This window comes from Astyanax mexicanus, chromosome 4 (assembly GCF_023375975.1).
Source record: "Astyanax mexicanus isolate ESR-SI-001 chromosome 4, AstMex3_surface, whole genome shotgun sequence".
NCBI lineage: Eukaryota > Metazoa > Chordata > Actinopteri > Characiformes > Acestrorhamphidae > Astyanax > Astyanax mexicanus.
This window is the reverse complement of record NC_064411.1, coordinates 33,738,032-33,882,210: the sequence shown is the minus strand read 5'-3', so window position 1 is coordinate 33,882,210 and position 144,179 is coordinate 33,738,032. Positions and strand designations below refer to the sequence as shown.

The 144,179-nt window shown below is 38.4% G+C and overlaps 9 protein-coding genes across 13 annotated transcripts in view; 6 read left to right on the top strand and 3 right to left on the bottom strand.

The window, feature by feature from the left end:
• mre11a (MRE11 homolog A, double strand break repair nuclease) overlaps positions 1-12,010 on the bottom strand; it is a 136,602-nt gene extending 124,592 nt beyond the window's left edge. For 2 of the 3 annotated variants that reach the window (XM_022679206.2, XM_022679207.2), the window contains exons 1-6: positions 11,926-12,010; positions 10,052-10,127; positions 8,448-8,580; positions 6,908-7,068; positions 5,684-5,771; positions 266-407 (exon numbers count right to left, since the gene is read on the bottom strand). In XM_022679206.2, the coding sequence (XP_022534927.1) occupies positions 266-407; positions 5,684-5,771; positions 6,908-7,068; positions 8,448-8,580; positions 10,052-10,074 (547 nt within the window). In that variant the 5' untranslated portion in view covers positions 10,075-10,127; positions 11,926-12,010. Of the gene's footprint in view, positions 1-265; positions 408-5,683; positions 5,772-6,907; positions 7,069-8,447; positions 8,581-10,051; positions 10,128-11,824; positions 11,844-11,925 lie in introns of those variants that run through there. The other variant, XM_049478461.1, reaches the window with a different exon arrangement.
• Positions 12,011-12,048: 38 nt separating this feature from the next.
• On the top strand, positions 12,049-24,852 carry ankrd49 (ankyrin repeat domain 49). The gene is made up of 3 exons (XM_007252989.4): positions 12,049-12,156; positions 13,013-13,241; positions 22,920-24,852. Exons 2-3 carry the CDS (start codon positions 13,026-13,028, stop codon positions 23,370-23,372), a joined length of 669 nt encoding a protein of 222 aa, XP_007253051.2. The 5' UTR covers positions 12,049-12,156; positions 13,013-13,025; the 3' UTR covers positions 23,373-24,852.
• Positions 24,853-27,137: 2,285 nt separating this feature from the next.
• On the top strand, positions 27,138-29,607 carry LOC103027021 (alpha-(1,3)-fucosyltransferase 4). Its single transcript, XM_007252990.4, has one exon. The coding sequence runs from the start codon at positions 27,822-27,824 to the stop codon at positions 29,148-29,150; it is 1,329 nt and encodes a 442-aa protein (XP_007253052.3). The 5' UTR covers positions 27,138-27,821; the 3' UTR covers positions 29,151-29,607.
• A 15,989-nt stretch (positions 29,608-45,596) lies between these two features.
• On the top strand, positions 45,597-76,644 carry amotl1 (angiomotin like 1). 2 transcript variants are annotated; one of them, XM_022679204.2, is made up of 12 exons: positions 45,597-45,743; positions 46,982-47,089; positions 52,990-54,365; positions 59,263-59,407; positions 59,531-59,611; positions 62,503-62,648; positions 67,261-67,410; positions 67,675-67,868; positions 68,950-69,063; positions 69,520-69,713; positions 71,505-71,909; positions 73,366-76,644. In XM_022679204.2, exons 2-12 carry the CDS (start codon positions 46,996-46,998, stop codon positions 73,467-73,469), a joined length of 3,003 nt encoding a protein of 1,000 aa, XP_022534925.2. In that variant the 5' UTR covers positions 45,597-45,743; positions 46,982-46,995; the 3' UTR covers positions 73,470-76,644. The 2 variants fall into 2 exon arrangements, with proteins under 2 accessions (XP_022534925.2, XP_022534926.2); XM_022679205.2 differs by lacking the exons at positions 45,597-45,743; positions 46,982-47,089 and adding an exon at positions 48,908-49,086.
• Positions 76,645-84,555: 7,911 nt separating this feature from the next.
• On the top strand, positions 84,556-88,229 carry her8.2 (hairy-related 8.2). Its single transcript, XM_007252991.4, has 4 exons — positions 84,556-84,701; positions 84,912-85,007; positions 86,349-86,427; positions 87,457-88,229. Exons 1-4 carry the CDS (start codon positions 84,663-84,665, stop codon positions 87,849-87,851), a joined length of 609 nt encoding a protein of 202 aa, XP_007253053.3. The 5' UTR covers positions 84,556-84,662; the 3' UTR covers positions 87,852-88,229.
• A 4,602-nt stretch (positions 88,230-92,831) lies between these two features.
• On the top strand, positions 92,832-99,021 carry LOC103027623 (transcription cofactor HES-6). Its single transcript, XM_007252992.4, has 4 exons — positions 92,832-92,993; positions 93,395-93,481; positions 94,289-94,370; positions 95,149-99,021. The coding sequence occupies exons 1-4, from the start codon at positions 92,931-92,933 to the stop codon at positions 95,550-95,552; spliced, it is 636 nt and encodes a 211-aa protein (XP_007253054.3). The 5' UTR covers positions 92,832-92,930; the 3' UTR covers positions 95,553-99,021.
• A 4,776-nt stretch (positions 99,022-103,797) lies between these two features.
• On the top strand, positions 103,798-107,476 carry LOC111194621 (uncharacterized). The gene is made up of 8 exons (XM_022679385.2): positions 103,798-104,037; positions 104,333-104,380; positions 104,504-104,626; positions 104,763-104,873; positions 104,986-105,027; positions 105,564-105,821; positions 106,119-106,184; positions 106,352-107,476. Exons 1-8 carry the CDS (start codon positions 104,002-104,004, stop codon positions 106,421-106,423), a joined length of 756 nt encoding a protein of 251 aa, XP_022535106.2. The 5' UTR covers positions 103,798-104,001; the 3' UTR covers positions 106,424-107,476.
• A 1,413-nt stretch (positions 107,477-108,889) lies between these two features.
• On the bottom strand, positions 108,890-130,228 carry LOC103027946 (period circadian protein homolog 2). 2 transcript variants are annotated; one of them, XM_022679203.2, is made up of 23 exons: positions 130,067-130,228; positions 125,263-125,649; positions 123,006-123,098; positions 122,568-122,722; positions 122,096-122,217; positions 121,256-121,457; positions 121,005-121,056; positions 120,401-120,543; positions 120,198-120,276; positions 119,890-119,996; positions 119,265-119,418; positions 118,926-119,034; positions 117,802-117,963; positions 117,290-117,386; positions 116,750-116,885; positions 116,333-116,457; positions 115,924-116,094; positions 115,538-115,777; positions 113,859-114,967; positions 113,029-113,176; positions 112,728-112,899; positions 112,484-112,634; positions 108,890-111,039 (listed from the first exon to the last, which is right to left on the bottom strand). In XM_022679203.2, the coding sequence occupies exons 2-23, from the start codon at positions 125,580-125,582 to the stop codon at positions 110,884-110,886; spliced, it is 4,203 nt and encodes a 1,400-aa protein (XP_022534924.2). In that variant the 5' UTR covers positions 125,583-125,649; positions 130,067-130,228; the 3' UTR covers positions 108,890-110,883. The 2 variants fall into 2 exon arrangements, with proteins under 2 accessions (XP_022534924.2, XP_049334406.1); XM_049478449.1 differs by lacking the exon at positions 130,067-130,228 and adding an exon at positions 129,737-129,757.
• Positions 130,229-134,900: 4,672 nt separating this feature from the next.
• On the bottom strand, positions 134,901-142,208 carry atpv0e2 (ATPase H+ transporting V0 subunit e2). Its single transcript, XM_007252995.3, has 4 exons — positions 141,989-142,208; positions 139,189-139,236; positions 138,314-138,413; positions 134,901-137,415 (listed from the first exon to the last, which is right to left on the bottom strand). Exons 1-3 carry the CDS (start codon positions 142,090-142,092, stop codon positions 138,320-138,322), a joined length of 246 nt encoding a protein of 81 aa, XP_007253057.1. The 5' UTR covers positions 142,093-142,208; the 3' UTR covers positions 134,901-137,415; positions 138,314-138,319.
• Positions 142,209-144,179: the final 1,971 nt, after the last annotated feature.

Genomic DNA, 144,179 nt, shown 5'->3' with positions numbered 1-144,179 from the left:
TGTAGTAAACAGTGTTTTATGGTATTTAGTATTTGTGGTATTCTGGAGCTCTATGGTATTCAGTGTTTACTTGGAATTCTGGGGTTCTATGGTATTCAGTATTTATGGTGGTATCCAGTGTTTCTGTAGTATTCTAGTTTACTGTGGTATTCAGGGTTTCTTTAGTACTGAGTTTTTATGTGGTACAATACTCATTGTACCTGTGCTATCTGTGGTATCTGTGGTATTCTGTGGTATTCTGTGACTGCATCAACAGTGAACTCACCAATACCGTAGAGTGCGATCTTGGTGCTGCCTTTCTGCAGCAGAACCGGACTGATCTCCAGCTTTTCCACTGAACGGCTGCGGCCAAAGTGATTCACAAAACCAGCGCAGCTCAGCAGGTCCAGAGCACAGAGTCCATCAGCCTGGGGTGAACAAACACACACATCCAAACTGAATCCACTAAAATGAATGTTTTGTATTAGAGACAGAAACTTTTTTAACTTATTTTTTTACCACATTTTCTGACTAATTTAAAATTCTGTCTTGTTTACTGATGTAATTAAGAGAAAGCAATGTACACTTTTAACATTTAACCTTTAGAAAAACAGTTCAAAAGCCAGCACAGCATTACTTTATCAAATATTAACCATTAAAATCAGAGTTTTTCTATGTGCCCTTTTTACAATACAGCCTGACACAAAGATTAGGTTTTCCCAAAATGTGGTGTTATTAAGTTTTAATAGCATTTGAATTATAGTCAACACTAATAGTCAGTCTAATGTTGATAACATAACTCTTGTCTCTCTTGTCTAGTCTACAACATTCACCTAGTTTAGGACCTGTGAGTACTTTTTTGTTTAGTACATTTGGTTAAATGTGAAAGCTGTTTTTGGTTAGCTCCAGATGGACTGCAGTGTGGTCTGCTGCAGGTGTGGAAGCTATCTCCTCCCATTGCTGTGTGTGGGCTCGTGAAATCGGTTCATTTTATTACCGGCCTGATTTGACTCTGATTACGATATGTGCGTTTCTACCACTACATCCTAATAAAACCACATTTTCATAGAACTGGAGCACTGTTATTGTAATAAGCTCAGATTTATGGAGTGAGCACAGGTACTGACACCACGGTGATAAAAGCTGCATAGATAAAAATCTTCTCAGGTGAGAACGGCTACTGGTTTGGAAGAGGTCCTGCATGGTGAAATGTCATGCATCCCAAGAGCTCTGCTCCTCACCACTTGTGATTGTATCCAAGCACAATAATATAAAGAAGGAAATTGCTGAAGATTTTGCAAACCAACAAGCAGAAAAAGGATCTATGGAACCTTGCAACTGAGTCACGGTTGGGATGATGTTTTAGCACACAAGCAAACTGGTAATAATAGGCCCTAGAAATGCATAAAGAACATTAGCACATTTTATATCTGATATTACTGTCCTCATCTTTCTCTTATGGTGTCACGTACACAGTGTCCCACTCTACTTTGAGTGCCTGAAAGCAATCAGTGCAGTTTGCTATTAAACACTTCAGCTGTAATCACTGGCTAATTTCTTCATCTATACCTCTATGCACTACTGACCCACTCAGCTATCCAGGTCATCGTCATCATGTCATTTCCCAGAAGCACGTGGTTTTCTAAGAAACCCTGACTTTGCTGACCACATGTCACACAGGATTGACAAAAACACACATTATATGTTTGATTAAAAAGGTGAAGACCTTATTTTCAGTAACCGGAAAGCAGCAGAGCACTCATGGCAGGTTATAAAAGACTGGGCATACTTTATCATTTGCACTGCTACTTGCGCTGGCCGAAAACAAAAGAAACAAGAAAAACTGCTTTGTGTGGTTAGTGGGCAGGAAAACAGGGTCAGCATAATCTGTAAAGGCTGCATAGTGTGCATATAGGTAACAACACTGTGGTCCATGAAAGCTATGCTATGTACCATTACATTACTTTTGTTCTACCTTAAATAGTGCTGTTTTATAGGACATGTACTAGAGCCAGAACATAGCTGCTGCATCAATTAAGGTGGACATAAGGTGAAAATCATGAAATTAAAATAAGAATCTGCCTAATAAGAAGCCAACTTCAGCTTCATATGGAACAGGGAAAATTGGGTTCGGTAAGGGCGGGTCGGTAAGGGCGGGTCGGTAAGGGCGGGTCGGTAAGGGCGGGTCGGTAAGGGCGGGTTTGGGAGGGGTCCAAAGTAGTGCTGCCAAGGGAAGGGCGGGTTTGGGAGGGGTCCCAAGAAGGGTTGCCAAAGGGAAGGGCGGGTTCAGGAGGGGTCCAAAGAAGGGCTGCCAAGAGAAGGGCGGGTTAGGGAGGGGTCCCAAGAAGGGCTGCCAAGGGAAGGGCGGGTTCGGGAGGGGTACTAAAGAGGGCTGCCAAGGGAAGGACGGGTTCGGGAGGGGTACCAAAGAAGGGCTGCCAAGGGAAGGGCGGGTTCGGGAGGGATCCAAAGAAGGGCTGCCAAGGGAAGGGCGGGTTCGGGAGGGGTACCAAGGAGGGCTGCCAAGAGAAGGGCAGGTTCGGAAGAGGTACAAAGAAGGGCTGCCAAGGGAAGGCCTGAACAGAAAGTTTCTGCATAAAAATGCTTTCCCTTATAACCTAGTAAACCGACAGAAAACCCTAGAGTGGGCGTGTTTTCTGATCTCATCTTTCTCAAATCACGTGTACAGTAGCAGCCCCTCGGTTCACATTATGTCCATAGCTAGTAAAGATCATATGCTTACTGAATTACATGCTTTTTCTAAAATTTTATCTCAGCCAGACAGCACATAATCACCTCATTTTTGCCCTTGTGGAGAAAAACGCAGAGGCGACAGTCTGGTCTGACTGTGACACACGGCAAAATTTGCCTCATTTCCTCAATATAGTGATTCATATACTACACTACTTCATAGGAGCTTTTAGAGTTTATTGCTTTGCAGTGGTCTCTGACTGTGCTTCTGGAGAGCTAGCTTTTTTAATCCCCAGCAAATTAATCACTGCCCATAGAAGACTTTGACTGGCTAAATGACGTGTTAGGTTTGGGCTGGAATTAGAGCTGTCCAGGGTGACGTTTGTAGTCCACTGTTCTAAAGCCACATACAGACAGACCTAAGTCATTCATTCCAGCAGTTAGTTACAGACTACACTGTAGTCTATGGGCAGTGATTAATTTGCTGGGGTAAAACATCTTGTTAATAAAAATGTCTTGTTAATAGTGGTTGTTTTAGGATCTTTCTTTACAGCACTTACAATGTTTCTGTCATCAACTGCAGTTGTTTCCCTGCGTCTACCTGTTCATCACCTGTTACTTAGTACACCAGTGACAACTTTCTTCTATAGGACATTCCAAACATTTGTATATTGGACATGGACAATATTTGTGCAATGGCTCTGGTTGATTATCCATCTTCTCTAAGCTTCACAATTGGCTAATTTTTACCCAAAGGCAGCTCTTTGTTTTTCACGCTGGTTACTTCTTTAACTATAAATGAACAGTCTAATAAAACCCAATCTGAAACTGATGATAGACATTCAGGGCTGTTTATTGTTAAAAAAAATCAATGTATCAGGACACACCTGAGCAACATAACTTACCTGACAGTCACGTGTTTCAATACTTCTGCTCACAAGAAAAATGTGTGGGTTCAGACAGAAGGTGCTATCTTCTGAATTGTGTTTCATATTCATCTTTTAATGTCAAACCTAAAAGTTTTCAGTCTACAGCAGAAAAAAAAACACATTGGCCTCGCTGTTTCAATACTTTCGGAGGGGACTGTATGTCCTGAACATATTGTTCAGCTGTTAATTAGTTAGTTAGTTAGTTTTCGCTGTGCTTGTTCCACTACTAGATGTGATCAATAACATATACAGTACAATGACTACCTAGATCATCACACCAGCAGTTGGGGCTGTTGAAACACCACGAGGCAGCCACACTCTAACCCGATTGTCGCCAGATCCCAAACAGAACATGGATTCATCGATAAAAACGATAAGGTTGCAATCCGTATCAACCCAGGTTTCTTGTTTAACACACCAATAGAAACAAATGCAACAGTAGCTGACTAGCTGATGGACAGCCTATGTAGATTAAGTTTGTTAAATTAATAATCCTGCTTCTCTCAGACCACTTATGAGCTCTCTCAAAGTTTGTCAACTGGGTAAAAAGTCTTTGAGTGCATCATAAAGGCATGTCTAGCAGTTAACAATCTCTCACCAACAGAGCTTTTCTGTATCTTGAACCAATTTCGTTCGGCCTTATAAGAACCATGGTGCTTTTCAGGGAACTAGCCCACATTTCCACCAGTTTTGGTGGAACCGTAAAAACGTCGCATCATACAGAGGGCGTTTCACAGAGGTAGTGAACGTAAGCGGTCACGGTTCCCATTGAGAAACCTAGTATTCTTCAGTTCCCGCTGCAAACAAACGTTTCTGGTTCTGGAACCTACTTTTGTTGGTGGAAACGCTGTAAAAGGTTCAAAATTAGGTTCCTGAACCAGAACGGTGCCGGTTCTGCGGCAGTGGAAAAGCACTACAAGAGGTACACTACTAAAACTAGACTCCAAGAATGTTTTTAGAGGGCACCAAGGAGAGCAGTTTAACAATCACACCCTCTCGCGTCTAATCAGACCACAATTATTATCAACCTGGCGAGTTATTATTTTGGTCCATTTGTGTGTTTAAACAATACAAAAAAAAAAACAAGACAAACAAAAGTAAAATCTGAAATCTTTTCACACAGAACTCCATAAATGGACTGGACAAAATGATTTGCTCCATTAACATTAAGGAAATACCATGGGTACAAGACACCTTAAGAAATTAAACCACTCTTCTCTTGGCATCTGCCTCAGATCTCTCAGGTTTGGAGGCTTAGAGATGTCTCCACACGTATCTCTTTTAGGATTTAGGTCTGGCCTCAATGCTGGCCATGTCAGAACTGTCCAGCACTTCCTCTTAATCCATTTCTGGGTGCTTTTTGAGGGTTGCATTGGGTCACTGTCCTGCTGAAAGACCCATGCCCTCTAAGGAAGAGCAATCGTTCTGATACCAAGCCCAACATCATACTCTGAAATTCTTTGAAAGTCTTGATATTTCATAAAGCCTTTCCACAGTAAAAACATCCAGTGCTGGAAGCTGAACACCACCAAAACATCTGTGAACCTCCAACATGTTTGACAGCAAGGGTCTGTGTTCCTTTCTTTGAAACCTTACTTCAAAGCTTTAATGATGTGCTTTATCAAAAAGCTCTATTTTGGTCTGTAGCTCTATAAAGAACTGTAGCTTCTTTGGGTAAGTTCTGGCTATCTTATTTTTCTTTGTGTGAACAGTTGGTCCTCTTCAGTCTACCATATAATAGAGAATCATCTGACATGGAGTTCCGCTTCAATTAGATGGCGTCAGATTGCGTCTGCATATCAGTCTTAATTTATTTGGAAGCTGACTGACGTTCTTTAGCCACCTTTCTACCCATCTTCAAACAGTCTTTCTCTTCCATCCACGTCCAGGGAGGTGACAACAGTGCATTAAGATAACATTTAAATCCATTTTAGATTCTTACCAGATGCATACTGTCCAGTTTAATCTAATGTTTTTATATGCAAGATGGTTTGGTTTACGATTTATGAAAAGTCTGATCATGTTAGATTATTTTAGATTATTTTTCAGATTATAAATCAGATTATATATCAATCTATGCTTACCCCAGTTGGATCATCATGGTTTCCATGCACGCTAAAAATAGGAATGGAAATGTTCAGGTTTTCGTCCTGGTAGTTCACCCATGGGAATCTGACAAAAAAAGAACACACCTTAACAAGGTAAAATTCAAGCACTTTTCAAGCACTTTTAAGGCCTATTCAGCGCTAATCAATATATCGCAAAACTATTCTCCACACTTCACAGTGAATACACTACTGAGAAAAAAAATACTATTAAGTAAGTAAACAGCAGGATTTATGGATTTATTGGTGTCAGTTTCACACAATTTAAATACCAATGTTCTTCACTGCATGTTTACCCTATTCATTTAATTGAGCAGTTACTGTAGTATGTCTAATTTGGGGGTGAGTTGAGAGCATTTATACATACATATACTCAAAATTATTAATTTGCTTTTTGTCACACTGCAAGAGATGGTAAAATCTTGGCTTTTAGCATAGCTAGCTAACTCTCCTGCTGTCCGTGTTTAAAAAAACGCAGAAGTGCAAACAGAGCCGGTTCCTCGTGAGCCAACTCCTCTTGGATTACGAGAAAGAACCGGACTTTGTAGTCACACATACGTGGAGGCGCGAGCAAAGCCTTTTTTATATTTTACGCTCTGCAGTTTTTTTTAAGCGAACTCATTTACTCAGATAGTTGATTTGTTGTAAAGTAAATGCAGTTACAATTTCAAGCATTTTCAAGCACTTTCTCCAAACTTTCAGCACTTTCCAGGCCTGGAAAACAGAACGTTAAAATTCAAGCATCTTTCAGGATTTTAAGCACCCGTACTAACCCTGGATTTTAAAAAATATAAATATATAATTTCATTTTCAGATGATTTTCATACACAGGCATTTTGACATACTGTCTTCCTCATATGAGACATGCTTCATAATGCTTCATAATGCTTCATATGGTCCACACACCCATTCTGAAACATAATGTTTAGGGGGCACTCAATAATGCTCTATGATGTTCATATGATCCACTCTCATTCTGTCAGACTGTAATACACTACAGGAAGCATAGGGGGAGCACTATAATGCTCTATATAGTGTTCATATACTTCACATGCTAATATATATAATATAGTATATAGTAATATAACACTCAAATAGGCACCAATGAAGCACTAATTTATTTACAGGTTACAGATTATTGAAAATATCAGTTTACGTTACGAGTATTAAAATATGCCTTCATTCTATGATTGGGTCATTTACCTGCTGTTGCCAAAGTTGACAGCCTGGTCACTCAGGATGTCGAACAGGATCGGATTGTCACCCATGCAGTATTTCCGCATGATCTCCATACAGCTGTGCATGGCCTTCCGAGACGGCTTGTTGTCATGGAAAAGATCCCCACCGAGCAACACAAAATCAACCTGGCAAAGAGGAAAAAGTGCCCGTGTGAGTCACTGGTGTATTGGTGTGGTGTAATATACACAATATATGTGGGAGTGAATGTGCACAAGAACCTCTGTGCCTGTAGTAAACTGATGATACTGGTTTAGACCATCCAGTAGGGGACATTAAAGGTGTGCAGTTCATTCGAAATGTATGCTCCATTAATATTAGGGATGCTTTGAATGTTTGGCAACTGAATTTATTTATCAAAACCCTCAACAATTCATAATGCGACATTAAACAATGCAGGGCCCATGACGTCACCAGCCCCACCCCCACTTGTGCCCTGTCTCGCGACCGGACCGATCAAGAGCTTAAAACTCAAAACCCGAGGAAAACAGCAAAATTACAGTAATCGTACCTCTAATCAGGCATTTAAATAGCTTTATAAAAGGTAAATAAGAGCGTTTTTCTGGAATTAAAAACGTGAATTAAGCTGTAACTGGAAATATCTGCGCAAAACTGTGCTGGACTGAGGTGCACAGCTTTCCACACGTGCCCATTTTTACAAGCACTTGCCCAACCATGTGGATGGAGGCCATGTGGTTACCTCGTGTTTACTCCTAGACACCACCCCCCCTTGTGCTTCTCAGGCAGAAGCAGAATGTCACTCACACAGACACAGAGACAGCGCTGTGCATCTACATCAAGAATGAAAACATTGCAACGACATGTTTGACTTAATTGCCTTAAGTGACATTGCACGTCCTGCACACCCGATGATGATGCTTAAACGATATATCGTGCAGCCCTTACCTATATCCATCTATTCCAGTTAATTTCTTTTTATAACAATCAATACCCATTTACACCTATCCATACCTATCTATAATCCACCCATTCACATCCATTCAAAATCTGTCATACCAAAACCACTCCATTTTCATTTATACATACCCAAATCATATCCATATCTTATTTATATCCATCTAAACCCACCCATTTCCATCTATACATATTCATACCAATCCATACATCCGATACAAACCCATCCTTTTATACCTATACTATCAGTTTTAGGTTGATAGCAATTTTATCATAAACCATAAAAGTAGTAACGTAAGGAAAGTAGCAACTCTCTTTCTCACATCCTCAGAGAGCTTTCTTGCCTTGAAGTGCCATGCTCAATGTCCAGTGGCCGGTATGAGAGAATTGTACCATGAAGAAAATATACTGACTGATGTATTTCAGATCATTTTTAGTTTTTCTTTATATTTCTGTTTTCATATTTCTCACTGACATTGAAATGCTGACATCTGCACTGAGGGAATGTCATACATCCTATTCAGAATAATAAATCATGTTCTGCTACTGAATATAAATGTTTGTGTAAACACTGCTAACACCGGGGTCTCACATCATGTTCTTTTGCGTATTTCATTATCTCGTCAAACGTCACAAACGTGTCATTTCCTCTGACAGCATCTTTCTCCAGGTAGCCCAGGTGGATATCAGTGGCAATGAGAATCTTAAACGTGTCGTCATCATCCCTGCAATAAAAAAAACAGAACACATCTTCACGTTACAACAGAACTGATGCATATTACAATAACTTATTTTCACTTTTATTTTCACACATTTACAAGTTCAAATCTGTAACCTGGTTATACATTAATCACTTCCTTATACTGTATTTTTGGACTATAAGGCGCACTTCTTTAATTTTCCCCAAAATCATCAGTATGCCATATGTTTGAATTTTATCAGTTAGGTTGTAAGGAGCAGTAAAGCCATTCCACTGAAGTACAGAGTTATACAGGACATTCAGTTTAGTTCTCCAGCGCCGAGACTGGAGCAGTATTAGCATTAGCTGCTAACTGCTTTAAGTACTAGTTCTTTGGAAGTTCAGAGGTGAGTATTATCGGGTCTGTAGCCTGTTGCTAAGCCTTGCTAGCACTGCTGGAGCAGTATTAGCATTAGCTGCTAACTGTGCTAAGAATTAGCTCTTTTGTCGTTCAGAGGTGAGTATATCAGGCTGTAGTCTGTGTGTTTACCGTGTTTAAACAAGCTATGTGGGACGAACTGCTAAATAATATTGCCCTGGCTTTTTGGAACACTCAGGGTTACTTCATGTTTCCCTTCTAATTCAACAGGTCTCGACGCAGGGGGTGCCTAAGTAAACCAAACTGCAAAAAAAAAATAATTTTCTTTTAAAGTCAAACAAGTGCTGGATGTTAATTCTACACAGACTTCTCTCTTTAAAACAGTTTCTTTGGGTGAGTAAAGCACTTCTGTTTACTTACAGCTTAATTTTTCAGCTAGCCGCAGTAAGCAGCAGTGTTTACACTGACGAACACTTAGTGTTCTGGTAAGCTAGGGTGCTATCAGCTAGCAGTTTGTCCCACTTGTTTTAACACAGCAAATGCGCAGGCTACAGTGTATTAATACTCACCTTTGAACGGTGAAAGAGCTAGCACTGTGGCTAGCGGCTAATACTAATACTGCTCCAGCCTCAGTGCTGGAGAAACTTCAATGAAACTCCTTTATAACACTATATTTCAGGGAAAATGAAAGGATTTTAAGTGTGCCTTAAATTGAGAAACAGTATCCTCTATGAAATATGCATTATTCACTATGAACTATAGAGTAAGCTAATTTGTTCAGTAACTACTATACAATAAGCTACTTAGCAAAATAATTGATTTTTTAACTGTTATGATTACTGGGCAACTACTACAAATTATTCAGTATCCACTACAAAACGTTCTTTATCCACTATGAATTTTCCAGTAAGTCCTGTTAAATAATGCAGATACAACTACAAACTTAAGTTTGTTACAATAGCCCAAAAAATTTAAGAGGGTGCAAAAACAGAGCATCTGTGTCTAAGAGTTAAAAATCTTCTGATTAGACAGACGGTTAGGCTATATTAGGTGTTTTCTAAATCTACATATTTGATGCACTTCTGCATGCAAATATATTCACTAAAATGTGTGTTCATAATTCAATAAGTGCACTTACATTGTATTTCCGGCGGAGGTCATATTGAGAGGGCGGAAAATTAGGTCATCAGATAAAAGGCTAAAATTTCAAGAGTCTGTGGAGAGAAATTAAAAATGGGCCACTGAACATTAGCAAAAATACTGCAGGTATTTCTGCTTCATTCCAAAAGTTTTCACTAAACCCTTTAGACTTTAGACTTCTTTTACATGTCAGCATAAATCTGACTTAAATATCTGACTTGCTCATTTATGTATTGAGGAAATGTATTTGCTATTATATATCTGTAAATGGAGAGTATGTGACATTCTAGAATTAGCAGATCATTTGGCGGTAAAATTAGGAGTCAAGTGTTTTTAACCAATGAGATGAAAATCAGGTGTTACAAAAGTTACAAAAACATTTTTAAAAAGTTTGGACTTCAACAATCCACAGTCAGACAGATTGTGTACAAATTAAGGAAATTTAAGACCATAAGACCATTAAGACCATACACTCAGCAGAAGTAATCCCACCAATAATAAGACAAAGGAACCCAAGGTAACTTCTAAGCAACTGAAGGCCTCTCACACATTGCCTAATGGTAATGTTCATGAGTCTACTGCCACTAAAGAAGTGTTTGGTTTTGAAAATGTCAATTTTTTGTGTATTGTTTTTCAATAAAGAGATCAAGTGCAGTGAAATGTAATGTAATAGTGATTTTGCATTTCATTTTGGCACATATCCTGCTTAATGTTAGTGTAGAAAAGCAATGCATCTTGCTTTTACATTTTTCCACGGTCATGTTTTCTTTTCAATTTGGCAATTCCTCTCCATTAACAAAAAAAGGTGTGCATGGCAGGTTTACAAGGCGAAAGCCGCTGCTATCCTAGCCCTTTCACAATAATTACATACAATAAATGGACATGACCTCAATAATATTTGATAACCGTGATATTGTGTACTGTGTTCATTTGAATGTTTGTTCACATATACAGCAGTGAATAGTATTTTAGAAATGACCAATGTTTCAATAGCTATGACTCCACACAAACAGTAGAGTAGGTGCAGAAAATATACATTTTCCAAACTATAATTATTTGAAAATGTGTTGTATTTAAATGAGTTTAATTGTTTTGTTATGCTATACTATTTTTTTTTGTCAGTGGAATTTAAATATTTTTTAAATGACTATCATTCATTGCAATAATTTCTGGGATGATATATCTCTATATGTCCAGAGATAAATTCTATTGTGACAGGCCCAGCCATTCAAAATTTTGAATGGCTGTCAAGATCACAAAAAAATTAAGTAAGGAAAAAGGAAAAACACTCCAGTGCAGCATAAACACAAACACCGTTTAGGTGGTATCATGATGTGGGTATGTTTTGCTGCAATGCCAGAGTGTATTCATGTAGGTTAGTATGTATTAAAACAAAAAAAAAGGTAAAACTTTAATTAGCCAATTAGTAACAGTATGCATGAGAAGAGAAGCTAGCATATAGGTTAGCTAATACAGCTTCACAGCTTTTGGAGTTAAAACTTTACTGTATAACTGCATGTTTCAGGGTGTATTCGTGTAGGTTAGGAAACCTTAGTGCCGCTTAATTTAAAAAATCGTCAAACTTGCGGAATGCAAAAAATATACTGTAAACATATTAATGAGCAATATATTGCATTTCTAGCTAACTCTTATATTCTACTCCCTTCCTATAAGGACTGTTTACACTTCCATTAGCCAGCTAGTGTCTTATTTCTTCAAAAGCTCCCTTTAAACCCCCATAAACACACTGTATGACAACAATAATAAACACCTAGAAATCGGCTCAGTCACACAGCGCCACATTTAGTGTATAAAATCAGCTAATTTCTGTAATAACGACATAAACAGCACATTTCCATAAAGCCCATTTACCTCTCACAGGGAGCAGAGACAACACGTGAAATTTCCCTCCCCCGGAATTCGTCGGTGAGCAAGGTGCATGATGGGACTTGCAGTTTTCCTTCTCAGAAGCACTAATAGTGAAGCGGTGATGAAAAACTACATTTCCCAATCCAGCCGCGCCTAAAGGGATCCCGGGCTGTGGGTCCACGCAGGTTCATGTTTATGGCTGTATGAAGGTTTTCTGCACTGCGTTAAAAAGCGGTAAGCGCTTTTCTGAATCTACAGAAGCGGATAATATGTAGTAAATGTGTTTTCTAGCTATTTATACATGTTATTTATTGCGCATACCTATTTATTCTAGCTAAATACGCTTAAATGCTGTTGGTTTAGCTTGTTTAGCTCTCTATTTGTATTTGGGTGAATGCAGAATGGTGGCAACCTATAGAATAAATCAGTCTTTTTCTTTCTCTGTCTCTCTCTCTCTCTCTTTCTCTCTCTGTCTCTCTCTCTCTCACACACACAAACACACTGTCTGTTCTATCAGACATATCTAGTTCATATTTATATATACTAGTGCATCACAAAAAAATATAGTGTCATTGAAATGTTAGTTTAATTCAGTAATTTAGTTAAAAATGTGAAACTCATATATAGATGTATTACACATAAAATGATCTATTTTAAGCGTTTGTTTTTTTATTGTTGATGATTATGGCTTACAGCCAATGAAAACACAAAAATCAGTACCTCAGAAAATTATATTATTATATAAGACCACTTGGTATTTTTTGGCATTTTTTTGAAAGTGTGCCAAGTCCTGCTGGAAAATGAAATTTGCATCTCCATAAAAGTTGTCAGCAGAGGGAAGCATGAAGTGCTGTAAGATTTTGTGGCAAAACACTGCACTGACTTTAGACTTGATAAAACACAGTGGACCAACACCAGCAGATGACACACATGTCTCTTCAAACCATCACTGATTGTAGAAACTTCACACTAGATTTCAAGCAGCTTGGAAAGATCTCTCATCATGAGGCACACTACCCAACAGTAACGTCTGAGAGCACAGACTGTCCCATCTATAATAAGGTTTTATTTTTCTTTTTTTTTCTTTTAGGCTGTTGTCAAGGATGGACTTTCCAGAAGGTTTCAACCAGCTGGAGCTGCTGCAGACTCATGGTCACATGATCCCAGTAGGAACAGAAAGTGCCTGGGAGGAGGAAACGGGTGAGGACGATGATGACTATGATGAAGGACAGCACAGCGAGGAGTGGTACGAGCAGCAGGAGGTTAAGCTGAAGGACAGTCCGGCAGAGCTGATGCTCTGGGCTGCAGAGAAGAACAGGGTAAGTGATCCTTATCTTGTCACACAACCACACAGAATACAGAATTAAGCAGTGGAAAACAAATTGCTCTGCCTGGGAGGTCCCAGATAGCGGGTGCAGCGCATCTTTCTATGCAGTGCAGTTGTGGCTACAGTAGTGGAATTGTTTAAGCTCTGCAGAAGAATATGTATCTGCAATACATTTCACACAGTGCTGGGGACAGAATGCAATGGGTTACAAAAAAGTGACCAAACATAATACATTATAACATATTTTTAAAATAAATATCAGGATATTTTACAATTAAATTAGGGCTGTCAACGTTCAAGCGTTAACATTTTTTATGCTAAATAATTACGTCACCAAGTTTGACCCCAGCTTCAGTTGTAATCTGCCCCACCCAATGCACAGTTTTTTTTTTTTAGCTGAATGACTGAAAAGCTCCAACACGGACAACACAATGACAGAGGAGTCATTCCCCAGTGTGCGATGTCCAGTGGTAATGCTGTAGTCAGACTACTTATAAATGAATGATAAAGTCATGATTCATCCATATTTCTCTTATAAATTCAAGTGAATATGATGGAATCATATCAGTGTGTTGTGCAAATTTTCAGCTTTCTGTGTTAAAGCATCTTCACACTGCACAGATATATGCACTGGAACACCTTCTTGCTCCTGCACCAGACAGCTCTGACCAATCAGAGGAGACAATGTGCTTGCGTGGCTCATTGGTGCGCATTTAGGTTCATGCCTGTGTGAAACCAAACCAAAAAGAAGGAGGAAAACTACGAGTAAACAAATTCATCAACTTATCCGAACCATAGAAAAAAATACAGGTGTGAAAACTGGCGAACAAGTGCTAGTAGTAGTTTAATCGGCTGACATCACTAGTTTAAATGTGTTCTGGCCACTTTAAATCCTCTCCCACAGCTGTTTCTATCATTTTAAAGCAAAAGAAATTGATAGGAACAGGAGCAGGACCCAAAGAAAGAAGAGATGGATCAAATAATAAGACCACAAAATAGTCGACCACAAAAACAACCATTATTTGTGGCCCTAGTTCACATCTGAAATGAATGTGTTCTAGGTGATCTGATTATACTGTAAGTGGCCAGCACACTTTACAGTACAGGTGTGAACAGGATACAGAGTATCTCAAGGACTCACCGTAATCTGATCACTCAAACCACATTCATAGGGGGTCAGAGGCGTATACTGAATGACAGCATTGTTAAAGCAGTGTTAACGCCCAACAGCAAAGCACTGAATGCATTGACCACGTCACTACTAAAACACTATACACAATAGCCCAGTTAGCTGAGCACACTACAATTACCATATTTTTCATACTAGGCACACCAGATTATAAGGTGCTCTTAATGAACATCTATTTTCATACATAAGGCGCACCGGATGGAAGGCACATTATGTACCACTAGTAAGGAACAAGGGTGTCGCCATGTTTTCCTTCTACTTTAGCAGGTCTCAGGTCTGAAAGTTACGTAAAGCTGAGCTAAGTTAACAAAACTGTAATTCTTATAATAATAAAAAAAACATTTGATACCAGAGCTGCATGTTAATCTACACAGATTTCTCTCCAGAAAACTGTTTATATGGGTGAGTAAAGCGCTTCCATTTATTAACAGTAAGCTTAGATTTTCAGATTTCCACTAAGGCTGGGAGCCGCAGCATTAGCATTTGCATTAGAGGCTAACAGTAATTGCCACCCGGCAGCGCTACACTAAGGAAGCCGGAAAGTGTTTTGATAAACTAGGAAAATATAACACGGTAAACACACAGGCTACAGTCCGATAATACTTACCTCTAAACAACGAAAGAAAAAGTGCTTAGTGCCGTTAGCGGGTAATGCTAATACTGCTCCAGCAGTGCTAGCTGGGGTTAGCAGTAGCCTACAGGCCGATAATACTCACCTCTGAACGGCAAAAGAGCTAGTGCTTAGCGCAGTTAATGCTAACCGGATTATAAGGTGCACTGGCGATTTTTGGGAAAATTATAGGATTAAAAAACAAAAATGGTACACGCTAATAAAGAATACAGTATTTGCATGTTTTGGCAATAATTTATGATCAGATCACCCAGGACTGATATTAAAGCCAGGTGTAAATGGAGCCTAAAGAAAAAAAGTGGCCCATAAGTGGAAGCACTAGGAAGAGCTTTTCTGATAAATTGGCCAGGATGTTTTTTTTTTAATCACCTTGTTTAATCAAATGAATCAGGAGTGTTAATATCAGTATATGCAGCCGTGCAATCTCACAGCTCTCTCAGCCAGAGCTCGCCACCCTGCTTATTTGTTTCCTCCTACTTCATAGGAATTTTTGCATCAAACATGCAAATGAGATCTTTCAGTGCCTTTGAACTTTCATGCAATTATTGTTCACGCTTTTTAGCATAATTGCTATGAAGTAGAAAGACACCTATGAGCTCTACGTCAGGATGGCGAGCTCTGGCTGAGAGCCCGTTGTGTTGCACAGCTGCACATACTGATATTATTAATCCTGATTTAGTTAATTAAACAAACTGATTTTATGAAATACCTACTTTCGCTAAATGACCACTTCATTAGAAACGTCTTCTGTTCCTTGTGCTTCCACTTACCGACCACTTTATTATAAACACCTAAATCAAGTCAAATTAAATTTATTCATAACTATCACTTTTTACATCTGATGTCATAAAGCAGTTTTCGCAAAGCAGAAATCGGTTAGCAGGACAGATAATCAGATACAACATAAAACTTAGAACTCCCAGTGAGCAAGAGTGACAAAGAAAGCTTTATAGGAACTGATGCTGCCTTCAAGTCCTCCTTGAAAATTCCTACTTACGAGGTTGGAGGTCGTGAATACGACTTGACGTTCGTTCGAGTGTTTTGTCAGGTTGAAATGAAAATCCTTTTGTTTAGACTTTTGGTCTATTATCATTAAAAAAACAGGAGTTTTATTTTGCTCTACTCCAAAAGAATGAAGCGAATAATGTTTTTATCCAATTAAAACCGTAAATCATACTAGACTTTTTTTCACAATTTTTCATGCATTGCTAGTGATTTTATTAGTTAGCTAAAATCAACCTGCAGGTGTTTAATTGTTAAGCAGTTTACAATATGAACTGTCTGCATCAACTTTTTGAATTTATTTACCAATGTAAATAAATGTAATTTATTTTTTTGTCTCTTGTTACTGGCACGCCCCCAACTGGGGAAACTCAGATTTTTAGATAAGCTCAGAGTTTCTGCAGTTGGGGGCGTGCCAGTAACAAGACAGAGACAAATCAATTATTTAAATTTATTTACATTGATAAATAAATGTAATAAATCGATGCAGTGGTTAGTACGAGTTTGTGGTTGTGTTTGTGTGCTCTCATCTCCTAAATACGGTATTTCCAACAGACTACTTGGTCAGACTACTTATGAATGAATGATAAAGTCATGATTCATCCACATTTCTCTAATATATTCAGGTGAATATGATGGAAGCAACTAGAAAATTGCTTGTAATCTTGTAAAGTCCATGTAAACAACAGTGTAGTTGGTAGTGAGGAGTGAGCAACTTTTCTGAGGCAGGTTAAATTGAAAGATAGACAGCTGATCTGTGGTGAATGACTTCAGTCAATCTGGCCTGATAGGTGGGCAATCATCAACTGATGAAATTATTTATGACTGCATATATGAATAAAATAGAATATGCAAAATTGTGTGTGGCTAATGACTCAGGCAGATCTAAATAAAACAGCCTAACTAAAGGGAGAGAGCCAAGCCAGAAAGTAACATAGACACAGAGGCACTTAAAAACACTGGCATCCGCCCACTCCACCATCCACAAACCTGAGTGATTGTGTGCAGCGGGCAATACACTCACACCAGCATCTCATTTTAGCACAATTCCCTTTGTCCATAACTTCTGCATCTGCAGCAATTTATCTAAGGTAAAAACATTAGTTACCAAAAGCTGAACTACAAAATTCTAGACATAAACATTAAAAAGGTCTGAGTCCCTAACGTGTTCTGGAAGTTTATTCCAGAGTTTGGGGGGGGGGGGTGTTACATAATATACCATGTACATTTACTTGAAATACCTACTGTATCTTGCTGCAGGTTATAAGAACTTATCTAAGCTATGACAAACATTTCGTATTAGAAGATGAGCTGCAGTCTCTAACTGCACACCATTAATATGTAGAACTTGTTCTGCTGTGTGTGTGTGTGTGTGTGTGGCCCTGCCCAGACTGCTGTAATGTGATGTGCATGCAAATGGAGCTCACTGGGGTGCAACAGCAGTGTCTCTACATTTGCTTCCAGCTAAAATACAGTTTCTCTATTTATTTCTTTAATCAATATACAGCTCTGGAAAAAAATAAGATTTTTGATTTTGCTAGATTGAAAACCTCTGGAATATAATCAGCAGAAAGATGGATGATCACAAGCCATCAAATCAAGCTGAACTGCTTGAATTTTTGCACCAGGAGCGGCATCAAGTTTTCCAAAAGCAGTGTGTAAGACTGGTGGAGGAGAACATGCCAAGATGCATGAAAACTGTGAATAAAAACCAGGGTTATTTCACCAAATATTGATTTCTGAACTCTTTATGAATATAAACTTGTTTTCTTATTTGACGTCTCAAAGCTCTACCATTTCTCATTGTCTGCCAATAAATGCTCTAAATAATAATATTTTTATTCTGCATTTGGTAGAAATGTTTTCTTTAGTTTTTAGACTAAAAAACAATGTTCATTTTACCCAAAACATATACCTATAAATAGCTAAATCTGTTTTAGAAACTGAAGTGGTCGCTTATTTTTTCCAGAGCTGTGTATGTGTTATATTTTCTGATCAGGATGTTTAAGCACTGGCATCTCTTGAAAGCAGTTCTTCACTCAATACTGTATGTGATCTTATTTGGATTGTACTTTAAAGAGTAGAATTAACCAAACAAAAAAAAACTATTGTTCCATCTCAATCATATATTAGTCATAATTCTTCAATTTTGTCAATCATGTAAGCTGATCAGATCACATCCGCAAATGAAAGATGAAGGCTCCTTGGTCACAGAAATCTACAGATTCTCGTTTAACTGCTAGATGGCACTATAGAGCACTCAGAATTTACCAGCCAGTGTTTTTTTCTTTGGTCTCACTCTTGCCATTTCTGACTTAAACTTATGTATTTCTAGAATGTGTAAGACTAACACACCTTGTGGAGGAAAGAGAATAGAGATTTCTAAAGGCACCACTAACTTGATGTTAGTGTTGTACTCTTGAGAGTGTGTCTTTTAGCCTAAAAAAAGAGTAGCTAATAGCACAGCAACTCTTAACCACACATAACCACCACCAAAAGTATAGAAGCAACAGTCAGAAAGCTAAATAAATCACATTCAAAGTGCTGGAGTTTTTAAAAAGTAAAAAGACATTTCCTTTTGAGAGAAGATGGAGGGAACATTAAAGCATGCCCACATGATAACGCATTACTACCATGTTTTCCTGGAAAGGTCAAACCCCGTAAATTGTCTGTTTCTGCTCCTCACTAAACAAATCTGCAAGTGGTGACCGCTTCTTCAAAAGAGGAACATGTCCTTTTACTTTGTTGTCAGTGTGAAAAAAGTAGCAAGCTTTTAAAAGAGGTGCCTTTTGATAAAATTACGATTTCGTGAACATCCTTCATCACATATTCCATCTGGTGGCATTACATTTGCTTTATGTGCTTTACCATGAATAGAGCAAGGATTGCAAGTACTGTTTGGGGCTGCTCCGTCTTTAATCCTTTTAATAAAGTTGCTGTTTTTCAGTCGTGGAGGCTGCTTTTTATCGCTTGTTATGCCTTTTAGAGTTAGCTCTTCAAAAATCTGTTTACCCGTTGTGCTCAAGGGCAGTGTCAGTGTCATTTTTTAAGATTTGCTCTGAATGAGCACTTTCATCCCTGTCATCTTGCAATAATCACCCATTTAGAAAGTAAACCTTGACATCAATCACATCACAGCCTTCAAACTTTTATTTTGAAGGGGTTTTAGGATGTTAGTGGAATTCTCCTTTGAGAAATGAACTGAACCAACACCAGCTGCTGCACCATTTCTCCAAAAGTACAGAGTAAATCAGCCAGGAGGCAGTCCTCTACTCTACACCTCTGGAGAGGCTGTAGGTGCGAGAACATGAGCTGAAATGAGGGTTTGATTGCATTTCTTGAGTCAGGTCAGGCACTGATGTTGGCAGATTAGTTCTGCCACTCCAGCTCATCCCAAAGCAATTGGATGGAGCTTCAAAACTCCAGATAGCCCTCTTGTCCTCACTGGACATTAGGCACAGAACATTCCCTTCTATCCACTTTACTCTAAAACACCCACTGTTTAAAGAGGCTGTGTCTTCTGCATTTGTGTGATAATATCTGTTCAGTTGATATTAAATTGTTTTTGGTTGTATCGTATTTTAAATAAATGTAGTCTGAAGTAGCTGCTGCTGTGGACACTAATTATAAAGTAGCTAGCTATGCTAACCCAACATATTCCAATGGGCTATTTAACTTTATTTACAGCTATTTAAACTAGCCTGCTTAAATAGTTCCTCAAAGCATCCTCTTCATAAAACTTGTGGGTAGCCAAGGACCAGAAAGGGTACATCTGTTTAGTTTTAATAACTTCTAATGTTGGTCACATTTCTCATTTTTCTTTCTTTGGAAAAGAGGCTTTTATAATGTTATGGCTGAAAAATGCAGTTAAGCATAACTAATCACCCTTAAAGGTGCAAGCTGTGGCTAGGGTAATAATGCTAGCTGAACTAGCTGGCTAAATTAGCCTTAGCATTTGTTTGTTTACCACATTTGTTTGTTTTCCCTTCTCTGTCTAAATTTCACTCACTCGTGACTTGACTTGAGTAGCACCTCTGAGGTACATTTAATGATTAGATCAGCATACTACACTAATGTTACACTAGTTGAGTAATATTACACTGCTAAAGTAAGTTCATGAGTAAAATTGCATTGCTGAAGTAAATTCATGTTTAATAAAAATCACTGTTGAGGTAAATTTGTGACCTAAACTTTTTTAATTGTAGTGTATTTTTGTTTTTTAACAGAAAAACACAATATATTTTGGGGTATTACATTTATTCAGGGGTAAAATTAAAACAATCTGTGAAAAATGTTTCATTTTGTTTGTCATGGACAAAAAAAAAAACATTTTTCTTCATTTCTAGCTGCAATTCAGTCCTCAGGAACAGACCATAAGTAAGCTGTGTGTAGATATGGACATCTACACAAGTTTTTTTTTTTTTTTATAAATAAGAAGTGTGTATATGTGTGTGTTTTAAAATGTCATTAACATCCCAGCGAGAACATCTATTTTGAGGTGTTTTATGGCACTGAAAGGTTTCTCCTGATGGGAATGATTATGATGCTGTTGTTTCTAATCTCTGAAGTGGAGAGAAGCTCTCATTATGCTAAATGTCACCAAGTTCCAGCGACCTTCTTAAGATACTCATCCGAGCTGGTAGAGTTTGAAACTTATAACTTAGAGAATCTGAGATCTAAAAGACTCATGAAAGTGTTCCTCACTTTCTGTGCAAACAGTTCAATAAGTGCAACTTCATATTATTAGTCTATATGTTTCGACTCGCTCACCGTCCACTTTATTTGAAACGCCTACCTTATGCCTCCGCTTGGTTTATGAGATTTCCCTGTGGTACAGGTTCACTAGGGGCAGGTATTTTTAATGGAGCAGATGGCCGTCAGTGTTTATTGGTGTAAAGTGTTTTTATCTGATCTTACATCTTCCTCTGTGTGTGTGTGTGTGTGTGTGTGTGTGTGTGTGTGTGTGTGTGTGTGTGTGTGTGTGTGTGCGCGCATGTCCCCCCTTAATTAGTTTCACTGTGGTAAATCAGTACATAGAAACAAACATTACTATACAGTAGTTCTGGGTGGTATACCGGTTCTTATGATATACTGGAGTGAAAACTAGAACCAGTAAGCATTTCTCTCATACCGCCATACCACTAGAGGCGCTGCAGAGCGCCGTGTAGAATAGCATCACCAAAGAAGCATATACAGCTCACTAGCTAATGCTAGACAGTTAGCATAACAAGCCTATACACTGGAGTCACAGCAAACTAGCTCATTTCTTTGGAGGCACTGCGTCTCGTGCTCTCCTGCCTGGAGAAACATGAGAACAGAACTTTATCAGAGGAGCTCCTGCTGCTGTGCCTCACTGTATGAGTGTTTTTATCTAATAATAGTAAAATAGAAAAACAGCAGCAGACGAGCCCAGTATCAGTCCTGGGTACAAAGTCATTTATTCAACACAAGAAATTAAACTTCCTAAAGCTTATATATATATATATATATATATATATATATATATATATATATATATATATATATATATATATATATATATATATATTAGTACTGTAGCTTAAAGGATAATATTAATGCACACTGAATTACATTTTTTAAAGTTGTTTGCTTATCTCTTTTTACATTCTTCAACTGTTTTTTAATGTAATTTTGTGGGACAAAGTAAACCAAATACTAATCAAAGCCTTGATTTAAAGCCTTAGTGTTTTATATTATAAGTACAGTAACAGTAAATAAAGTCAAAAACTTATGTTAAAGCCCATTCATGCAAAATAATAATAATAATAATAATAATAAAAATACAGTGATATACCGTGAAACCATCAGAATCTATATAAAAAAAAAAAGATATGCTATACGTTTTTGGTCATACCGCCCAGAGTTATTCAGTGTACTCAGAGAATTGTGACAAGGTATTTCTGACTGATATTTCATTTTATAGAGTTTTTAGTTTTAATATTGTTGTTTCAGTCATTAAAATATACATTTAAGTATTGTATTGGGACTCTGTATTGGCAGATACTCAATAAAATGACTCAGCAAAATGTGATTGGGACATCCCTAACAATTACAAAATTAGTTCTCTGAAAATCTATTTTCATATCCGAACAAAACCTGTTGTAATTAAAATATCCACAAATTAATCGATTTAGAATTTAATTGGAAATCAGAATCTTATCAATTTGGGAAATCAGTGCTGCTCCAGAAGAAAGAAATTCCCTTAGACCTACCCGGTAGTATTGCTAAATTTTTTGAAGCTGGTTATCTTTTATCCCAGCACACACTAATTTCCCGAAGTTTAGCTTGGTTTGTGCTCCTTGCTTTTGCTTTGTCAGGTGTTGAATTTGAGATTCCCTTTGCAGACAGTGGAAAAGAAAACCAGGCCTGTTTCCACGTAGCAATTCGCATTATTATTACATAACTGGAAGTGATGTGCTGCTCTCCAGTATCAACAACACCATATTCTCCTATTCTCCTAAAGTTGCTGTCATTTTTATTTTTTGGCATGTTACATTGACAGGACAAAGTTTCCAGATAAAGAACTAATAGTATCAGTACCAACTTTCTGATTTTAAACCATTCGTGTTAATGAGACAATGGATGAGCCTTGGGACAGAAGATAGTTATAATTATAAATGACTGAGTAATGATTAAATTGAGCAGAGTTTAGATGGTGCATTTAGATGGTAATTACTGTTCATTAGTCTCAGTGAGACTGTGAGCTATTGGGTTTTTAGTGCAGAAATCAATCAAACATTTCAAAATGCAGTTTCAGATCGATGTATTGAATCTCTGATATTGATTTCTTACACTAATGTTAATTATTCCTCATCTTTTCTTCACAGCTGGCAACAGTGAAGCGTCTCCTGGAGTCTGATCCTTCCTTGGTTAATTGCCGTGACGACGATAGCTACACCCCTCTTCATCGTGCAGCGTACAGTGGCCATCTGTCTGTGGTCTCGGCTCTTCTGGACGCAGGGGCGGAGCTTCACGCACGGACGGTGGACGGCTGGACTCCACTCCACAGCGCCTCCCGCTGGGGGCACACCGCCATAGCGTCCTGTTTACTGCGCCGGGGGGCAGAGGTCAACGCTGTGACGACGGGCCGGCTCACGCCCCTTCAGCTTGCAGCGGGAAACCCTGCAGCAGCACTGACTTTGGAGCTGCTGCTGTCACAGCGCTCCCTGCAGGTCGGACTGAAGAACAGCGCCGGAGAAACGGCGTGTGACATTGCGCTCCGAACGAGTGCACACTACAGCCTGTTCGAAATGAAAGAACCGTGCAACAACGTTCACTGACCAGTTATGGAATTAAATGATACTGTAAAAAAAACTGTGAATGTTAACTGATAGTTTAAATTCTGATCTTCTTTTTATTCACAAAATAAAAACAGGACCAGAACTGAACCTTGTGGAACACCCTGGAATACATTTGTTTAAATAACAAGAGATACATTTTCCATATAAATAATATCAAAAATAAGGGATGCCCTGATCAGGTAATTTTGCCCCTTAACCCGATCCAAATCTCTTAATGTTCAGTACCAGACACTCCACTAACGATCCAATCTTTCTATAAATAATACGTGCTGCTGATTATTCTGAAGTAAAATTCAAATTTTTCATTCTGAACTGATTTATTTCATTTAGTAGTGTTTACTGTTTTATAGTGTGTTTAATATCTTCTAATCAAGTCTGACTGATTTATCTTATCCTTCAGTTCCCCGTTCCTTCAGTCAAAACACTGCAGCCAGGTCATCCACCCACTCTAGACTAATATCTGCTGTTGTTTGTCGACTACCGATGCAAAATTATCAGCAAGGTGAATCTCTGAATGCTCTGATTCAGGTTTCTATAGCATGTATGTGTTAGCATTAGCATAAGCTTTCACTCAGTTTTAAACAGAGAATAAAGAAAATAGTTTCAGGTAGTATGTTATCTGTCTTCATGCTCCTCTGTACAATACAGGTACATCTCAAAAAATGTGAATATCATTAAAAATGTCATTGTTTCAGTACATTTCAGTAATTCAGTTTAAAATGTGAAACTCATATATTATATAGATGTATTGCACACAAAGCTATCTATTTTAAGCGTTTATTTCTTTATTTATAATTGATTATGGCTTACAGTCAATAAAACCCAAAAATCAATGTCTCAGAAAATGTAAATATTATATAAGACCATAAGTGAGACATGTCATCTGCTGGTGTTGATCCACTGTGTTTTATAAAGTCTAAAGTCAGTGCAGTGTTTTCTTGGAAAATCTTACAGCACTTCATGCTTCTTCCCTCTGCTGACAACTTTTATGGAGATGTGGATTTCATTTTCCAGCAGGACTTGGCACACTGCCCACACTGCCAAAAGCACCAATTGTACTTATATAATATTTTAATTTTCCGAGACACTGACTTTTGGGTTTTCATTGGCTGTAAGCTGTAATAATTAACAACAATAAAAGAAATAAACACTTAAAATAGATCACTCTGTGTGTAATATATCTATATGGTATGTGAGGTTCACATTTTAAACTGATTTACTGAAATAATGTAATTTTTCAATGACAACCTAGTATTTCGAGATGCACCTTTACTTCCACACTGCAGATTCTAAATAAACTCCTTAATTTACCTTCTGAAAACTTTCCTTAGTGCTGCCAGCTGGACTAAAATGTCTGATAATGACTGAATACTGTGATTAGGAACTGGAATAAAACCTTAAAAAACAGATGATAAATTATCCATTCAAATATATTTGGATGGGACCTAATACCAAGTCACTGGAATGGAAAGGGACAACCCGATTAAAAAAAGACAGCTCTGAGAAATTTGGTGCCATTTATCTTAAATGTGGTCTGCTTGTTTTTTCTGCACTATCGCTTTAACTCTTTAGCCAAAGAGAAACTTGAATATAATATGTAACACGATGACATGAGTATTCAATAGGGCATTGTTTTTTTAGATCCTGGATCCAGAGAAGTGTTTGCACTGTGTGTCCGTGAGAACACACCTAGCCACGTATTCAATGAGCTTCTTGTGAAATAAATCCGATGTGTTGGAGTAGGGAACAAGAACTTGTGTGCTAGTCTTTCTCCTGCGGTTACATCAGGAGCAAGACTCTGGAACCATGCAGTTGGAGCTGTAATGTAAATATTTAATACTGGACTCCACCTCTGTTCAAACTTACAGTATGTATGTCTGAACCTACAAATAAATAATAAAAAAATAACACCAGAGCTGCATTCGCAGTGTTTTTTTATAAATATATTTACTGGTTGTATTTCTTTTTTTTGAACCAGTGTAGCTTTCCAGCAAACCACAGAAAACGTCGTTTGAATGCATTTCCTGTAACCTAGACTGAGGGCCTATTGTTTGGAAGTGGAAAACCACCCAGAGGAGCGTATGTGTGAGAGAGAGAGAGAGATAGAGTGTGTGTGTGTGTATGTGTGTGTGTGTGTGATACTCATCCACTGCTCCCGGGGAAAGTGCACGCTCGCTGTCAGCCTGCTGTCACTGGGATGTGTTGGATTTAAGGGCCTTTAGTCAAGGACAGGATCAGAACGGCTGTATCTCACTGCCTGAAGCCATCAGGGGCCCAATGGGGCATAAACTCCACCCTGAACACTGGTGCACTCAACTTTATAGCTTTTAGGGACCCTTGCTTTTGTATCATCAGCTAGAGGGTACAACTGTACCATACCTGTACATTGTAATGACTATAATGTTATATTTAAATGTTAATGTTTAAACATTTGGGATGCACTAGGCTTCCTGTTTAAGCCACAAACAGCTCAGGGAAAAAATGAAACACTTCACACTTCAGTTTCTGAATCAGTTTCTCTGATTTTGCTATTTATAGGTATATGTTTGAGTAAAATGTTCAGTGTTGTTTTTTTCTATAATCTACGGACAACGTTTCTCCCAAATTCCAAGTAAAAATATTGTCATTTAGAGCATTTATTTGCATAAAATGGCTGAAATAGAGAAATGGCTGAAATAACAAAAAAAAGATGCAGAGCTTTCAGACATCAAATAATGCAAAGAAAACAAGTTCATATTCAAAAGGTTTTAAAAGTTCATAAATCAATATTTAGTAGAATAACCCTGGTTCTCCTCCACCAGTCTTACACACTGCTTTTGGATCTTATTAGTCTTTACTCACTCCTGGTGCAAAAGTTCAAGCAGTTCAGCTTGTTTTGATGGCTTGTGATCATCCATCTTCCTCTTAATTATATTCCAGAGGTTTTCAATTTGGTAAAAATTTGGAGCTGTATATGTCCATTGAAAATGAATGAATTTTAGTATAATGCAAATATATTAAAGAACTTTAAAGAAAGAAGTCAGCTAAAAAAATTACTCCAGTTAAGTACAGATAACAAAAAAATTTACTTAAATAAGGTAACAAAATATTTGTACTTCGTTACTTAAGACCTCTGGCAGTAATGCTGTTGGATATCCCAAGATAAATAAGATCTTTATGCACCTAATTAGAGGTTGCAGTGTAATAAACACTTTTGGCCAATAGTCAGAATGGTATATATTTATACTTCTCATCCAACCACAATCAGATATTGGCGAGATTTATTATGTTTTTTTTTTTTACAATGAGAAGCCAGAATAAAAACAAGCTGAAATAGAAGTAACAAAACTATTTTTAAAATGTAAGGAGTAAAAGAAAACACAGATAATTGTGTAAAATGTATCAAAACAAATAATAACTCCAGTAAAGTATAGCTAACCCATATTTCTACTCAAATAAGGTAAAGAAGTATTTGCACTTTGTTACTTGACACCTCTGTTCAATACCTTGGTTGAATGAATGAGTCATTTACAAAGTTTTTTTTTTTTATTAAGATACATATTCTTGTTTAATCTCAGCCATGTATAAATGTAGCAGCTGAAAAGGAGAGTCAAGTCCGCTCCCGTTCACAGAAGTGTGAATGTGTATTTCTGTGTCACTGTGGCCCAGCAGTGGTGTGGTGAAGCCAGGCTTATTGAGAGTGATATGGAACCTCCCTCTCTCACCCACTGCTGTAGCCGAGCGGAGAGTAAACAAAGGAGCCTTTAGGCTGCAGCTCGGGTGCTTCTGCCACGTTGAGGGTTTTGTAGAAGGGCAGTTTCAAGAGTAAACAGGCTGGATTGAGTGGCTGGGCGGGGGGTTTTAGCTGAGCTCGGTCCACTATGGTGGGGAGAGCCATGCTACAAGTGCTGAGTAATGGGGGGAAACAAGTTCTGCAGGTACTGATATTGCGGAGGACTGAAAAGAGGAGTGTAGGGTACCAGAGAGGTAGCGGAGAACCACAGAGCACGAGTGATCGCTGTGCACAAAGGATTGTGTGTGGACTTTTTCACAGAGCTTGGACAAGTAGCAGAGGAGGACTGTGCCGTTGCGGGTTTTAGAGGAAGAAGACTGCGGTGTTGTGGGTACTGAGGAAGCCACAGGAGGGGAAAGAACTGTGGGATGGTTCCACAAGTTTGGGGCTTTTAAAGGTGCAGTTTAAGACTTTAAGACAATGAGACTGGGGGAATTCAAAGGATCAATGGGAAACAAAAGGACTGTACGCAGAAGCAACTCTGCAAGTATGAAGTGTTTGAGGTATTGAATGAGACAGTAAATGGACAAGGATTGCAGACGTGCTACAAGGATTGGGGTATGAATGAGGCAGTAAATGCAGAACAACTTTTAGGCTGGTAAAGGTGCAATAAACTAGGAGTTGCTGGCGAATTTCAGAAGGCTGCGTTGGAATATATGGCCATTTTCTCTATTTGCGTGAGCAACAGAGTGCGCCTGAAGCGACTGCGCATCCTCGCGCTGATTGTGCCTGCATTCCTGTTGCTTGTGCTCGCCGTGCCGCATGCTCTTGCACCAGCCACCTGGCTGAACTCAGACATAGACTCAGAGTCAGACCTGGATACACATGTGACACTACTGCTTCTGTGGTGGGCGCCATTCGGTAGCACACAAAAGCTTCCAGGCTCCTGTACAAGCTATGGAGTACGTGGGTGTGTGCTTACGCTGGACAGGGAGGAGTATGGGCATGCCGATGCAGTAATCATGCACCACCGTGACCTGGTTAATGAACCGGATGCGCTCCCGAAGCCCCCTCGTCCAGAAGGGCAGAAATGGATCTGGATGAACTTTGAGTCGCCCTCACACTCACCGTGGCTAGAGGGTCTGGATGGAGTTTTTAACCTGACCATGTCCTACCGCTTGGGGTCTGACATCTTTCTACCCTATGGCTACCTCCAGCGCCGTCGCCACAGCAATAGTGTCAACCCTCTGAACAGACAACATGGCAATGGCAAACATCACCAACATGCCATTGATAACCATCTTCTGGTCAATCGTAATGGTAATGGCAATGGCGATGCGAGAAATGGAGTCCATTCTTCGGTAGCTCGGCATGGCAATGACTTCAAGTCTCTGGTGGACCATCATAGCATTAACATCAACTATCCAGTGGATGAGGAAAATGTCAATGATGGCAATCTTTCTAGCAACAATGGCTATCCTGTGCCCTGGCGTAACATCCGGTCAGTCCGCAGGCGACGAACACTGGTTGCCTGGGTGATAAGCAACTGGAGTGAAGAGCAAGAAAGGGTACAGTTCTACTGGAGGCTTCGCCGTTACATCAGAGTGGACATATACGGCCGCCGAGCGCTCAGCCTGATTAATGACAGCGTCTTCCAGACCATCTCCGGCTACAAGTTCTACCTGGCATTTGAAAACTCCATCCACACGGACTACATCACTGAGAAACTCTGGCGTAATGCCCTGGAGTCCGGTGCAGTGCCCGTGGTTCTGGGACCACCACGGGAAAACTATGAGCGCTTTCTGCCTCCAGACGCTTTCATCCACGTCCACGACTTCAAATCTCCACGAGCTCTCGCTGCCTATCTCTTGTATCTGGATCGAAACCCAGCTCAGTATCGCCGCTACCTGGCCTGGAGGCATGACTACACCGTGCACGTGACCTCATTCTGGGCGGAGCATTACTGTGCTGCCTGCCGGGCTGTCCAAGCCAGTCGCAAGCAACGGAAAACAATTAAACACCTAGGATTCTGGTTCCAGTCTTGATGGACATGGGAAACTATTATTACTATTAGGAGACAGACTCAGGAATATTAAGTTGCAATTCGTTTTTGGGGATATCCTGCCCTTTTACACAGCTAAAGGTTATAGAAAGGGAAATTGTACTACTGTATAAGTGCTGTATCACAGTCTAACTCTATTGGAACTGTAGTAAATGGTAATGACTTGTTATGATTCGAGCAATCCAAGTGGGGTTTCTTGTGAAATTGTGGTTCATTATTGAGAAATGTACTGAACATTCAAACCCACCATGTATCTTCTTAGTTGTATATGGATAGTTGGTGATGGTAAAAAAAAAAAAAATACAACTCTGAATAAAAAATATTTTGGGACATTTTTTTTGTCGCACTATGAAGGTACCACTCCACAGCTTTAATCTTAATCTAAATTTAATAAAGGGAGTTTTAGAGGTGCTTTTCCATTCCATCACCTCCACTGTGAACAGTTCTGACTCTGCACGTTACTCTTGACTGATCTACATAAAGGGGTTCACAACGTTTTGCAGCCCAATCAGCTCACTACAAAATGTTCTGAAACATTCTGAAACTTTAAAAAAATATATATACTGTAAAATGAAGACACCGTTTTGTCACAATTTAAATTTATTGTAGTTATTGTAGAATTTTTAACATTTTAAAGCAGTACATGGTACAAAATGAATTCTATTTTTCCTTTTGTAAACATTTCATATATTTTTCAAAATGATTTAAAAAGTTCATCACAGTTTACTTTAACAAAACTTTCAGTAGAGCCATTTTAAACTACATTAGGTTCTGTTCCTTCTGTTTTCAACTTATGTGTTAAAAAAAGAATAAAAAAGAGAGAGATCTATAGAGAGAGAAAGAGACAGACAGAAAAAATGTTTAGCACCCTAATTAGAGAGTGAAAATCATCTTTATTTTGCCGGCTCTGTTCTCAGTAGTCTTTCACGTGTTCTGGTAATGATCTCAAATAGCCGTAATTGGACAGGAAACAAAAGTCATGTCAGGCTGTTACTGGAGGGTGGAATGATGAATCAGATCCATTATGCTCATGGGTCTGTTCACTCTGTTCCCACCGAATCTCCACCAGTTCAGTTATGTCTAATGCTTCATCTTCTCATGCTTCTTCACGCAAAGCAGGCCGCCTGCTGAAATATGAGAGGGGGAAATCTCATGATGATTCAATTTATGACAATTTAATAAATAATCTTTTTTTTTTTTTTGTCATGTGTCTTCTCACTATAATTTGAATCAATTTTGTAGCCAATGATTTAAATGAAATGTCAAAAGGATTCAGTTCAGTCGAAAAATTATTCTATCTGAAATGTCACCATGATTTAGTTTAGCTCTTCAGAAAATTAATAAATTATTTATTAGTCCCAGTAGACATGATCAAGTTGAATTCTTTAGAAAAAAAATCACCGTCACCGCAAATTAGGGTTTAGTTTTTGGGAAATGATTCAATCAGAAATGTCAAATCAGAAATGAAATGGTTCAAACTAAAAAAAAAAAAAGATTCTCAATGATTCAGTCTAGTTCCTTTGGAAATGGAACAGTCAGAAACATTGCCACATTTTAGTTTAATTCATTAGAAAATAAATCAGTCTGAGTTTAACAATTCAGTCCAGTTTAATTGAGATATGTCCCAATCTTATTTAATACATTAGGAAATATCACAATGATTTAGTTAATTCCTAAGCAAATGGTTCAGTTAAAACAAAATGATGATACAATTCAATTTACTGTACTGCATATGTATACAGTCCAGGCCAAAAGTTTGCGTTTTCTTTATTTTCATGACTATTTAGATTCTCACTGAAGGCATAGAAACTATGAATGAACACAGGTGGAGTTATGTACTTAACAAGGTGAAAAAAAATATATATATATATTTTTTTTTTTTCACCTTGTTAAGTACCATAGAGTGAAGGCAAAGGGGCAACAAGTGCTAAACACCTCTGGGAACTCCTTCAAGACTGTTGAAAAACCATGATGCCAAGAATGATGCCAAGAGTGTGCAAAGCATAATATATATATATATATATATATATATATATATATATATATATATTATGCTTTGCACACTCTTGGCATCATGGTTTTTCAACAGTCTTGAAGGAGTTCCCAGAGGTGTTTAGCACTTGTTGCCCCTTTGCCTTCACTCTGTGGTCCGGCTCACCCCATACCATCTGGATTGGGTTCAGGTCCGGTGACTGTGGAGGACAGTTCATTTTTTATTAAGTACATAAAACTCCACATGTGTTCAGTCATAGTAAATAGTAAATAGTCATATATGTATATATATATATATATATATATATATATATATAATTTCCTATCCTAAGGTAGTTCACAATGCCTCACCGCTATTCAGACAAAGTCTTAACAGCTGAAGCACTTTAAGACACGGCTTTTCTCATTTGCATATTCCAAGCCACACATGCGTTCTCCATCTTCTACGTTTTGTAGCATTTCTGCGTGTGCAAATTGGTTTAAAGTGGTTCCTAATTATCCGGTGTAGCTCGTCATCTCTTTCATCAAATGAACCACAATCAAAAAGTCTATCTCATACTACACACACACATACGCACATACACACACGCACACAGGTGAATTAGTCATTTGAAAGCAGGAGGAACTTTCCAGATGACTGCATTTAAGTATAAGTTTCTAGAAAAGGTATTCACATGTTTTCTATGATTAAAATACTTCCTACTTCTTTTAAAATCTTCTGAATTATAAATTACAGATCTTCATGCCGGTAAACATCAGGTGCCAGACGATTCCGGTGAGAATTAAATTATAGTTGATGAACATCATGTAGTACTTTAGATTATTTTACCTGGTGAAGACGACGTCGTGGTTTGATGTTAACTCTACAGAGATCTGATCACCGGCAGAATGAGACTAATGTAGCTAACAGGGAATAGAAAGTTTTACCTTACCAATTTTAATAGGTTGTTGCTATGTTTTTTCTAGTGTTACTGAGGTATTTAAGGGCATATATTGGTATATATTGCAATTGCTTTGATTTTCCTTGGTAGTTTTACCATTTTTACTGTGTGATTAAAATTCATGTAGATTTCACACCTGTGAAAAGGCTCTTATGGTTGCTAGGTAGTTCCTATATTTTTTGGTTGCTAGTCATTGCCTAGGTATTGGTAGGTGGTAAATATACCAATATATTTCAATATACACTATCTCAAAAAAGTGAGTATATCCATCACATTTCTTATATCTTTCCATAGGAAAACACTATAGAACTGAAACTTAGTGTAGGTAGTGTACAACTTGCATAGCAGTATAGATTTACTGTCCTCTGAAAATAACTCAACACAGCCGCCATTAAATTGTTAAATATTTGGGAACACAAGTGAATACAGCTCACAGTGACCATATCCCAATTGTCTTTGGTGTCATATGACTAATTAGTTACAAGGTATTTTGGGTAAAATTATCTTATTCTTGCCATTGGATATTCAACATGGCAACTCATGGCAAAGAACTCTATGAAGAATTGTTGCTCTCCACCGTTACATCCATGTTCTATTTGTACACTTTGGTCCAATGAAAAGTAATAATAGAATGTTTGTATAAATGTGAGAGGTGTACTCACTTTTGGGAGATACTGTACATATTATTCATTCAGATGTTTGTGAACTACAGGTGGTAGAAATGGTATCCAAGTGGTTGCTAGGGTGTTGTGGTGTGTATCGTGGTGTGAACACATTTAGAAAATTTTCTATGTCATCTTTTGTGTCATAATACACATTAAATAACTTTTAAATAGCTTAAATAGCTTATAACTTTATTAACAGATTGTTTATAAATTACCATATTTCAATCGATCAGATTTCTGCTATTAGTCTACTTTAAAGGATAAAACAGGATTAGAAAAAGATTAAACCACACAAATGCTCTAAGCTCACTTTCAGAGAGCGAAAAATGGGGGCCTGTTAAGCTTAGCTATCTGTGACCAAGATTCATTTCATGGTCAGGCAATGCATGACCAGAAGCTATCAGAAAGTGCATTTTGGCCAGGGCTGGCCTTCAGGACCACTATCAGTATCTCCCCTCATACATAACCTGCACTTTATTATCAAAGCATAGAAGACTATCCGTGTGTTGCTCTTTTTTCATTGCCGCTGTGCTTCAGTGGGCTTCAACTAGCCTGGATTGACCTTATGGAATGAATCCAAGATTTGTTGTGTGTTTGTGTGTGTTCTGTAGCTTACAGGCAGCTTTAAAGTCTCAGAATATTTGGTATGCATTCATGTCTGGGGATGATATATGACATGTGAATGAAGTGTGCTCTCATTGTACTGTGTATTAACCCTAAGGCCGTAAAATGTTTACCTCTCTTTCCTATAAAAAACACTCTCAGAAGCTACTTTTGGGTAGTATACTCCTGTTGAGAGAAGATCACACTTGAAGATATTTTGCCCTGCTGACAGACTTTGAGAGGGGGGTGCATTAATGCAGCGTTTCTCAACCTTTTTTCTATCATGACACCCTTTAAAAGTATGCAAAATGTCAAGACACCCCACTTTACAATGGATTAAAAACATATACTCTGCATTTATTTATTAGAGGGAGCTAAACCGGGGGTGGGGGAGGGGGTTGGGGGTGCCGGCGCATGCTTCAGGTGAGAACTAGGGGTTTTGCTGGGGCAGGAAACCTGCTGACTTTTCAGACGAGTGAAATACTCTGCTACACTCACTGCTGAACTACCACTAGATAAGGAAGTTAATGGCTCAGATTCAGAGATATCTGAATCTGCTGTCTTCTTTTTAAAAAACGTTCCATGCTAGCTTGAGTGCTTCACACAACTCTCGCAGTGCATCGCGTGGGGAAAAATCTTTACAGTGTATCCCAATTTAGGGGCCGCATCCTTCGGAGACTGTATTCGAAGGCAGATTGTGTCACAGCTGCGCAGTAATACACCGCCTATCTCTGTGGGTCGCATCCTTCAGAGTATGCTGCCTGTGAATTGGGACACACCCCGGCACGCGCTGACTCTGGAAAGGAAATATGCACGTGAGGCGCAATATTTTGACGGCACCCCCGATGAAGCCAGACGGCACCCTGGTTGAGAAACACTGCATTAACGGACAAAGAGAAATTATATAGCTGTTTTGATGACTTACCACAATCTACGCTATCATTAAGCGTTAAACATCTGGCCCGGGAGGTTGTTTGAACTCTAATGAACGTTAATGGAAAAAACGCAAAATAAAATGCTTCTCTGGTGAGCTTTTGTTTAAATTCCTGCCATGTCTCTCTGTCGCGCTCGGAGTAACTTTAGTTCCCACCGTTTTCATTTCTCTCCTTATGAGGGCATTTTTTTCCGGCTGTGTCCCAAATCACTAGCCGGAGCAGCGGTAGTGTATTGGACTGCGACCCTGACGACACAGATTCGATATTTATTTTTTCCTTTTTCTTGGGTTTACCTGCTTTGACGTCAACTGTTCTGCAATTGGGTTCAACAACCCTCTGGGCTGGAGAGCTACTAGTCTGTAGCACTCAATCTCATTACACTTCATTTTCCAAAACAGATTTTTTTTTTTGTGGCCCGCCACGTAATGGCTTGGAAAATATCTGGCCCGCAGCCAAACTTAATTGCCGACACCTGATCTAGGCTGTCCATCATCCAGCCACCATAGACTTTGTTTGCAGTGGTATCGTGAACGATAAACTTTGACTGGTATAAACTGGAGTCTTATTATGTTTAGCGATAAATCCAGTTTCTGTTTGGGGTCCGACAATGGTTGTGGTGAGCTTTTCAATTTCATCTTTACTTTGAAGCAGTAGCAGATGCAGCAGTGGGGAGCCATTGCATAAAATAACTAACAGCTTAGAGGTATGTGTAGGACGTCCTACATCCACATGTGTTGTCTCTCACAGCAGGTGTTTCAGCTTCAGGATAATGCTCGTCCACACAGCGAGGATTTTCAATGAATGTATCTGACAAATCGCAACATATAACTGTCCTGCATGGTTGCTAGATTTATTGCCAAACGTTTTTTGTTACCAGATTGAACACCAGTTTCTGCAAACAATGTGTTTAAGATCTACAGGCCCAGTTGCCACACCTACAGGAACCTGTATGAATCCATGACCAAACATACCTCATCTTATATCCAGGTTAGTGACATTTTATACTTTTACGCTTATTGAAATCACACAGCGTCCTCCGAAATTATTGGTTAAGAAGTGTTCTTTTGCTTCTAATATTTTTTTTTTTAAATATGATAACTAAGAAAAAAATCGAAGATTTAATTTAAGTGAAAGACTCATGATCTTGCGGAAATTATCTTCTAAAAGACCCAGTAAAGATCCATCTTCAGTTTTCAGGCAGAGCCCACCAGATTCTGATTCAAAATGTCCTGATATTTCAAAGAGTTCATGATCCCATGTATCCTTACAAGGTTCCCAGGTCCACAGCATCACTGATCCTCCCCCATACTTAACAATGGGCACATGTTTTTCTCTGCATACTCATCTTTAGGGTTACTCCAGACCCAATTACAGTGTTTGTTGGCAAAAAGCTCTATCTTGGTCTCATCTGACCAAAGTGAGATTATGCTTCTGCAATAAAAAAAATACATTAATTTCTAAGGCTTTTAACACATTTTTAACTAAGGGTGCCAATAATTATGGAAGTTGCTGTATATCATGATTACATTCACACACAAAAACAGCATTTCATTCCAGCAATTCCTTCTTTGTGATAACTTTTTTGTCAGTAAGTGTATTGACCTTCTTAAAAATAGTTCTGTTAACTGCATGTATAAATCATCACACTCTCAGATCTCAGACCGAATGTGTTCGGAAATATCTAATAGACTTGCTTATGTGGTTTCTGACACTGCATGATGTACAGTAATCTGTAAACATAGAATAAACTGTACCCACAGCAGTCTTCAAAGTTCCGCCAACTTTAGAACAAGCACAGCAAGAAAGATTCTACAGTGAGAGGGACTCTAAATAGTGCATTGTTCTTTAAAGCATGCCTGAATCATCTGTAAAAACGGATCAAAATGTGCTTCACAGCTGGTGCAGCATGTCATCACTCCGGGGACACTGATTTGATGTGGAGCATACCTGTCAAGTCTCCCGTTTTGGCCGGGAAACTACCGTATTTTACTCCTCTTTCCCGCCGTCCTCCCGTATTAGTATTTTCCCGTAAATTTCCCGTATTATATTAAAATTAAAAAAATATATTATTGAGGAGACAGGGCACTGACCGCTCTGTGTCTCTTAACCAATCAAGGAGCCGGTTCAAGGAGAAAGTCCCGCCTTTCAGGAGAAACAGCCAATCAGCTTGCAAAGGAGAGTCAGTGGGGTGAAGCCCCCCCGTCGCTGTGAGTTCAGGCAGCTAGTCGGAGCAGCTGATGTTAAAACATATCTGGATATTCAGCGATTTTTCTAAAAGAAAGGTAACGGTATAGGCTAATCATGGAAACTGTGATGAGATTTTTCTGATAGCTGCTTAAAAATACTCGTCTCCGAAATAAAACAAACAGATGAAACCTTTTAAAATAAAAAAAATTACAGCTTGAGTTTAACCAGAAATGTGGAGAGGACCGAAATGAACTGAACTAATCAGGGGTGGAGTGATCAAAAGAAAGAAGTATTAATTAAAAATTATTAATTGTGTAGGCCACATAGGACTAATTTTTACAGATGGAATATATCTGGTTCATGTCCTTTTAGTAAAAGCTCATAATACTATTTTAGGTCACCTACAGTCATTTTGCAGAATTTGTGCACCCTTTGTTCAATTTTAAATCTATTAAATAAATAAATAGATATATAATATAAAAGAGTGCATTTATGGCAAAAAAGACATGAAATCTTAACTTTTTTTTAATATCTAGAAAAGGATTTTTATTTGGCTGTATTAAAAGAATGAAATATGTAGGAATGTCCACAACATTTCAGATTCTGATAATCTAATTGTAGTGTGTAAGTGGTTCACATGTGTCTTAAAATGTAAGGGATACTGAACCTTCGTTGGGCTGGTGGGACGACTTTATGCGGACAGAGGAAAATATCCCTTATTTTTAAATCTAAAACTTGACAGGTATGTGTGGAGTGAGGCTGCTGGGTGGCTCCCTCCCTGGAGCGAAGGGATTGTTTTGGCTGAGTGCTCACCGCTGAGACCAGCTTCCATCTGGAGCTGCTTCAGGGAATGCTTGAGCCAGTTTACATTTAATTCTGAGTCTAATTCTGAGAACCACTTACAATTCAGTGTGAGTGTAGATAAACAGAACATCCATAATCTGCTACATTTTAAAAGTGTGCAGCTCCGTTCACGCCTATGTTTAGAATCCCTGTGTAAAATCAGCTTCATAAATTTAGAATCACCGTGCAAAAGTTTGAAACCTAATGTCGACCTAATATTGTTTTTAAGGGTTTAATATGGAAGTAAAACAGTGTCACCAGACTTTGAAATTTAAAAGCACTTGAATTTTTAGCACTGAATTATTTTACATTGAATTATTGCATGTGATTTTTTTTGCCTCTGAATTAAACACTTTAATTTTTCAGTATATCATTTTCACTTATTTTATTTTAATGTAAAAAAAATTCAAAAGTAAAAATTCAAGTTTAAAAAATTCAATTAAAATAAATTCAGGTTGCTCAAATTCGACCTGTCAAATTCGACTGCTAAAATACAACGCTCAAAATTCGCTGTCAACATCCGGGACACACAGGATGAGCAATCGATTCAGTCTTCAATCGAGCCAACAACCAGCCAATCACATCACGCTCCGAAGATCACGTGACAGGTAGCGCCTCACGGCTCAGAGCCGCTCAACGCGAGTCACAGCCCCCTCCGCTGCTCCTCTCGAGTAGGTGAGTGTAAAACAGCTGAAAACAGGGCATTTACCTCACCACTGTGGCCATGTAATATCACTTAAACGGTGTAGAAATCCTGAACAATTCTGCCACTTTAGCCCCAGTCCCTCTTTTGCTTCTTCAGTTCCAACAGGGGGCGCCACGATACCTTAATTCCACAGCACTCTAGCTCCAGCTCTAATGTGTGAAGAACACTAAAAAAACTGAAGAAACGCTATTAAACAATAATTTTAGAGCTAAAAACTTTTTGCCGCCAGCATCATATTGTGACCCTTAGTTTAAGAATTGTTGACTCAGATTTCCAACCAAATTTTAACATCTGTACAATGTTAAATTTTGAGGTCAACATGACTTATATTTTTTAGCTAAAATGTAACTTCTGCTGGCCACCAGCCTTGACCAGCACTATGCCAGGTTCATCAGGACCTTTCTGATCTGAATACTAGTGAATATAGCTCTGGAAAAAATAAGAGACCACTTCAGTTTCTAAATAAGTTTCTCTGATTTTAATATTTATAGGTACATGTTTGAGTAAAATGAACATTGTTGTTTTATTCTATAAATTACGGACAAGATTTATCCCAAATTCCAAATAAAAATATTTCCATTTAGAGAATTTATTCGCAGAGAATGAGAAATGGCTGAAATAACAAAAAAGATGCAGACACGCAATATTTGGTGGAATAACCTTGGTTTTAATCACAGTTTTCATGCATCCTGGCATGTTTCCTCCACCAGTCTTACACCCTGCTTTTGGATAAATTTACGCCACTCCTGGTGCAAAAAATCAAGCAGTTCAGGTTGGTTTGATAGCTTGTGATCATCCATCTTCCTCTTGATTATATTTTAGAGGTTTTCAAATTGGTAAATTTAAAGAAACTAATAATAATAACTTTTAAGTGGTCGCTTATTTTTTCCAGAGCTGTATATGGTCTAAATCCTAAGGCTTGGAAAACAAGCCTTGAGTCTTTTACCAGGCAGAGCCACAAGAAATCTTACATAAATATAATACATGTAATTTTTCACGATAAACAGCATACCTTTTGTTAAAATGCCACTGACTATTGAATGCTGCCAATGTGCTCCTCTCTGTCTCAGAACATAACATGACCTGCCAGCGAAAAGAACAGTGAAAAAAAAAAGCCTCAGAACTGAGCAGAGCGGGATGTGTGTGAGCAGACCCGGATCTGCTGTGTAATTAAGGTTAAAGGGTGGGAGCCCAGTGAATTCCAGGGCAGCTAAAAATGTCCCTCTGAGAGAGGATGAACACATACAGTACCAGTCAGAAGTTTGGCCACCCATATACACAAAGAATTTCTCTTATTTGTACAAATTTCTACATCTTACAACAAAAAACAACATTGAATTTTGCAGAAATGTTACATATAAATTTAAGTACACATGTTTCACATGTCAAGAGCCAAAAAAACAGCTGCTGGAAGCCACCATGCAATGTTTTAAAAGGTAAATAAAAAAAAACCTGATTTTAGCTGACTCTGACACCCTGGGCTTAAATTTGAAAAATGCTGAAAAAAATGTAAGAGGTTGTTTGGAAGGGGCAGTGGGTGATGTATGGGTTTAGGAGCGGGGCAGAAGGGAGAACTGACTGGGCTAAGCAGTGTGCCTCTGATAGCAGTGAGACCCTGATGGTATTATTGATCGACTGACTTGCATATTGTGATGTGTCTCCATACCAAAGTACACAGACACATCATCCTCACCTATAGCACAGTTGAACATGAGAGGGCGCTCCAGAGGCGGAAATTACCACAATAAAAGTGTTTTTAAAGGTTAGGAAATGTGTTTAAAAAACTGAATCAGGACTGGTATGTTTCATTGCTTCAGAGGAACACATTTCAACTTTTACTAAAATAAAAAATGGTTTACAGTTTTATGGCTCTTTAAAGAACGATAACAGGAGTACGAGAAGAGTGACTGGTTATTTAAAGTGTTTGAGGCATCTGTGTCATTTAAGATGGTTATATAGACACAGAGCTGCAGTGAATTATGTTTATGAAACATAAACTGGTGGCTATTTAGCTAGCTAGCTATGCTGTAGGTACAGCTCGCTAGCTAGCTAGAAAATACACAATATATGTTTCAGAATTTATCAGTGAAACTGTAGGCTTTCACAAGGTCAAATAGAATATTTGTCCAAGCTAGCTCGCTGGCTAGTCACCTGATAAATTTAGCAGCTAGTTGTTAGCTAGCTGTAGCACATAAGCTAATTGACACTGGCACGGTTTTTACCATACTTAATAAATTAAGTTGATTTGAAATTTAATAAATTAAGTTGATTAAGACTTATTTGTGTTTGTAAATGTATATAACGAACTACAATCTGCTATTGAACTTTTTTTATTTTATGTCAGTAGTGGTCAGTAGAGGCAGTAATATAAATTATTCATATCTTACAATTTTACTTTCTGGAGAAACATATTTTTCATATTTTTAAGTAAAGGCTCTAGTAAAACTCAGACTTTTTATTTTAAGATTTTTTGTTTAAATGAATAATACTTAAAACATTTTTACTTTACAAAATATTGTGCAACATTTTTCAGGCTTATTATTATGTATTGTCTGTAGAAAATTGTAGTAAAAATGGCCCAAAAAATGTTTTGCACTATATTATAAATTAAAACTATCACATCATTTTAGAGTGAATGTTATGAGTACATTAAAGCTGTGAAGAAACACACACAATCACACAATCCAAACTATCTTTTTTTTTTAGATCTTTCAGTAGAGAAGATCCTGCCAATCTTTTAATGCAGCTTTCTACACGCTTGTTCTTTGAAGCTGCTTTATGGTGAACCACCTTTGATGCTTTTTTAAACAGGACTGAAAAGGGTAGGGTGTGTGTGTTACTGTGCAGACAGCATTTGTATTTATTTAAGTGATGTACTTATGCAAAGAATGTATTTGGATTTATTTCATTTTTATTTTTTCATTTTTATTATTTTAAATGGACGTCTGTCTGTGGAGCAGCTACTGTATGCAGGAGGGTCTAATTCAGTGGACAGTAAGTGAATACAGTGTTTAAAAACTCCAGCAGCACTTCTGCATCTGATCCACTCATATATATACAAGAACAACACACGCTAACACCTCATACACCACCACCAGTGCAGTCTCTGCAGTGCTGAGAGTGAATGACCCACTATACAAGTGATAGCTGCTCTGTGGTGGTCTCTCCTGTGAGGTCCTGACCATTAAAGAACAGGGTAAAATGGTAATAGTAATATATATAGAGAAACAGAAACAGGACTACAGTTCTACATAAAGTATGTTTTGTGTAGAGCAAAAATAATTAATATACATATTTCTCAATTATGTGTTAAAAATTGTATTATTGGAGCTGGTCTGACACATGCCTTATATACACACACACACACTCTAAAAAACAGAGGTACGATATGAGTACTTTTTTGTACTCGAAGGTACACTCTTTATAATTGTACCCTCAAAGGTACAATATTGGTCTTTACGGGGTCAGATTTGTTCCCTCTGAAGTACAAAGTCATTTCTAACAGCAATAAGTACAAATTTGTACCATTTAACCAGCCAAAGGGTACATTCAGTATTCTGCATCACTGTACTAATGAACAATATATATTTAAATTGCACATTTTTTATTTGAAAGCCAGACAATTTTGTATCATCAAGTTTTTGAGCCATATTCAGTTGATGATAATGTTTATAATCTTTATGATCTTTACTGCCACAAAAACCATGGGTACAAAAAAGGACTTTCACTGAAAGGTACTTTTTTGTGCCTCAATATAAGGTACAGCCCCAGCGACAAGCTTTGTACTCTTTTAAGTACAAATCTGTACTTACTTTTCTTAGAGTGCACACACCACTTTGCACTCCTTGTAAATACCCCACTTGACGCTCTGCAGCTTGGTGCTCTGGGTCGGGGAGATTAAGCACAAGGAGCCTGCGGTGAAAAGAGGAAGATAATTACTCCTCTGATGGGCTGATTAGTACTTTAGTAAATGTCATTCACACACACACTTACACCCAGTCTGTGATTTGGGAAGTCAGAGCTAGTCGTTAGGTCGGTTGAAAAAGTTACCGAAGGAAAGAACACAGAGAACACCGTCTCTCTGTCTTTCTCCCAACCATACAGGGCTTTGAAACTTAGCAGAATCATTTTGCAACACACATGCAGCACTTACTATAGGGTGGAGTCAATCAGTATTGCACAGATGGAAATATTTTGAGTAAAAAATAATATCTGGTCCAAAGGTGAGACAACAGTAGCAATAATAACATAGTAGGAACAATGGGAACAATAGCAGGGCAAGGGGAACAATAGCAGTGCTAGGGGAGCAAATGAAGCAAACCAAGTTCAATGCAATAACAGAGCAATGGGAGCAATAACACTGCTATGGGAGAAGCTGAAGGAATAACATTGCATTTGGAGCAACAGGACTAATAACAATGCATTTGGTGCAATGAGAGCAAAATTAGAGCAATGGGAGCAATAACATCACAATGGGAGTAATAACAGTGCAATAGCAAAATAGCAGAAAAAAGCACTTAGATAGATAGATAGATAGATAGATAGATAGATAGATAGATAGATAGATAGATAGATAGATAGATACTTTATTGATCCCCGACTTAAAATCCAGTGCGCCTTATTTAAGAATGTATTTTGTTTATTTTATCAGTCAGGTTGTAAGGTAAGGAGCAGTAAAGCCACTCCGCTGAAGTGCATCGTTATACAGGAGTTCCAGTATAGTTCTCCAACAGTAGCATTAGCTTTAGCCACTAACCGCGCTATGTGTTAGCTCTTTCACAGTTCAAAGCTGAGTATTACCAGCCTGTAGCCTGCTGCTAACCCCAGCTCGCACTGCTGAAGCAGCATTAGCATTACCCACTAACCGTGTTAAGCGCTAACTCTTTCACCATTCAGAGGTGAGTATATCGGACTGTAGTCTGCATGTTTATGCTCATGTTAAAACAATCTACGTGGGATGAACCGCTAGCTAATACAGAACACCTTTTAATGCCAAAAATACAATACAATGGAAGCAATAAGTGCAGTGCAGTGGGAGTAATAAAGGCAGTTCGATATTAGTGCAAGAGGAGCAATAAGAACAATAATGCAATGAGAGCAATAACACTGCAATGGGAGAAACAGTGCAATGGAAGCAGTAACAGAGCATTAGGAGAAAAAAAGTGTAATAAGAGCATAACAGTGCAAAGGGACATTGAGAGTAATAACAGCACAAAGTCAACAATGGCAAACCAATAGAAGCAATAACACTGCAAAAGGACCAATAAAAGAGCAATTGAAACTAGCACTGACATGCCATACATGTCCTGCACATATGGCTGAGCTGTTAAGTGTCCCCTGTATCACTACTAGGGGTGACTGACTGTTGTATGAGGTGGCTACACAGATCTTCGCACCTGCAGTTTGGCTAGTGTGTCAACAGAGGCGGTCTTTGCAAAGAGGCATTGCTAGGCAACTGCCTTGGGCCCCTCCCACTGCAGCCCACTGTAGGGGCCCTTGACTAGCTGCAAACGTCCCATAGGCCTACAGCTGGTAATTGGGGCCCTTTGGACAGTAATTCACAGATAATTCACAGTGCATTCATAAATGGTGATTCTTGTATGTTTGAAATGGAAACAAAGACAACACAATAAATTACAAAGAAATACAGATTCCGTCCACACCCCCTCTCTTTCCCGTTAAAAAGGGATTTTTCCATCCATGCCGGTGAACCGCAAACGCGCTGCTTGTGAAAGACGGAATTAATGTGAAATTAAGTGTACAAGTGGGTCGTGAGTGAAGCCATGAAGCGCCACTACCCAAGTGGCACTACAAAAAGAAAAAAGAAGAAAGAGGCGAAACTAAAAACAGATGCTCTTCCAAACTGATAAGCTTTTTTAGTGTGTCAGCACCACCGGCCCCGAACGTTTTGGTGGAGGAGGAGGACGAGGAGGTGCTGTACTAAGGTTGTGTAGGTAGGGTAAATTCTATTATTTTTAGAAAAATAACAAACGAAAATAAACCCAAAATGTTGACAAAAAATATAATCTAACGAATTCCAAAACATAGAAACGAAAAACGTTAAAATGGTATTGATATAATATAATATAATATAACAGCTGGATCAAACAGTTTAGCGTCAGTCATTAGGAAAGCGCGCGCGCTCTCTCTCTCTCTCTGAATTCAGCGCGAGGCTAGAAATAATTTGAAAACTTAGTTTAGTTAAATAAATTAAGATGAGTGAGGACATGTAATCAAAGTTAATCAAATATTGTCAAATATAAAGGATAGGTTGAGGTTTTGGGGAGCTGTTTCAATTATTTGTAACTGAAACTAACTGAAACTGATATTATTCTGCACTATTAGATAGTTTTTTATTGTGTTTTAAATGAGTTTTTATTTTATATTAATTATTTTTTATTCATTTTAAATATTTTTAGTATTTTATTGATCAAACACCCTTACACAAACTCTGCCTCCTCTCATATTTTCACTGTACATTTTGATGTGATTGATAATTATTCTTTATCATTAAGTTCAGTTACAATTCTAGATAAAAATTACTGATTGACTCACATTAATGCTCTCAGTCACACTGCTTTACTTTTTTTTGGCATTCCGATGTATATTTTATTTAAATATATGTTTATTGATTGCACATATAAAAAGTACAATTAGCACTGAAAGCTTCAATTTTCTTTTTTTAACAATTTTTTTATAAATATTTTCCATTTTGACATATATGGTGTTATATCTGAAACTTATTTCTCGCTTATTAATGTTAATGGGCCCCCTAGCTAAATTCGCCTTGAGCCCCCAAATTGCTAAGTCCGCCACTGTGTGTCAATCCACAGCAAAGGCACTTACCACAAGGTTTTCATACTCAAACTTGACCGTCATCAGATCCCAAACGGATCCTGTATTTGTTGTTAAAGATGCTACAGTTCCAGTTCATAACAGTCCAGGTTTCTTGTTTGCAACACTACTGGCTGATGACCAAGATGGTGTGTGGGCAATTTGGTGAAATGACCACCCTGCATCTCACAGTCCAATGATGAGCCAACTGGGAGAAATAACAGATAAGTGGGAACAATAACAGAGAAGTAGAAGACATAATAGTTCAAAATTGTACACAAGGATTAAATTGAGAGCACTGTTTTTTCTGTATGCTTTTAGTAGATTCACTCTCAGAGGAGAGTATCCTGCTCTTCTGAATTTCACTCCTAGGTACTCAAAATCCACCTGTTTCTCTGGGAGAGAGGTTATAAAGAGCAGGTGGTTCTATGTAAGTGCAAAAATCTTTCATGTTGTTAAATATCTGTGAAGGATTTTTCCTCTATCTATCTATCTCTCTCCCCTTCTCTCTTTCTAACGCACCCTCTTATCCCCTTGTTTTTCCATTCCAAGGCCTTTTGATAGTATGGTGCTGATCCTAGCATGTCTGGGCAGAAAGAGAGAGAGAGAGAGAAAGAGGAAAAGAGAGTGCATGTTGAACTTGGCATGTCAGGACAGAGGCACATATTTTGCGGCACTGTGGCGTCTCACAGACACACACACACACACACACACATACAGAGACGTAGAGTGTAGATCCACAGACTGCGCTGCTCTAAAGTTGTTCTACCAAGAACTGTAAAACTTAAACATCTGAAAACTGAGGCTGTAACTGAACACCATCATCATCATCCTCATCTTCATTATTGTTATCGTCATCTTCATCACTGGGTAAGTTTTCTGTCTCACCTTTGAAGATACGAATCAGTGTGTGAGATAGAGAGATAGAGATTAGGAGAGATAGGAGAGAGGCAGATGTAAACATCAAAGGGGAAGAACAGCGAGTAAGAAATTGAATTCTCTTTGTGTGTGTGTGTGTGTGTGTGTGTGTGTGTGTGTTCTCGGTATAACTCTCAATTATCTACTCACAATTCCGAATGTGTGAGTCTCTGACATTTATATAATTCTTTTCTCCAACGTCTCTCAAAACACCTCAGAATTATATGTAAACCAAAATGCCAAAAGTCATGGCACAGCAGTGTGTAAATTGGTTGCGAAATGTTACCACAAGTGACAGTGTCACAATGTCACCTATGTATACGTCACAGAGGGCATTACCCCCCATAGTGGACAGCACAGTGGGTTGTAATGATTGGTGACGGTGACGTCTGGTGACCAAATTCAATGCACTGGACCCACATGCATATCCCACATGCTGGTCAGTATGGTGTTCTTCATCTTCCATCGGACATGGCAAAAGTCGTGGGGCACGATTTTAGTTCCTGTCCCATGACATTTGGCATGTCTGTGTATTTAGATCCAGAAAGGGTTTCACAGTTGTTACATGTTAAATCACTTATTTTCTAGTCCAAATAGAAGAAGAAGAAATTGTAACTGCTGTGTTGTGATAAGACACACTTACTGTTGTCATCGGTGGAGTTCATGCGTCAACGGGCCAATAATATGCAAATTAGCTGCATAATTACTGCAAACAGAAACAATCTCAAAGCTCTGAGACCAAACCTTCAGATGACAGATTTCTTTTTGACTGAAGCTTACAGACAGCTCAGACAAATGTTTGGATAAAATCTGTTTGATCGGCAGATGTTTGATCAAAATTGATGATCTGATCTGTAGATTTGTTCTTTTATCTATTAAAAAAGGGAAACTATGAAAACACAAATGCGACTTATATGAAAATATGAGGCAAGGTTTTTAGGGCTAGTAAAAGTAAAAGTTACGTTCACACATGAGATTAAATGTGGCCCAAATCAGTTTTTTTGTGTGTGTGTGTGAACAGGTAAAAAAGCACTGGAATACACATGACAAAATTTAGAAATGAAATGTCTCATCCACCCGGGATTATCAAGGCATCCCCTGACGTAACACTTCATTATCAAATTTTACATGCCAAACTAATTACTAGAGATGACAGAAATGAAGTCCTGAACTGTGTGTTTGTGTTTCAGAACTGGGAGCAAATATGGAGCCAGCAGACTGGATTCCTAATGATGTTGCGCAGTGGCTGGATCACATTGGAATACACCAGCACCAGCAGTCTCTGGACATGCTGTGTGGTACGACCACTCACTCACATATTGCTACTAAGCTGTTTGGCTGTTATTGGCTTTGGTATTTAGTTTTAGACAGACAAACCTTGAGGTGGAACAGGCTAAGCTACTGGCCTACACTATTAATGTAAACAAAAAAGTTTATTTAACACTATGCAGTTATACCTGTGAAAAAACAGTTCATTTTGTGTAGCAGGGGGCATGATCATTATGTTTTTAGACTGGAGTCCCTAGAGGTAATCCATGCAGACACAGGGTAAACATGGAAACTTCACCCAGATAGGGACTTGAACCCAGGACCCCAACGCTACTAGCTAGCTAACTGCTGAACTAAAGAAACAAACTCTGGACAACACAGAGACAAAATTTGGACTAGGTATGGGCTGGGGCATTATTAGCTGGTCTGAGGCAGGGCTGGATCAGTATTGAAGCTGGTCTGAGGCAGGGCTGGAGCAGAATTGGAGCTGGTCTGAGGCAGGGCTGGAGCAGAATTGGAGCTGGTCTGAGGCAGGGCTGGATCAGTCTTGGAGCTGATCTGAGGCAGGGCTGGAGCAACATTGGAGCTGGTCTGAGGCAGGACTGGATCAGTCTTGGAGCTGATCTGAGGCAGGGCTGGAGCAACATTGGAGCTGGTCTGAGGCAGGGCTGAATCAGTATTGGAGCTGGTGTGAGGCAGGGCTGGATCAGTATTGGAGCTGGTTTGAGGCAGGGCTGGATCAGTATTGGAGCTGGTTTGAGGCAGGGCTGGAGCAATATTGGAGCTGGTCTGAGGCAGGGCTGAATCAGTATTGGAGCTGGTCTGAGGCAGGGCTGGATCAGTATTGGAGCTTGTCTGAGGCAGGGCTGGATCAGTATTGGAGCTGGTTTGAGGCAGTTTTGGAGTTGGTCTGAGGCAGGGCTGGAGCAGTATTGGAGCTGGTCTGAGGCAGGGCTGGAGCAGTATTGGAGCTGGTCTGAGGCAGGGCTGGATCAGTATTGGAGCTGGTCTGAGGCAGGGTTGGATCAGAATTGGAGCTGGTTTGAGGCAGGGCTGGATCAGTATTGGAGCTGGTTTGAGGCAGGGCTGGATCAGTATTGGAGCTGGTTTGAGGCAGGGCTGGATCAGTATTGGAGCTGGTTTGAGACAGGGCTGGATCAGTATTGGAGCTGGTCTGAGGCAGGGCTGGATCAGTATTGGAGCTGGTCTGAGGCAGGGTTGGATCAATATTGGAGCTGGTTTGAGGCAGAGCTGGATCAGTATTGGAGCTGGTCTGAGGCAGGGCTGGATCAGTATTGGAGCTGGTCTGAGGCAGGGCTGGATCAGTATTGGAGCTGGTGTGAGACAGGGCTGGATCAGGATTGGAGCTGGTCTGAGGCAGGGCTGGATCAGTATTGGAGCTGGTTTGAGGCAGGGCTGGATCAGTATTGGAGCTGGTTTGAGACAGGGCTGGATCAGTATTGGAGCTGGTCTGAGGCAGGGCTGGATCAGTATTGGAGCTGGTCTGAGGCAGGGCTGGATCAGTATTGGAGCTGGTCTGAGGCAGGGCTGGATCAGTATTGGAGCTGGTCTGAGGCAGGGCTGGATCAGTATTGGAGCTGGTCTGAGGCAGGGCTGGATCAGTATTGGAGCTGGTTTGAGACAGGGCTGGATCAGTATTGGAGCTGGTCTGAGGCAGGGCTGGATCAGTATTGGAGCTGGTCTGAGGCAGGGCTGGATCAGTATTGGAGCTGGTGTGAGACAGGGCTGGATCAGTATTGGAGCTGGTCTGAGGCAGTTATGGAGCTGGTCTGTGAGACATCCAGCTGACTGACCACTTGGCTGTATATGGTGAATCCAGCAGCAGGGGGCATGTTTGCTGTGGGGTCCAGGGGGCTTTAGGACCCTGGGGCTGGTTTAGCTGGAGCTTTGGGAACATTCCTGCCATACCGCGATGAATGGTGGTGATTGTTGTCGGTGGGGCGCCTGAGAGGAGCTTGTTTTTACTCTGAGGAGGGAAGAAGAACTTTACTGAACACTAGCTCTGGTAAAGAAACTAACAAACTCAAACTTTTCCTCTGATAGAACTCCCTCTTCCTCTCCCCCCCCCCTCTCTCTCTCTCTCTCTCTCTCTCCCTCTCTCTCTCTCCCTCATGGTGTGATAATGTTTTGGACAGTCTGTGGTGTGTGAACGTGGTTCTGAGCGGGTGTTTTAGTGCTTTTCTGAGAGTATGAATGACTTTACCGTGAGTTTATCTAACTTTACCCCGGTCTCTGAGCGCTGGGCTCGGGTTAAACCTCACGTGCTGCTCCGCACGCTCCAGTCCCCACGCCGTTATAGCTCAGAGTGTAATTAGCCTGTTAGTATCGTGTAAGTTAGATATGATACATGCCTGCCAGGCTGTGCGTGTGTGTGTGTGTGCATGCGTGTGTGCGTGTGTGTGTGTGTGTGTGAGTTGAGTATAACGGACGGCCTGCAGTGATTGTTGACTGACTGCGCAGCTTCTATTTTGGTTAGGTGGGTGAAGTGAGGATGTAGCGCGTGCGTGGGGCCTGCTGGGCTCTACCTGAGCTCCTGCCTTAAAGACTTTGGACATAGATGGACAGTTACATAGCGAAGTGCTAGAATTTTGGATAAAGTAATTAAAAATGCCTGAATTTGTAAATTCGCTACTTTCACAACAAAACAGTAATCTCAATAAATATCTCACTTACATGAAGAAATAAAATCACAGGGCATAAAATGAAAATCCATCAAACTGTTAGACAGGTAAACAGATAAAAATACAGGTAGAGGAGAGTAGGTGGTTGCTTCTATTATCTGTTGATGCTGTTTGTCCTCTTAGGCCTTCTGCTTTTTGCATGCTTTTTGAGTTTTTGGTAATGTAAGTTATATTAAAGTTTTTGATAGCTTGTTAGAATTATGGTCCAATGTGTTTTTAGATTGTTGAAATTTTGGGATGTTAATCTGTTGAACTGTTTTGCTTATAGGATTTTTCAAATGTTGGGCTTTAGGCTTATAGGGTTTTTTAATTGTTAACCTGTTGGCCCATTGGATTTGTCACAGATAGCTATTGGCGTGCGGAGCTTTTGGTCTTTTAGTGTTTTTGCTCATTGTGCATATGCTCTCATAGCCTCTAAGGCTTTGGACTATTGTGCTTTTAGATTGTAGGACTTAAGGTTATTCATTTATTGGCCTATGGGGCTTGTTACTTTTTGAGCTACTGAGGTTTTCACCTGTTGGGTTTTTGGGCTTTTGGGCTTCTGGATATTTAGACTTTTGGGCTGTCCTGTTGTCCTATTTGACTTGTTGCTTGTTGACTTTCCAGGCTTTCGTCTTTTAATCTGTTTTCCTTTTGGGCTTTTGGATTGTTAGGCTTTTGGTCTGTTAACCTGTTTGGCTAATTGTACATTTGCTATTGATAATTTCTGACGCTTTTGGTTTATTGGGCTAATCATTTGTTGGGCTATTAGGCTTTGTTGCCTATTGGGATACTATTTTTTTCCACTTGTTGGGTTTGAGACCTAATGGGCTTCTAGATATTTGGACATTTGGGCTGTTAACATGTTGGCCTGTTTGGCTTTTTGCCCAATGGTCTATTTGTTTTTAAGTGTTTGGTGTCTTTTACTGTGTTTGGTTTTACTAGTTTGATATTTTGTCTGTTGGGATTTTTGCTTGTAATTTGGGACAAATAAAAAAGTTAACAGTTCTAGTTGTTGTTGTTGTTGTTTTTTCTTACCATTTGGTCTGTTATTGCCCAGTTGTTTTTTTTTGTGTTGGGCTTTTTGTTTATACTGCTGGGCATGTAGCTTGTTGGTCTGTTGCACTTTTTGCCTGTTGGCCTGTTGGGCTCTTTGCCTGTTGCACTTTTGGCCTGGTCATGCCACCATTCCATTGTCCACACACAGCGCCTGTAACACTCCTTTCTTCAAAACACAGCCAATTCAGCCATTTGTGGTCCTTATTCCACAAGTTTTGCCAGTGCCTTTAGTCCAGCCGAGAGTGAGACATAGTAGTAAAAGTAAAAAGTAATAGTAAAAGTATGTAAATCAAAATGAATAGTGGAGATGTAGATGTTTTTTTAGGTAACTGAAGCTACTTGCAAAAACAATGTATATTTATGAAGTAAATACAGAAGGGCTGGAGCATACATGTTGGTGCTGATTCCATTTCTACAAATAAACATATGATGGATCATAAATCTCAAGTGAAGACAGCAGTAGTTGAATATAGAATCTCAGAGAGTGCTTTCTGTATTTGGGCCAAAGGGCAGTCGGACTAGATCTGGTTTGTGTTTTCAGTGTGAAGTGTTTGGATATACAATCACAAAATTAAACAGCGCTTCTTTAAAAAACTCCCAGACCCCCTGCTGCAGTGTGCCTAAGACTCACACACACATACATGCACATGCTGGAGCTCTGGGGCTGCCACTGACCTAGCCTAAGGGGGGGTTAAATGCATCCAGTTACAAACTTCAAATATTCCCATGCCCTCTCCGCAGTGCTCTCGCTTTCCGCCCCGACTGCATCTCGCTGGACTCAGGCATGCAAAACCCTCAGCAGATGGTGTGACCGTTTATAATTATAATCCTGGACTTTACCGTTTGGTAATCCTGAAATAGCAGAGGAATGTGACTGATGGAGTTGATCACGGGTCTCTGAATTTTTACACATAGCTGTTGCTGCACTGAACATTTAGTGTTAAATAGCTAATAGTTAATAGTCTTCAGATGATGTTATAGTACTTTTCGTACTTGACATGGAAATGCGCTGAAATTAGCCATTAGTGATTAAATTCATGTGGGATTTCTGAGCACACTTGAATCTTGTAAATTCACTACTTTGCTTTTGGCCTTTGCCATTGACCTAAAACAGCAGCTGCTGGGGCTCATTTTAACTGCACTGTTAGACTTGACACTTAACCTCTGGTACCACATAATTGCCTGTTGTGCACTTGCTGTGTGTGCATATTTGCACATTTTAACTCAGTTTATGCCTAGTGGGCTTTTTTTTAACTGTTTAACTTATGGTCTGTTAGTGTTTTTGCAAGTCTTTTTATTCGAGACCTTTAAGGCCTTGACTTGTTCAGGTTGACCTGTTGTTCTTTTAGCAGATTTGCCGTTTGACTTGTTAGCTTGTTGTTCTATTGGGCTTTTGGCCTGTTGGACTTGTGGCATAATGGATTTTTTCTTACCTGTTGGATGCAACAAAATGAACATTTTTGGCCACAAATGAAAAAACATTTGGTCAAAGGCTGAAAAATTAGTAATAGCCTATTGGATTTTTTTTGTTTTCCATATGTTAGGCTTTTGTTTAATTTAAAGCACACTTTTTGAACATTCTGTACAGCTAATACAACAGTGAAAATTCATGTCTTATGTCTTGTTTCACCTAGTAACCCAAAATAAAATGCTCTGAAAGTAAAATACTGTTTGCATAATAATTTGTGCCTGTTCTTCCTGGTATATCTGCTCCAGGCTGTTTCAATGATGCTTGTAGACAACACATTCTTGAATGATAAGAGATCTGGACATTGACTTTATCACTGTAGAACATTGACAATTTTGCTGTTCAATCACTACTTGTAACTAGTTACTACTAGTTGTTTTGACCTTGTAATTTGCATCACTCTCCTGCTGAAGTTCTTAAGCAGATGAAAACAGGTTAATTTGCAGTATATATCAGTCTTTAGTTTTAGGGATAGGTTTATGATGCTGCCACCACCATGCTTCTCTTTAAGGATGGTAGTTGTTGAGCCAACTAGCTGATATCCAGCAGATATCAATGTTTCTATATCTGTAACAATTAGTAGATGAATACCAGGTTCAGAATTTAATAGGGGAATCTGCTGTTTTTGGTATGATTATATTTCCTTTATTACCTTTAACATTTTAGGTAATACATTTTTTGCCTCTTTTTATCCACTGATTCTTTGCCTGTTTGTCCCTAGGTGAGGTGGCCCAGCTGTTTGGTGTTTGCCCATACCCATCAGCGCCCCCCACCTCGGGCGCCAACATGCGCAGCTCGGAGGATGGCATTTCTGGAACCGTCCTCCAGCGGCTGATGCAGGAACACCTACGCTACGGGACTGGAGGGACTGCAGGAGGCTCTGAAAACGACAGCATCGTTGGTGTCCCTCACATGCTGCTGTCTGAAAATCCTGCTTCCACAGAGAACCTGCTTCTCGAAGAGGATGGGCACCTGGTGTCACTGTGCCAGCAGGTGCCACCTCAGACCCAACCAAGGCAGGAGCCACAAGGGCAGGAGCACCAGGTGGATTCCTGTTCAATGGAGACAAGTGTAGGACAGAATAGTGGGGGAAGTGTCCAGGGAACGCTCAATGTTCCTGGCCTTGGTGGTGTGGAACTTCCGTCTTATGAGGAAGCTAAGACCCAGTCTCAGCTTTATAGAGGCCAGCAGGGTCCGAGTGACCAGCAGATACCCCCTCACAATCTGGGTTATGCCCATAACCAGAACCAAGTTCAGAACAATCCATACCCAAGCCAGAACCTCCTGAGCCATTCTAGCTTCAGTACAAACCAGCAAATCCTCATAAACCTAAGTCAGCCCAAACAAGGTCTTCAAACCCAACATCAACAGACTTACTCAACTACCACTAGTTCCTGCCCTCCTTCTTTATGTTCTGCCCCATCCCTCTCCTCCCCTCCTTCCCTTTCTTCTTCTTCATGCCTCTCAGCTGTCCCGACGAAAGCCCGTGTAGAAGGCAGGGCTTGGGTCCAGCGAGGCCTTATAGGGGTTACCCCTCCTCGGGATGAAGGCCTAGCCGAGCTCAAGGTGGGTCACGTCCGCTCTCTTAGTGAACGCATTATGCAACTTAGTCTGGAACGCAACGGCGCCAAGCAAAGCAGGGGTCCGACTTCACCACACCCAAAAGAAACTTCAGAAAGACCTGAAAACTCACCATCACCAACCAGCAAAAGCATAAAAACTACAGCCCCGCCTGCGCCACCACCTTTACCTTCAAACAAAGCCCCTCTCGACCATCGAGGTCCACCTCCGGAGTACCCTTTTAAACTGAAAGCTCAGGCAACCTACTCATCCAGTATGAGCCCTTGTCCACTACCACTAGAGCTTTTAAGGGAACCTTCCCATACCTCAGGTCTGATGCCTCATCAAGTTGCTTTATCCCAGTACCAGCCGCCTTCTCCAATTCTGCTCCAGAGCCAAACCTCAGAGCTTGTACCTGGAGATGCCTTTGTGATGGTCAGCCAAACTCAGCAGATGCTGGAGGTTCTTAGTGGAGAAAACCAGAGACTCAGACAGGAGCTCCTGGGACAGTCCGAGAAAGCTGGGAAACTACAACGGGTATGCTGTGCTTTAATTACCTGTATTACACTTTCATTATTAACTGGGTAATTAATTACACAACATTTTTTCAGAATGTGTTGAAATAATTACACATACAAATATAAGGGATGCTTTGAAAATTTGGAAATTTAATGTGTTATGTTAAAAAAGCAAAAAAGCACAAGTGAAAAGGCAAAATCATATGTAGCCCCTAAGGTGACATCATGTAAAAAAAAAAAATGCGTGGCCACGTCTTATTAAGGCGCGGAAATGAGACCCTAAGGCATGGGAACAAGATAAACAAGGCATGGGAAACAAATACTAATGCATGGGAACGAGATAATTAAGGTGTGGGAATGAAATACTAATGCATGGGAATGAGATAATTAAGGCATGGGAATGAGTTAATTAAATCTAGCCGGAGAATAATAAAGCTTGCTTTTCTGTAAATTAATGCCCATGAAGAAACTGAATATTACATCAAAGCTCTCTTAATTCAAAGAAAATATTTATTAATAAAATTGAGAGTGAATTGCTTTATTTTTATTTTAATCTCTGACACGCATTATTCTATTTTTTTACATGATGTCACCTTAGGGGCTCTGTAGAATCATGTATACTAAACAATGGCTAATTTATTTTAGGTCACATTATATTGTTTCCTTTAATGTTTTTCAGCAGTAGCGTTACAGACTGCAGAGCACTGCTGTATACAGAACGTGCAAGAAAGCTGGCAGATTGCAAAAATTGCAGGTTTATGGTTATATTTATGCTTTACACATATAAATTGATGAAATAAATAAATAAAACATTAAGCATCACTTAACAGGCTTAACACATTTCTCCATAAACCTGCTCCGATAGTAACCTTAGTTAAGCTAATATTTTAGCTTTTTTTTTGGTTTACTATGAGACTGCCTGCCTTTTTTGTGTACATTTTACTCACATTTGACTTGAGGTGTATAGGTTTGCTGAGGTACATTGAACACAAAAACACTGTTTAAATAAATGTCATTATAATCTCTTCGGGGTTTGTTGGGCCACTAGTGGGAACTCCTGAGTAAATCCATAGTGAATAGGTTCATATGGAGCAATGAGGTAAAGCTTTTTAATAGTTGAAAAATGTCCTCATTTCCTCAACACAAAAACATCATATGTTTCAGTACCGAGGACATAATTTTTACATTTTTAAAGCTTTTAAACTGCAGTTTTAACAGGGGTCTGGCTGTAACTCCAGTTAGCAAATAGTAGCGGTAATGCTAGCAGCTCTGTTGTCAAAAACTCGTTGTCTTTGCTTTTTTAGTGAAATAAGTTAGTACTTGCTGCCTTTCTCTATGTACCTTTTACTCATGTTTGACTTGAGTAGCTAAACTGAAGAAAAAAAATTGTCATTATGATTACGCTACTAGGGAAACTTGCACTGCTAAAGGAGCTAGCTAGCTAGCTAGCTAAATGTTTGACTAGAAAAGCACTGCTGAAGTAAATCTGTTGTGCTTAGTTGGTATGTCTGCTGGGATGTTTAAAAAGTTCAGTGTTCAATAAATATTTTTAAATTGTAGTTCTGTAGCTAAGGTTTTTTTTAAAGCTAGAAAAAAAGACATTTTTTCTGTTTAATTTGTTTAATGACAAAAGGTTATAGAAATTTATAGAAAATTTCATGTTCAGCCTAATGTTTCAGTGAAAAAAAATATTTTTAAATTGTAATTTTATATCTAATGTTTTTTTTTAAAACAAGACAAAAAATACATTTTGGTTATTTAATTAGTTTAATGGTGAAAAAAGTGTCACAATTTAAAAACAAAACTTAAAAAAAATATTTTTAAATTGTAATTTTATAGCTAATGTTTTTTTAAAGCAAGACAAAAATACATTTTGGTGATTTAATTAGTTTAATGGTGAAAAAGCACATTTTGTCTTCGGCCAAATGTTTTCGCTGCATCCCTAAAAAAAAATTTAATTAGGTCATGATTAATGATCATTTATACAAACATATTCTGGTTGGTAAAGTTCACCAAATATGCCAGACAATTTTTTTTGAGGTGGTAGACACATCCGACCTTCCGTCACACACAGCCCAGCAGTGTGTGTTTGTTTTATTGTGCTATTTGACCCTGTAGAGCTATTTGCTAGTTCGCTACGTTGTGTTGTGTTGGCTATACAATGCAGTGGCATTGGTGCTGGAACAGCAGGTCACTGTGTGAACCCTGGAATGCAGTTGGTATAGTGAACAACAGCATGTTTCAAGGCAGAATACAGCTTGGCTTTTGTGACGATGATACATTATAATGCTGATTTTATCCAGTCTTTCTCACCATTTATCACAGCAGATATTAATCAGTGCAGCTGCAGTTTCTCTTTCAAATTACCAAAAGCAATAACCTTAACCTGTCCTTTATTCCTTTATCTTTCTTTATCTTTGTCTTTACTAAAATTAAATTTTTTTAACTTCATTTTTATATGATTATATTTGAACAAGAATGAGGCAAATTCTTTGCAAAGTCTTCTGGGATCATAGGTAAAATAGCAGAAAAAATAATTTGATTGCATTTAACTTTTGCAAAATGTGACCTCATGATATCAGACCAATGGTGAAATATATGTGTACATTTCTTTGAGTTTCAAACACATACATCACCTTCACAACCCCCCAGGGACCTGTTAAGAGCCCCTGCTCTGTAATGATGGTGCTCCATCCAGTACTTTTGTTACTGAATGCAAGCTTTTCCTTATATAATAATAATAATAATAATAATACCCAGTATTTTCTGGAAAAATAATCCAGCGTTTTTTGGAATGCAGCACAGCAGCTGACAGGAAAGAATAAAAAAAAAAATGAAACTGCTGATTATGAAGCCTATCTTCGTTTGCACAGCCTTGGCAGCTCAGACCCGGCAGACACATCATTGTTTAAAGCAGTTAATATGAAAGTGAGTGTAATGAGTGTAATGACAGTGCCTTTTCAGACTGTAATGAAATTTCCTCCTCATTTTAACTCATTTTGGCTGGAGATGAAGTAGGTTCATTAAACAGTCATATAATTTGCAGGTATGTTTTTTGGCTGAGGACTGACGTTTAATGGAGATTTTGCATGAACTACGGTATCTTTGTTTAAAAAACAGATCCGGCTTCAAAATGTATATGGTATTACATTGTAAAGTCATTCAACTGAGTTTGCATTCTCCAATGAAGTTTTAGAAATGTCACTACTATAGCAAAGAAGCATCATATTGAACCTGCCTGTGCTGGGCAAAATGAGCTCAAATCAATTTAATGACTAGTGTAACATTTTACCTTAATTATAATTAATGAATGATTGTCTAAAGAAACGACAGACATTGTATTTTTATAACTAAGAGCTGCTCAAGTTTCTCGAAATGTTTCTTCCATGCTGCAAACTGGGTGGGCCGGGGTCATGTGACTACACATGCAGTAGCATGTTTTTAAGGAGATATTACATGAACACACACTTCATGGAAATGTATTACCAGATTTGTTTCTAGTAATAATTGACATTGACAAGATTACAAGTCTCAAAGTTGGTCGAGTTGGATTGGCCTGATTGACCTGCATGTCAGGGAAATGTTTACAAATGGTCTTGCCATTTCGGTGCCCTAAGCACAGATGTTTTGTGGTGCAAATGGACTTTTTTTCCTTCGTTTCGTTTACCATTACTCCAAACTTCTGCAGTAATATCACTTGATACTTATGTCATTAATAGTACAGTATTTATCATTTGATAAGTTTTATTTTTCTGGATTTATTGGACTTTTATTGGTATTTATTGAAGATTTACTGGTTTATGCAAAACTGTATAGACATTTTTCTTAGGTTTGACTTCCCATTACTCCAGATTGTTACAGTGATATCACTTATACACACATATACATTGAAGTGGTCTTCAAATCTCTGAGGTGTCTTTTGATAATCCTTTGATATTCTTATTTTATAGAAGTCTAAATTCTGGTTTATATTTGGATGACTAAATTTTGTCATCCCATTACTCCAAATTCCTACAGTCATTTGATTTAAAACTTACAGAATTAATACTATGGCATTTATCAAGACATCAGTGGTTTAATTTGATTCCACCTTGATTTTCTTTTTTAATAAGACTTTATATTGTGTTCTATACATAATGTAACAGATGTATTTTATTTGTAGTAAGAGAAAAGCCTGCAGAATTTCAAGAATTTCACACTGTTATACAGATAGGTATTGTATTGCATATATTAGTCAATTAGACCCGAATATTTATGTTTATTGAGCTGTAAACACTGTTTATTCTCTGCAAGAGAAGCATGAGCAGCTTCTTCCACAGCTACTGTAAAACATGGTTTAGGCATGCACACAAACATTCAGAGATTCATATTGTTCTCAAGTAAATGTGTTATGTTTGCATTGCTTACATGCTTTGCATATTTTATTATTATGATGATTTTTCATGAGCTTTATTTTTTTGCCATGCAAGTAAACCAGTATGCTTGACTAGGTGGCTATACTGTATACTGTGCTGTAAATGTGTTTACAGTACACATTTAAAATATTTAAAAGGGGACATTTTTTTCAATTTTTTTTATTGGTTTTAACAGTAATGGCATGGGGTAGAACATACACATTATGTGATAAACCCGAAGAAGCACCAACTCTACCCCCCACACCTCCCATCAACCAACCACCCCCCACATCATGTTCATAAAAGGGGACATTTTTGAAGCATGAGAAATAAATGGAAAGTGTTCCCACAGGACAAGTATTCACATACTCAATTTTCATTTTTCTTCATAGTAGGAATACTACATTCTGGGAATTCTGCCAATATCTTCCAATTCTGTGCATCCCTATGAACATGTAAGTAACCTCTCTGTCCTATATTTAACTGTTGTTTCTCTGTGTGTATTGATGTGTGTGTGTATAGTTGGAGGCTGAAGTGGGCTGCCTCTCTGACGCATACGAGGGTCTGGTAAAAAGCTCCTCAAAGAGGGAATCACTGGATAAAACCATGAGAATGAGACTGGAGGGGGAGATCCGACGCCTGCACGATTTCAACCGCGACCTCAGAGGTGAGGGGAACACCCTGGGGGTTCTTTTTCAGGAACCCCAAACCCCCCCAAACACACACATACACACAGTACTGTGTTTTGTATTTAAATGTTCTATTTATACTGATATTTTCTCCAATTTAGACCGATTGGAAACAGCCAATCGACAGCTGGCCAATCAGGGAGCAGAGGAGCAAGAGGAAAGCCGCCTTTACCTAACTGAGAGTGAGTGATTAACCCAGAGTGCATACTGACCAAACACCAAACAAGTCAACACAAACCAGTGCCACGCCCCTTTACTCAGATTCACTCTGTTTTAGAATGTTCTCTTTAATTCACATATTTCTATTGATTTTATAAACTGATTTAAAATCAGTTTATTCACAGTGTTTTGGAATATTGCCATCTGTTCACAATAGTGTACATTTTTCTACTCTGTTTACTGTTCAATTCGAGAATATTATACTTAATTTGTGCTGTTTTAAAACATTGTTCTAGAACCTTCAGTTCCATTCACACTGTTCTAGAATATCAACTTACACTGCCCTTTGTACTCCTGTATTCACACTAGAAGGCCTTTTTCGTTCACAATGTTCTAAAATGTCCACTCACACTGTTCCCAGTTTTCATTAACATTGTGTCAGAATGTCTACTCACATTGTTCTAGAATTTCCGTTTACAGTTCTAATGTGGCCACTCACATTGTCCTAGAAGCTCCATTTCCATTTACAGTTGTAATGTGGCCACTCACATTGTTCTAGAATCTCTATTTTCATTCACACTGTTAGAGACTGAGACTCAGACAACCTTTATTGTCTTTCATAATACACAGTGTCTAGAATGTTCAATGTTCTAAAATGTTCACTTACATTATAGGATCTTCATTTTCATTTACACTGTTTTAGAATGTCCACTTACATTGTTCTAGAATTTCCATTTCCATTCACACTGTTTTAGAATCTTCACTTACATTGTTCTAGAATTTCCATTTCCATTCAAACTGTTTTAGAATGTTCACTGTTCTGAAATGCTCACTTACATTCTAGAATCTCCATTTTTATTCACACTGTTCTAGAATGTCCACTTACATAGTACTAGAATTTCCATTCACGCTGTTTTACAGTGTCCACTCACACTGTTCTCCATTTTCATTCACATTGTTCTAGAATCTCCATTTCCATTTACACTGAATGGAATGTCAACTCACTCGCTGGTCTGTGTTCTCCTCTATTTACACTTTTACACCCATTTTCATTCACACTGTTCTAGAATGTTCTTCTCTGTTTACACTAGTTGGCACATTTTTATTTACAGTGTTCTAGAGAGTCCACTAACGCTGTTCTCCATTTTTATTCACACTGTTCTAGAATCTTAATTTTCCTTTATTCTTTTCTAGAATTCTTTTCTGTTCACACTATTTTAGACCAAGCTAGTAATCCAGTTTAGCAAAGCTAAACGTTTAGCATGGCCAGTATTCTAGTGTTTTTTTCAGTTTTGACATTGCTGTAGAATGTCCATTTCCATTCACACTGTTCTAGAATGTTTTCACACTGTGAGTAATGTTCACAACACACTTCGTTTAGCTAGAAGAATTCTATATAGTACTGAGAAGGCTTGCAGAGACTGGTGATGTGCTCTGTAATGGGGTTGTTTTGGACTGGAATTATGAAAATGTTTATGTTAGGGGAAAAAGCTGGGTTTTGCCAGGAAAGAGGTTTTACTGTCTGTCTCTGTGGGCACACATTATGTTCAGCTTATCATGTCTGTATTACTACTGCTCTCTCTCGCTTTCTCTCTCTATCTCTCTGTTCAAAATGAGCAGATTTAATTATCTCATTTCCTGCAAAACCACAGTGACTGAATAAACAAACCCCACAGTAAGTAGCGCTGACAAATGGACTGCATTTAAAACTTGTACAGCCGTAAAACTCGGCTGCTGGGAGAATAGTAAGGATAATACAAACAAAGGGAGTTATAATAAAATAATAAGAGTGAGGGCATCTACACACAAACAGTATGAACAGAGTGAAAAGGGGCTATATGATAAATTTACCTTTATTAATTTAACTATTATATACAGACTTGTATCTGTTCTGTAATGCTGCAGTGACCCTGTTGGGTTTAGAACCAAAATGCACTGTTTGTTATTGATGATTTACTACTCTTTTCTCAATTCACATCTTTCAGAATGTCTGTTCCACTCACATTGTTCTAGAATGTCCACTCAGTGTTCTAGCATTTCCATTTTCATTCACACTGTTCTAGAATGTCCACTCACTCAGTGCTCTGTTATTTTCTGTTTATAGCAGTAGGCCCATTTTCATTCACTGTGTTCTAGAGTGTCCACTCACCATTAACACGGTTATTCAGTATTTTCATTTTGAATGTCCTTTTTTATTCTCATTTTTCTAGCTTGTCTGTTCCCATTTACATCGTTCTAGAATGTCCGCCTGCATTCTCGCTTTTCTAGAATGTCTTCACACGGTTCTAGAATGCCCCCTTCCATTTACACGGTTTTAGAATATCATCCAGCATATACACGGTTCTAGAATGTCTGTACCCATTGTTCTTTTACTTTCACACATTCTTACTGTTCTAGAATGTCTTTCTGCATTCACCAAGTTCTAGAATGTCCATTCAAATTTATACTGTTCTAGAACCTCCTACTCTATACACATTGCGAATAGACTATTTCATTCCCTCTGTTCTACAACCTTCATTCTATTTCCCGCTGTTCTAGACTGTTCACCTCTATCCACACTGTTCTGGAATGTTTCAGTACATTCACACTGTTCTAGAAAGTATTCCTTTCCTTACTGTCCCAGAAAATTCTTCTGCATTTACCATATTCTAGAATGTCCAGTCCTGTTTACATTGTTCTAGAATGTGAATCTGTTCCAGTATATTCTTTTTTCACCATGAGAATATCCTTCTGTATTAAAACACACACTGTTCTAGAATTCTCTTTTTTATTCACACTATTAAATAATCTTCTTCAGTTCCAATTATACTGTTTAACCATGACCTTTTAGTATCTGTGCTTTAAGCTCTATCTCTGTCCCCACCTTAGGAAGGAAAAGCGTAAAGGAAATGTGTGTGTTTTTTCTGTTTCTCAGGAAGGGAGAGTATAAAGGAGATAGAGCGGCTGGAGGTGGAGGCAGAGACTCTTCGCTCGGCCAATGAGGATCAGCGGAGGCATATTGAGATTCTGGAGCAGGCTCTGAAAAACGCCCAAAGCAAAGTGGTCAGGCTGGAGGAGGAGGTCAGTCCCGCACTCCGTAATGATTTGGGTTGATTTTAGTCCTTAGATTAAGGATTTATGATTCAAGACCATCATTATTCAAAATCATTAGAATGAACCCAAATAAATGTAAAGTCAGTTGTCAGTTAGAGTGTCTACCTGTAACTAACTTCATGTAACATTAGAATAAACCCAACTAAACATAAAGTCAAAAGTCAATAAAAGCACCTACCTGTATTGAATTCTATATAATATTAAAATTAACTCAAATAAACATAGAGTCAGTGGTCAGTAAAAGTGTATACCTGAAATTAGTTCTATATAACACTAAAATAATCCCCATTAAAATGTATATTATGCACATGCTGTAAGGTGGATATGGAGTAATTATTTGCTGTCAGTTCAGGCAGCAGGATTGCACAGTGGGGCAGAGAGGAGGAGGGTGGGGAAGAGCTGTGGAAAGAATTGGGTTTCACAGCAGCAATGTCTCACCAGAAGCTATTAATAGTTGAGAAATGCTGAAGCATATGTAGAGCTAGAACATCTGAGTCAGAGTTACACATTTGGCTGAAGATTGCTTCATTTGGTTGTGTTTTATTGGTGCTGGATGGGAAGTGGATAGGTTGATGCACACACCGTCTGTTTTAAACAGTGTTTTTATGACAAATGAACACCTTTTATTTGTCAGTTTTTGGCAATTTCCTGAAGGAAAACATAAAAGCCTTTATATTTGTTGTGATGGTGGGACTTATCAGCATTTAAACTTTTCACACTTTCAAACTTTTAAGCCCAATCTGTGCCAAATAGTTTCTGTAAGTGGGGATCTTTCCCAAACATACAAACTTAGCCATTTTGAGACCCCACCCCCCATAAGATACTACAGTGGTCACACAATGCTACCATCACTAAGAGGGTTTTTCTTCTTTAGAAAAAATTAAAACTCCCCCACATCTTTTCAAACTATTACTATTGCAACTACACTAAAGCTCAACATGCTTGGAGGAGAATACTAACAGCCAATTGTGTTCCATCAGCTAACAGACACCCATCCAGGCTATTGTTGTTCACATTGAGTGATTGATTGGGGATAGACAGGGTCATCCTACCCACCCAGAGATAGTGATGAAAGTTATGCTCTCTGGTAATCCTGGACATGGATGGCTGTGGGACCAACACCTGGGATCTAACTTAATATAAAGTGACCTAGTGTGGACAAAAATTCAGTATCATTACGTATTGCGATTTATCGAACAGTTAAATCTGACCTCACAATCTGATTGGTTGAGAAGTGTTTTAATCGTGCTGATATTTGTGATAACAGCACGGCATTATCACACTAAATCTGTATCACTCCGTGGATGTATTGCAGAGTTACGGCGTAAGACATTTTAGTATCACCTCCAGAAGCAGCATTAGCTTAGCACAGGCTAGTGCCCAGCCAAGGCACGCTTGCCCACAGCCCACAGTGCTGGCTCGTCAATCCATCAGTCACCTCGGCCGCAGTCTAATAACCGGCCACCAGCCATTCTAAGCTAATGCTAAGCTAATGCTAAGCTAAAGCAAGCTATGCTAACCTAACCACAGTCTTGCAGGTGCAGCTAGCTAACCAACACCACCCAGCCATCAGGCAGAAATGCTCGCAAACGTGCAAATTTTACCAACCCGCTTTACTTTCACTGTTCTTTGCTTATTCCTTATTTTGATTTCAAGCTAACCGTTGTAGTGTTACCCTGTATAAACCATATGCTGTTTTGTAGTTACAGTTCTATTAAAGTTCAATTGTTGTGGAACTACTTTTTGGCAGAAGGCACAGTCCGTATTAAAGCATATTTATTATGAATTTCTAGAGGTTCTTTCATTTATAAAAAAAAACAGTTGTATAAAGCAATAGAACCCTCAAGGTTGTGTGTTATTCGCAATAAGTTTTTTTAAACACGTTTCTGGTATTTCAATACATATAATTTACAGCATCTGTCACTGACTGACATTCATTATGGGGTGCAGTGCATGAATTGGCAAATTTACGTGTTGAGAAGTTTGGAGGCTTTCTTGGAACTTTTTCTGTATCTGTATACCGAAAAATAGTATAAGGCTGACCATACGGCCTCTTTTCCCAGAATACATCTTCTTTTTGAGAAAAAAAAAATAATTTTTGAATTATGCAATTATGTCCAGGATTTAACATTGATTAAAGTATTGCTGTCTTGTCACCGCGGGTGATCTAAATGAATCTATCAACTATTGTTCACACTGTTTTCAAATCTAACCAGTTGGTCACAGCCTAAAAATGCCTAAACACAAATAAGAATAAACACAAAAATTCTGAAACACTTAATTTCAAATAAAGTTTCAAATAAAAATGCACACACAGGGTCAGGCCACACAAGAATGTGAGAGTGGGCTCTCTCCCCATACCATCTGCCAGAACTAACACCGGACACCCCTAATTTACCCCAAGATAAATGGTAAATGTAAACTGATAACTAAAGTGACAATTAGAACACAAAATGTCTTGGCCCGGGCAGAATGCTGTTCTAGATCAGAAAAGGGGGAGGAGCCCTGACCATCTTACATTCTGTTACAGCCTGACCCTGGACCAAATCGTAACAGAATCTGGGGCTCGTCCGGGATCTGAACCCGGGACCTCTCACACAACACACAGACAGTTATAGCCTGTCTAAAACACACTAACTAAACTAAACAGGACTAAACAGTGTAAAGTTTTTAGTAAAACTGTAAAATATATATGGCAACTTCAGATGTTATTTAATAAATAAATAAATTGCTTAAATTTTATTTTTATATTAAAACTAATAAATAGCTTATCCATAGTTTTGAGATTGAAGCCCTACAGCAACAACCTACTGAACACAGTGGATCCATGAATCCAGTGTCACCCTATTAAATATGTAAGCATGTCAGTATAGAGCTAATATATTAGCTTGTAGCTAGAGCATTCAGTTAAAATAGAAAATAGTCCTCAGCATATTGCTAACCAACACAGACGTCTATTAGCTGAAATAACAGAATTAACTGCTAGCGTTCACAGCTAATGGGTGTGAACTGAAAATGGTCAATTTGAAAAGAAAACACGTAAACAGCTACATTCCCGACAAACATACATTGTATTTAAAATTTTTAACAAATAATCAAATAAATGTTGGCAAATTATGCTCTCCACACAAATAAGTATGCTTTAATGAACACGAAGCTAGTAATGCTAACTTTACATGTACAGTTAGCACACAGCTGGTTTATCAGCCCTAAACCACATTAGGAAAGTAAAAAGTAAGAAAACGGACTCAAAAGTAAGCAGACTAGCTCCACATTTGGATGGACATTGTGAGTGGGTTTCTGGAAGGAACAGCTTGTGCAGTTTGTACCCCATCTGTTGTTGCACTGGGCTGGTATTTGCATTTCCCAAAACCTCTTACCATAACAGCTATCATTATATGGCAGAGTAAAGCTCTGTGTGGAAACAATCTATCGTTTTTTACCTTGTTTTTTTGCAGATGTGCCAGAGCAGCGCCTAAACACCTACTCTATACTTTCAAAGATACCAAAACCTTAAAGCAGTGTACCTAAAAGACCAAAAATCCTATTTAGACCATCCCTTCTACAGCTACAGGAGATAAGAGGCTAATTTACTCTCGTTGACAGAAAGTGAGGCATCAGGAAGTAGTGGTTGGAATCAGAAAACACTTTATTTGTATGAATTTGATTATTGTTTATGTAAGTGATTACCATATAAGAGCAAAAGGATGTGTATACTAGGGGTGAGGGATTTTCACATGAGTAGTTGGGGCAGTGTGTGTTGCTTCACAGCAAAAACCGGATTAAAATGATTCTAGTCCACAGCATGCCACAATTCTTATTAAAAAAACGAAGACGATCAAGGCTGGCTGAGGGACATTAATTGAAATAATTGTCTTGATACTTTCAGTCCAATGATGTGTCCCCACTCAAAGTCTGTCAACTAGGGGTTGTAAATGTTCAGCAGTGAACGATATCTCACTAAGAGGTACACTATTTAAGCTTAGACTTTTAGAGTCTTTTAAAAGGGCAGTCGGGCCCACAAATAGACTTTTATGTAGTCTTGTGGCAAGACCCAGTCTCTAATTGAAACACACCTGTGTTCATTTATGTATTTTCCTGAGATGTAACTGCATTCCGAAATTTGCAGCTCGCGAAAAAAAGAAGAGACCACTTAAAGTCCTCTGGAATATAATCAAGAGGAAGATGGATGATCACAAGCCATGAAAGCAAGCTGAACTGCTTGAATTTTTGCACCAGGAGTAAAGGCATAAAGTTATCCAAAAGCAGTGTATAAGACTGGTGGAGGAGAACATGCCAAGATGCATGAAAACTGTGATTAAAAACCAGGGTTATTCCACCAAATATTGATTTCTGAACTCTTAAAACTTTATGAATATGATTTTTTTTTTTGCATTGTTTGAGGTCTAAAAGCTCTGCATCCTTTTTTCATTTCTGCCATTTTTTTTCAGAGTTGTAAGTGTAGGTTCTATCCCACCCAGTTATACACATTTATCATGGTGCTAAATGCACACGTTTTGCATATTTTTTTACAAGTGCTAACCTCCTGTTCTCCTGTGTGCCCTGTCTGTGTGTGTAGTTGGGGAAGAAGCAGGTTTATGTGGAACGGGTGGAGCGGCTCCAGTTGGCTCTCGGCCAACTCCAGGCCGCCTGCGAGAAACGAGAACAGCTGGAGAAACGCCTGCGAACTCGACTGGAGAGAGAACTGGAAGCATTGAGAACACAACAGGTACTCACACACACATGCATATATAGTAGTACTAGTAGTACTTATGTAAGATGTATGTTTCATTTGTATTGTATGTACAAATATAATGACTTGCTGTATATAGTAATATATCCCATATGTGTTCTTTATGTATCTGCTTGTAATGCAGTTGTTAGTTCATGGCTACAGCAGGGTGGTGTCTGTGGCGAAGCCTTTCGAAAACCAGTAATTACCTCACCCAGTATCAGCCCTAACCACCACTTATATATGTGTGTGTGTGTGTAGCGTGCTGGTATGGGCATGGCTCTTCCTGCTGTGTGTGAGTCGAGCGCCCCGGCCCTGCTGGACTTGCTGAGGGAGAGAGAGGAGAGGATTCTGGGATTGGAGGCTGATATGATGTGCTGGGAGCAGAAATATTTAGAAGAGAGCGCCATGAGGCAGTTCGCTATGGAGGCAGCGGCTACAGCCGCAGCACAGAGGTACACTCTAACACACACACACACACACACATACACTCAAACACAGGCACTCTTTTTGACCTGCGCAGTGCTAAATTAACAATACGGGTGTTCAGTACTGTGCTGTGTTAATTTAACACTACACTACAAATTGGCCATGTACACAATTATCCCTCCAATTACCTTTGCAATTAAAAAAAAATAATATCAGCAATTTTGTGCTTCATATTTAATGACTTTTCCTAATCAAAATGAGGACAACCTAAAATGAAATGAATGTGATAAAACAGTTTTATATATAGTTTATATTGCCCATGCACATTTTATACGAACCTTTGTTCTTAGCCAGGCTGGATAAAACATGCAAAACATAAGAAATATTAATAATTTACACACATTTGTTTTGGCAGATAATATTGAGGTCACTATGATATGCACTATTATAATTTTCACAAAAAAAGATTTTTGCATCTGCTTTAGGCCCTAGCCTACCAACAGCATATCTGTAATAATGCAAGAACCACGGATAGTACAACAAACAGATATAAACATTACACCCCTAAATTTTGAGTATTTATATTCAAGCATTACATAAAAAGCTTTCATGTTTGATAAGGAACATTTACTGAAAAGCATAATTGTAATTGTAATAGAAAGTATAGAACAATAGTCAAGTAAATCTGCGACTGTAAAAATACAATAAATAAAATCATAAAATTGGCTCTTTCCTGAACTTCCTTAAAAAAAATCTATATTTTCCTGAATACAAATCAAACAGTTCATGTCCTCCAAACCTTTAGTTTCGTTATGTTTGTCCAGTTTTTATGTCTATTTTCAAACCTGCAGAATTTGGGTTGATTCCTGTTACTGATCTGGAATTATTAAGTGGAGCAGACAGTGAACAGGAAGCTTCTCCAAGTGTCCTGTAGGAGATTTTAAAGCCCTCAAGTTATTTTACTGCAGAAAAAAGGGTTTTGTATTACCTACGCTTGTAGCCTGTATATGGGTCAAGGCATGTTAATAGGTTAATTATGATCATTTTCTGGGGACATAAATTGCTGGAATTGAGGGTGTATGTGTGTTTGTGTGTATATGTGTATAGGGACACTACCATTATCCAGCATTCTCGCAGTGGCAGCTACAGTGATGGTTGTCTATGGCAACACGATGGGGAAGATAAGACACACAATCGCCGGTGCCAGGACATAGAGACCAGGTACACACACAGACACACACAAACCTTTCCTGATTGTGTTTGGCTCAATGTACTGCATAAGTTGTCCTACATCCTGCCACTGACTGCAACTGGTTCAATGTGAGACCCCTCCCACTGACTGTCATTGGCTCAAATCCCTGCCTCATTTATTCTGGGACTCCTCCCCCTTGTTGTGATTGGTCATAATCACCAACTCATTTATTCTGGGACTCCTCCGCCTGACTGCTATTGGTTTTTATCATCACCCTGTTTGTGAAGATGCTTATCCAAATTGTGATAGATCCTAATCACTGTCTTGTTTATGTTAAGACCTCCCCCTGACTGCAATTGCCCCTAATCACTGCCTTCTTTGTTCGTGGATTCCTCCCCCAAGATTGAAAGTTGTCCTAAGTGGTCATTCAGTTTTGTGGAGAAAAACTATTTATTCATGCAGTTGTTGTGTATGCGTGTGAATAGGATGAAGGATTTGCACGCTCAGCTTTTAGAGAAGGATGCCATGATCAAAGTCTTGCAGCAGCGTTCACGCAGAGACTCCACCCCTTTACGCCCCGCCCGCTCCACACCATCCATCACAGTGGCGACCGGCCTACACTCCCGCCAGACGTCACACTCCGAGAGAGCAGAGCTGCAGAGCTGGAAGGGGAGCGCTAGTGAGTACACAAACACATAAACAGACACAATACTGACAAGCCTGTCTACTGTTACTGTTAGCATTACCGCTTTGGCCTGACTGTTGGCATCCTGGCCATCTTAACCCATCTAAGCCCGACTGTTAGCATTAAGGCTAACCCACTACTTGAAGCTTCATAACTCCGGTCCAGAATAATCTGAAGACATGATATCATATCAAACTTTCTCTATCAACAAGCCCTCTGTCTGTTCAACGATCAACAAGAAAATTTAGAAACTCGTTTAAATCCCATAGCAGCCACCCAGTGCGAGTGTACTAGTCTGTAAACCATCATATCTGTATTTTTACTTACACCCATGGACACACAACTATGTCCATTTTGCTCTAAGAAAGGAAAAATAGAGATTTTGAAACTAAGGCCACCTCAGATGCCCCTGACCCAGTTTAAGCTGCTTTTATAAATTCAGCACCATGAGCGATGAATCACAGGACAAACCAGGTTTTTTGACGTTTGTCAAAAAGAACAGGTCGCTTGAACAGAACTGTTTAGTCCTCTTAGATATAAACTAAACCATCGGCAGAAGCAACATTGGTAAACAATGTAGGGTTGTCATGATACCAGAATTTTGACTTCGATACCAATACCAACTGTAATATTACGATTTTCTATACCAAAAAGATACTTAGAAGAAGAAGAAAAAAACACATCAATAAAATTGTCTGATCATGAAGTAATTTCTGACAGGCATTTCATGATGCTATATCAGATTTCTAAACCCAGATTTTTTAACTGTATACACAGGCACTTGGTCCATGCAGATGTATTGAGCTACAGCTCTGTTTAGTCTTTCTGTTTCTTTGGAGGATTTATCATATTTTCTGTGTCTGTGTAACACAGATGTAATGGTTCCCTGATTGTGCAACTCCACAACAACGTCCCTGGCCCTGAGTAGGCAATTCTATGGATTTTTCTGCATGATGTCTGCATAATTTAATGTTTGAGATCATATGAGAACATATTCAGGGGGGCTTGGTGTGTTGTGCAGCTTTATTAACAATAACTGGTTAAATATTTAGACTGATATGGGCAACTCTTGATCACATTTATTGAGCTACACATTAGGGATGTGCCTAACTGTGTCATAAACGATAATATCGCCAACATTTCTTGTGGTGATGTGATACAGCCTCACCTTGGAGCTGTAGAGGTTCCCAATTTGTATTATTTTTTAATGTGGTCATTGTTGTTGTCATTGAGAATTAAACAGTTTCAGTGGTATTGGTGCGAGTAAATGTCTACTATCAAGACATCCCTAGTTTTGTTTACTCCAATAAATTAATAAAAATGATATTAATAGATTATTTCATTGATAATTTTTGCAGCACAAAGCCTTGCATGTAGCCCTCCACTACATTAATGATTCGTGATTTAGAATTTTTTGAGAAATCTTCTGAAATATGCTGAAAACTTTAAACTATAATAAAACAATGCCTCTGTCATCAGGTGGTGTATTCATAACCTTTTGTTTTAATAAGAATTAAACATCTTATCCATTATTAATTTAACCATTAATATTTAAACTGTCTGTGTAATCCCCTGTTAATTAAACCATTTTTTTTTTACATTTTTGTCATATTATATTAATATTAATGCAGATGTTGTCAGGTTAACAAGTGTTTGACGAGAGGCTTTTGATATCACTGTATTTTCATAGTGATGCAATTGTAATTAAATTATGATGCAGTGTATTTGTGAGGTTTATTAATACGTCTTTATGTTTATACATTACTCATATTTATCCATACACAGGTGTGCTGCTGGGAAAGGAAAGCATGGAGCATCTCACTCCCTCGCTCCCCTCGTTCTCTGCCTCCCTTTCATCCCTCCCTCCCTCTCACTCTTCACCTCTCTCTCCGTCCTTCACCTCTACCGTTCCTCCCTCTCTCTTCTCGTCCCTTGTCCACTCCTTCCCTCTCCCATCATCAGTGACCTCATCCTCCTCTGTCCCGCACTCGTCCTCCACTCTCCCTCTCTCCTCCTCCTCTGCAACTCTTCCCCACTCCTCCTCCCTTCCTCCACTGCCCCCTCCCCATTCCTCCTCTCTTCCTTCCACTCCTATTTTATCCTTCCATTCTAAATCACCTAGCAGAGACAGCAGCACCCAGACTCTCAAAGCCACGCCCCCTACAGGCCGATTCAAACCTGGGAAGACAGGTGAGAGGAGAGGAGAGAAGTTTACTTATTTATTTTTACACTGAAACTGTGAGGCTAGTGTAGCTAAAAAGTAATGGGGGAATATACCATACCAGTAAGCATCATGATGTAGGACATGCTGTTATTACAAGTGTAATGATTTGCTTTATTTTTTATTAAATGGTCGAGCCTAAAACTATAAACTGTACATATATGTGCCTGTAAAATTAAATGACTGAGAAAATTTGCTTTTAAGTTTTCAGTTTCTTGGAGCATTGAATACAGTGGCTTGCAAAAGTATTCATAGCCCTTGAAATTCTTTTTGAATTCTGTCACATTACAACCGGAAACTTAAATGTAAAAACCAACAAAAAGTAGCACATAATTGTAAACTGTTATAAAATAATAATAAAATAATAAATGGTTTTAAGAATTTTAGTGAAATAAAAATCTGAAAAGTGTGACGTGCAAAAGTATTCACGTTTACTCTTAAAACCCCTAAATAAAATCCAGTGTAATCAGAAGTCACCTAATTAGTTAACAGAGTCCAGGTGTGTGTAATTTAGTCTCCGTTCTTAGAGAACACCAGTAAACAACCAGCATCATGAAGACCAAGGAACTCACCAGACAGGTCAGAAATAAAGATGAGGAGAAGTTTACAGCAGGGTTAGGTTATAAAAACATATCCAAAGCTTTGAACTTTATGGAAGAATGGCAAGAAGAAACTCATTGTTGTAAGAAAGGCATGAAGAGTGGCGTTTGCAGTTTGCCACAAGCCAAAGTTGATCTTTTAGGCCTAAATGCAAAGCGCTATGTGTGATGGAAAAGTAACACCGCTCATCACCCCTGAACACACCATCACCACTGTGAAACATGGTGGTGGCATCTGGAACAGCAGGGACAAGGATGTTGGTTAGAGTTAATGGGAAGATGGATCTAAATACGGGGCAATCCTGGAAGAAAACCTGTTGGAGACTGGAAAGGAGATTCACCTTCCTGCAAGACAATGACCCTAAGCATACAGCCAGAGCTACAGTGGAATAGTTTAAATAAAGACTTTTAGCTGTATTTGCAATGAAAGGTGGCTCTACTAAGTATTGATATGGGGGGGCTGAATACTTTTCACTTTTCAGATTTTTATTTGATTAAAATTTTGAAAACCATGTATCATTTTCATTCCACTTCACACTTATGTGCTACTTTGTGTTGGTCTATCACTTAAAATCTCAAAAATGTTAAAGCTATATAAATACTTTTGCAAGACACTGTACAATGCTAGCCACAATACAAAACAATTTTGAACCAGTACAGTGTAGCACATTGTGTAGCTACACCTGTAAAAATTTACAATAAACAAATGTTTAGGCTGATTAACATCACTTAGCATTTGTATTACCTTACACTGACAAATTGTGAGTTAATTTTTCTGAATTTTGATTGTAGATGGTATTTTGATTGTATATCTCTGTTCATACAGATTCTCTACCCAGTCTGATCAAGTCCACAGACAGTCCACCTGTCACGGCTACGGGCCAGAAGATCAGACTGCCAGACTCGGACCTGGTTGAGATTCTAATCTAACACCGAAACATAAAGAACTCTGAAAACAGAGCTCTGCACTGGAGGAAAGAGGCTCAGCGAGAGTGACTTCAGCAGTGATTTGACTTGATCAATCAAACTTACTGAATTTAATCATTTTTAAAAGGACAGTAAAAGAGAAAGCTATATATAGCGATGAAAAGAGAACAGTAAATCAGATCGTCATAAATAATTTCTTCTGAAAGGAAAGTCGTTAAAAAGAGAGAGAGAGTGAAGTTGAAAGACAGAAGGTGGTAGACAGATAGATGACATGAAAGAAGAGGGAGAAAAAGAGAGGTAAATGTGGATTGATCAAGGTGTTTGTACCTCAAGGGCAAAAAAGAAAGTGTAGTAGTGTGTCGATCTGTTCTGAGATTAATGATGTGTCAGATCTTATCTGATCAAAGTAATCTGGTCTTCCACGGCTCTTTCAGCCAGTGAGCCAATCCAGGCTCTGCCCACAAATGCTTTCTTCCATTGCTACAGGTGTCTGATTGTACCAGCTGTAAGCAAACGCCATAGCCCAATGTGTTTCATTAAAACAAGTGATTGGTTCGACAGAAATTATTTTTATGCTAATATATCACAATTTTGCAGGTCTAAACCCAAACAAACGCCCTCTAGTGGTAAAAAAAAAATAAAATTTAAATATATATAAGAATATAAAATATTTTTAAAAATCCGGTTTCTTTTCTGTACGATCTGCACCAATTGATGATGAATCAGTGAAAAAAGTCTCTGATCTGATCTGACCTAGCCTTAGCAACCAGCTTGTTACCATAGCAACCACTTAGCAGTGGGCTCAGCTAAAGTTTAGCAGCCAGCCTGTTGCCAAAACAGCCACCTAGCAACCTCTCTGCAATTCCAAGGCAGCAACCAACGAAAACAACTTTAGCAATCAATAGCTAAAGTGTAGCAGCAGCACCTTAGCAACCACCAAGCAACACTTTAGCAACAACCTGTTACCAAATCAACCACCCTGTGTAACATAGCAACTACCTAGCAATACCGTGGCAACCAACTGGTTTCTATAATAACACCTAGCAAAATTTACTTAGCAACAAACAGTAGCTAAAGTATTGCCACACCTTAGCAAACAACAACTGTACCATTTCACCACCTCGGCATCCACTTGGCTACACCTTAGCAACCAACTGTATCATAGCAACATCTCAGCAACCACCTAGCAACACCTTAGCAACCAACTGTATCATCTGTATCACTGTACCTAGCAGTGCCTTGGTAAACCATAGCTACAGTTTTGGCACACCTTAGCACCCACCAAATAACACCTTGGCAACCACCTAACAGCAACAGTCACAGTGTCTTCAGGAATCGGTCTATATACAGACAGGCAGACACTCGTAATAGAAATAATGTACAGGGCCAAGAAGCACAGTTTCAAACAGCAGCACCGTAATTCATGTAATTGCTTTGGAAAGGCTCTGCTTGTTCAAGTAGATGTTAAATTAGCGTTTTAATCTAAATGGCTTTTGAATGAGGTTTAAGACAGGGCAGCCAATCAGAATGCACCTTATGTCTTAAAGCAGATTAACTGTTTTAAAATGCTGAAATAAATTATATTTTTGGTGCCTAAACCCATGATTTAGTAATTAACTGATGTTTTGTGGGCGGAGCCTAGATAGGTCAACTGGGTGATGCCAGTTATTGTTAGATCATTATTTTAGTGACTACAAAGTAATGTTTGTGTATGAGTGTGTGTGTGTGTGTGTGTTTGAATTGTGAAGTGGTGTGTGTGTGTTAGTGTGTGCGTCTGTCTTTATGTTCGGCTTGGTTGCTTTTTCCAGTGTGCCTTGAGATTATTACAGTATTATTACTGTAAACATAAACAGATTACCGTAAAGGCACTGCAGTATCATAATTTATATGACATGTGCCTACCACCCTATTTTTAAAAATACTCTCAAACGGGTAATTCTGCTACGGCAAAGAACATTCACTGGTGCTTGAAAGTTTGTGAACTTTTAGATTTTTCTTTATTTCTGCATAAATTTGACTTAAAACTTCAGCAGATTTTCACACAAGTCCTAAAAGTATATAAATAGAACCAATTCAAATAGGAAATTATCCAGTATTACATATCTGTGAGTGGCAAAATAATGAGTACCTTTAGGATTAACAGATTATTTGAAGGTGAAATAAGAGTCACGTGTTTTTTTTAATTAATAGGATAACAGTCAGGTATGAGTCAGGTGTGGAGCTCTGTTTTATTTAAAGAGTAGAGATTTATCACAGACCGATCTTCACAACATGTTTGTGTAAGTGCATCATGGCATGACAATGAGATTTCTCAGGAGCTCAGAAAAAAAACTAAAATTACAATACCATCTCCCAAGGGTTTGGACTCTATCAATCCACAAATGGAGGAACAAACATTTACAAACGTCATAACTGTCCTCAGATGTGGTTGACCAACACAGATCATGCCAAGAGAAAGGTGTGTAATAAGCCATGAGGTCACAAAGGAACCCAAGGTAACTTCTAAGCAACTAAATCTCACATTGAGAACAATGAACAACAATGGTATTCACGGCTGAGTTACAATGAGAAAGCTGCAATAATGTTTTATTAACGGAGGAGATCAAAATAAGGAACTTTAGATCTATCTTTGAGCTGAATCTCTAAAGAACATGGGTCATGCAACAAGACAATGACCCTAAGCACTCAAGTTGTTCTACCAAAGAATGATTAGAGAAGAACAAAGGCAACGACCAGGTCAAATATTTCTGTCTCATTTGTTTAAATAGGGTTCTTCTTGTATATTTTGGAACTTAGATAAAAATATGTTGCAGTTTTAGATCCAGTTAATGCAGAAATATAGTACAATCTAAAGGGTTCACAAAGCACAATTTGTATCACAATTTAATTATGTTTTATTGGGTTTCCGGCAGTGATAAACAAGAGTATTGCCACTCTCACTGTATTTGTCTTATCACACTGTACTTTTTGGTCCTCACATTTCTGCTTTTGTGTTTAGATCATTCCAAGCAGAAGCGCTTTTGCATGATAAAATATTGAGTATTGTGTTTATGTTGGCTTTTATAGCGTAGATCTGAACTGTTATTGTATATACAAGAGCGGAGCTGTAGATTTTATTGTCTGATAAAAGATGTTTTGGTATTTTGCAGTAAATAATTGTGCCTTATCAAAGTTTAAACCCTTGTTTTTTGGCTCATTTCTTTTACTCCATTTTCCCCTGCATGCCTACAGTTCTGTGTAAGTAAGTGTCTGTCCATCACGATCAGGGCTTCCAGGGCTTGGTGTAATACACAAAGTTAGGCTTTACTGCCACCTGCTGGCTAGATAAGAGCAAATGATTTTTACTGAATGGAGAAGGTGCATAGCCTGTAGTTTAAAAAGCAACAAAAGGCTCATTTATCATTTTTATGTATGTTGTATGTAAGTTGTCATAAAACACACATTTACATATTATACATAAGTATAAACACAATATACTAGTGCATCTAAAAATAAATTAGAATATTATTGAAAAGTTACTTTATTTCAGTAATTCAGTTAAAAATGTGAAAGTCATATATTATATAGATTTATTACATACACAGAGTGATCTATTTTAAGTGTTTATTTCTTTTATTGTTGACGATTATGGCTTACACCCAATTAAACCCCAAAAATCATAAAAAATAATAGTATATAAGACCAACTGGTACTTTTAGCAGTATGGGCAGTGTGCCAAATCCTGCTGGAAAATGAAATCTGCATCTCCATAAAAGTTGTCAGCAGAGAGAAGAAGCATTAAGTGCTGGGGAAAACACTGCACTGATTTTAGACTTGATAAAACACAGTGGATCAACACCAGCAGATTACATGTCTCTCCAAACAAACCGTCACTGATCATCAGTAAATTTTACATTTAATTTGAAAATCAAGGAAGCAGAGTCTGGAGGAAGAGTGGAGAGACACACAGTCCAAACTGCTTGAGGTCTAGAGTAAAGTTTCCACCAATCAGTGATGGTTTGGAGAGCACATCTGGATGACTGATTCACTGAATAGATGATGGGTTCCCTGACCTAGTGACCAGATAACTGGCTCCGACACTGACTGTGTGACTGAATGACTGGCTCACTGACTGGATTGCTGTTTCACTGACTCTCCACTTGATGGCACACAAGCTGAATAACTGAATGGCACGTGGCCTCAGTATAGTAGATATACCAATATACCTTAATATGCTAGTGAACTAGCAGCCATAGTGGGTCGATCTGCTTATACACAAGCAGAAATATGACATTTAAGGTTGTTAATCTGTAATATAGGTTTTTTTTTAATTTAAAGATGTGAGTGTGAAAGTTATACACAAATATCTTAATCGGGGTTCTGGTAAAATATTGCAGTTCATTTTATTTAGAACCACTGAAAGAAATGAGGAATAATTACCTCACCTTTTCACCCTCAGCATAGACTAATTTTAAACACACCATTTGCATAAATAGACACATTAAAGACAGGCCTCAGTACTTTTGTCCATTTGGTTTTACTCTCAACTTTACTCTCCTGTGCTAATGCTGTAATATGCATAAATTTGTCCACCTGCGTTATTTGACCTTACTGAACCCCCTGCCCCCCAGCAGTCGTTTTGTAGGAGCGTGTTGTTCCCAGGCGTTCTGAATCAAACTGAATCGCCGCCACCAGTGACCAGATGGTGGTGTGTAAGTGGATGAAGGGTGGAGGGCATGCTAACCGCTTCTGATGTTTTGACTTTTCTTGTAAGGGCAGCAGTGCTAATTAAAAACTGCGCTGTGTGTTTTTAAAGCAGCTTTATTTATGCAGAGTGGCTTTTCAGCTCTGTGGTCTCCTTAAACCTTTGATAGGTAAACGGTGTAAGTTTTAGCAGTTATGAGTCAATGTGGGCATATCTATTCTCTGGTACTCCAGTCTTCCTTAATGGGCTGGCTTCATCTCTCCATGAGCTTCTGATGTAATATTAATGGGAGTCAGCAGGTGTCCAGTTTTCTCTAAATTAAAAAAAATCCCACCATGTCACCTAGAAGAAAGTAAAGATATATGATTTACCAGGAGCAATAAATTATAAGATTTGTAGCCATTTCTTATAAAGACATTGTTCGTTGAGCTACACATACAGAAAGATGTAGAGTGTGACCCAACATGCCAAATATCTAGGCATGTACACATGGGTTGTAGAGGTTCCTAATAGTGTCCGATAATCCATCCATCAAAAGGATTTTTTGTATAGCAAAATGCAATATTGACTCACCTTGCACTATTTTCAATCTTCATACTGCACTCAGAATTGAACCATCATGGTTTTTGTTTCATGGTTGTGCCGAAGCTACCTTCGGCTACCTCGCCAAGCTTAACTTGCAGGTACGATGTCTCTTCGGTGTCAAACAAAAAAGAAATAATGCGTTTCGAAAACTACGGTGGCCGAGAAAGCCCAACGCAGTGCAAATTGAAAAGCGCTGCAAAAGCACAAAACACATCCATCAAAATTACAACACAGGCGCAGCAAATAGAAAAACGCGCTGCAACTAGAAAAACGCGCTGCAAATAGAAAAACGAGCTGCAAATAGAACCACAACACAACGGAAGTGAGTCACAACACAACGGAATTTTCCCGGGGGACCTTAAAAGATACTGTACCAGCTAAGCTGCGTCTTCAGTAATGTCTCGGACTTCACTATGTGTACAAAGGACAATAAGTGGCAAACAAGGCGTTTTGTGAAGCAGAACTTTTAATAATATGCACACAACCGTGGTAATCACAGGTAATAAACATAACTTACTTTTCAGAAGCTTGTTTGCCACTTATTGTCCTTTGTATACAGCTGGTACAGCATCTTTTAAGGTCCCCCGGGAAAATTCCGTTGTGTTGTGACTCACTTCCGTTGTGTTGTGGTTCTATTTGCAGTGCGTTTTTCTATTTGCAGCGCGTTTTTCTATTTGCAGCGCGTTTTTCTTTTTGCAGCGCGTTTTTCTATTTGCTGCGCCTGTGTTGTAATTTTGATGGATGTGTTTTGTGCTTTTGCAGCGCTTTTCAATTTGCACTGCGCTGGGCTTTCTCGGCCACCGTAGAAAACGGGTGCAAACAGGTGGAAAACCAAAACGGGTGGGAAACGGGCGGAGATTGAAAACGGGTGAAAAAAGGAAAACGGGTGGGAAATGAAAACGGGCGAGATATTAAAACGAGTGGAAAACGAAAAGGGGCGCGAAATGAAAACGGGCGGAAAATGAAAATGGGTGGAAAACGAAAGCGGGCGCAAAATAAAAAAAAGGGTGGAAAACAAAAACGGGTGGAAAACAAAAACGGGTGGAAACTGAAAACGGGTGGAAAACGAAAACGAACGAGATATTAAAACGAGTGGAAAACGAAAAGGGCCGCGAAATGAAAACGGGTGGAAAATGAAAACAGGTGGAAAACGAAAACGGGCGCGAAACGAAAACGGGTGGAAAACGAAAACGGGTGGAAAATGAAAACGGGCGCGAAATGAAAACAGGTGGAAAATGAAAACGGGTGGGAAATGAAAACGGGTGGAAAACAAAAACATGTGTAAAGCGAAAACGGGTGAAAACAGAGATCACGCAAAGTGTAAGCGAAGAAGACAACAGGCAGGGTGAAGAAAGGCTATCCTGGGAAGCAAAAAAATACACGAGGGAAGCACGAGGGAGGAGGAGCCAGGGGCGTAGCAGCAAATTCTGGGTCCTGTACACTCTCAATGTCAGTGGGCCCCTATCCATGTCAGTACACAAGGAACATGACAGAAAAAAAATCTGGATTTTCATGGGCCCCTCTACCTACTCAGGCCCTGGATAGTTAGGTCCACTTTTCCCTCCACTACCACCCCCATGCGTGCGATCTGTGGAGACCCATCCATTTACATATTTAGGTCCATCTTTTTATATATTTTTATATTCATGAGACTGAAGCTAAGACCTGTAGCCAAATGTGTGTGTGTGTATTTGTTTACTCATTTCCCGTGTCTCTGTGAATAGCAGCATTTCTATTACAGTTTAGGTATCTTTTGTAGAGTGTCAGTCACTGTGCCAGCTGCTATAAATTACATTCTTCTAAAAAGCACCTGCCACTCTCCACAGTTTACACATGCACACATTAGCAAAATAAAACAAATATCAAGATAAGAGTTGCCTGGATTCAAGTTGAGATACAGGTGGGCATGGAGGCAAACAGGTTCTGCCCACAGATGTTACAGCTGGGCCTGTAGATCCTGCAAAGCTGTTTCTGTAAATGCAAGATTGATGCTAAACCTGGCAACCAGGCAGGCCAAGGAATTGTCGCAATCTTTTGAAGACACTCTTCAGAAGCTGAGTTGCTGAGGGTGGATGAGTGGGTGTCCCTTGTATGACTACTAGAGGTGACAGACTGTCATTTTTGATTGCTCCCAAGATTATTAAACCAGCAGTTGGAGCAATGTCACCCTTCACAGCAAAGGCAGGATAGAAGCACTTACCTTGAGGCCTTCCTACTCAAACTCACTGTCGAATCCCAAACAGATCCTGGATACGAGAGTGATGCAGGCTGGCTGTTGGATGGCCTAGATGGCGGGCAGTTCATCGAAACAACCATCCTGCTTCTCTTAGTCCAATGATGAGCCCCTTTTACAAAGTCTGTCACCTAGGCACAGTGTCAAAGAGGCATGTCTAGCAGTAAACGATCTCTCACCAAGAGGTACACTACCCAAAAGTAGCATCTGGAAGCCTTTTTGTAAGGCAGTGGCAGCAAACATTTTTATGTCCTCTTGTGCCAAGACCCAGTGTCTAATCAGACCACAGCTGTAATCCTTTATATATCTGCCTTTAACATAACAGAGTGTCGAGTTTACTAGTGTAATAAGTTCCTGAGATCTTATATACAGTAAATATTTGGAGAGTTTAGGAATTGCCACCATTTTTCTACAAAGCCTCCTCATTTCAGGGGCTCAAAAGTAATTGGACAAACAATCTAAAAAGCTATTTTATGGGCTTCATGGACTATTTCATAGTTAATCCATCATCAGTTAAACAGGTAAAAGGTAAGGAACTGATTCCAGGTGTGGCATTTGCATTTGGAAGATGTTGCTGTGAATCCACAACATGCAGTTCACAACCTCCACCACATCCAGGTCAAGAATACTCTCCAGGGAGTTGGAGCATCAGTATCTAAGTATACCATAAAGAGAAGACTTCATTACAGCAAAGGCTTTGTAGAAACATGGTTGCAAATCCTAAACACTTCATGGGATAGTTTTCCATGTTCAATCCCTTAAATTAAATCTGAAAGTCTACACTTTAATTTTATGACCTTTGTTTCACTTTAAAATTCCAAGATGGTGACCTACATGTAATAATTTTTATTTTCTTTTAAACAGCTTAATAAAGCAAGCTTTTCTCTGTGTTTCCTTCAAAATCAAGACCATTTTGCCCTTAAAGTTTAAAGAAAACACACAAACACCTGCCAAACCAACACACACTTGTAACTACTCCCACAACAACAACACCAAACACTTGTAGAGCCCCCCACACACACCTGCTGCACACTACACTGGACACTTCCTTCTGCACCCCTCTCCCACCCTCAACCCTCTCTCCAGGCATGAGGTCACACTCTTCCCTTTTCATGCTAATTAGCTGCGGATCAGTGCACGCTTTTGTCCCAGCGAAATTCCCACGTCCGGACACTCGCGTGCCTCTCCGGCCGGACAGAGTAGGGGGGGTCTCCATCTGCCCCTCAGACATCTGCTCACACTCGCCGTGTGACGGAAGGATAATAGAAGTGCAGTTTGACTGCAGATGTCAACTTTCCACCACACAGCCCAGAAAACAGAGGAAAGAAAAACTACACAGCAAGGACAGACCCTACACTCACTGGCCACTTTATTAGAAACACCTACTGTATCTTGTGGTTCCAATCCCTGGCCACTTGATCAGAAACACCTACTGTTTATTCTGCTTCCATTCACTGGCCACTTTATTAGAAACCCTTACAGTATCTTGAGTTTCCCCTTACTGATGATGATGATGATTTCTGCTTCCATAATAGTCTAAGTGACATCCTGTGGCAGCAATCAGTCCTTCAGATACGACCCCCATTGGCTGCTTTCTTGGGCAGCATTCACCAATTTGTTCAGATGGCGTCTACTCTGGAAAGGTCCCAGGCCTGCTTGTTTTATATCTGCTCCGATTAGCTCAAGAAGATTTGTGCAATGTCGTCCACGTTTCCCTTGGTATTTTTTTTGGCTCCCACAACTGTGTATTCCAAGGCTCTTCTGGCTGGTGTTTCCGGATACATTCGGAGGATGTGACCAACAATTGACCACCGCATTGACCATCACCATTCCAGGACAGTGGCTTGCATTACATTTCTTGCACAGTGATTGGAGATGAGGCAGTGAGGCTATACGTGTCTGTGTGGTGATTTTCTGCAAATGGCTCCATAACAGACCAATGGAAATACAGTATGCATTGTATAATTTAGCCGGATCTCAAGAGAAATTTTGGATTTTCAGCCCAAGATCTTCCAGAGGGATTGGAACGCTATGTTCCCCAGGGTGTAGCGTAATTGGATGTCTGCCATACTGCAGAGTAGAGAGCCCAAAACATTGTTTTTGTGCCACTGTTCCTTGCCCCTGCTTGGTTGACCATCAGCCTCACATTCCGATGATTCAGCAAGATACACATGGGTTAACTTTGTCTTTTACTCAGTCATGAAGAGGTTATCTCTAAGGTGTGCTGCTGCAATGGATTGAAGCTGGCTGAGGGGTGGTTTTTCCTCATCTAGGAAGTCCACATCATCTCCATATTCCATTTCCAAGAGCATGCCGATGTCTGATACTGGAGGATTAGGCCGTGGTGATTTTTCTCATATCGTTGTTAGCGCTGCAGCCAGGTAACAGGTAAACAATATTGGGGAGAGACTGTCTTCTTGTGGAGATCCTATAGTAGTTTCAAACCCGCCTGACATTTCTTTGTTAATGTGAACTCTGAGTTGTGTACAGGCAAGGAGAGTGCGAATTAGCCTTCGTTCATCTTCTTAGTTCACCACTCACTGGCCACTTTATTAGACATATGGGACATTCCAGGATTTTGGTACGTTTCCTGTCCCACCACTTAAATTTTAAATGTACATATCCAAAATACATAAATGACTATTTTTTGTGAAAAATGTACTTGTTATAAGACAAACTGTAAAATATGATGGAAAAATAAGCTTCTTAGATATAATTCAAAAGGCAGAATACCTTTGGACCACCTCAAAAAATGGCCGTTTTCTCCTGTCCCACACATTGGGTGACCAACTCCTTTGGCAAAGTTTTTTTTCCAAATATGTTTGTCCAAGTTGTGTGTGTCACTCAGTGAACGCTGTGTAACCCTGTTACTCATATTGTAAGACTAATAATGAGTAGAGTCAAAATTTACTTTATATATTTATATAACCATGTTTGTCCTTGATCTTGTATACATAGCTAAATTTTACAGTTAGCATCTGTTCCTTAGCCTAGATTTGCGACCCTGTTACTCGCAACCTTGTTACTGTAAGTTACCAAATATATTGCATAATCTAATTTAAAAAAATGCTTTGATACCTGAGTCTATTACCTGTATTTAATAAATATATGACTAAAAATTATCAAATTAAAGATCAAATTTTCAGAAATGACCACCCCTGAAATGTACCAAAATCCTGGAATGTCCCATATATACTGTACATGTGCTTCCACTCACCAGCCTCATTACTGTATCTTGTATTTCCACTCACTAGTGGGCCACTTTGTTAGAAACACCTTCTACTTACACCCTGTAACCCTTGTTTATGGGAGAGAAGGCGCGTGAGTGGAGTGGTGGGGGTAGGGGGGGTAGACAGGACATCTGTTGCCTGTTTTTGAGATGTGTGTGAAAGAGAGAGAGAGTGAGAAAGGGAAAAGTAAATGCACGCGCGCGCTTTTTTTTAACTAATGTGTTGAATAGGGGCGGTGACCTGTCGCTCGTGAGCAATGGCATGCGCGCGCGCTCCCCTTGCGCGTGTGGGAAAACACACACCCTCTCGCGCATTCAAATGCAAATCCCGCGCGCTCTATAAATACGGGGCGAAGCTCCTCAGCCGCTCGCGTCACTTTTACTGCTGCTGCTGGCCTGAGAGGAGCGGAGCGTTTCTGCCTCAAATAAACAAATAAATAAATAAAACTACACACAAAGACGGACATGACTGCGGAGAGACCCAGCGCGAGAGAGGAGAGGAAGGTAAGATAGGCTACCAGCTGAAGTCTCTTCTAAGTGTTTGGAGGAATTTTAGTTTGATTCTAATTAGCCGTTCCACCTTAAATGGAGCATTAGTTACATTCCGGAGCAACCTGCTGTGACTTCCAGACCCTTTAAGGTGGAACGGACAATTCGAACTTTGGAGACTTTTAATAACTTTTTTATAACTTAAATTTTCTTGTTTGTTTTCAGTTAAGGAAGCCATTAATAGAGAGGAAAAGACGAGAAAGAATAAACCATTGCCTGGACCAGCTCAGAGAGACGGTGGTTGGGGTATTTAGACTGGATGTAAGTTTAAATGACAAATTAAAGAACCAATTGTGTATTTTCATGTACTTTTATTTTGTTTTCTTTTCTGAGCTTCAGTTATTAAAAAGCTTTAATTGTTACCCTTTTTATACAAACAAAAAGTTCGGAAGCTCAGTATTATTTTTGTTATTTCAGCCATTTCACAATATTTTTATTTGGGATACATATTGTTGGTAGTTTATAAAATAAAATTATTTTACTCAAAAATATACCTATAAATAGCAAAATCAGATAAACTGATTAAAAAAAGTGGTCTCTTATTTTTTCCAGAGTTGTATGTGTTGGAGTTATTTGTTCTGATGTGCCTGGTTCAAAGCCAAGACCTAATTGAATAGGGTAGAATTACAAAGAATATACAGTACCACTCAAAAGTTTGGACATTCTCATTTAATGCTTTTTTCTTTATTTTTATTATTTTCTATATTGCAGATAAGTATTTTGACTTTGACTGGTACTGTACAGTGGCTGTGTCCCAATTGTGTATTAATTACTTATACTAAATAATGTATTTGAGTATGTAGCATGTAGTATTTGATTAAAGTTCAGAAGTTGAGTACAGTCAAAAATCCATACATACAGGAAAACATAGTTCCACTCCTGGTCATTTCGCTTGCCCTCAGCTGCCAGAGCCCCGAGAAAGCACATTTGGCCTAGCTCTCTCCGGATGGGTAGATGACGCTCTTTCCCTACCTCACTCGAAGCTGTGTCGATGTATCGAAGCTAAGTTACTCTGCAATGCTACATTAGCAGCAGTTCGAAAAGAGGTGGTGGCTGACTTCACATGTATCGGAGGAGTGGCATCACTAGTGATAGAGGAGTACAGCTGAGTGGGCAGGACAATCAGCATAGCTAAATTGGGGAGAAAAGCGGGAAAAAAAATTCATACAGATACACACTTACATCAAGACGTTTTTTGAGTGTACACACTACTATCCCACAATGCAATGGAAAACGAAAACTGAGCAGTGACCCACATCTGGTACAGGCATCAAAAAAGGCAGATAATGAAAGTGAAAGTGCAGCAGGAACAGTGGTAGGGGAACTTGCAGTGATGTATGTTGGAATAGCAGAAGCTTAAGGCCCTTGTAGTACAAAATTGGTTAGTGCATAAATATTCTGTGTACTAACCTGCCAAACTTGCACTATTAGAATGATTAAATTGGCCTAGTATACCTCATAGTATTGTACTATTGTACTACTATAGTGTGTTCTATTCTGCACAATTGGGAGTATAAGAAATGTGGCAAAACAAAATGCATTATACAGTTAAAAAAAATGCAGGGTTTGGACTCTAATGTTTTTGCTGTCATCCCTATGCAGCAGTCCAAGTTGGAGAAAGCTGACATCTTGGAGATGACCGTCAAGCACCTGCAGAACATTCAAAGTAGCAAAGTTAATGGTGAGTGTTTGAAATAACTAGTCCGTTGTTTCATTATGTACATTCAGGTAGTCGTCTCTAGTGTAGCATAGGAGCTATGCGGCTATAACAACCACAAATGTAAGTTAGACAGATTCATTAAGTTCCACTACATCTAAGGTATCTCAGCTTTATAGGTACAGTTCTTTGACTAAAGAAAAAAACATTGACACCAGAAGTATCTTGGCCAAATGTCTATGATGTGAACTGGGGGAAAAAAAAATACATTTTTTGGAAAGTTATTGTTTTTAAGAGCAGCACTAGAAACAGCAACTGTTGCTGTAGTTGTGTGCATTCACCAGCATGTGGCACCAAAAACACAGAAAAAAGACATTAAATTAAGTAGTTGTTATAGCTTCAGAAATGTCATTAATCTCTGAAGTCTTAGGCTTCTTATGCAGTTATTACACGTATGATATACAACTCTGGAAAAAGAGACCACTTCAGTTTCTGAATCAGTTCCTCTGATTTAGCTATTTATAGGTATATGTTTGAGAAAATTAACATTGTTTTATTCTATAAACTACATACATTTTTCTCCCAAATTCTAAGTAAAAATATTGTCATTTAGGGCATTTATGTGCAGAAAATGAGAAATGACCAAAATAACAAAAAATATGCAAAACCTTCAGACCTCAAATAATGCAAAGAAAACAAGTTCAGAAATCAATATTTGGTGAAATAACGCTGTTTTTTCAGTTTTCATGCATCTTGGCATGTTCTCCTCCACCAGTCATACACACTGATTTTAGATAACTTTATTCCACTCCTGGTGCAAAAATTCAAGCAGTTCAGCTTAGTTTGATTGTGGCTTGTGGTCATCCATCTTCCTCTTGATTATATTCCAGAGGTTTTCAATTTGGTAAAATCAAAGAAACTCATCATCATTAAGTGGTCTCTTGTTTTATTCCAAAGCTGTATATTTACAATTATTTACAAGTTTTTAATCATATAATTAAGTTACTGATCATTAATCCTAGTTCTTTTCTGCCTGAATGTGTCCTCAAACAGAGCCGGTTCAGGACTCTGAGGCCCAGCAGAGGTACAGCACCGGCTACATCCAGTGCATGCATGAGGTCCACAACCTGCTGCTGTCCTGCGACTGGATGGACAAGACGCTCGGCTCACGACTCCTCAACCACCTGCTCAAATCGCTGCCCAGGTCAGCTGAGGCTGGGTCCTGCCAGAGACCCAAACCCTCTCTCTCTGAGCACAATGAGCACTCTGACCACTCTGATCATGTACATTACAGTGGCAGCGATATAGAAGGTCCGAGTTCATGCCCTGCTTCTCCTGTAAGGGGCAGCAGGGCAGCTGTTAAAAGTTGTGGCAGCACCCCTCTTGGTAGGCCTGAGCCCACTGAGAGCCCACAGCTCACAGCTCTGGAGATGTGGAGGCCCTGGTGAATACATGTGTGTGTGTTTGTGTGTGTGTGTGCTCTCTGTAGACCCTCCTCTGCTATGTATCTTATAGATATGCATGTTGATGATGAGCACGTTGGAGGCGACTCTGGTGCAGATTAGCTCTCTCTTTTCTCTCGAACCTCATTGCTTCCTGTCTGAAGTAAAGTTACAGTAGCCTGCATTGTAGAAGGCCTTTATTAATCCATGTGTGTTATTTATTTAATTAACACAGTAATTTATTCAATTAAGTAATAATAATAGTAATAATATTCATGGCTAGCGGTTTATTAGCTGGCTAACTAATATTGTAGAATTTAACTTAAGCTGTATGTAAGTGTATTAACCTGTTAAATAATTAATAAACAAACAGTTCTTTCATAACCATTTGTGTATTTGAAATCATTTCACTTTGAGTTAACAATGTTGGTTGTTCCAAATCTTAGTGATGTTGTGAAATAATAAATGTTTGAGAGGAGGAACATGATTGAAGCTCCTTCTCTGAAATATAACATCCAACATATATAAGCTCAACCTTTTCATGTGTCCTTTATCTCCTACTTTAATCTCTTATTTTTCTGGGATCATTTTTTCTAACAACAAGAATGAGTGTAAACAGGCCTGTAAGTGATAATTGTAGTCCTTAAAGCAAGGTCCATATTTACCCACTAACTGTTGTTGCTTGTACACAATGTTCCATGTCAAAGAGGTCTACAATATAAAACAAATATATCCTATATGCTTCATCTGATCTGATCAAATACGTCTCTGAATTGGTTCCCTGAAGTTAAAACACAGACAGATATGGAAGTTGGTGTTGTAGAGGGAATTATGCTCTCATCAAAACAATTTTACCTCCTTTATTTTCTTTTTGATGAAGTGTGTAAAATATTGTAAACACATTTTTTTGCATCTGTACAATAACACCATTCAGCCACTGATGGAGCACTAACAATAAAGGTGTATTCAGCATGACCATGGATGTGAGTGTGGTCTCACCATGAACATTAATAAATGTGATGAAAAGAATGTAAATTAATATCAGTTTATGAAATTTTTACAATTTTTAAATCCACAATGTTCACAAGTCTAGGGCAACCACATTTTTAAATTTAAATTAGCATGGTGTTACTATGTATATATATATATATATATAGGGCTGTCAATGTTAACACCATTAATTTTGAATGACAATGACAGTGTAACATGGAGGAGGAGGCAGGATGCAAGTGCAAGTCTTTTTTATTATCCATATTTAAACTAACAAAGAAAGGAACACTAGAGAGTATAAAAAGAAAAGGTAACTAAAACAAAACACTATGAAACAGAGGATAAACTAAAATACTGAACCAAACAAGCAAACTAAGCAAACAAAGAAACAAACTAAATAAAGCAAACCTGAGACACTGAGGACAAACAACACAACAGGTCTGAGGCTAAACAAAACATTTAAACACAATCTGGAAAGATTAACAGGACACGGTCAAACAAAAAAGCGCGACAGAGAACAATGGATCACATGAGGTATTTATACACAGGCACACACTAGGGACACCTGTGGAGTAATGAGGGGGCGGAGTTACAAATGAGACACAAGGTGACAACACTAATGGCTTGGGCAGGGCTAGGGCAGGGCTAGGGCGGAGACAGAACAATAACAAAACAATGCCATGTGCTCAAAAAAGCACATGGCTGGAAACACAAGACAGGAAAACAGGGCAGGAGCACAGAAAACCAAAAGAGGGAAAAACACAGGACAGACACAGGCTAATATGTGACAGACAGAGAGACATCCACCATTGTGCGTTGTCCAGTTGTAATGTTCCGGAGCAGGTCTTGGTTCAGACCTCCAGCTCCGACCCAGATAGTAAGCTTTGGGGCAGGTGAAACATGAAGCACATGGAGCAGATAGTACACTCTGACTCGCTCTGAGGGTTTTCCACTTACTTATTTATTAGTAGTACATGAACTAAAAAAGCGCCAACGCACTTTTATTTAGTTACTTACAGAAATAAAACAAATAAAAGAAAGGAGCTAGGTCCAGTTGTCTCCGTGGTACAGCAAAACACACACTTATTGTGCTCCCTCTGAGCGCCGACAGCTTGATGGCAAAGCTGCATGAGCGAATCTTACACAAAGTTAACAAACATGGCCGCCTCCTTATTATCATGCTAAATAGGTAATTGACAGGTGATGTATCAGTGTATTCAGCCTTATAAAGTACTATAAAGTAGCTAAGGCTAATGCTAGCACCACATTGACACATTTTTTTTAGAATAGTCAGACCATTAGTACACAGAAACCCAGGCAGAGCAGCAGCAAAACCGGGTTAATCCGCTCTCGTTAAAACAGCAGTCAACTTTTTGCTTTACTTTTACTTTACAAATGTGTAATATAGTAGTAAACCCTTTGTTTAATGGAGAAAATGTAATAAATGCTGTTCTAAGCATGTTTCTAGACGTCTGAAACCTTTAAATCTCTCGCGTAAAGTTATTACACCAAACAGTCATGAGTACACTGCCTGATGCCCGAGACACAGTTTTACCATAGTTTTGAGAAGATTTTGAGTCTGAAATATATTCCTAAAATAGTTGACAAATACATGCAAATAAGCTCCTTACATAACAGTAGTTCCCGAAGACAAGGTAATTGTTCAGGCCCATCCACATGTATCTATATATTTTTAATAAACAGTAACATTACCTTAAACATGGCGCTTTGGTGATGTAAAGCACAGTGAACTAGAGTGACTGTCAACGACAGATATGGTGGATAGCAGTAAAAATAAATGTATCGTAACCCAAGAGTTCAGTCATGATGCTTCTATTGATGATGATGATGATGAAGATACTTGGCCACAAGCCAACTGCCAAGCAGGCTGAGTCTGGCAGCTGCTCCACTAAACTCCACCCCCACCCTTTCTCTTTTCTTTAGAGAGGAGCAGAAGGGTGGGAGTCTCAAGCCGGTAGCGTGTGTTTGAAGGGGGCCAGACACTGCCCAGAAACAGCCCCCCAACCCTCCCCAACACACATACACACACAATTGCGCGCGCTCTCTCTCTCAGGGCTTTATTGGCGTAACTGTTTTTGTGAAAGTGATGGACACAGACATAAAGGTCAGACAAAAGAGAACTGAGACAAAAGTGAATCTGCAAAAGAACAGTAAACATATTTCATATTAATATGTGATTATTAATCATCAGCACAGGGCGGGCCGACTAAACTGGACTAAACTGTTTAACCTAATAGACATAAGACTTGTGCTGAATGATAGATCACACTTATTAACTGTATATAGGATTAAATAACAGTTATATATATTTATTCTTGGAGTCTGATTTTTGTTGATCCTTCTAATATATTCACTTATAATTTATTATCTGACTGTATATATATTCTTATTAACAACAGTTTAAGTATAGTTGTGATTGTTATTATCATTAGTATGAGGTAGTGTCATGGTGTCGTCTACAATTTCGTATGATGCTTGATAATGTCCTGCTTCATGTCCTGGTGTCCTGGTGGTCCTAACTCTTCTGAACTTCCTGTATGTTTCATTGTACTGTTCCAACAGGTCAATGCTCGTCCACATACAGCTGCATTGCCAGACCTATATATGTATCTGTCGAGGATATGATTATTCATAAAGCGTCTTTCCTGAAAACTCAAAGTGCTTAACAACACAGCCATAGACAGAAGGTACAATGCATACAAGCACAAGAATAATGCAGGTAAAAAACATGTACATGTAACAGAAAAAAAACAAAAGTACATACAATAGAATAAGGTATCCAATTAAAAGTATATTAATAGCAATAAGCTTAAGGCTCAAAGTAGCTCCACACCTCCTTGCTAGATTCTGGAAAGCCCTGACATTTAACACGAGGCATTAATAACTTAAAAAGTGCACAAGAAGCTTACTAAAAACCTCTGTTTACATCCTATAAAGCTAGCTTCAGCTCCAAGCACTGCCATCACTGAACTGAAAATAACATAGACACACATATATATATATATATATATATATATATATATATATATATATATATATATATATATATATATATATATATATATATATATACATAGATGCACAGTTGTTTTTTTAATAAGCTTTTCGTGCATTTTAAAATTGTATTATTGCCTCGTTTTAAATGTCAGGGCATCTTCAGAATGGAGGTGTGCTATTTATTAAGGGTAAGTACTTTTTATCATGTTTTACTACACCAAAAGTCCATTTTACACCGGAGTTCTCCTTTAAGTAGAGCTTTTTATGTAAGTAGTAATACCTTATAGGTGATTCGATGTGACATGGGGAGCCAGTGTAGGTTTTTGTGTATGGGTGTCAGACGAGTCAATGTTAGTAAGTGGGCAGCTGCATTCTGCACAATCTGCAGTTTGTTTAAGGTGCGAGATAGTAGACCATTAGTAAGAGCGTTACAGTAAATAAGACGTAACGTGATAAATGTACAAGGTGCTCAGCATCAGTGAATAGATATGACCAAATATGGGCAATATTTCTGAGGTGAAAAAATGCAGACTGTTTAATTTTATTTACATGTGATTCAAGAGATAATGTTGCATCCAGGATAATATTAAAATAATATTAACATTATTTTTTTTTACATGTACAGATGGAGAAACACTTGAACTATGGATAGATACTGTGATGTTGCCAGCAGACTCAAAAGTAGACTTGGGCCCAATTAGTCATGTGATCAATGGTGGCATATTTATTGTTTATATCTGTATATATGCTTTTTATACATATAGATTGCAAGTCTTGTATAACATATATAACATATACCATAAGTCTCTCTCTTTTTTCCTCTCTCTCTCTGCTGAACACCTGTCCCCCCCCCCCCCCCCCCCCCACAACACCCACCGATTGCAGACAAAAGAATGGCAGCTGATTGGCTGGAGCTGAAGCCCGGTGCACGCAGGGCATCTTATTCACATGCAAATGAGCCACTATATAACCTCTCTGAAGCCTCAAACACACGCACAGACACACACACACTCCCACGCACGGACTGAACCACCGCAAACTGTTCCAGCCCCCCTCCTCCCCCCACCCTGTGACATCATGGCCTTCTTTAGAAGTGGATTCAGTCTGGAGGAGGAGACGAGCGCGCGAGGAGACAGGAAGGTAAGGGGGTCTTCAGGTAGAGGGGATCCTTAAAGGGTCCCAGCTTTAAAAAACATTTGTGCTGAGTGTGAACTTTAAAGAACTTCTGCCACGTAATGTGAGGGTTCTGGACCAATTAAAGGTTATTTACAGGACTGCACGTCATCTGAGCTGTTCTGTAATCAGATTCAGTGGAAGTTATAATTGAAATAAATTTGGTTTTGGGACTGAATTTATGATTTAAGATAAAGGAGTTCTAGTAGATGGATGTTTTGGATAGTGATGAGGTATGATGATGGTGTGACTTGATGTTCTCCAGGGGTACTCTTAATTTCATTAATAATAATCGTTGGTGTTAATCACTTTTACTTCTACTTTTCCTGGAGTGTCTTGCGTTAACTGACTTTATCCTGCATTGACAGACCCGTAAACCACTGGTGGAGAAGAAGAGAAGGGCAAGGATTAATGAAAGCCTTCAGGAGCTCCGCAACCTCATCACTGACACAGAGGTAGGAGAATAAGCTTTTCATTCTGGAGTAATTACATAATCTAAAAAATATATATATTTTTTAAGAAGAAATAGACTTATATAAAAAAAACAGATTTATAATGAGGATTACTATATTTAACACTAGGATAACAATTACATTTAGCAAAGAATCTGATTTGTCATATAAAAAAACAGATAAAATGTTAAAAGAGCAAGATTTGTCACCAGTAGCAAGATATAACATTAGCATCAGGTACCTGTCATCAGTAACCCGGTGATCTAACCACTGAGTGACTATATTCAGTTCATAATTTGATTACTGCAAAACGTTGAGCAACAAAGTGTTTGCCAGTTATCCAATCAATGCATTTATATGTTTTAATCTAATAATGGAAAGGAGTAGGTAAATGTACATGAGTAGGTAAATATATACAGATTTTTGCTTTGGAACCAGTTAATGAACTGTGTTTTTTTAAAACATCACACCACAATATCAACAGGCATCAGCTAGAAGATAAAGATCCTTATTAGTTTCGATTAGATTATTCGATTAGTTTCAATGTCACTCCCAAAATGTTTAGTCGTCATCTGCTGGGTAAGTTTTTTAAACACTGCTCACTTCTTTACTGCACCAGAGTCTGTTTTCGCTCATGCACAGGCTGAGAAATCAAAGAATACTCCCGTTGAAGGTTTACATGGTATGCTTTTATTATGACTACCACTTGATACCTGCAGTAATCTGATTATGAACAGACTTTTTTATATAGGAATTAAACTAATTGTGTTGTTGACACAAACGGAAAGCAGTAAAGTCTGTAATTTGCAGTTGCAGGCAAAAATGGAGAATGCAGAAGTGCTTGAGCTGACAGTGAAGAGAGTGGAGAACATCCTGCAGCAGCAAACTAATGGTAAACACACACACATACACAAAACCTTTTTTACTACACCAATCTTATAAAGATATTAATTGGAAAAAAAAGAATGCATCCTGGATTTCTGCAAATATCTTATGTCTCAAAAAAAATGATTACCAGTGTGGTCTGATTAGACACCGGGTCTCACCACAAGAGGTCATAAGGGTTCTTTTCAGGCTACCCTTTAAAAAGGTTTCCAGAGCCTATATTTTCATAGTGTACCTCCTGGTGAGAGACTGTTGACTGCTAGATATGTCTCTATGATGACTTTGAGAAGAAGGGGGGACATAATTGAATTGAGAGAACTCTGGTGGTTGTTTCGACAGATTGCCCAATATGTAATCCATTCTTTAACCAAAAGTCCCACCTTCATTTGCTGTGAATTTGTGAATGAGAAACCTGGACTGTTACAGACTTGATTCATTATGTCTTTAACAATTAATCCAGGTTCTGTTTGGGATCATTATGGTGAACTTTTCAATCCTGCCTTTGTTGTGGAGCGAGACACTGTCCCAACTGCTGGTGGAATGATCAGTTGAGCCAACGCATTCGACAGTCAGTCACCCCTAGTATTGATACGAAGGACACTAACAGCTCAGGGATATGTGTAGGACATTCTGCAGCCACAAGATTTGCCTCTAGTGCAATTTTCAGATTGCAACACTTTCTTGACCTTTTCAGTTTTCAGCTTTATTGCCAGCTGTATCAACGTTTTTGTGCCTTATTTTTTTGTCAGTAATCACTAATGAGTGTGTTTCTTTGTGGATTGTAGAGGAGGACACCATGAATCACGAGGCCAGTGAGCGATTCGCTGCTGGCTACATCCAGTGCATGCATGAAGTTCACACCTTTGTGTCCACTTGTCCCGGGATCGACGCCGCAGTCGCCGCAGAGTTACTAAACCACCTGCTGGAGTGCATGCCCTTACATGACGAGAGCCTGCCAGAGGCCCTGCTGGACCTGATGGCTGACCAGTCGATGACCTCCGCCTTGCTGAGCCCAACCAGAGCAGGGAGTGAGGCGCCTGCAGCACTGTCCCCAACATCATCCTCGTCCTCCTCCGGCGAGGACCTGTGCTCAGACCTGGAGGAGACGGACGGAGAGTCCAGTCCGGCTCCAGCTGAGGAGGGCCGGCCTACTATTACCTACAACGCTTCCATGTGGAGACCCTGGTAGGACTCCAAAGACTCGGAAAGAACAAGGACTTTCTCTGCTACACCCAGCTCTTTATTCACTGGATCTATTCAGACAATGCCTTAATATGAATTCTTTAATAGCAAGTTAGATCTACTGTAACTGTAATACATTGTAGTTTTTTAAAATGATTTAAGGTATGAACATTTCTTCTCTCTTCTATAAAGTTACCAAGTCTGTCTTCACAACATCCACTGCTTTATGAAACCAGATATAACATATGGACAAAAGTACTCGAACACCTGTTTCTTTCCCAAAATCAACAGTATTTAAAGTTCCTCAGTTGCTTGGAGCAGTACTGGGATAATTTGAGTGCATTCAGCATTCCAAAATTATTATTTTTTGGACTAAGAAGAATCCTTTATTTCAAAAACATAAAGTTTCTAGGCTCCACTACTCAATGCTGGAGTAGCCCTAGCATATATTTAAATCTACTGGCAGTACTTCTCTACATTGACTAGACCACATTTTTACATATGGTGTAAAACATCAGGTGATATAGATTTAATATAGATAATATTAATAATATTAATAATACTAATTAGATTTGATGATAGAAAGACCAGATTTATCTTTAGAAGAACCACATTTAACATAAAGAGAACATATTTTTTAACATTAGGAGAATTAGATTTACATTTATGAGAATCCTATTTATTTTTAGTGGGACTAGAAGTAACATCTGAGGACCAGACAAGCATTAGGAGAACTAGATGCATTAACAGGAGAACACAATTTAACATTAGGACAAATAGATAAGACAGCAGAAGATGGATTAAATGAATTTAATGCTAGCAGGTTCAGATTTATAATCAGGAGATTTATTACCACAAAAACAAGATTTATCACCATAATAACCAGATTGATCACCATGATAACCAGTTTTATCACCACAATTTTTTCATTATCACACTTAACAGATTTATCAACACGATAACCAGATTGATCACCAAGATCACCAAGAAGTCAGATTCATCACCCCAATAACCGGTTTTATTACCACGATAACTAGATTTATCATCACAATAACCAGATTTATCACCACGATAACAAGTTTTATTACCACAATAACTAGATTTATCACCATGATAACCAGATTTATCACCACTATAACCAGATTTATCACCACAATAATCAGATTTATAACCACTATAACCAGATTAATCACCAGAATAACTAGATTTAACATCAGGAGAATCATTGAGAGAAAAGGAACCAGATTTATCATCAGGGAAACCAGCAATATCATGACAATATCCCAAGCTAACAGCAGGAGAATCATTTACATTGGAAGAATCAGATATAACATTAGGATTATCCGCTAAACAGCATGTGTCACCTGGAGAACTTTTATTAATGCATTAATTTATTAGTTTAATACCAGAAGAACCACGTTTAACATAATGACAGCAACATTTGTTTTATTTAGTAAAAAAAAATTATCTGGACCCACTTCTAATTGATAAATTAGCCATTAGGTGTAAAAAGCCCCCCACCTTTGGGCTGTGTTCTTCTCTGGTAGAGCTCTATTCACTCAAAACTCACACAAAAAAACTTTTTTTTTATTATTTCAATCTGTTTGGAGTGTCTGAAACTAATCATCCAACATCAGAATCTGACCACCGTCATGTTCACAGGAGGCTGAATGCAATCAAATCCTCATCACAGCAGTGCTTCAAGATTTAGTATCATAATGTTTTTGCAACAAAGGGGAAAACTCCTGGCAAAAACCCTTCATTTCAGACTAAATGACAGAGGAGCAGGTGTTCTAAAGTGTTGAGAAATTCAGCTATAATCAGCTTTTTCTTCACGTCAGATCCTCCAGTATTTGCCTTAAAGAGCTTGTCAGGTTGTAAGTTAGGTAAACAGAAAGTGTATTACATTAGCTATATTAGTTTGTATGATCATGTTTTGGGTCATTAAGTCCTCATGTTGGATTTTCGTGTCACTGTTGTTAAAATTATTGAAAAAAGTAGCATAGGATATTTTTATTCCCCAACTTGAGGCAATTATCGTTTATTAGTGAAGGGAAGATTTGATACTGTATACTGTTGCTTTTTGCTGTGTTTTATAGATAATAATTATTAATGATAATAGATGATCATAATTTAATGAGCTATTATTAGACTATGTGCTGTTATTTAAGGTGTTAAATTAAATATTTTAACACAGTTCAGTGTTCCTTGCCTGAGTCCAGATTACTACAGTATAAGAGCTAGACACATAAACACAGAGACAACCTGCACTGATACATATAGTTATACTATATTTCATCGATATTTTATCAATGAAGTATTACATTCTGTTATTTTGCCACAAATATATTGAACACAAATTGTACACATTTGCTTTGGGACTACTTTTTGTCCCGCAACAGCTTGCATGTGTTTATCCATCACTTATATGGATTATAATGCTGTACTTCAGCAGAGAGGTTATACTGCTCCTTTAATATCTGACTGATAAAATTCATACGTAAGTCATGCCTGATTATAAGGTGCACTGTCAATTTTGGGAGAACTAAAGTGTTTTAAGTGCGCCTTATAGTGCAAATAATATGGCAATAACTGCCTGCGAGCTTCAGAAAATTTGATAATGCTAAAATAAAGGATGCTAAAGTGATGCACTTAAAAAAAAGTCTTAAAAAGCTTGTATTACTGGGTTAAAATACTAAGAAAAATAAGAATAAATCATATAAAATATATATAAAAATACACAATGAAAACAAATACATAACGAATATACATATTCAATAAATTCATTTAAGCTAATAATACATTAAGGGTGACCCTAATTTGCTGTACAGTGTAGATGAGCATTATACAGAAAGCGGCTGAAAATAGTATGTATACATTACTGATTCTGATTTCTGTACGACACTATGACCACTAATTTATTCCTAAAAATAATGCGTAAAAATAAAACTAGGAAACAGTAAAAAAAAAATCTAAAGGATTTCTAAGTAAAATTTTCATCAGAGAAAAATCATAATAATTAAATATTAGGAATAAATAAACAAAAAAAAAATGTAAAGCTAAAATACCAGTAATAAAACTTAAAAGAACAAAATAAAAATAAGTAAATGACAACAAAACAAGTGATTCATCAGAATAAAAAAATAATTTGTTGTTATAATATAATTATAATTATAATATACAGAATATTATAATATACAATTCTAATAAGTGGAGTGGGGTTGGTTAGATGTTAAAAATGCTTATTTTTAAAAATAAATTCCAGTTCAGTGGTGGACTTGTGGTGAAGCTAGAATCTTCAAAACTGGTTTTAAGGGGAATAAGACAATATAAGTTAGTAGTACTAGTAACATAGTTACAAGGTATTTACATAGATAGTTTTATAATGAATTGTATTCACATGTAACATATTTTCCATTCTGTATCGAGTTTTTGCCAACAATGTTGTAAAGAATAAAATCTTTTATACACAGTAACGTTTTACAGCAGTGTCTCTGTCTGTATGTTATTAAAAGGGTTGATCAGACTAAAGCAGGTGTGATAATGTGTAGAAACTGAGGCCATATGCTCAATTTATTCACTGACTGACGTTTCTATCAGACAGTGGCTGAGACAGATGTCTGACCTTTGACCTCTTTCCTCAGTCTAACGCTGTATTTGTTTGCTTTATGGAACTGGATGAAAAAGGTCCTGCAGGCCAAACTTTAGGTTAAAGCAGCCCATCTGCTGCAGCCTGGAGCTCTATTCCCAAAGCTCATTCAAAATTCATACCGCACTACTGATCCTGATCTGCTACAGGTGGCTTTCACTGATCATCTGCTGAACCCACAGTCAGATACTACAGATCATCATTTCACTTATATAAAGCTCATTATTACAATACTGTGACTTTTGTTGTCATACATTTTTAAACATTATTTTTTTTTATTCTTTGTATTATATTTAAAACATTTATTTCCTCTTTTTGATTTATCATCAGAAGATTAAGAGCTGGGTTTAATTGTAGGAAGATTTATCACCACAACAATCAGATATATCACCAAAAAAACAGATTTATTACCACAATAACCAGTTTATCACCACAAAACCAGATTTATCAGTAAGAGCGCCAGATTTATCATCACGATAACCACATTTATCACAAAGGTTTTTTTAAACCTATTTTAATGGACATGATATTTTATTATAAATAACTTTACCTCAGTAAATTATGGAGGCAGTGGGATAAATATTACAGTGGTATGAAAAAGTTTGGGCACCTCTGATAATTTTCATGATTTTCCTTTATAAATCATTGGATGTTCAGATCAGCGAATTCAGTTAAATATATCATACACAGTAGCAGACAAACACAGTGATCTTTGAGAAGTAAGATGAAGTTCATAGGATTTACAGAAAGTGTGCAATAATTATTTAAACAAACTTAGGACCTGGTCTGTGTGGGTCGACTATGACTGATCTCACCATCCTTTTCCTCTGCTTGTCTGAGTTTTTGTGTTCTGCCACTTCAGGTCTTAACTAGAACTGTGCCTGTGGTTCTTCCATTTCCTCACTCTGTTCCTCACAGTGGAAACTGACAACTGAAATCTCTGAGATTTTAGCTTTTTGTAACCTTCCTCTAAACCACAATGTTGAACAATCTTTGATTTCAGGTTATTTGAGAGTTGTGTTTTGAGGCTCCCATGTTGCCACTCTTCAGAGAAGATTCAAAGAGGAGAAAACTTGTAATTGGCCACTTTAAACTTTGCTCATGATTGAATTCACCTGTGTATGTAGGTCACTGAGGGTCCATTAGCTAACCAAACTAATTTTGTGTTCCAATATTTAGTGTTAAAGTGTAAATCGATTAAAAAATAATTAAATTAATCACAAAAGAATTATGTGATTAATCACAGTTTTTTCTTAGAATTAAGTCTTTGATAATGGCTATTTAAATGAGAATGAAAGAATATAAGTGTTAGAAACAGTAGATTTGTATTAGATTTGTATATATAATAATAATATTGATGATTCCACACACACAGTGAGATCAGGATGAATTGAAGTCTTTCTGAAGGGCCGCAGCATTGATTTCTCAATATCATTTTCCTCAGAGCTGCACAGATGGTCTGCTACAGCCGGAGGGTGCCTAAGGTCGCCAAGACACAAGTTCTATAGAAAACAGCTCCGTAAAACTAACCCAGTTAACACAGGCTGCAACAGATCCCCCGGGAACAGAGGAATAAAGGGATAAAAACGGCTCAGAGAAAGCCTGGCCATCTGTAAAAATACATATATTATATTATATATATATATTTTTTTTTTCTTTTGATTACTATAATAATAATAATATTAATGTTATTATTTAAATGTGTCTTTTCACACTGAAAAACAGTACAAGCTATAAGTAAAAAAAACACAAAAACAATATATACATGTTAAATTTTATATTTATGTATATACATATATACGTAATATATTGTTATTGTTTATGTATACACATTATTGTTTACATATATATTTAATGTAAGTTAAATTTAACAATAACAATAAATATAACATTTAAAGAATGTTTTTACTCCATTCACCACCGTTTATTTTGGACTCACTCGCGGGCTCCCTCTAGCGGTGGCATTTTTTCTGCAGTAAACGCTGTTTTAATCAGTAAAGATGCTGCATTATTGCTACTGTGAGCTGATTGGCTGGTTGGTGAGCTAATGCTGGAGAGCACTGAGTTTAACAGCTTTATAAATGGAGTTTAAAGCTTTGAACAATATGCCTGCGATGCTAAAACACTTAATATTGTTTTCTTTTAGGGAAATCAGTACATTTTTACATTTACTCACTTCAGAATCTCTTCGGGTTTATTTGACCAGCAGGAGGCGCTCATGAGACAGTCAGCTCACAGTAGCAGTAATGCTAGAGACTTTACTGCCTAAAACCCGTTTACTGTATAGAAATGTACAAACACAGGTAAGATTTCATTGCTGTTTCTGTAAAATATTTCATTATACTTTCTACAATTCAAGGAATATCCTGCCTAGGTAGTTAGCTACTGTTTTTAATTTAGGTATTTAGCCGTTTAGCTCCATTCACCGCCATTCAAATTGGACTCACCCGCGTGCTCCCTCTAGCGGTGAGCAATATTTTACAGATATCACGGAAGGTGTGAGAAAGGGGGCAGTCTCTCCATAAACCAGCTCTGACCAGAATCACATTTTTAAATCAACATAAAATCAATGTGCTCAAATAAATCAATTCGAAAGTCGGTGGTGTGTGGAAGGTGGAGTTATTAATTTATTTAATAAAGATTTTATTTATTTATTTGTATTTTTTTTTATTTATCATTTATTTGCGTGTTTAGTCAAGTTGTGCCGCACAGGTGATTCTAGTCAGAGCTGGTTTATGGAGAGACTGCCCACTTCCTCATACCTTCCGTCAGTAAAATACTGCTCACCGCTAGAGGGAGTCCCTTTCGGGCGGGGTATTCCTTAAATTTTAAAAGTATAATAAGTTTTTTTGATAAAACATCAGTGAAATCTTACCTGTATCATTTTTTTCTGCAGTAAACGCGGTTTTAATCAGTAAAGGTGCTGCATTAATGCTACTGTGAGCTGATTGGCTGTTTGGTGAGCCGTTGCTGGAGTTACACTCAGAGAACTGAGTTTAAAAGCTTTATAAATATAGTTTAAATCTTTAAACAACATGTCTGCTGTGCTGAAACACTTAATATTGTTCTCTTTTAGGGAAATCAGTACATTTTTACATTTAGTCACTTCAGAATTTCTTCGGGTTTGTTTGACCAGCAGGAGGCGCTCATGAGACAGTCAGCTCACAGTAGCGGTAATGCTAGAGCCTTTACTGCCTAAAACCCGTTTACTGTAGAGAAATGTACAAACAGAGGTAAGATTTCATTGCTGTTTCAGTGACATACATCATTATACTTTCTACAATTCAATGAATATTCTACTCAAACAGTTATTTACTATTATTACTTTTAGTTTTTAGCCGTTTAGCTCCGTTCACCTCCATTCATTTTGCACTCTCTCGCGGGCTCCCTCTAGCGGTGAGCAGTATTTTACTGATATAACGGAGTAGGAAGGAGGTGGAAGTCTCTTCATAAACCAGCTCTGATTCTCTTCTCTATTAGAGATTCTCTGGTCTGATCAGCACTGATTACCGCCTGAGATTCAGGGCAATATTATTATTATTATTATTATTCACATTATGTAAGATCTCAAACAATTATATATTGTTTATAAGGTGGATTAAAATGGAAACCTATTAAGAGTGCTGTTATAAAATCAGAGATAATTGTACGTATCCCTGTGATATTAATTTAAATATTTTCTTTGTCAGGCCACCAGAGGGCGTTCCAAAGTGAGTCCGAACTTAATAAGTTCATATAGAGCAAATTAGTACAATAAGAGTTCATAAATGTTAAATAATTGTCATCATTTTTAAAATTACATCATGATTACATGTTTCAGCGCCGCAGACATATTTAACCTCAGTGCTCTGCCTGTAATTCCAGCCAATCAGCTCACAGTAACAGTAATGCAGCTCCTTATAGAAGAAAAACAGAAATACATAGGTTAAGAATAGGATAAGATTTATTTGCTCTTTTAGGAAAATACATCATTCTCCATTTCAAAATTCAATGAAAAAGCCAAGGATTTAGTTACAAGTTTTACTCCATTCAACTCTATTCATTTTGGACTCACTCGCGGGCTCCCTCTAGCGGTGAGCAGTATTTTACTGATATAAAGGAAAGGTATGCGGAAGTGGGCAGTCTCTCCATAAACCAGCTCTGACCAGAACCACCTGTGCACAAACACAACTTGATTAAACAAATAAAATTAAAGTGTAATAAATAAATACAATAATAAACGATTAAACTATTACAACAATAAGCTATTATTATTATTATTATTATTATTATTATTATTATTATTATTATTATTATTATTATAAAAGTTGTAATGCAAGTCAAATTAAATGTTTATTTTTTGTTATTTGCTACCAGGGTTCACCACAACATATAATTTCACTATAATTGAGATAACTGCACTAATTACTCTTATGAATATAATACTGTTATAAATATAAATCTTTTAAATATGTTTTTTTTTCAAAGAAATACAATAAAAATAAATTAAAAAAATAATAAATGCGTTTCTATGGCTACAGAAGTGACGCGGCGCGCGGCGTCCTTCAGCGCGAGGATTGGACGGTTGTTTACAGAGTTCTTGAGCTCTACAGCAGCGGCAGCAGCGGCAGCTTTTCCCTGAGGATATTCAACAAATATTCGACGACAGGCCATTTTATTCTTCCATATTTACTGTTTTATTAACTGTATTGTGTTTTAATTATTATATTATTGTGATATTATCTGTATTTTCTGTTATTAACCGTATATATTTTGTTTTTCAGGTGTCGGAGGCCGGTGTGGGTATACTGACACCCTGCGGTCCGACATGGAGTTCTGGAGGAGTGAGGATTATCTACTGGAGGTCAGTAAAAAATATAGGTTATAATTTTACACCAAATTCACAGTAAAGAGACAAAACTAGAGGTGAAGCAGCATGAATAACAGCAGCTGTTATTTAGGCAGGTGGAGTCTGAGGAAGTAGTGTTGAGTAGCTAGCCTAACCTAGTTAGCAAAACATTAGCATTTTATTAGCAGTTAGCAGTTTACTGAGCTGCTCAAACTATCAGCGTTAGCAGGGACAGTAAATGCTTGTATATGTTTTTATGTCCTATTTTTAAAAATGATTGTAATATATTTTACATGTATTTCTATTGCAGGGGGCTTCTGGTGGTTCAGAAGACCCCATTACTCTTCTGCCTTTTTGTGTGAGTCTCTATCAAACTGTTATTGTTGGTCTGCTTAAACATGTAGTGGTTTAGTTCATATTGCAGCACTACAGTACAAATAATATTTAATCTTGAGTTGTGTTTCTTTCTATTTTCCTGAAGGGCACTGAGGAGCTGAGGACTGCATGTCTGCAGTGGCAGGGTGAGGGTCCAGACCCCTGGATGGAGCTCAGGAGGGTTCAGCACGAGTTCCTCGAGGGGAAGATAAGGGCCCTCATTCAGAAGGTGAGAAAGCACAATAAACAGTAAATTAAGATGCAGAGAAAACTCTTCCAAAACCACATATCACCTTAAATCTGTAAAATATCTATGTTGTATGTACTGTAAAGTACATGAGTCTTCATCTTATACGCCCTTGCAGCTTCCCCGTCCCAGGCAGCGTGCTGGTAGAGTCCTGGTGCCGGTTAGGGAGGCAGACCCCGCCCACAGGCTGGACTCTACTAAGCCTGGTATCCAAGGTCCAGTTATGCAGGTAAGAGTTTGCAGTTAGTCCTATATAAGCTCTGCCTCTCTACTAGCTTCTAATGATTAAATATCTACAGTTCAGGAGAAAACCTGTTCATTTCTTCCCCTGTTTCTTCCAGGCTGTGTATGGCTTGGATCATGTGGAGGACCATGGACGACAGGTCAGAGTTCAGTTTTATTTAACCTAGGATTTTTGTCAATTGTCTGCCTGACATAACTAATTATTAGGTGGAGAGGGAACAGGCAAGGTTTTGTATGACCTACACCTGTAGCCCGTATACGAGACAAGGCATTTTAAGGGGATGAAGCAGCACATATAAGAAGCTGTGAGAAATGTGGGTTAAAGGAATGAGTACACTGTTTAATAAGTGGTTCTTTAAGATTTCTTTAGTAAAAGTGCTGACTCTGTTTTGAACCATTAAAACTCAAAAACCATTTGGATGCTTAAATGGATTTTGCATAATTATAGCATATTGCATTTAATAACATCACTATAGACTTCACACATATAGAGTATACACTTTCACTCTTTATATACAAAGATATTTTTATATTTTAATTATTTATTAATGTTTTAGTCATGTATTTCTGCTCCTGTGTACCTGGTTATCCCATTGCTGTTGTAACAAAACATTCCTTAATGTGCGGCTAATAAAGGATGATCTTATCTCATCTGGTTTTGTTTTTTTATTGACAGTGCCAAGAAGCTCCAGCTCCAGACCTCACCACCACCTCTCATCCGGAGCCATCCAGGCAGGGAGACACTGCACTGTCACCCACTAATAACACACAGGGCAGAACCCTTAAACGACTCACCACCAACTTTAGGACCTCCACTGTGTCTCGTTGCAGGTCTCCTCGCCGAGTCCTGGTGCGTGTTCAAGAGGCAGAACCTTGTCACAGGCTGGAGCTTCAGGACACAAAGCCTGAACTGGAGCCAGTGCCAGCTGCACAGGTAAGAGTTTGGAGTAAATCCTGATATTAGCTATTAAAGATTTCCTTCATATCCCATTCACTGTATCTCATTTAATAATAACCATGTTAATTTATGGTAAAAACTTAGTCCAAAACATTTTAGGCACAATTCCTGCAGTCACAGCAATACTTACATACATAAACATTTTATGATATATTACTTATAAAATTATGTAGATTTTTAAAAGCATTATGCAGTGAAATTATTAGTAAAATATCTACAACATTGAAGGTAATCAACAATTTCCCTTTATTTCTGTGTTTCTGTCTCTTGTAGGACGAGGATGACCTGGAGGTCCTGGAGGGCTGTGAAGAGCAACGAGAGACAGCTCCAAAGAGAAAGGTCAGATTTCAGTGTTACTTAAAGCAAAAGGATCAGTATAGAATCGTATAAATCTGCTGTTTTGTTGTGCTGTATTGCTTATGCACGTATATGCAATGTCTGTATGTCGATGTTTTTTTACACCATTTGTTACTTAATTCTGTTTTCTTTTATTTCTTTCCATGCAGAGAGGATGGCTACAGCACCTGCTCAGCTGCTTTAGGTGGACAGCAAGAAAGAGCAGAAAAGGTGATCTGTAGAGGTTCTGGCTGTAGAGCTGTTAAATACACACACACACATACATTGCAGGGTTAGAGTTTTGGTAAATGGGCTGAGGCACACAGTAGGATGTTAGCAGTAATCTAGATGATGGGATAGTGGTATGTAGGCTGTGGGTAATATTCTGTGATCTCCTATGTCGTGAGCTTGGAGGGGGGTGAGTCTGGGATGCCAGAATTCACTGCTGAGTCTTCCTGAGGTGTTCAGCGTAACGCTTATGAAGGGAGGGGCTCAGCGGATGACCTCAGTGAAGAGCTTGCGGCATAGTGAAGGATCAGTGTATCAGTGGGAGAAGGGAAGGGTGAGTGTTTAATGTTTGGGATAAATGTTGCTGATTGGATGGTAAATGGCCACAGCAGCATAGTTGATAGATGTAGGAGTTAATGGTTCTCGTGTAGTGTGATGTAAATGAGTGGGAGAGTAGAGTATAGGGGAAGGGAATGGGTGGGGCTCTAGATTTAACCACAATTGTGTTTCTTGCATAGATATAGAGATAGACGTAGGATACACATAGAAATACACATACACACTAATACACTCACATATACACATACACGGACATACTAATACACTCACATTCACATACATATATACAAACACACCCATACATACACACATGCATACATACACACAATTCAAACACACATACATTCACACGCACATGCAGACACATACATTTACACACATACATACACACAGACACTTATTCATACACACACATTTTCTATGTATCTATGTATGTATACGTGTGTATGTGTATCGATGTGTGTGTGTGTAAATGGATGTACATGCTGAATGTATATATGTTTCTTTGAAATGTTATGTGTGTTTGTATGTATGTTTGAAATTGTGTGTATGCATGTATGTATGTGCATGTGTGTGTTTGTGTATGCATGTGCATGTGTGTGAATGGATGTACATGCTGAATGTATGTATGTGTTTCTTTTAAATATTATGTGTTTGAATGTTTGTGTGTTTGAAATTGTTTGTATGCATGTATGTGTGTTTGTGTGTGTATGTATGCACATGTGTGTGTGAATGGATGTACATGTATGTGTTTGAAATTGTGTGTGTCTGTATGTATGTGCGTGTATTTGTGTAAGTATGAGTGTATTTTTGTATCTATACGTGTATGTTTGAAAGTATGTGTGTTTTTGTATATACATATGTATGTATTTGTGTGTGAATGTGTGTGTGTATAAATGTGTATTTGTGTGTGTGTTAATGTTTAATTGTGTGTGTGTGTGTGTGTGTGTGTGTATGAATGGGTGTGAATGTGTGTTCTCCATGGATCGCCACCTTGCCGTTGGTGGAGAATCTTGTGTGTTCCAATGAACCTGAGAGCGATGCCGTCTGGAACTTAGGTTCCTGGTAGGGTCACCCATGGCGGTACGGTCGAGGGGGAGGTTCCAGACCAAGTGCGATCTGAAAAAAAACCTCATATGTGCATGTGTGTACGTATGTATGTGTTTATATGTGTGTGTGAATGGATGTTATATTTGGGTTTGTGTATGTATGTGCATGTAGTTATATGCATGTGTGTGTGTGTAAGTGTATGTATATGTTTTTGTGTATGTATTTGCATGTGTGTATGTTTGTGTGTTTGTATGTGTATGAATGTGTGTTCTCCATGGATCGCCACCTTGCTGTTGGTGGAGAATCTTGTGTGTTCCAATGAACCTGAGAGCGATGCCGTCTGGAACTTAGGTTCCTGGTAGGGTCACCCATGGCGGTACGGTCGAGGGGGAGGTTCCAGACCAAGTGCGAGCCAAAAAAAGACCTTATATGTGCATGTGTGTACATACGTATGTATGTTTGAGTGTTTAAATCATGTGTGTTTATGTATGTATGCATATGTGTGCACGAATGTGTTTGTTTAAGTATGTGGAATTTAGGTTTTTAATATGGTACTGATTTTCTTAAAAGACAGTATTAAATGTTTTAGCACTGCAGGCATGTTGTTTTAAGCTTTAAACTGCAGTTATAAAGCTTTTAAACTCTTGACTGTAACTCCAGAATCAGCTCACCAAACAGCCAATCAGCTCTCAGTAGCAGTAATGCAGCATCTTTACTGACTAAAACCCGTTTACTGAAAAAATATATAAATATATAGGTAAAATTGATTTGCTATTTCATCGAAATGCATTATGCATCGTATCACATACAAAATACAATAAAGTAAGAGGAAACAAAGGTTCAATTTTTTAAATAAATAAAATTCTACATTGGTTTCTTTGGTTGCTTGCATTAGGAGGGCTTTTTAGCGTTTGTAGTTCTAACACTTTACCCCACCCCTCTATCCCAACAAGAATCAGAACACACAACAAATAGTGTTAATATTTGTGCACTGGGCATGGATATTTAAGAAATGCATTCTATGACATTTATAAAACTAAATCTGGGCAGATTTTACATACAAAGCGGGTCAGAAATAAACTCAACTAAAGAGCAGTGTGTCATAATTTTATTAGAACACAGAACAAAAATGACAACATTGACAGATTTTCTAGCAAATAAAAAAGGGAAAATAAACATAAAGACGAAGAGAATATCATAAATTTTTTGAGAAAACACACTAAATTAAACAAACATTAAACAATACCAAAATAAAAAAATATTTTCTCTGGGTCTGGCTCATGTCCTTTAACGCCAAAGGGCTTTTGTCGAAAGGGGATAGGGACAGGGGGTCAGGTTTTTTTTTTTATTATTATTTAATTTTATTGTCAAAACAATCTTTGACATGGGAAAGTAAAGAAACATGGTCTACCACACAGTTACTGCGCTCACCAATCTGTCATATAACATCAACTATATTTGAAGTCCAATCACAGTCTGGCATACCATACCACACTAAACCTCAGCCTTAAATACAGGAAGCAGCAGTTGCGGCTGCTTAAAATTGGTTAAAACTCTCAGGTAATCTGGGTTTTTGAGTCCCCGGGGGCCACAGTGCCTTATCAGTGTTGCCGTCTGCAGGGAGAAGGAGGACTCCGGTGTAAAATTGACTTTTGGTGAAGTAAAACATGATAAAGAGTACTAACATTTGTTGAATAGCCCACCTCTGCTCCCCCGCAGGTTTCAGAGATCCAGTAATTAAGAGTGCTGTTCTAAGCGCCTGTTGCAAAGAGTGCTGGGCAAAAAGCACAAAATTACTGGATCTCTTAATCATGGACTCTTACATGGACTCTTAATCATGTTTTACTACACCTAGAGTCAGTTTTACAGTTTTACAGATTTACAAGTATATCTCTAGTCTTACACTCTCACAATTCGACTCTCATCAAAACACAAAACACCTGGCTTTTCCTACTCTTCCTACTCCTCCTGATTGTCCACATTTAAACAACTTCTCAAATATAACACCAAAGAGAGTGGTAGCATTAGAGAGTTGAGCAAGTAATAAAAATATACTGTTTAAACAGAACTCTGGCAGTCAACGTTGTATTTTGAGAAGACAAATCTTTCTATATATAAAAAACAAAACAAAAACACTGATAGACAAAAAAAAACAGAGATAAAAAGATAGAGGGAGGTTCGTTTGGTCCATGTTCTGCTCATAAATGATGTTGTACCTAGTGTCAAGTTTCTGAATGTCCATGACCACAGGAAATGACCAGAGTACACATGTTCTGTTTTTGTCTGGTGTGTAAAGGCAGCACTGTACTGCTGGTCACTGCTTTTGTCCTCTGGTCCTTTGTTCCAGTGTTTCGAGTCAACAGACTCCGTTAGAACACATTTAGACTGGACTGGACTGTACTGCAGTTGGGTCATCATCATGCTGCATGGTCAGTGTATGTAGTCCACTAGTACTGGTCCAATCCCGTATCCATACTTTATCTCAAGTCTCAAATAGGAACACTTGTGCAATTTACATATATGCATCCTTCAAACATTCATAATCAGTCCTATTAATTAATTATAATAATATTATATACAGTGTTTCTTTATCTCACAAAAATCTCTCTGATTGCAATAAACCCTTCTAAAAGAGAAACCTAAAAAAACAGATATTCTGCTTCATTTTTTGGACTGACGAAAAGAACCTTTCCATTAACTTAATTACATAATTTAATAATTAACCACTTAGTTAAAACACTGTGTTGGAATAGTTTGTGGTTAATCCGTGTATAAAACTGCACCAAACATTTCTGGACCATCAGCTTATTGATGCACACACAGAAATACACTCACACATGCGCACACACACACACATCTATACTGTAACTAAAGGTAGAGTCGATTTGGCTGCTTTATAAAAAAGAAACTGAGGTGTATCTTCAGCTCCAGACTGGGCAGTGTAAACTATGTGATGTGACAGGTGAGACTGTGTTTGTGTGTGTGTGTGTGTGATAAACATAGTGTACGTGTGGCGTTTTGCTGGCAGGTTCAGCCACCTCATGCTGGTATGATAAACTCCCCTAAGACCATGCTTAAAGAGATGCTAGGACACGGATTCTGGTCCAGGTTGCCCCGCCCCTTCAGGAGTCTGAGCCACACCCTCCTCTTGTGGCGCCTCTGTTCCCAGAAGGCCGAGGTCCATGTCTGGCAGGTCCTCTTCTAGTGGTGCACAGGTGTCGTCCTCACAGTACATACACTCCTGCAGGTAAAGACACACATACACACATTATGTTTTGACTTGCCTATTACAACTTGACTTGACTATAACGACTTGACTATTACTCTTCCTCAACCCCCATTGTCTGCAGTAGCTAGTAAAAGACAATGTGTAGAAAAATGAGTCAATCAGGAAAAGCACTGTGTCTACATCAACTAGTGAATTCATGGGCTCGCCCACCTTGTCTTGGGACCGCCCACAGACAGTGCTAAACCCGGGATGTAGCAGAGCCGACACTGTCTATCTTAAGAGCTCTGTTTACACCAGCTAGTTAATGTTAGCTATCTTGTGTAAGTAAGTATAGGTTTAAATCGGATCTCCGGTTGATTCCATGTGTCACAAAGACCTTAAATATACACTAGGGAAACACGGGTTGATGGGGTAGCACAACTCAACAGAACACCGGTCAAAGCGGGCGCAGTTTGCATTGGATTTTTATGATACAGAGCGGACTCTGGGGCTTCGATGTGGTAAAACTGCCTAAGTACCGAATCACCAAGTCCGAGGTAAGAGTTTAGTAGCATTAGTTTAGCTAAAAGAATAGTTATCAATGCTGCAGGGAGAGTGGTGCACGCTGCTTTTGTTCATACAAGAGACCACAACTAGACAATAAAATGAATGAAAAAACGATGGAATGAGATGTATATAGGGATGGGCAATACAACCCTAAAATAATATCACAATATTTCAGGGTATTTTTGTGATTACAATAAAATTATAATACCATATTTTTCACACTATAAGGTGCACTTAAAATCCTTGAATTTTCCCAAAAATCATTAGTGTGCCTTATAATTCAGTGCACTTTATGTATGAATTTTACCAGTAAGGTTGTAAGAAGCAGTAAAGCCACTCCGCTGAAGTGCAGCGTAATAAAGGAGTTTCAGTTTAGCCCATGACTGGAGCAGTATTAGCATTAGCCGCTAACCATGCTAAATGTTTCGTTGATCAGCTAAGCCCGGCTAACACTGCTGGAGCAGCATTAGCATTATCCGCTAACCGAAGTAACCGCAAATAAACAGTTTTCAGGAGAGAAATCTGTGTAGATTAACATCCAGAGCTTGTTTGACTTTAATGTCAAAAAATGTCAAGATAATGCAGTTTTGTTTACTTAGATTAGCTTTTAGTTAACACCCCCCCTCCCATCCCCCCCAACACCCAGCGGCAAAACCTGCTGAATTAGAAGAAAAACCTGTTCATTACTAGTTTCGCATAATGCGCCTTATTATATGGTGCGCCTTATAGTGGAAATATATGGTACCCTAATTTCCTATATGGTCCTAAAATGATATCACAATATTTCAGAGAATTTTTCTGATAACAATACTAAAAAATGTTGGTGATATTATTGTGTATGACACGATGTGGCACGACCCTAGTTGTAGATTAATCATAATATTATTGAAGCACCCACACGTAAACTCACCTTAACATCTATAGCTTTGGGTAGGCCCCCTCTCCTCATCCACGGGTGCTGCTCTATAAGCTCTCGCCGCTGATCTGAGGTGAAACGGGGCTGACTCTTCTGCATTCGCCGCAAACGCTCACGATCCTCCCGTAACACTTTATCCGAATCCCTGAAAACACAAGAGCTGAAGCTTAGAAGACTTGCTTACTATTACCATCAATGTGTTTCTCCTCTTCAGTCGGCTGACAGAAATGTCACTCACCGTGCTGGCACCTGATAGGTCATCATGACGTTTTCGTCAGCGTTGGCCATTAGCAGCCAGAGCGGATCCTGTAGGACATATTTGAAGTTCTGATCGCCTTTCTTCCTCTTCTCCGTGTGGCCTTTTTCTGAAGAGTCCACACTCCCGAAATATTTGCTTGTGTTACTGCTCCCTATAGGTCAAAAAATGAAGGATTTAGAATTGTGGGTAATGTAGTTTTCTGCTCATAGCTATAGCAACAACAAGCTAGATGCCTGTACGTCACTGTAGAAGCAGTGTTAGTAGTCATTTTTACACTCACCTGTGCCACTGTTAGATGTGTTGCAGCCATTGGAGGCAGAGCCTGTGGAGGCAGAGGTGGCCGAGCCCGTTCCAGAGCGTGAGTCTTCATGCTTCAGTAACTCCATCAGGTCACTGGAGGAAGAGTGACCGTCGCTTTGGCAGCATGACTGAAATGCAAGACCCACAATGTATATATATTACAACACGTGCATTTACATTATTTTTATTTACTCACTTTTTGCCAGTGGTTTAGACATTAATGGCTGTATATTGAGTTATTTTAAAGGAGGAGTTAATGTACTACCTTTTTTATTGGGTCAAAGTGTCATTTTGTCAGTGTTGTCCCATGAAAAGATATACTTAAATATCTGCAGAAATGTGAGGGGTGTACTCACTTTTGTGATACACTGTAACCTAGTCAACAAAAAAAGTGTTTGTCCTCCACAATCCCCTGACCAAAACCTTATTAACTGAGATGGGGATTTGGCATGAGCTGGAGCTTCACAGCGTGAAGGAAAAGCAGCAACTATTGGTTAGCACCTCCTCTGGTTAGAACTCCTTCAAAATGCTAAGAAAACTATTCCAGGCGACTCTCCCTCATGAAGACACTGAGATTAAAATACCAATAGTGTGCAGATCTGTCCTCAAAGCTAAATGTGGCTACAATTTTTGTTTATAAAACAATTCTGTGTTTTGTGTTCCTGTATAGCTTTAATTGTCTTCAACATGAAATTTACAATGTGAAAAAAAAATCATAAAAACAAAGTAAACACAAATTGAATGAGAAATGATGTGTCCAAACTTTTGATTGGAACTGTATGCAAACCTATTATGAACACATTATCTCACCTGCTGTACCTCCTCCACTGCTGGGGTGGTGGTGCTACTGCTGGCTGGATTAGCTCCATGGTCCTGTGCCAAGCTGCAGATGCCCTGGGATCCTGAAGGAGGCGCTGTGCTGTGTGAGTCTGGTTTATCCTCCAGCTGCAGCAGGTCCAGCTGCAGAGGGGAGCTACAATGTGACCCAAATAGGGGCGGCGAATGAAGAGAAGGGGGCGGAGACGGCCCATCTGGAGGCTCGTTAGTGTTGGGTTTGGGGTCCGAGGAGGTCACCCTAAAAGGTGGGAACTGCGTCTGAGGAGCGAACTGGGTTTGCATTTGAAAAGGCTGCGCAGGAGTGAACGTAGTTTGGGGCTGGGGTTGAAATGGCTGCTGGGTATTGTAGGCCTGCTGGGGAGGAAAAGGTTGCTGGGAAGTGTATGCCGTTTGAGCCTGGAAGGTTTGCTGGACTGTGTAGGTCTGCTGCGGCTGAAAGGGCTGTTGGGTACTGTACGCTTGCTGGGGCTGAAAGAGTTGCGGGGCGGCGTACGCTTGCTGTGGTTGATAGGCTTGCTGAGGTTGAGCTGGCATATAGGGCTGTAGGGTGTTGTAGTTTTGTTGTGGTTGGAGGGGTTGCTGAGGGTTTCCAGGTTGTTGGTGCTGAAAAGCCTGCTGGGTATTGTAGGCTTGTTGCGGTTCTGCATAGAAAGGTGGCCGTGGTGCCGTGCCGAGCTGAGGAAACATGTAATTGGGCAAAACAAACGCCACTACTGGTGTGACCATTGGGGCGGGGTATGGAGGGGCAGTGGGTGTGGCTTGGGCATTTGGAGCCTCTGTGAAACTTCCTGTGCCATTGCGTTCACCACCAGGGGGCAGTGTACTGGCAGGTGGAGGAGCAGCTGTGTACAGCGGATATCCTGGAACCAAGGTGGGGTAAGGGACAGAAAACGCAGACTGGGAAGCCTCTGATGGAGACCAGGATGTTTGGTTCAGGCTCTGTAATGGTGGGCGGAGCATTCGCTGAGAGATGGCGCTGTCTGACGAATCAGGTTTCTTCAAGCGAGGTTTCTTTGGTTTTCGGGTACGCCCACTTCGCTTTGTGGACGTCCCTGGTTTGGCCACCCGAGGTCCTGATGAAACTAAGAGAGAAGATTATTATTATTAATACTATTATTAATAATATAAACAAGTTACCAATTTTTTTGCGCTATAAGGGCGCACCAGACTATAAATAAACGTCTATTTTCATGCCCAACGAGCACTGGATGTTAATCTACACAGATTTTTGTCCTGAAAACTGTTTATTTGGGTGAGTAAAGCGCTTCCGTTTATTTACAGTAAACTTAGATTTACAGATTTAGATTTAGATTTAGAGACTAACCGTTAGCTAACAGTTTTTGTAAGTGTTCTGGTAAGCCAGTGTGATATTAGCTAGCGGTTAGTAGATGCGGTTAGCATCTACTAATACTGCTGGAGAACTAAACTGAAACTCCCTTTATAATGCTGTACTTCAGCGGAGTGGCTTTACTGCTCCTAACAAACTGAATAGTAAAGTTAATTTAAAAGGTGCCCCGGATTATAAGGCGTACTGACGACTTTTGGGAAAATTAAAGGATTATAAGTGTGCCTTACAGTGCGAAAAATACGGTAAACAGTCATGTGGCTAAGTGTGTGTGTGCATGTGTTTATATGTGTGTGAAATATTTTACCATTGTTAGGTTGTCCGCGGTTCCTGGGCGCGTTTCCCGGAGAGTCTTTCTGCAGTTTCCGGCTCAGGCATAACTCTCTGCAGCGGCTGAGGAACGCCTGCTCCTCCTTCTGCGTGTGTGCAGCCAGAACCTGTTTGGTCAGCCCCAGTTTCCGATAGGCTCCCTGCTCCGCTGTGGGTGGAGACACCATGCTGACAGGTGCAGAAGGGGCGGGGCTCTCTGGTACATCCTCGATAATCTCTGTAAGAGTAGTAGATAAGAGTAGATTTGTTAAGTCTCAGTTTACAGCAGCATAAATATATAAAATTAATAAAAGCATATGTGTGCTATTATTATTTATTTCATGTGTGCTATTATTTACAAAACTTCTGTCTGTGTGTTCATACCTGACTCTGGCTGCGTTTTCTTGTCTCCTACATGTACAATGGTGCTGCTGTATGAACACTGAGAGGTGATGGACATCACGCTCTCCGGTTTGGTGGGCAGGGCCAAAGGAGCCAAAGCACCACTGACAACAGCAGGAGGACCAGCCGGAGGCTTCTTACTGGATCCAGGATCTAGGAGGAATGAATGTAGGAATGAGTCATTTTATTACAATGTATACTATATAAATACATGACACTTAAAAATGTTTTGTTAACAGAACATTATAGTGGGGGGGTTGGGAGGTGGGTCCTTAATGGCATTTTTTCTTTACATTACTGTTACATTTATATAAATCAGTATTCTTACACTTTGTAATAAGCCTGAGCTTGTGTTGCATGCATATGCACTTATATTTGAAATTTTGGTCACCTTGAAGATCCTGCAAGGCTTCATTCGATCCTTTCTTTTCCTCGTCTGAGTTAGAGGAGGTGGTGTTAGAGGAGAACTGGTACTTCCGCTTCACTGTGATAGGTATATTACAGCTTTCCAAATACCTAAAACAAACACATACACACAAACAAACACGTAAGCATGATAATCATAACTTAAAACCTAACAAATATTACCTAACACAATGCTTTCCTACAGTACGTAACAAAAATGAGCTTTAGATCAATTATGTTAAACAACATTTACCACCACTGTATAATAACAGCACAGTAGATGGTTATATGTCTATTATGGCAATCACGACATCGTTGTATTGAAAAATGCATTTTTTTACTACTTAAACAATTACCGAGAATTATGATTAAACACATGTCAGTTGCACACACACACACACACCTTATCACACTATCTAAACAGCTGATCTGTTGATAGGAGTACGTGGTATGATCCCTTAGTTCCTCCACCGCTGCAGTACCATCTCTGACCACCAGGGCACAGTCCTTTTGTTTCACACCTGGAGACTTTAAACCTGCTGCAGACACAAACACACATCATTTACATCAACTTTATACAGACACGAAATACAGAACCCCATTATTCTGATTTTACTGTTTTTTAAATCACCACATATTTCCCTGATTACAGTATCAAAATATACTGTAATATATAAAAAATATGAACTTCTGTATCGCAACCACCTGAATCTTTTGAAACTTGTATAAACAAATATAAGAAAAAATCTTATTTTGTATTTTGTTATCAAGGGTAACTATTGTTTATTATTTAGGTTTACATTTTTATTTTATGTAAAATCTCTTAAAAGTTTAGTAAGAAACTGATGAGATTAATTATAGTATATTATAGTAAAATAAATAAAATAATACAATTTAAAAAAGTTTCACCATACTTATGAAGAACACACACACAGACACTTACTCTCTGTGCCCCTTTTCTGATCTGGTTTAGCTATGGAGCCCTGCTGGTCTTGAGCCTTTAGCATCTGAACTCCTTTACAGATCTCCTGAAATGACCTCTGCACAAATATAAACAAAAACAAACAAAAAACAAACAAGAGTCAAAACCGAACATTTTCTTAACTGTAAAAGCAAAAAGATCAACCTTTGTAAAATGGCGCCCCCTGGTGTTTTTGTATGTATAATAGACTGTGCTTGATCTGTACTTTGATAATCAATGGGTGCTTTCAGAAGGGATGCATGATGATATCGGAATTATATTGGTATTGGCCGATATTTTAAACCAATACTTGCTGATGTATTTTTTGTTTACTGGAAAGGGACCAAGTGCCGCTGGCCACTCTACTACAGTGGGAAGACACTGTCCGTGCTACTGTAAAAATCCATAGATTTAAGCTCACTTTTATTACTTTGTATATTCCTGTATAGAGACCAACCAAGGTGCATCTTTATGTTTTACTTGAAAGTGCTCACCGGTTTGGTCTTGTTTTCCTCCTCTTGGCCCGTGTTGCTGTTGACCGCAGCAACGTTGCCGTTACTGTTGCTGTCACTGGACGAGGCCACACTTAGCTGTTGGTCATGGGAACCATTGCTGCCATGGCTTCCATAACCGCTAGAGCCCATACTGTGTACTGGCTGCAAAACAGAACACACACATATCGAAGGTTTAGTGTATGACAGATGTTTTGAAGTAAACTACTTGTATATACACCCATTGTCAAAGAAACTGTAAAAATAGCTGCACCCTGTAGGAAGAGTTGGGTTGGAACACTATTCAGACATGCAACTCATATTTCATAGTCATATTTATGGAGCTAAACCTACAGAAGTAGCGTGTAAAGCTTGTGTAACTACAGCATGCCAAATATCTCAGCATGAAGTTGTACAGGTTCCTAATGGCGTCCTGCTATAATCCATCCCATATAGCTTAAATATTCATGCAGTTCCAGCAGATCTCATGGTAGGGGTGGAGTGTTAATAGAGCGTTCAATAGCATTCCACACATTTTTAATCAGGCATAGACCATGGCATAGTATTGGTGTCTTCAAGGCAAGGTCTTGAAATAGCAGCAATATGTGGACAAGCCTTGTTCTGTTGGAATAGCTGGTTGCAGGACCTTATTAACGCAATGTTGGACTGTAATGAAGACCAAAGGTGATCTGGCACTGTGCAAAATTGCAGCCCACAATATGACATCATGCCTTTTTTGTTTGTCGTCTCAGCCAACAAATGAGTGTATGCATAGGTGTAACAGCAGTTTTTGTCTAGAAATTACTATTATGTTACTATTTGCAAAGTTACATCACTATTAGATGTTTTGTGTAGCTAATGCCACTGTGCTGATATTAATGGTTTTAAATGAGTATTGTTATTATGAAACTATATTTCCAAATAATAGGACTTACAGGGCAAAGGTCAATTTAAATGTCCTACATGCTGATAATCTCAGCAGTTCCAATTTCTACAGCCCAGTTGGGGGCTTTGTACCCCTCGAGCCAGCGCTTGTAACTGAGCATGTTGACCATGGGCCCATTGCTGCAATAGGCACACCCTCAAGCATCTTAACTAACATCATGTGTATAGCTTTGTGTGTGTACCTGTAGCAGTAGTTTATGTATCTGCTCTGTGATTTCCTGAATGTCTGAGTCCATAATTTTTCCCTCTGTAAAAGCAGGAGCTGAAAACACATCTTCATTCACAGGACCCCTGTAACACACACAAACACACAGACAAACACACAGAGAGATGTTGACATACAGTACATATACAGGTACATACACATATAAACACAGCGATGGGACATTGGCAAGCACAAGTCAACAGATCAATCACTTGTGCAGTGCAGGTGGCAGTAATACACACAATACAATATATAAGGAATATGCGCCTGTGTGTGTGTGTGTGTATGTGTGAGAGTGTGTTTGTCATAGACTCACATGCGAACTTTGTGTCGTCCGATGACGAAAGACACCTTGCGGCTCCAGGGGTTGACGAAGCTGGACCAGCTGGTATCTATTGTAACGTATTCTCCATTGCGGGCGCAGAAGCGGATGGATGAGTGATCGAATGGCTGCCCCATGTACTGCAAAACTGTCAACACAACAGAATATGTGAGTCAGTCTGTATGTGTATTTTTGTGTGTGTGTGTGAGTTTGTGTATTGGTAGGGTGGATGAAAGGGGTGTGGCTAAACTGCTTTAGGCTAATAAGCTCTCCAGCCCAGAGGGTTGTTAAACCCAATTGCAGAACAGTTGATTTCAAAGCAGGTAAAAAATGGGAAAAAATAAATAAATAAACACACTGCTCCTTACACAAACCCGTGTCATCGGGGTGGCGGTTCAATTCACTACCGCTGCCCCGGCTAGTGAATTGGGACACGGCTGGTAAAAGCACCCTCATAAGAAGATGGAGCCCAAGAACGGGCGGAAAAATGAGAACGGGCAGAAACTAAAGTCACGCCGAGCGCGTGTCTACACTATTTTAGGCTAATGCTGTAGGCTAAACTGCTGTAGGCTAAATGGATTTGTGTGTGTGTGTGTGTATGTGTTCTCCATGTTCTCACTTTTGCGGTGCACTGCCAGCATCAGGGGTCTATCATTGGGGTGAAGGTGGAGAAGGACAGGGGTCCCAATCAGGTCCTGAGGCAGATAACCCAGCAGAGGAACCGCCCTGTAGCCCAGAGCAGAATGTTACACACACAGTAATCATGTTTACACATATTTACAGACACTGGTGGTTTACAGACCATCTAATACTTGTTTAAATATAAACATCAATATTTTGATATTATATGTAGATGTTTAATGTATCCCAACACTGTTTATTGCTATAATGATAACCTATTGCCCTTCTGCCCACCCCCAAACATACCTCTCATCTACGTCTTGGAACATACAGTTGGGCGTGTGTGTTGTAGTGAAGATCCTCTTATCTGGAGGAATCCGAGGTGCTATAAACAGACAAACACATACACAAACATACATTATTCAAATGCATTCATTTTACCATAGAAAATGAACTTTGCCATCTTTACTGTACTAAGAGACAGAGAGTATATGAATATGCGCCTTTACCTTCATATCCTGAGTGGACTCTCTCAGCCAGTATTAAACAGCAGAAATGCTCTTCTGACAGTTCCGCATCCTGAACCTTCATTAGATACGGGGTCATCCTAAATGGATAATACTGCAGACCACCATCTTTCTCCTTACCACCACTACACACAAACAAACACACACACACACACACACATAGAGAGATATGGTTTTATACATTGTCAAGGTGTTAAGTCATATATACAATATATGGCTTTATTACATTCCATTTTAAATCCATAGGATGGATTTTAACTACACTACAGAGCTCGTCCCCCTTTGCAGTTCTATAGGCAGACCTGATGACCTGAGGGTTGCATATTCCCTGTTCTCAATAAATACAATCAGAACCAATTTTACTTTCTGCCTTACTCTGAGTTATTGACTAAGATTAGTCCACCAACCAAAAAATATCCTGTGGGTGAGGTCCTGTGACCCCTGATAAAGAAATAAGCTACAGATTCAGAGCTCCTGTCTTTGACTTTACATATACAAGTTCGAACAGCTAGGTATAAGAGTCTCACAGAGTGGACAAAGTGTTTAAAACTCCAGCATGACAGGATTGACACATAAATAATCTCACCTGATTCGGCAAAAGAAGGATTTCTCCTGCATGAACTCAGTAGATGATGACTCTGCATACGAAAAGATAGAAAAATGGAAATGTTATAAAAAGCTTACAGTGGCCAAATGAAACACTTTCTAATGAACCTCTTCTTGTTCCATCCCCTTATGTGTTCTAACATCTAACCACTGCTACAGTGTAAAACCAGAAGGTTCACCAACTTCACTCTTACAGTAACTTAAGACAGTAAAACCAACAGTAATACCAACCTGCTCCAGTGCACATGCTCCAGGCGGGCAATCTGTAGGGTGTGGTGAAGCTGTAGAAAACACTGACATCCTGCGGCGTCAGAAACTCCACAAACTTGCGGTCCTTAAACTCATCCTTTTTGCAGTGCAAAATTCCTGCAGCCTGATCCGATATGTACACGATTTTACCCGTGATCAGAGACACCGCCACTGCAAAGATATCCTGTACACACACACAGACATGATACATGATCATCACTGTAATCTCTGTACAAGGGAGATAAAAAGAATTGTGCAGTGTGGTTTGCCTGGCAGACCAGAGCCCTTTTTACACCCTGCACAATGTTAATTGTTATCTTACACTACATGAACAGTGGATTTTCATGCCTAACACCAATGTCATCTAAATAGCAACGATACTTATGAATATATCTACGCTGATGCGCGTGATGGTCTCAAAATTAGGTATTGTCGTATTGATATCTTGGCAACGGAAAAATACAGGTGCACCACAGACTGATTAAAACCCTGATTAAAGTCAACCGTCAGACATTCAATGATTTCTTGGCAACCCAGACATGCTGCACGTCCACCCGCACTTATTACACAAAGAATAAACAGAATACTAAATAAAATAGCATTGCTGTTCACAAATCAAATAAAAAAAAGCTTTATAAGTATTGTAGGCATTTTGAAAGAAGGTATGACTGACAGTTCTGAACTAAATATTACAACATGTGGGATCTGGCTCTATCTTTGTCTTTTTCCCACGCTGCTTTGTACTGTGCAGCATCTGCAGTCACGGCAAGATGTAGGCAGGCTGTTTAAACATATATATTTATTTGAGAGTGGGTGACTCACAGTGTTTTTCAGAGTGTATTCTGAGGTGATGCTATTGATTTCCTCAATGGTGTAGGAGGACACATCGAGACCGGGCGGCTGGCTGTCGTTTATCATCAGCATTTGGTAGTATTCTTCATTAGCTGGAGATAGAACGAACACACTGATTAGAATCAACAGGCAAACTTTCATGATTTAGATGTTAAATACTTTATTGTTTTAATTAATTTGAAAATAAAATCTTTTTACATTAACGTGACCCTAATACACTGACTGTAATAGGGAAAATGGCATATTTGTCAAGGCCACTCTGGACCAAAAGGCTAGTACTGCACTAGGGAACTTTGGTTGAGCTGCACAAGGGAAGCCAACACTGTGTACATTAATATGACTGTGATTACTGTCCTACTGAATTTGAGGGCAAGCATCTGTATAAATTTGTATAAATAAGTTCATGCTTCATGTTTTTTTATGTATGATTGCACACACTCACCTTTGACCTGCTTGACGCAGCGCAGTGCATAGCGCAGTGTGTTTAGCGTGCTTGCTCGTCCTTTGCTGCGTTTATCTGCCGGCAGGTGAAGCTTCAACTCCTTCAGTGTCTTGAAGAGTTCCTTCTGTGTCTTTGCCTTCGCTGACTGCTCACTGCTGCAGAGACCAAACACACACACACACACACAGGTCAACAGAGTTCAACAGTCAGAGGTCAGTAATGAGTTAAGTGGCGTAAATTAGACTTGTTCTCATTTAACACAGTTACACACACTGCAGTAATCTGACAATGGAAAATTCTTGTCAGAGGGTTAAAGCTTTAAATAGCTTTAACCCACAGCGGCCAACAGAGATAAACACAGTCAGGACTGTATTTGTAGAAACGGGCTGTTTGGAAGGTCTGTGTGTGTGTGTGTGTGTGGGTGTGTGCTTAAGGTACCTGCATCCGCTGGTGGACGGGTGGTCCTGCTCTGAGCTCATCAAGCTGAAGGCATTTGAACTGCTGGGAGGAGAAGGACTCTGAGAGTTTGAGCTGGAAGAAGAGATAGAAAAATACTTTGGAATTACAGTAAATCTCCACAAGGGTTTTTGGTCACAGGAAGCTGCAGATCCATGTTAAACCAGTAGATGAAGCAGCGGCATTTGTAAATTGCTGCAGACACTTATTAAAGCCAGCGCTAAACTTTTCTCTTGTGCTGGCTCCACTTCCTCAGTCTGGTTCTCATTCTCAAGCTCAGACTGAAATGTCTGAAAAGTGAAAAAGATTCCACTAACTGGATACTCCTCTCAAGAGTGCATCTTTCAGCCCATACAGTGAGTAGCTATTAGACAGAAATAATGCTGCAGAGCACATTTTACCACAACCAGCAATACAGTAGCAACAGTTGGAAAGCTAATGGAATCATGTTTAAAATAAAGATGTTTTAGTGCTTGGATAAGAAAGCATGGTCTTGCTCTGGGACAAATTAAGCACCACACTGTAAAAAAAAAACTGTAGTTTTTACAGGAAAACGCTGGCAGCTGTGGTTAACAGAGTTTTCCTGTTAAAATTACAGACGATAAGTAAATAACTCTACTGAAAAAAAATGTAAATTAATTTACAGTGATTGAAATCACTGCTAAATTACAATAATAATCTGTCAAGTTTACACAAATTAAATGTTAATTTTGCATACCCTTTCCTGTATTTTTTACCTCTAACAAATGTCTTTACTATACTGTAAAAAAAAAATCTTGTCAAATTTACGGTGAAAAACTGGCAGCTGTGGTGGCCATTTTTTCACCGTAAAAAATACAGTGATCTTGTATATGGCTTCACGGTAAGGTATATTAACACTTGTAAAACAACAGTTTGAAAATGTACTAATAAAGAGGAGTTACTGTTAAAATAACGGTGAAAGTGTATATAGGCTCATGGTATAGCTGTATAATTCACAATGTAACCCTGTTGCTTTTTAAGTGAAAAATGATCCATTCCACAGCATTTATTGTCCAATTTTATGGCAAATTTTTGTGGTTGTCCAATAACTTTGAGTCACGCTGTAAACAACATACAGTTTTAAACAGCATTATCTTTTTCAAAAGCGCTTCCACAGGAAATTTGGCAGTGTTAAATCAACACTGTTAGTGTTATATTAACACTGAGAGTGTAAAGTTTAACACTAACAGTGTTGATTTAACACTGCCAAATTTCCTGCTCACTTACAGCACAGAGATGTGCTCGGAGAGTGAAATCACTTATATACACATAATGTAAAACCCAGGCAGGTGGATAAAACCGCTATGAAACTACATCATGGTGATATCTCTGAACTAAACATCTAATTAACATAGCCACGCCCCATAGACAGCTGCGTTACATCCCATTCAGGCCCTGCTTTTCACAATGTAATATACTTTTTTCACAAGAATATACTGTAAACAAAACGGTTTATCAATATGAAATTTACTGTTGACAAGAATTAAACTGTAATATCTTATACATTTGCAACTGTTTATTTTACTGTGAAATACTGGCAGCATTTTCAAACTGTTGTTTTTACAAGTGATAATATACCTTACCGTGAAGCCATTTACAAGATCACTGTATTTTTTACGGTGAAAAAATGGCAACCACAGCTGCCAGTTTTTCACCGTAAATTTGACAAGATTTTTTTTTACAGTGTATATTTCACATCTTAAAATGGTAAAAAATATAATTGACGGCATGTTTTTTATTTAAGGTTTGTACACCGTGAATAATACAGTAATGTGCTATTTTTAATATGACTGTCCAATGCTGTCACCATTTCAGCTTTTCACCATATATTTCACATGTTAAAACAATTAAAATTAACATTTTTCACAGTTTTTTAATTTATGGTCCTTCAATGTTTATTCTACAACAATAAGCTTCTTCTTGCTTTACGGTTTATTTCTGTTGCCATTTCACAGTTTTTCACTGTAATTTTCACGGACATTTTTTACAGTGACCTTTCACAGCCACATCCACTAAAACAACACCAGTGGACCTCAACACGCTTGAAGGAGAACACTAACTGCTAATTCTGTTACATCAGCTTACAGAGGACTGCACTGGCTAGCATCACTTTTATTGAGTGATGGGGAAAGGAAGGACAATCCTACCCACTCCCAATTAGAGAACCAGCACTTAGACAGTAGTGCCACCCAATCACACACTCAGCAGTAAACCTTACCTTTTGTTGCTCCCTGATGATTCCATGATCGCAGAATCTTTGCCATTCCCACTGGAGCTGCCCACAGACTCATTGCCATTGGAATCATTGCCGTGGGATTCTGTGCCACTCCCACTGGACCCGTTCCCACCCATTTCTATGTCATCATGCAGTGGAGGACGGGACCCTGGGGAAGGAGGTGGGTCGTGACTGCTGTCACTGCCATCTGAAGCCCCGTCTATCCGGTGTAGGTGAGACATAGAGCCACAGGGAGATGCCGCCTCCTCATCCTCAGAACCGCCCCCGAACATGTAGGGCTTTGGCTCCGAGTCCCCTGACATTGCGAGTTCAGGGGTCACAGCTTAGGTCAATGAACAGTTAATTCACACATAGTATGGAGTGAAGAACCTGAGAGAGATAGAGAAAATACATACATTATTACATTAAGTACAACAAAACATCGTCGCAAAATGCATCACAATGAAAAACAATTGACAATGTGCATCATGGGAACATAGAATTCCATATTCTGTTAATGAAATGGTGTGAGTTACATCGATTGAACACCAGAGGTTGTAAAATTTTGCTATTGCAAGCCAAAAGAACCATTGGGCATAAGCAAAGGGTGGAGAATATGTCAGTAATTTTTGACTGAAGCCAATCACACAACCACATTTTTCCCACCATGTGGGGAGTAAGAATCTCACTATGGTCGCTGCACAAATTTTGGCTCTCCAGGCTTTAATTCTCGTGGGCCGGGAGAGACAACAATTCCTCTGCCCAGCCTTCTTAAGCTAAAAGGAAAGAGACATTTCCAATAATGTAGTGAAGTGAAAAGTTAGATTTAAAGTGAGATTTGGATTTTAAAAGCAGCCAAACTAAACTAAAAAGTCTTTAGTACTTTAGTAAAGATACACAAAAACCTTTTTAAGTAGAGTATTGATATATATTTGGATATGATATTATATTTTCTTTGTTACTATCCGCTTAGACAATGATACCTTCACTCTAGATTGCCTAAATAAACAAGTGATTAATTGAGAATTAAAACAGCACAGTTGTTTGTTTATAATTGGAACAGGGGAGCATTTATACAAGGTGCATTTTTTATTGTTTATATACTTAAAAAATATATATATATTTTTTTTATTAGTTAAAATTTGTTACAAATTTTGTGAGGAATTGAATTGTGAATCTAGAATTGTGAGTCTATTCCAATCAAATCAGATTGTGAGCAGAGGGCATTGTTACACCCCTAATTATTATTATTAATACTTATTAATTTTTATTAATAATTAGTACAAGAATAATTAACATATTTAATAATAGCCAATCAGGTGTCAGGACTGGCTGTTATAAAAGCCTGCACGCTTCTGTCTCATTGTTTTACAGGTGTCTGCTGTGTATAATAATTAACCTAAGTCTACACATGAGCCAATGCCAACTCGCAATACATTCCTTCCTCTCTCTCTCTCTCTCTCTCTCTGGCTCTCTGTGAACTGCCACTCACACCTGCAATCCCCTTATATCTTACTATTTCACACAACTGTTTAACTAAATAATAAAATAATAACAAAAGCAGCAACAACAACTACTTATAATACTACTCCTAATAATAAGTCTTTGTCATCTTTGGTCTGGTGCATACATCATCCATTTCTTCCATAAAAACTGGAATACTGATTTATCAGACCATAATACATGATTCCACTGTAACATGGCCTATCCCAGATTAAATTTGACCAAACAAAACATGATATTTATTAGGTTAAGTCTCTCTGCAATTAAATAAAGTAAAAGTAAATGCAATGTATATATACACATGCAACTATAATTTCTTATATGTATTCTATGTGGATTCTATCCACATATTGCACTTACGTAAACTTCTATTTCTATTTCTAATCCTAATAACATCCCAATAGTATTATACATGCGTAACTATTTATCCATAATCCAATGACTATTATTACACATATATAAGACACATGGCTATTTTACAGGATCATTAATACAGTAAAACCTATCTGTTATCTCTAACAGACAGTCTGACGTGCTGTTTAAAGAGGGAGTTATGGTGTGTGTGTGTGTGTGTCACCTGTAGAATAGGAGCATTATCAGTTAGTGTAAGTGTAGAGCGCAGCTGTTACACAGCAGCACTGTAAGATCCTAACACACTCTGTTACACAACGGAGCAAAGTCACAGAGCTATGCAGCGCTCATTTAATATCACATCATATGTCACTATGTTATATCACACAGACAGTCATTTAATACTTTTACGCTAGTGGGCACATCACACACAAATGTCAGTATTAAAGAGGTAGAGAATAAATTTATATAAATAGTGTGAAAAATAAATTCTGAGTGACTTTTGATGGGTTTGGATAAATGTATGGATATGGAAGGGCTTGTATGGTTACAGATGGATATGAATTAATATGGATTTATAAGAAATCAAAGGGATGGTTATGGACTGGTATAAATGGGTGTGGATGGGTATTGGTTGGTATGAAGATGTATAGTTGGATTTGGATATGTTTTATGGTTTGGGATATACTAGAGCATCTCAAAAATTTTAATATCATTAAAAAGTTACTTAAAAATGTGAAACATTTTAAGCGTTTATTTTATTGTTGTTAATTATTATTAGCTTACAGCCAATGAAAACCCAAAAATCAGTGTCTCAGAAAATCAGAATATTATAATATTATATAAGACCAACTGGTACTTTTGGCAGTGTGGGCAGTGTGCCAAGTCCTGCTGGAAAATGAAATCTGCATCTCCGTAAAAGTTGTCAGCAGAAGGAAGCATGAAGTGCTGTAAGATTTTTCGGGAAAACACTGCACTATTTTGGACTTGATAAAACACAGTGGACAACACTGACAAAAGTACCAATTGATCTTATATAATATTCTAATTTTCTGAGACACTGATTTTTTTATTTTTATTATTGGCTGCAAGCCATAATCATCAACAATAAAAGAAATAAACGCTTAAAAATAGATCTAAATGGACTGAATTACTGAAATAAAGTATTTTTTTAAATGCACAAGTATGTATGGATATGAAAGGGTCTAGGTTGTTATAAACATGGACATGGATTGGTGTGGATGGGCTAGAAATGGTAGGTATGAGTACAGATACATACAGGTCAGTACTGATGGGTATGAAGGGGACGAGCATGCTTGCCTATTTTTAACTGCAGATTTAATTACTTTATCTTAATTAAAAACAGTTCATAGTAAACTGTGTTGTTTTAAGTAAGAATAATCTGATTGGTATTGGCCAATATTTACATATTTCAGAACCAAATCTCAGATAAATCTGTAGTGTGCTATTACAAATATGGTTGTAAGTAAATGTTATTTCATTTGACTTGGCAAATCTGCAGTCTAAACATAGACTCTCCATATACAAACGAACCATTGGATTCTCCATAGCAAATATTGATACCATCATTTCTGTGAAGTTCATACAGATTTTAGGTATATAAAACAAAAAACAATACTTTGGCCCAATTTATTCACTTTCCCTTATCTAGCACACTTGATTGAGGTCATACACTGATTAACCCCTTTTGTGCTGAGCAGGTATGGTAGAGTCACCAGGTCTGATTTTAGTATAGACAACTCAAAATATAAGTGCCAAATATGAGCATATGTTAGTGTTGTCATTGTTCAATAGCAATTCCACCATATAAAACAGAAAGTTAGATTAATAAACTGCAATTCAGACAAAATTAGGGTGCCTTCTTGCCTCAGGGTAGTACATTTTAGACATTTTACACACAGCCATAGTCTGCTTTTGGAGTCCTGAGAACCAGTCAAGAATTTTGGATTCAATGCAAGTGCTTAAGCACTTTAAAACATAAATAAATCTGATACATCTGATAATTTATGATAAAAACAGGGCTTGATAGCTACACCTAGTGGCCTAAATGGTAAAATGCAAGTAAGTAAAGTTCCTGGAGAGCTGCATGGAACATGGAACAATGATAATGTGAATAAACCAGCTTGGATGAAGATAAATACTTAAGTGATCCAACAACATTGGAGCTAGAGATTAAACAGAGCACTAAATCAACATTGTTTAATAAAATCTGTCACTCTGTGTTGTTTATTAGGCCTCAGTATGGGGCTCCAAAGATTGGAATTTCAAACATAATAAATATTCACATGCTTAGCCTGCATTTCTTACATTTTTACTGTATTCGCACTGTTAATAAACAGTGGACAAGTCTAGCTAAATGACTTAAAACGACGTAAAACCTTCAAGCCCTCGCTGTAATACCAGCTCTACAAGTGTTCAATGCGTGCCCTATATAGGCTCCCATGTATATATATTAGTTATAACACAACATCACACAGCATGCACATCTTAAAACACCCCAACATAACAACACAGCGATACATATCAAATGAAACTGACCCTTAATTTCATCCAAAAACACAAAATAAGGCAACAAAGCGAGCATTAGTAAATTCGCCCCTACCTCCAGCTCGCTCTCTAAGCGCTTTGAAAACTCACACGTTGACCTGCAATGCACTACACGGTACACTGACACAGTTATGTAAAAGTGGAGCTACATCGCTTAAAACTGCCCTCTAGACTCGACCAAACCCCTCAATTCACCCCACAGTCATAATACACCCCTATTACCACTCACACAAAGCATTAAAACACTCACAGAACCTAAATAAACCTTAAAAAACCATTTATTCTAAAAACCGGACCCGCCCGCGCATGCGCAGTGCGAGTTATGTTATGCAACTTATTTTTCTAAAAGCTTTTTAAGGAATAAAAGAGAAGTTTAATCACCAACCTGAACAAAACACCGGCTTTGCACGTTTCCTCTGTCCTTATGAAGGCGCTGCTTTCTTCATTAAAGCTAAATGTTAATATAAACCCCTAATACAGACCCACTGTATTCACCGGCTCTGCTATTCTCACACTTGCCTACTACTTCACCGTGACGGAATTGGTTTGGTGAATCGGTTCCTTTGAATCTTTCAGTCAAGCCGTTCGTACTGGGTCCATTCAGAAAAGAATCGAACTTTTTTGTGTGTTTTTGTCCTTACTTACACGTTTTGGTACACATTTAAATGTTTACATTTTTAACAATGAAAACATCTAGATAGAAAATACTTTCTGAATACTTTATTACAACACTGTTTAATGAAATTAAATATGTGAATAGTTTATTCGCTTTAGTTTTTTTTATTTGCTCTATTTTAAAGTATTTTTTGAAGCAGTGACTTTTAAAAACAAATTCATTTTTTATAAAAAAAATATATATATTTTTTAAATTAATTAATCTATTTATTTATTTGACGTTGTATTACAGCAGTTCCATATCTAGCTCTGATATAATACAAACGTTCAAAAAGACAGTTTAAGGCTCTCTCTTATATATATATGAGGAAAGACAGTAAGCAATATATAATTATACAGCAACAGTGGTCAGTAAAAAATGCATAATACAAAAATCATAATTTTTGAGAATAAATAGAACAGTTTAACCTAAATTTATTAAGATATTTCCAAATGTATCAAAAAACTAAGTTATCAAAAAACGGAAGTTATTTGGGAAAACTATGAATTAAGCGATGGGGCTTGTTGAGAAAATACAATTATCTGCTATAATTAAATATATATCCTCAAGCAGAACATTTAACAATATGATATATTTCTAATTAAATTATTAATGTTGTGTTGTACGCCTTGATTAAATACAGCTTGTTTAAATACGCTCAAAGTGTTTCTCAGTAACCTTCAGCTGTCTTATTAAATCCTTTAGCCTTTTAGGGCATAAACAGGGGGGCTACGTGCAACGAGTCAAACAGATTGACTCACTGAATCGAACTCCTCGGAAGAATGAATCGGTTCGGTCAACTGAACCACAACCTACTCCCGAATGCGAGCCGCTCGCGCACTGACCTCATTTTGGACCCCGCCTACTTCCCCGCCTCGCTCCGCCTTCTCTCTCCAAATCTGTCGTCTATTGGTTGTGCCGCCGGGGTTTCCATGGGAATCACAACTAGTGACGTCAATTGCAGCTGATTGGTCCGACGCTCCGCCGGTCTGTTTATGTAAACCGGCGGCGCGCAGCACGTGGAGCCCCATGTTGGTGAGAGCAGAGCGAGGAGTAGTAATAATAGCCTAATAATAATTAAAACAATAATAATTATTAGCTTTTAAAACAATGATAATAACTATTAGTTACATATGTTATGTATGTGTGGTGTTTAATCCACGGCACATGTGGGGAAAAATCGCTAAATGAAAAAAATCGTGACGTACTTTCTTTAAAACAGTAGCTAATGAAGAGTTCACTCACAGAGTTAAAGGTTGAATCAATTTAATGAGCTGTAAGTGTGTGTGTGTGTGTTTTGTGTGTGTGACTGTGATCTCATGTACAGAGAGAGCAAGACGTCACGGAATGATTCACAGAGCTGGTTGTGTAAGGACTCGTTTCAGTCGCGTGTTTAAAGAATCTGTGGTGTTTGAGCAGCAGCTTGTTATAAAACTTGGATCACATTTTATTACATAATTTTTAACAATTAGGATCCTCAGGGTGACGCTATTTTCACTGCAGAGGTGAAGACGGCATAACATCTCCTTGTGTTATTATTAGATATTACTACACACAAATTGCATATGTGACATATATGCATATACAGGTCTGGAAAAAAAATAAGATACCACTTAATGAGGATGTTTTTCCTTTGAAAACCTCTGGAATATAATCAAGAGGAAGATGGATGATCACAATCAAACCAAGCTGAACTGCTTGATTTTTTGCACCAGGAGTGGCATAAATTTATGCAAAAGCAGTGTTTAAGACTGGTGGGGGAGAACATGCCAAGATGCATGAAAACTAAAAAAACAGCATTGTTTCACTAAATACTTAAAACTTAAAACTTTATAAATATGAACGAGTTTTTTTGCATTATTTGAGGTCTGAAAGTTCTGCATCTTTTTGTTATTTCAGCCATTTCTTATTTTTTTCTAAAATAAATTCTCTAGATGACAATATTTTTTATTTGGAAGAAATGTTGTCTGTAGTTTAAAGAATAAAACAACAATGTTTCTTTTACTCAAACATATACCTATAAATAGCAAAATCAGAGAAACTGATTCAGAAACTGAAATGGCCTTTTATTTTTTTCTGAGCTGTATGTTAAATAGGTACTTCATATTTATTTTACAATGTTGTATGTGGGCCATTGTAGAATTAAATCTACACGATTGGTCATATTTAATCTTTTGTTATTTTCCCCAAAACATTGCATCCAAACTATGTGCATTAATCTACCACTATTAAGAATGTTTGATATATATTTTACACACAATGTATACACAAAATATACATTAATAATACATTATAATAAGAAAAAGACCCAAAGATTTGCTCTTTTAAATTGAACACAGTAGTATTGCTGAGTTGGGAGGGGACAAAATATTCTAATTAATGGTACAGTGTCTGTGTCCTGGCATTGCCCAGCCTTCAGCATTTAATATATTCATTCTAAAACAGCGTAGTCTGTTTCTTTTCACAAATTAACAAAACAATATGCTCAAAAACACAAATTTTCACACACAGCAATACTGTATTTACATTAACCTGCACTAAAAGAACTCTTCCACATGCTTTGTGTACTTACACATTCTTACCAGAGGGGTCTCAAAACTCCAAATCACCAGAATGCTCTGACAAACTTCAAATTTCGGTCTCTTTATATAAAACTTTTTATTGTGATACATTATGAAGTGAATTTGCTATTCTGTCACATGCTACATTGTCCACACTGGCCAAACCTTCTCTGACTTGGGACTGTAATAAACATATACTTATGATTCGGTCAGTTGTGACAAGCAGGCCCATGTCATCCCAATATCAAGCAGTGAAACAAATAAACAACCAAATAATCCATAGTTAAATAAAAGTTTTGTTTTTAAACAAAAGAGGAAGTTGTCTTTTTTGAGTGTGTAGAGCATTTTAGCATTTTTTCCAGTGTAGATATAGCATGCTTCCCACATGCTCCCAACTGGTCTGCCTATTGTTGAACAGATGTAGAGTTAAAATCAGCTCTGGTGGGAGGAGAAAGTTATCCTTTATTGCAGCCCACTTACAGAGGCAAAAAATTATCCGTAGTTTTCGCTGTGTGGGCTGTGTGAGCTATAGCTTGTCCACGCCAAAAAAAGATGCATCAGACTGACATACGTTAACACAAATGTGTTCTGCATGATTTAACTACACAGGTCAGACATAATATTAAAACCTCTGGGAGGTGAAGTGGCACCTGTGAAGAGGTGGAAAATGCAAAACAAACAAAAAACAATGTTTCTTACATTTACTTTGACCTTTATGTGATTGTAGACAATAGGAATCCAAGTTATTTATTTTATTAATGTACATACATTTCTGCATTTCAGGCCCTGGCAGCTTCAGGGGAGAGGCCACAGGGGAAATGGCCCCAGATGATTTCTGATTGGCCCCCTGAAATGCCCCTGTTCTATCACTCATTTTGTCTATGTACAGTAATAATGCATGAGATTTTTTTATGGAGTTAATTTTGTGCCAAATGTTTTACATAAAATTTCAAAGATCATATACATGTGAAAGCAAAAGAAATGAAGCAGAAGCAACCAAGAGACCCAGAAGCAAAAGATTTAGCTGCAAAATCTACAAAAGGGAAAGAAAAGAATAAAGTAAGCAAGTACATTACAAAAAAGGTTTGAATTTGCAACACACACTTTTCCCTTTTGAATAAAAATGTGATCGCATATTTTGTTTTGTGTGTAAAACTTATTATAACTTAAAAATGAACTTTATAGATTTTATTGTGCAAGCTTTTTAAAATGCCAAACTGTCCCCTCTATGAATTTTGTTGCCTCTTGATGGCCCCTTACCTAAGAATCGTAAATCTGTCACTGATTCAGGCCTGCCAACATTGTTGTTTTATTCTATTAACTATAGACAACACTTTTCTCAAATTCCAAACAAAACCATTCATTTAGAGCCTTTATTTGCAGAAAATGAGAAATGGCTGAAACAACAAAAAATGCAGAGCTTTCAGACCTCAAATAATGCAAAGAAAACTAGTTTATATTCATAAAGTTTTTAGAATCCAGAAATCAATATTTGATGGACTAACCCTGTAATCACAGTTTTCATGTATCTTGGCATGCCACTCCTAATGCAAAAATTCAAGTTCAGCTTGGTTTGATGGCTTGTGATCATCCATCCTCCTCTTTATTATATTCCAGAGGTTTTTAATTTGTTAAACTCAAATTCATAATTTTTAAGTGGCCTTGCATGCATATTGCGGTATTTTGTTTATTACATTACCTTTCATTATACAAAAAAAAAAACACTTATTTTGTTGCAGTGTAATATTCTTTCCACTAACTAATTCTTTACATTTCAGTGTTTTTTCACATCACTATGCATATCATTATTACAAAAGTACCATGAAATATTGTGAAACTAATTTAGGGCCATATCACCAACCCAATGTCTGCCATTTTTTTACATCATCAAAGTGTGCACTTCAAGAAGGGATACAGGGCTTAGGGGATCTATATGATTCAAAACAGTGGCTATAGAAATAACACTACAATAAATACAATAAAGATCAACAACAACAAGAGACTCCATTAGCCAGTCAGGTTTTATTGATCATTTCAGACAGACAGTAGTGATTGACTATAATGAGGACTCAGTAGTGAATATTTATGATCCTATAAATGACACCACCTCATTTACATGGAGATCAGAACATGCATCAAAGATGGCAATCTAACACAAGTTCAATCCCACTTTATTAAATCCACAGTCAGAAAACAGGCCACCCTGCAGAACTGGAGCATGTTAACAAGCCTGACTTAAACCTAAAAAATATCTATTAGCACAACACCTCAGACTGCAGCATCAGCGAATCAGCTGCTGGGGTGCTTTGGCTATTCATGACTGGAGATAAAGGAAAGTAAAACTAAATATAACTAAGGATAAATGACTGATTTGGTCTTTCAACAAAAGTAGCTGTATTTAATAGAATTCCTTGGTTAAAGCTGAGGTAACACCGTTCACATATTAGGGGTGTAAAGTGCAGAGGTTCTGGAATGGCTGAATCGATAATAATAAGAATAATAACATTCACTAAAGTACGCTTGGGACAGTTTCCCAGACAGGGATTAAGCCTATTCTTGGACTACACAAAGCATTGTAAATAGAGATTCTGAATTAAAATAAAAGTAAAACCGACAAATAGGCTTAAACCCTGTCTGAGAAACTGACTCAAATTTGGGGGCTAAAATAAAGTTCTCAGGCCTGGAGGTGCAGGAGGGGCAGTTGGGTTGAACAAAGCAGGATTTCTTAGTTAGCCTGATAACTTGAGCTCAAGGCTGTGGACAGTCCAACAGGAACTTTCCTCAGCTTTGGGGCTGCATCCCAATCATGAACTACTACTAATTCTATACGATTAAGACTATATACTTAATCTATATTAATAATGTTGGATTTACAGGTTAGTACACAAAAGATAACGTAACTGTTGTGCATACAATTAAATATGAAACTAAAATAATGAATTCCTGCAGTTTAAAGGAGTTAGAAAATATTAGATGTAAGTGGATCCTTCCTTTTTGTTCTGTTATTCTATTCTATTCTATTACAGAATAATACTGTCCATCGTAAAAGTACCTAAAAACCCATCAGTCCTTTGTTTCTATGATGGATGTTAGAGTATTATCAACTTTGACACTTTTATCTATACTATATACTTCATATATATTAGTAGTTAGTAGGGATGCACCAAATATTTGTCAACAGAGGAAAAATTTCAAGCTTGACTGAATAAGTGACTGGACACTTTTGATGACACCATTTTGGTGCATCCCTACTAATTAGTACACAACTGGGACGCACCCATACGGCTTTGAGAACCCCCTAGTATTATCTGTGGAACATTGTGTATTTATTTTGTTGTTTAACTATAAAAAGACAAATCACACTCAATCATACGATTTCATGATTCATGATCTAAAGAACTATCATTCTGAGGGCAGAGATTTCCACATCCAATTCTATAATCATCTACCTGGGCTCCAGCAGTGAGAGAGATCCCACGAGAGATCCCAAGCCACAGCAGGACTGAGGTCAGCAGCACGTAATGTGATCTCCATGGAAAGAAGGTGGTCAGAACAAAGTTTGAGGGGGCAAAAATAAGTCATTATTACAGTTAAAATAAAAACATAATGTAAACAGACAATCAGATTAGGTTTCTGTAGGTAACAAAGCTAGTTGGCCTTTCCATGCTCCACCCATAAACTGTTTGTGTAACATAACTGTAAACTGTTTAATTGTGATACAGCATTACCTGGGGCAAAATAATGTTTTTTTGCCATAGTATTAATATATGTACACACATGGTATGGCTATTAAAGACAACAGTAACTAAAACAAAAAAAAAGATACTTAAAATAAATAAATTAATGTAGCTGTGGGCGGAGCATGGAGAAGTCCATCATCAGCTGTCTCTGATCTCCACTAGCATGCCAGTGCTCAGCCATATTCACAATATTAGCAACCTCATTACTCCAGCCTCAAAACCTGACCTGTGGGTCAGATTTGAGTGAGCAGTAAACTTTTGCCTCACATTAGAAATAAATAATTCAATAAATAAAAATGAACACTAAACAATATGTAAACATAAAAAGGTTATAATGGACTGGAAATGTGGAACGTACACATGCCAGCAATTAAAAACACATTACTATCACTCACACACACTCATACATACAGTACATACTGTACATAACCAAAACCAATACAGCATCCTTCAGGAGGTGGACACAATCTACAGGCTACTATTATTGCACAAATCTGTTCTACACACGTGACAACACCGTCAACATCAGTATCATATATACACTTTTTCAGGAGACTCATATTAATAACAATATTAATTATTCTGGTAAAATAAAAGCATATTTCTTGAAATGTAAAGACAAACTCAACATTACATCCATAACAGGAAGGAGAGGTTCCAGGGAATGGTCCGTTGGCGTGTTGAAGGATTGTATTCTATGTCGGCTCACGAGAAGAAACTGCACAGCCGCCGTACAGGAACTAACTGAAGAGATGATGCATGAACACAGACAGCAAGTCTGTATAGACAGAATAAGAGAAAAAGAAAGAGACAGAGAAAAAAAATATTAACAGTTTGAATCTCTGCAAGAATTCCATTACAGACCATCATAGTGTTTTCAAGAGTTTTACAGAGTTTTATGAAGAATTATGGCTTTTAATTTGAAACAAGACAATTTGTAAAAACTATGAGCACTGTTCGAGTGAGTCCTCAGTTCTCCACACTGCCCCACACAGCATTCTGATAGGTCAACATTAAATTAAACCCATTTTGAGACCACAGAAAGCCACAGTAGATCACATGTGACAGAGCAAGTATTTAGTTAAACAAAAAAATGCTAAGTCTAAACAACTGTATTTTTCGCACTATAAGGTGCAGCGGATTATAAGGTGTACAGTCATTGAACGTTTATTTTATGGTCCATTTTCTTACATAAGATGCACCAGATTATAAAGCACATTTTAGGAGACATTATAAGGAACTTCTAACTCAGCAGGTCTTGCCGTTGGGTGGTGGTGAGGGGGGTAGCTAACTGAGTTAAGTAAAGCTAAGCTAAGTAAACAAAACTGTAACAAAAAAAAAAGCTCTTTTTTTTTTTTTTTTTTTTTTTTTAATCAAACCAGCTCTGGATGTTAATCTACACATATTTCCCTACTGAAAATTGTTTATTTGGGTGAGTAAAGTGCTTCCATTTACTTACAGTAAGCTTAGATTCCCGAATTTCTCCAGCACTCCGATACACTTACCCTCTGAACGAGGAAAGAGCTAGCGCTGTTAGCAGGTAATGTTAATATGGGTCTATGGTATTTGCAAATTACGGCACTCTGAGTCTTCTCTTTATTCTTTAATTTACACAAGCTGATTGTTAACATCCCTTTGGGGCTTATATATAATAATTCCTGAGTAAAAAAGCTTACCTTAATTTACTCCCAGAAGTAACGCAGGTACCAGATGGTCTCATTCTTCAGCTGGGGTCCAAACAGAGGGTTTGCTTGGGCTAGAATTGCTATTAACCAACTGAAATAAAAACACATGCAAAGAGATTGATTGTTTATTTACATACATATTGATATAACTGAGACTACAGATGATATTACATATATTTAGAATTCTTTAAATTTACATGTAATTGTGAGATCAGTAACATATTACAGAAGAAAATTTTTGATTTTCCTCAGATGTATCTTACAGTAAACACAACGACTGAATCTCAAATTCCACAGTCCCAAACAAACAGTGTATAAATAATGCTATTCTATTACAAGTTCACTAGTTAGTGCAGTTAGTGGAGTGTAGAAGTGTGCAGTGTGAGACACAGACAGCATAATGGAGAGGTGGAGCTGAGTATCAGCCGAAGTCTCTGTGTACTTCATACTAATCGGTCTGTAGAATGTTAGTTATAAGGTTTGGCTTTGTTGCCAGGTGTTGTGACGAATTTCAGCTCTCTGTCTCTAATCCGACTCCCCTCCACATACACTCATATTCTTAAGCAGAATGAGTGTAAAATATTATCCTTTTATTTTTGTTTATAAATATGGGTTAACCTACTGTTACAGGAAATAAATGAACAACCAGTCTAAGCGTTTGTGTCCATACTGCTACTGCTGCACGACATGACTGCACTTCAAAGGGAAGCAGATTTCGGCACAACACCAGTTCTTTTTTCCTCTGGTTTGTTTTAAGACTAGAAAAGTACTTTCACACTGCAGGTGAACCACCATGGTTTGTGGCCCCTTTTACACCTGCTTGGTTTAAAACCATATTGTTTGGAGAGAGCAACATTTGTACTCACAATAAATAGCAACAGACCGCCGTCAACACCAGACTGGTAACGATAACCCTAAAAATACACAAAGCACAAGAAACACAAGTCAGTACAACCGAATAAAATAAAAGTACATAATACAGCTGGCATAAAAGCAATATCTATTATGATATGAATTCAACTGATATTGACAGTATCAAATACATGTTTAGAAAGCTGTATTGTGAGTATGACAATGATAAAACATAATTGCTGCCCCATTAATGTAGGCATAGGCACTGCCAAACTTTTAAACAGCAGCACTGGTATTGAACTATGGGCTTGACCTGGATAGCTGTGCCCAACAGGTCAAAACCAATTCAGCGCAAAGTGCACAATAGTGCTTTATTATAAATGTATTTTTTTTACGATAAAGATAAAGAGTAAGTAACAAAACAGCAGTTCTTCTCATTAAGTAAATTGGCATCTCATTGTTTTGGCAGATTTCTTTGAGATGATATCCCTCTGTTTTGAGATACTATGTCAATATTGTGAGATGCTATCTCATTGTTTTGAGATACTAAATAATTATTTTGAGATGATGTCTCATAATTTTGAGATTCTACATCAATATTTTTGTGATGCTCTCATTGTTTTGAGATACTACGTCAATATTTTAAGATGCTATATCATTGTTTTTAGATGCTCTATCGTTGTTTCAAGATACTAAGTCAGTACTCTGAGATGAAATCTCAGTGTTTTGAGATGCTATTTCACTACTTTGAAATATCACTGTTTGCAATACTAAGTCATTAGTTTGAGATGATCTCATTACTTTGAGATGCTTCGTCATTATTTTTAGATGATAAGTACTTAAATAAGTAATTAACTTGGGAGACTAAATCATTATTGTAAGATTAATAAAAGATTCTCTCATTTTCTTGAGATAATAATAGATTGTACAGAAATAATGTAAAGGCCAGAGAAAGAAAACGAAACCAGATTTTCTTATTCTAAAAGCAAAAAAACATCTCCAAATAACGGTTACGTATCTGTAAATAATGACATCTTAAAACAATGACTTAGAAAAATATTCAAGTAATGAGACAGTATCTAAAAATGACTAAGCATTTCAGTACATAAAAAAAAAAAATAAAATAAATGTGCTAGCATTAGATTTTTTTTGTGGCTATAACACATAACTAACCTAGCTAGCTAATCCAGTTAACCAGCGTTAGCTAGATTACTAGATGGGAAACTGTCCCTTTAAATCAGGGGTGTCAAACTCATTTTGGCCGAGGGCCACATTGGCATATTGGCTGTCCTCCGAGGGCCAGATGTAACTTATAAATATAAGAAAATGTAACCAAATGTAATATATGTAAATGAATGTAATTACTCCTTAATGTTAAATAACTCTCAATATATTATTTATTCAATCAAATATTACAGTTGCATGGAAAAAATGTTTGCTTGTTGCTCTATTAACATAAATCCTGTTATGAAATCCAAAAACTCCATCAATCAAGAACCAAACTATACAAGTGAATAGAAATGACATAAAATACAAGTTATATTAACTTTGATCAAAACGTTTGATACTGAAAAGAGGCTTAACAAATATAAAATCAAAAATTGTGAGCTGTGACAGATTTAGCAGTTCCTCATCCAACCACTAGTGGGAGCTGCAGCAGCACAAGCCCACAGTCTTTACTGAGTCAGAGCTACAGCCCAGCCACGGGCTACAGGACTCAGCTGAGCCAGTCTGGAGCGTTTTTAAAATTTTAAGTTCTTCTGTGTATGAAATAAAATAACCCCACTAACCGGATAATACAGCTCTCTACAGTTCATATTTCAGCCCAAGCAGCTAACAGCAGCAGTTTAGAGCAGCGTCACGGAGGCACTGCTCGGATTACATTATAAACAGGTCAGTTAGCGCGCTGCTAACCTCAGGATGTTTATAACTACGGAGTTTAGAACACACCACGGCTGCAAGGTTAGACTGTTGAAGGATACTGAAGACTATTAATGGCTATTGGAGGTTATTGAAAGGGTTATTGGGGGCAGAAATCAGTAAAGGCTGGTTAGATAAGTGATTCACCTCCTCGTCCTTTGCTGAGGTGAAACTGCGACTAGCGATGTCACAGTGATGTTTATTAACCTCATTAAAACAGATTTTATCAGCTATTGTCTTATAAATATTTACACATAATTTATATCTCTTCTAAAAAGCGTTTATTTTGGTCAGTAACACAAAATGCATACCGGTCTTTCGCCTTGAAGCACAGCCGTCCGTCTGCATCAACTTTTCTTTTTCTGGATATTATGGGATAAACATGTCTCAATTCCACCCGCGAAGTTACACCTTCCCTCCGGCAGGGTTTCCACATCAATGACTACACTGCCGTGTAGTGGCAGTAAGCCGTAACTTTGCGGGTAATACAATCGACAAGCATTGTGGGAAATGTATTTTTTGGTCAAAGAACGCTTCTGACCTATTTATTATAGACACTAAGATTTTACAAGCTCTCGCGGGCCACATAAAAAGACGTGGCGGGCCACATTTGGCCCGCGGGCCTTGTGTTTGACACATGTGCTTTAAATCTAAGGTCACTTGAACGCTGCATTTGAGCATCAGTCAGCGGTCCGGGCCTCTCTAACCCCAGAATAAATATAAAACTAAACCCGCTAAAATAAAGGTAATCTAAGAGGGGTTGTAGTTAGTTAACATGCTGTAATTAATTATGCTGGAGGTAATTATAGTAAATAGTAATCCAAACCATTAGCTTAGCTTAGCTAACGCTAGCTAGGTCTGTTTTTCCAGCGCCCGCTGCGCTCCAGTTCTTACCCTCGGTTTGGTCCTTTGGGCACGAAAATCGGAGCCACGATCCCCACCAGCCCCCACAGGATGGTGAAGCAGATCATCGGCAGCGCCAGAGAGTGAGAGACCATGGCGGAGTTCGGTTAAAGAGGACAAACTCTAAATTAAAACAGAGAAATCCACAGGAGAGGCTTCACTAAACCAGCAGCGCAGCACCAACCGCCCGGATTTACAGCGCAGCCGCCCGAGCGGCCGCTATGATTGGATAAACGGCTTCGGCTAAACGGACATGATTGGTCAGCGGCGCTGTCAATCTTACTGCCTGCGTGAGCTTTAATAAGCCCCGGATCTACCATGTTTTAGTAAATAAATGATTTTTATACATTTATATATAAAAAGTTAATTATTTAGAGTTAATATGATAACTATTTCTGTTATATATAATCAAACAAAATATGAAATATAGATAACCATAAGGTGGAGTAAATATAACAATAAAAAAGCAAGATGAATTTAGTCATTCAGCACCTGGAAAAAGCTAAATACTTCACTTTGTAAAGTAGAATGGGATAGTAATTAATTTTCAGAGTATACTGGTGTATTTGGGGGAGTTTAAACTATTTACAGCTCTGGAAAAAAATAAGAGACTCAGTTTAAGATAAGATTCAGTTTCTGAATCAGTTTCTCTGATTTTGCTATTTATACGTATATGTTTCAGTAAAATGAACATTGTTGTTTTATTCTATAAACTACAGACAACATTTCTCCCAAATTCCAAATAAAAATATTGTCATTTTGAGCATTCATTTGCAGAAATTGAGAAATGGCTGAAAGTTGTAAGGGTTTAGAAATCAGTATTTGGTGAAATAACCCTGGATTTTAATCACAGTTTTCATGCATCTTGGCATGTTCTTCTCCACCAGTCTTACACACTGATTTTGGATAACTTTATGCCACTCCTGTTGATTAAATTCCAGAGGTTTTCAATTTGGTAAAATCAAAGAAACTCATAATTTTTAAGTGGTCTCTTATTTTTTTTCCAGAGCTGTATATAAATTACCAGACAGTATAAAAGTATCAGTGTCTTTATTTTTCACTTTTCTGCTTTAAAAAGTTATTGTATGTTTACTGTGGTGCTGTAAAACTTTAAAGGTTGGGGAAAGCTGTAGCAAACCTCTAAATAGCTTTCCCTGGCTATGGTTCATAGATTATTATTTATTAACAATAACAGGTTTATCTGACTGCTGTTCCTGCAGTTCAGTCTTGTGGAGTGGAGGCGGTTTCAAGGCATTTAAGGCGGGCCCTTAAGCAAAATGGACACCCCAAACCACGGATATCTTTGCTTCATGATTGCTGAAGCTTCATATTTTGCTGGAATCATGAGCCTTGCTGGCTACTGTCAGCTACTTTTGGGGATTCTGATAACAGTGTCCTAGTACTGTCCTGCATTCACGAGAGAGAAGCACATTGCGCATGCGTAAAAGAAAAATAAAAAACTCATGAATTCTAATTTGACCCTTCACATTCATGTCGCATGTCAATGGATCGAATATATATTTGATTTAGGATAACATTAAAAAGGCTACATTCACATTATCAGGCTGCAGTGACTTAAATCTGAATTTTTTTTGCTCAATGTGACGCAGATCAGATTTTTTCATGGCTGTGTGAACGTGCCAAATCCGATTTTTTAAAAGTCAGATTTAAGATGAACAGTTAAATCGGAATTCATGCGCCTTTTTGCTTTTACGCATGCGCTACGTGCCTCGTACCCACACATATCTTGGTGCAGCTGGACCAGTTGTTCTTCTCGATGAGCTGTTTGCTCTCCACTCGAGCAAAATATGCTCCACATATGAGCTGCTAACGCATCCATTTCCTTTAATAAATCTACGAGTCGTCTCTCAAATATGACGTATTTTGTTGGTGGTGAAGAAAACGACATTTATACACGTAGCAATGTGTATATCAATGTGCGCATGTAAGACGTTTCAGGGTCACTTACAGAATGTGAACCGTCAAGAGATCTGAGCAATGTAGATTGTAATGTGAACGTAGCCAAATTGACTTAATCTGATTTGAAAAAATCTGATTTGGCACGTTCACACAGCCATGAAAAAACAGATCTTAGCTACATTGAGCAAAAATCACATTTGAATCACTTCAGCCTGGTAATGTGAACATAGTCTTAGTCTCTGAACTGACTGAAAAGCCCAAT

Excerpts from the sequence above, each read along its gene's own strand:
- ankrd49 (XM_007252989.4), top strand. The coding sequence starts at position 13,026 with ATGGACTTTCCAGAAGGTTTCAACCAGCTGGAGCTGCTGCAGACTCAT. Across the intron at positions 13,242-22,919 it reads GGGCTGCAGAGAAGAACAGG|CTGGCAACAGTGAAGCGTCT; the intron begins GTAAGTGATCCT and ends TTTTCTTCACAG.
- LOC111194621 (XM_022679385.2), top strand. The coding sequence starts at position 104,002 with ATGGAGTTCTGGAGGAGTGAGGATTATCTACTGGAG. Across the intron at positions 105,822-106,118 it reads AGCCAGTGCCAGCTGCACAG|GACGAGGATGACCTGGAGGT; the intron begins GTAAGAGTTTGG and ends TGTCTCTTGTAG. Across the intron at positions 106,185-106,351 it reads AGACAGCTCCAAAGAGAAAG|AGAGGATGGCTACAGCACCT; the intron begins GTCAGATTTCAG and ends CTTTCCATGCAG.
- her8.2 (XM_007252991.4), top strand. The coding sequence starts at position 84,663 with ATGACTGCGGAGAGACCCAGCGCGAGAGAGGAGAGGAAG. Across the intron at positions 85,008-86,348 it reads TTGGGGTATTTAGACTGGAT|CAGTCCAAGTTGGAGAAAGC; the intron begins GTAAGTTTAAAT and ends ATCCCTATGCAG. Across the intron at positions 86,428-87,456 it reads TCAAAGTAGCAAAGTTAATG|AGCCGGTTCAGGACTCTGAG; the intron begins GTGAGTGTTTGA and ends GTCCTCAAACAG.
- LOC103027021 (XM_007252990.4), top strand. The coding sequence starts at position 27,822 with ATGGCCATTTTCTCTATTTGCGTGAGCAACAGAGTGCGCCTGAAGCGA.
- LOC103027946 (XM_022679203.2), bottom strand. The coding sequence starts at position 125,582 with ATGTCAGGGGACTCGGAGCCAAAGCCCTACATGTTCGGGGGCGGTTCT. Across the intron at positions 119,419-119,889 it reads GCTGGCAGTGCACCGCAAAA|TTTTGCAGTACATGGGGCAG; the intron begins GTGAGAACATGG and ends TTGTGTTGACAG. Across the intron at positions 112,900-113,028 it reads CACATCTAACAGTGGCACAG|GGAGCAGTAACACAAGCAAA; the intron begins GTGAGTGTAAAA and ends TTTGACCTATAG.
- LOC103027623 (XM_007252992.4), top strand. The coding sequence starts at position 92,931 with ATGGCCTTCTTTAGAAGTGGATTCAGTCTGGAGGAGGAGACGAGCGCG. Across the intron at positions 93,482-94,288 it reads ACCTCATCACTGACACAGAG|TTGCAGGCAAAAATGGAGAA; the intron begins GTAGGAGAATAA and ends TGTAATTTGCAG. Across the intron at positions 94,371-95,148 it reads CCTGCAGCAGCAAACTAATG|AGGAGGACACCATGAATCAC; the intron begins GTAAACACACAC and ends TGTGGATTGTAG.
- amotl1 (XM_022679204.2), top strand. The coding sequence starts at position 46,996 with ATGGAGCCAGCAGACTGGATTCCTAATGATGTTGCGCAGTGGCTGGAT. Across the intron at positions 59,612-62,502 it reads CCGCCTTTACCTAACTGAGA|GAAGGGAGAGTATAAAGGAG; the intron begins GTGAGTGATTAA and ends TCTGTTTCTCAG. Across the intron at positions 67,411-67,674 it reads AAGCATTGAGAACACAACAG|CGTGCTGGTATGGGCATGGC; the intron begins GTACTCACACAC and ends GTGTGTGTGTAG.
- atpv0e2 (XM_007252995.3), bottom strand. The coding sequence starts at position 142,092 with ATGGTCTCTCACTCTCTGGCGCTGCCGATGATCTGCTTCACCATCCTG. Across the intron at positions 139,237-141,988 it reads CCCAAAGGACCAAACCGAGG|GGTTATCGTTACCAGTCTGG; the intron begins GTAAGAACTGGA and ends GTGTATTTTTAG. Across the intron at positions 138,414-139,188 it reads GCGGTCTGTTGCTATTTATT|TTGGTTAATAGCAATTCTAG; the intron begins GTGAGTACAAAT and ends TTTTTATTTCAG.